The 130,201-nt window shown below is 38.4% G+C and overlaps 1 protein-coding gene across 2 annotated transcripts; it reads left to right on the forward strand.

Annotated features, from left to right (window-relative positions):
• Positions 1–34,224: 34,224 nt before the first annotated feature.
• On the forward strand, positions 34,225–115,242 carry LOC136008224 (collagen alpha-1(XV) chain-like). 2 transcript variants are annotated; one of them, XM_065667154.1, is made up of 42 exons: positions 34,225–34,450; positions 36,018–36,565; positions 39,976–40,050; positions 40,438–40,533; positions 42,400–42,523; positions 43,316–43,434; positions 46,148–46,276; positions 47,001–47,027; positions 48,702–48,764; positions 52,634–52,711; positions 54,701–54,763; positions 56,014–56,139; positions 58,903–58,965; positions 61,410–61,445; positions 61,945–62,097; positions 65,624–65,692; positions 68,510–68,554; positions 70,714–70,749; positions 73,605–73,667; positions 74,579–74,614; positions 74,708–74,791; positions 79,146–79,211; positions 81,089–81,124; positions 82,678–82,740; positions 84,865–84,942; positions 85,063–85,098; positions 88,595–88,648; positions 88,729–88,788; positions 90,831–90,899; positions 91,277–91,318; positions 93,679–93,724; positions 96,910–96,999; positions 99,739–99,788; positions 101,538–101,648; positions 103,017–103,161; positions 106,513–106,577; positions 108,285–108,413; positions 108,582–108,641; positions 109,987–110,046; positions 111,518–111,703; positions 112,897–113,012; positions 113,359–115,242. In XM_065667154.1, exons 1-42 carry the CDS (start codon positions 34,312–34,314, stop codon positions 113,564–113,566), a joined length of 3,942 nt encoding a protein of 1,313 aa, XP_065523226.1. In that variant the 5' UTR covers positions 34,225–34,311; the 3' UTR covers positions 113,567–115,242. The 2 variants fall into 2 exon arrangements, with proteins under 2 accessions (XP_065523226.1, XP_065523227.1); XM_065667155.1 differs by having other exon boundaries at positions 109,996–110,046.
• The last annotated feature ends 14,959 nt before the right edge of the window (positions 115,243–130,201 follow it).

A 130,201-nucleotide genomic window follows, 5' to 3' on the forward strand; every position in this document is an offset into this window, starting at 1 on the left:
TTGATGGAGCTGAGAAAAGTAAACAAAACTTCTGCGTGGAAAATGGAGATTTTTAACCTGCAGGAAAACTCCAACTTAGTTGAAGGCAGCTGGAGACAGTACTGAAGGAAAGCGCTTATGTCCTAATTCACAGAGGTCTTGCTGAGTTTGAAAAGGAAGGAAGAAACAAACAGCAAGGTTAAAACAGAGTGAATGTGTACAAATGTCACTGCCCTTGTGGGGAGCAAGATAGACATAAATAGATATAGCAGATACAGAGAGCCTGTTAATATTCCATAATTCCTGAGACTACAAATGAACACTAGAAACTTAAGAAATCTCAAGGCCCTGCAGGAGTGGGGGTAATAAACTGTTTGTATTTAGAGATTCCTCCTCTACTGTCTGTTTAAAACTAATGGAATGCAGAGGTCAAGAGCATGCTTTGCCTTTCTTTCCTTTATCCAGTAGCTCTAAAAGTATTCAGCATTGGCCAGACATCCATATTAAAATATCCAGCAGAAACTAAAGGCTTTCTCAGCAGCATTTCATTTAGATAATCTGCATGAACGGTAGATTACCTATGAGAGAAGGAGAGGTGCTTCTGTTTTTCTACGGGTTTTCTAAAATCAGAGGAAAAATCCATTAAATGGTAAACAATAGAAGAAAAGTTATTTTAAAATTAAATCTTCCCAGCTTATGTTGTAAAAATAATCATTACCAAATAGTCCTCTAAATTTTATAGATGTCCGGAGTCCGATCACACACTTATCTCTCAAGTATGCTAGACGTATATTTTGGCCATATACACCAGACAAAAGCTATAGTGCAGCAGAAGGCATTATGCAGATAAACATCTGACATTTTGTGTATAGAGAGATAGAAGGATTACTATTGAAAGAAGGAACTGGGTTAAAAAATAGTTTGACAAGGACTAATAACAGCTCTTGGTATCTATTGCTAAAGATTACCTGAAAAAAAATAAAAAGGAAAAAGTGAACCAGTCTTGTATATACAGACATTTTACAAGAACGCTTGAAAAAACAGGGAGAACATAAATCTAATACCCTAGAAAAAGGCTTAAAATAAATGGTTTTGGTATATGATTTGCACAAATGCTGCAAATGCTTCCTATCAGCAGCATTGCTGGTTTTGATAACCGTGGAGAAACTTTACGGACAGACAAAGAGCTGACAGCCTCATGTAGAAAACGTGAATAGTGAAATTTTTTTCAGCCCTGATACAGGGCTGTTATTGAACAGAAAAAAGGTCCTCTAAAAAACCTTTCAAATTGTGTGTTTATAATAAGAAACTTGATTAAATAATAATTCAATTTCTTGCTTCCTTAGCATTAAGCAGAAGGTGGATAGCTAATAATGCTGGTCTATGGCTCAGTTAAAAATGTACTTGAAGGGAATTGAGCTGTTGTGGTTTCTGACTTAAAAGGGGAGTCTGGGGCAAAATCAAGGTTCTAGCTTTTAAAGCCCTAGCCTCAGTATTTCCTTACTTGAAACAACAAAAATAATAAAACCCTATGCAAAAAAGCTAAGTAAAACCAGTTTTAGTTTTTAATCTCCTAAAGCAATCTTCAGCACCTTCCGGCCTAGATCTACCAAGAGTACACTGGTATCTTTCCATACGAAATGCTTTCCAGGCTCCCTTCTGTCCCAGTCAAAAAGTGACAATTGCAGTCTTTGTTAAAAACCACGTGACTTAAAAATTGTCTGATTGATCTCAACCTTACTTTTCCAAAAATTCTTCCTTGAGCAAGAATTGGCTTTGAAGGACATGTGGAAAAAAAGGCTTTTCATGAAGTTAGGAGGGAGGGGTGAAATAACATTTAGAATGGAAACTATTAGAAATGCTTAGCTACAGGATGTCTATAGCAGACTCATATACGTACAGCTGCTGAGGTAGATTAACACTCTTAACCCACATGCAGGGTATAACTCTTTATAAATACGAGTGCTAGAGAAAAATTGTCAGGAATAAAGGGTGTGGCTCAAAATGTCTCTGTAGGCGACAGAAAATCTGTAGGACAGTAATGCTTCCAGGTGTATGTTGCAATTTAACTGTGACTGCTCTGTCCTGCTCCTATATTAAAACTTTCTTCTGTTGAAGTTTGGTTAAAACAGTCAGAGGAATGTCCTATTCTATATAAGAATGCAAGAATGCGTATCATTGGCTATATAACGCTGGATGGAAGGATGTTGGAGGTCATGTTTTATTGGACTGAAGGTTATGAGTGGGCGGAGGGAAGGGGGAAGCTGGAGAAGCTATGCTACTGTTAGAGTACACAGTAGTTAAAGACAAGACTGGATAATAACAAGGTTGAGGTGATGTACAGCAGTAAGGGTTGTCCATCAATAAATAAAGTAGGAAGTTTTCAGCAATGGTCTGACAGGAAAGTCTACACGGAGTCAGATTTCAGAGCTGGAGCACTGAATTGCAGTGAGTCACACAGAGAGCCTGAGAGCTGCCTTTGTTCCACTTGTGTCTGAACGTTGGAGGAGAAACAGCAGGCTCAAGTTTTTATTAACTTCTTATTTTCGTAAGCATAAAACTCATGTGCACTGAACTTTTTCCTCACTGGAGGTCTTTCAACTGACTTTCAAAAAATGCTCCCATGGTAAGAGCTCTCACTTCTAAATTTTACTTTTTCTTTTTCCACCCTTGTGCTTCTGTACTGCATTTTGGTCTCATTATTTTCCATGCCTTACCCCCCTTTATTTTTTGGCACACCTGCTCCAGGCACGCCTGGTGGACCTGGGACTTGCTGCTATTGCTCTCTGGCTTGTCAATCCATGCTGGTTCAGCAGCTCAGATCATAGAAGGTAAGACTTCTCCAAATCATGTATATAACTTGAGAGTAAGGGTTAATTTCAAGATACCCTTTTCTAATATGGAAAGAAACTCTTCATTTCAGATCTTAATTTTCTCTGCTGCTTACTGTTCTTCGTTTCATGTAGGGAAGCAGCTCCAAGTTAAGAGCTTAAATTGCCATTCTTTCTGGAAAAGGTTAAAAAATATGTTGTTTCCCCAGCTCTAAGGCAGCCTATCATATCTGCCATCTCAATTTTGTAATAATCAACAGAATGTATTTTAAAAAAAATTGAGATTACTGAATGGTTTTGGGTGTATCACCTCAAGAGAAAGGTAGCAGAGAGCAATTATGATAGATGTATATGTCACTTTGGAGATATCAGGAATGTATCAGGCACAGTATAAATGCAAAGACACAGATGTGATGCTTTCTCTGGTGCATAGAGGTTTCTCCTGGTGTCTGAGCAAATTGTGATTTTCGGACTTCTTGAGTTAAATGTTTAGTTTAACCAGCCTAGCCTTTCTGGATTTTCAGTGGAAAGTCTTTCTGTAATCACAGATCATGTGTTCTTGTAACAAAGCCAAATCCCTCAGCATCTCTGGAACACATAGCCTCAAATTTAACTTGAGAGAATATTGATTTAGAAGTTTACATGTAATTTTGAGAAAAGTCAGAAAACTTCATTTATGACTTTTTCTGTTATGAGCAATGATACCTACATCAAAAAGAGGGTTTTTTACTATCTTACAAAAAATGGTCTGAATTTGTTATGTAAATGACTCTTAGATAAGTACGTGGTAGCACCATTAGAAATTACTGAAGGGAAACAATATTGCACATGAAGACTTTAATGTTACTCAGACTGATTTTTCCTTTTTAACTGATACTGCCATAGAACAGATGATTCTTCTACAAGTCAAAGTTCTAGGTATTCATTGCAGTAGGAGAAAAAGATTAGTTATCACTCAGATTAGTTATCACTAACTGCTGCAAGTGCAAACGAGAAATATAATGCTGTACTACAGATTATTAATTAAGGCATCAAACTGGAAATGGATATGATAATGAGGAAAATGTTATTGTATATCTGAATAATGACAGAAATACAATATATTATATATACGCTGGAGACAAATCTATTGCATTAGGCAAAACTGTTTTTCTTAAGCTGATGAATGACAGTGCAGTGAGTGAGATCTAGACAGGAAAGAACCAAATTTTGGCACATAAAAGTTAATAAGCAGAAGCTCATTAAAACTTCAAGCACAGTGATAGAAAGAACAAATATTTACTTGACACAGTTTCTTTTTTGGTAGATTTATGCCAGTTTCTATTACTCTAAGCTTTGGTCCTGTAAATATCCAACCCTGTGGATGTCAGATCAGAAGTAAGAAAGATAACCCTACTGCTACAGGACAGTTTCTTTCTGTGCAATATCTTATTACTGCTGGAAGGACTCCTAAATTTACCATGGATGAAGACCAAGTGGGGTTATGTAAGTCCTCTTAGAACACTGGAAACTTGGAGACTGTTCTGGCAATGTGTTCCTGCATGATTGTCCTACTCATTCCCTACTCATTTGTCTGTTAATATAAAAGTTCTTCTTCCCAAATGTTTACTTTTCTTTTTTTTTTTTCCTTGAACATGTGATTTTTAAGTGCCTGATTTTATAGGGTTCTTATGTTTTCTATTCCACAACATTGGACTATGTTACAAGCAATATTTTCCGGATGCTTGTTTTAAATGCTTTCATCTCCCGAAATCAAATCAGGTGTTGATCGCTAGAAATAGATGAATGGTATAAATTCTCCCTGTAACTACTGAAGAAATCTACATTTCAGATCTTTTAGTCTAACTATTGCAGAAATAACTTCTGCCTTTCCCACAGTTCCTTTTAGTAATAGAGCGCACAGAAATAAATTGTGTATTTAAGATGAAAATGTTTGGAGACACAGGAGATTAATTGACCCTCTGGTATTCAGGGTTTTTGATGCTAAACTTATGCTTTATCCAGTGTTCATTTACTCACTGTCTCCTTTAAGATTACTGCTTTCCAGGATTTTCCAGCCCATTGAATATTGCTGTGCTGCTTTTCTAATGGCTGACCTCTCCTCTGGCTCTCCATAGCACATATTTGGATCTCTAAATTCCTTTTTATATAAGAAGAACTGGGAATGAGTAAGTGTGGGTTTAGAGGAACAGTGCAGGTTTTAGAGGATCAGGTGCCTTCTGCTGTATCATCGTACAGGCTATATGCAAAACAGAAAACATTAACTTGATATGTTCATGTCAAGAAAATTGCTCACGGATTCAATGAACAATGGGTAAGGAGTAACTTCTCTACAAACCTGCAGCCAAAGCAGTAACCCACAGTGAGTCTAGAGAAGAAAATTTTGTTATCTTTGCTTTTACCGATTGGGCAGCCTCTTCAATGATGTCTAGTGAATTTGCTTAGTGGTATGCAATTAGGTAGCTATAGCCTTGTCTTCTTGTTTTCCCTAAGCACCAAAGGGGAGCACCAAATTGCAAAGGGGTATGAAAGGAGCAGGTAAAAGCAAAAGCCCCAGCAGCACTCCATCACAGTCCTTGAGCTATGCCATGTCTTTGTGAGAGACATTAGAAAGATGACTAACAAAATTTTGATGAGTTTCCAATCAGGAAAAGTGTTTTGATCAGGTTGTTGTTCTTAAGGAAATTGTATAACTATGGACAGTTCCTACAGAGAAAGAGGAAACAAACTGAAAGGACGGTGGGGAAGAGTAGGGGCAGCCTGCTCTTACATCAGATTCAGATGGCAGTCTTTGAAATTGTTTCAGAACTTCTGGGGTTTAGTTTAACTTTTTAGTGAACTTGTATGATGTTGGGTGTTTTATTTCAGCAGAAGTGTTGCTTTCATTCCCAAGATCTAGAATACCTGGCTACTGCTTTCATTGTAAAATAAGACAGACAATAGAACAATGTATTTAAAAAACTGATATTTAAAATCATGAGTTACTAATGCATAGTACCAGCTGACACCCCTTCTCAATCAAAATTATGTCTGTTTAGATTGTTAAAATGGAGTTTCATATCTGCATGTAATCTGTAGATCAAGCTATGTGTTGTGACAATTTTTTTTTTTAAAAAGGAAGAAATATTTAATTCAGAATTTTTAAATTCTGTTGCATATTCTGCAAATTGCTGGGATTTGATCATTATTTCACAAAATCTCTTAAGAAATACTTAGATCTTGCTTTAGAGTGAAACTGCACAGGAATTCTGAAATCTCAACAGTTCCTATGAATTAGAATACTGAATTTTTATTAACACTGTTGGGACATTTTATTCTCTTTTGCTGCATCTAGCATTGCATATGTACAAAAAGGCAAGGAATAATACACCTTTTTCCTCTTCACCCAAATACAGTGTCATTTGAACTAGCCTGCTTTTGTAGTTTTTCTTCTGTGTTCATGAAAATTGTGTAAATATAGTACCCTGTTCTACGTAGGTTTGTATGGGAGGGTTAAGGGTATGTTGTGTCTTCATAAATTACTTAGTCATTTCACTTTTGTTCAAATTGACAATTGAGCGTGCATCAAATAAAAGTGTAGTCTACCTTATTCTAATTGGTATTGCCTTTGGTGCATGTACTTGGCCTTTAATTACACCTGATAATGTATCTTGATTTACATTGATTACCCTGGCTGCTTTACCCATGTTGCTTTGTATCTTCTACCACAAATTAAGTTAGTGAATAGGTGGTCAGAACACATTTCTGAACATGCTGGGACCCAGGCTGTGGATAGAACTAAAGTTATAAAACCTGCAAGCTAACCTTGCTGAAGTTTGAGTAACAGAGTCCTGCCCATGACTTGATCTAGCCTTTTGCAGAAGTCATATTTATTCTTCCAGGCTATCTAGGCAGTTATCAGTGTTTTTCAGTTCTTGGCATTCAAATCAGTGCATGCCTTAAAAAAAAAAAAAACAAAAAAACCCCACAAGAATTAATAATATATATACATATAAAAAAAGAAGGTTTAAGTGTATGTGGTTCTGCAGTTTGTATTATGGTTATGTGCTCTAAAATAAGCTCCAAAAATTTCTCATTGACATCTGGGGTTTATTACTAGCCAAGCTGAACAGCAGTTTCTTGCCCTAAGTAACATGCTCAGCAATAGTTTACATAAAGTAAATATTTGTCTCTTTCCTTGACTCTCTGTAGGCAGAATGGCTGTCATTAGGCTTTTGATATAAACTTTATACTCATGACCTGCTAAGTTTAATGGAGGAGTCCTGAATTACTGATTTTTATTGGCTGTTGATCAACTGCTGTAATTCATACACGCATCTATCCTGCACTTCTCTTCAGAATGAACCAACATAATGAGTGTAAATAAATATCTATATGCATTTAAAAACTTGTTTCTATCAAGTAATACTGTATGTTCTTTAAACGTTAAATGCATACAATTAAACTGATTGAAGTGGTGATGGGGACAGCTCATACTATTCTTTCCCAAGGTAGAACACAATTATGGTTATGATGGTCTGTATTCAATGTACTAGTTTGTAAAGATAATTTAGATGGCACTACTTTCTCTTGTATCTTACTGAGCATTTGGACATCATCAAATTACACTTGAGTCTAAATTGAACGAGCCACTGTGTATCTTTCAGAGGCATCTTCAGGCTGTTACCAGCTGCTGTGCATGTTTTTAATGTGCAGCTGAGCCTAATTTCATAGTTGATAAAATGCCTTTCCATGGAAAATATACTTAATTTACTATAGAAAATCAGTTGGGTTCAGTTGAGGTCATCTGTGTGAGTAGCTGAAGAGATTGATAACACCAGTGGAACAAACCTGCTTTAGTAAATTTGTTCCATTTTGTCACTTTTCTAAATGGATTAGTTTCCTGTGTAACACCCTCTACATGCTAATTCTCTTGGACAATAAACTACATGTTTGCTAAGCTACAGGCTTAGCTTCAGGCAACAGATTTTATTTTATTTTTTTTTTTTTTTGCATTTTCTGAGGCCTCAAGGCGAAACCAGCTGGGTTAGATACAGCGTTATAATGGGTGCCTTCTTTGAAGGCATCCTGGTCACACTGGAAGCCTGCAGCAAGCAGTTGTTTCCATGATCTGAATAGAACTCAAAATCTCAATTGTGCTTGCATTTGCCACTAATTGGTGTTTGAAGGACCTGCTCTGCTAAGAAAGGCTATACTGACATATCTCCTTTCTATGTTGTTCTGGCTTAGCTGTAGGCAATGCAACACAAGGAATTTCTTGAAAGAAGTCCTAGTCATCTCCTGAGTATTTAAATGCATATACATCTGTTTGGGCACTACCATGCCCTCTCACAGATTTCCCACAGCCTATACACAGTTTTGTTACTCAGTTTGTGTCCTGTGCAGCAGCTGCTGTGTATAAACTGCCATTTCCAAGTATTCCAGGTACTTCTGGTAGTACCTGCTAACCTATCAATTTAATTAAAATGTTTCAACTGTGATTTATTTCTTATATGATAAAGACAATGGCTAACCCTGATGATCTAGTGTTAGGTACTGAACTACCACTCCTTGCTACAGAAGTGAATGGATGACTGGTGAGAATGAGAAGTACTGCTGTAAGTGGCTAGGAATAGTTAGAAGAATACAGTGATTTACACTGTGTGCGTAAGAATAGCCTTGGCTTGTTTAGTTCAAGCAGGTGGACACCGACAAAAATACAGACTTCAACTGCAGGTTGCCATTTCAATAACTGCAGTGGAAAGGAAGATTTCATTGCACTATATATTTGGGGTATTCAAAAGGTTCCAAAGAACTCATTCTAACATGTTATTTTCCAAATAAAACACTTGTTTTGGAAGCTGCTTGTACCTTTGCCTGTGATTTCTTCTGCTTTCATTTGGTGTATGGACTGGTTTGATTTGGATTTCCACTAGTAGTGTCTCACATTTGACCAAATTCATGCCATAGCTTTGCCAATTTACACAGTGTGCCTTGGCTAGTGCAATTTGATGGAATCTGATGACTTTATTTCAAATGTCATTAATGTTACCTATTTAAGAGTGTATGTCTATTTACCACCACAATTTCTAGATCACCAAGCAATCTTTTCCCATTTAGCCAATGCACATGATTACAGCATGTATAAAAAAGAACAAAATTAGCCAGCAATTTGGACTGTGGTGAATTATATCCATCTAATCTTGCCATCTCTCTGTTCTCAAACATTGAAAGTCACAGATACTGCATATAGTATAGTCCAGGTAGAATTCTCCCAGAGAATGAGTAAAATAGGCAGACCCTAATTTTAATATATTTGCATATGAGCAGTGTGCAACAACAAACAGATGTGTTATTCAGAATATATTCTGGTAAGAAAGCCTTGGAAAAAGTAACAGACAGGGCTGCCAAAGAATTGCAGTATTTTAAACAAATATCCATCTTAGAGCCCAATCTGAGAAGAGCTAAGGTTTGAACCAGGTTTTCCTAAGGGGTTCAGAGAAGAACCAGGGTTTTCTGGAGGCACTCAAATATGCTTCATTTCAAATATTCAATTGACTGAGGCCTGAAACTGGTAATGGTAATTCAGTGATGAGATTTGAATTTGAACTGCATGGTCTTTTACTTCATCTTCAGCACAGAAGATAGAACATTAACAAGAATGATATTTAGCCATTTCATAGAATCATAGAATGGTTTGGATTGGAAGGGATTTTAGAGGTCAACTAGCTATGATCCCCCTGCCACAGGCAGGGACACCTTCCACGAGACCTGTTTGCTCAAAGCCCTGTCCAACCTGGCCTTGAACACTGCCAGGGATGGGGCAGCCACAGCTTCTCTGGGCAACCTGTGCCAGGGCCTCATCACCCTCATTGTGAAGAATTTTTTCCTAATAGCTAATCTAAATTTACCCTCTGCCAGTTTAAACCCATTTCCCCTTGACCTGTCACTATATATCCTTGTAGAAAGTCTCTCTCCAGCTTTCTTGTAAGGCCTCCTTTAGCTACTAGATGGCTGCTTTCAGGTCTCCTTGGAGCCTTCTCTTCTCCAGGCTGAAGAAGCTCAAACCTCTTGGCCTGTCTTCACAGGCGAGGTGCTCCAGCCCTCTGATCATCTTCATGGCCCTTCTCTGGATTTATTCTATGCTTGAGGATCTCCTGGGTCTTATGAGTCTGGGTCAGCCTCCACTGCTGCCTCTGAATCCAAGTTTTGCTGTGGCATGTTCCTACCATAGTAACTTGTAACTGCTCAGGTAGTGTTAACTTCCAGTCTTATTCGTGGCATACATTTCTCTGAACTGTGAAATCACAGTTCCATACATAATCAGGATGTCTGACTGCTTTCTAGGAAAATGAATATAGCTTCTGACTTTCTCTATAGTTTTTTGGTGGGCATTTATATTGCATGGTCATTGCTCATTGCATTTTATATCTACTTCCCTTCTTGCAAGTGATGCACATTACCTAACCCAAGGAGAACAGAACCCACATAGAAACAATTTCAATTTTGTGCCGCATGCTAAAGAGTAAGCTGTTGACTCTTGAGAGAAAAGAATATTGCTCCAAGACATGCTTCAAAGTTTCCTATAAGCAGGAGCTATGCTGCATGGATCTTCTGAGTAGCCTATAACTGGGGTTTACTGCAAAACAGTTTAAGAACATAAACTGCATGGCATCCAAGCTCTGATTCATCTCTGGTAATACTTCATATGACTAAACTCAAACAGTAAAAGGAAGCACACAAGAGATGGAAACAGGCTCAGATGGCACGTCAGAAATATAAAGACACAGTCTGAAACTACAGTAACGAGGTCAGGAAAGCTAGAGCCCATATGGAATTTAATCTAACAAGAGACATGAAGACCAACAAGAAGGGCTTCTACAGGTATACCAGCAGAATAAACAATACCAGAGAACATGAGGACCTGCTGCTGAATGTGGCAAGGAACCTGGTGACTGGGACATGGAAACAGATAAGGCACCCAGTGCCTTCTTTGACTCACCTTTTGCTGCTAGGGTTTCCTTTCAGGAAACTGAGGACGTGAGCCCACTGGGAAAGTCCGGAGCAATGAAGATTTACTCTCCAAGGAGGAGAAATGAGTGAAGGAACATTAAAACCAGTTGGACATATAAAGCCCACAGGACCCGATGGGGCGCATCCATGAGAGCTCATCAAGATGGCTAATGTCATTGAGATACGACTCTTGATTATCTTGAGAGGCTGGAAAAATATATAATAGAAATCTCCTGATGTTCAGCAAAGGAAAAGTAAAATGCAGAATTCTGCACCTGCTGAGGATTAACCTACTACAAGCTGGGGTAGGACTGTGGACAAGCTTATCATGAGCAGCAATGTACCCAGTGCAAAGAAGGTCAACAGCACCCCAGGCTGTGTTTGGAAAAATGTAGGCTGCAGGATGAGGAAAGTGATCCTTCCCTTCTTAGTGGTGAGGCCACTTCTGGACTGTCCAGCTTTGGGCTTCCCTGTTTAGGAGAGACATGGGCATACAGAACAAGTGCAGTAAAGAGCAACTGAAATAACTCAAAGATTGGAGTGTCTGCCTTAGAGCAGTAATTGGCTGAATTTAGAAATAGAATCATACAATAGTTAGGGTTGGAAAGGACCTCAAGATCATCTAGTTCCAACCCCCCTGCCATAGGCAGGGACACCTCACACTAAACCATCCCACCCAAGGCTTCATCCAACCTGGCCTTGAACACTGCCAGGGATGGAGCACTCACAACCCCCTTGTGCAACCCATTCCAGTCCCTCACCATCCTTACAGTAAAGAGCTTCCTCCTTATATCTAGCCTAAACTTCCCCTGTTTAAGTTTTAACCCGTTACCCCTTGTCCTGTCACTACAGTCCCTGACGAAGAGTCCTTCCCCAGCATCCCTATAGGCCCCCTTCAGGTATTGGAAGGCTGCTATGAGGTCTCCACACAGCCTTCTCTTCTCCAGGCTGAACAGCCCCAACTTCCTCAGCCTGTCTTCATACGGGAGGTACTCCAGTCCCCTGATCATCCTCATGGCCCTCCTCTGGACTTGTTCCAGCAGTTTGCTCCAGTTTATCAACGTCTTTCTTCTCTTGTGGTCCCAAAACCAGGTTCAGTATTCTGCATGTGATCTAGTGAGTGTCAAGTAAAGAGGAAAAATCTTTTCCCTCCAGATACTGTCTGTGTTCCTGTCTTTATAGCCAACAATGCTGTTGGCAGCTTTTGCTGATTGATTGAACATGTTGCTGGCTCAGCGTCGAGTGTGCTGCTTACCAGGCCTCCCACATCCTTTTCTCTAGAGCTGTTGATCAGACTGTATTCTTGCAAAGAATTCTTCCTTGGCTGGTTGAGGTTTTTTCATTTGTCCTTGTTGAATTTTACAAAGATTCCTGTTGTCGCATTCTTTCAGCCTTTTTAGGTCCCTCTAGATGGCAGACCTGTCCTCAAGCACATTAATTGCTCCTTCCAGCCTGACCGTTTTTATCCTCCCCCCTGATGTCACTGCAATTTTCATGAGTCCATTGTATTGCCTCCACAAGTCACTGATGAAGATGTTAAACAGGTCAGATCTCAGAGTATATACCTGTGGTCCAATTCTTACCTCAAGGTAGAAAATGACCCATTAATCACTACCCTAAATGCAGTCATCCAACCAGTTATTTACCCATGCAACTGCCTCCCCGCTCAGAGTTACACTTCCTAACATCAATAGAAGAATGTTGTATCAATACTTGAAGAACAGGTAGAATGGCTGAATGGTCTAAGGCATTCTGGTTTTAACGTCTTCATTATTTGGTGGATTATCAAGTTATTTATCTAAATAAGAGTTACTTCTGGCTCAGTACCATTATGTTTCATTTGAAGGTATATCTTCAAGAGGCCAAGGGCTGTTGTGGACAACCAAAAGAATGTATTGCTAGCTTGATTATTAGCCATGATAAGTATATGGTGGTCAAAAAATGAGGGAAAATCGTGCAAAACCTAGGGCTTTTCTAAGAATTCTCTCATATTTGGCATTCCTGACATCAAAGTTTCCATTGATCAGGCTCAAAAATACTCCTTGCCAGGCCACTGGCTGCATCACAGTGAGGGCGTGCAGTGTCTCTCGACAGTATAGACCTTTATTTCTGCCATCCAACTTTGTTTAACTACATGCTAACTAATTACACTCCATCATTTCTGTGAATATGATGCTTTTTTACTCTCAGAGGACCAAAGTGCTAGCTTTTCTTAGTCTTCAGCTTTTCACAAGCTGTTCCGGTTTCATCTGTTTCAACACTTTGCCAAACCAACATAGCTCTTGACTTCATAGAAGGAACCACTCATCTGTAATGAATGCTCCACAGTGGTACTGCCATTTTGTGGTGCATGTGAGTGTGTGTATGTATGAATCTAATCCTTTCTTGCTATTCACTGTAAAAACCAAGCAAATATTTCATCCTTCTCAGAGTAGCTGTGAATGTGGTTTAACATGCGTGGTTTGACTTTTTTTCTTTCTTTAGTTTTCTTACCCATGCAATTACATGAATGGTATATGACACATGCGAGTTTTCTCAGCCGGAAAAATCTAGCTTTGATGAAAATAAGTTACCAGTTGTTATGGTAAAGTGCTAGTCATGTAAAAACACTTACCTAAAAGAGTTTTTAATATTTAATTAGAGTTCTATAACATATGACATATTTGTGTATAACGGCATTTGTTTTTAACAAACAATACTTGATTAAACTCAAAATACTGCTAAGGTGAACTTATAATCAAGGCCTTGATTCTACATGTGTATTTCTTGCTGTGTTTTTTTTCTGATGCACTTATAATTAAACATTTATCTGTCATGAGATGTTAATTTGACAAATAAGTACTGCATGGCAGTTTCCTGGTCCAGAGATATGAGTGGGGGTACGCTGAGAGTGATGTTCAGTGTAAAACTGAACATGCTTAAAATTTACAGGATGCATTCTCAGCGGAAAAATACACAAATCACTGGTGACCTGGTGAAGTCATTGATGTCCTTTTTACATTTGCTCTTATCAGATCTCAAAAGACAGAACAAAATTATGGCAACTCTGTAACTGTTCTACCCACACCAGGTTTCAATTGTCCAACAAGGAGGTTTTCATCACCTCTCTTGAAATATCCTTCAAAAACTAATTTTTTCTCCATTGGTCAAAGTTGCTTTTTATTTGTGGAAAAAGAAAAACAACAAACCAAACCAAAAAGAAAAAAAAAAAAAAAAAGAAAAAAGAATAAAGACAACCAGTGGGGAAAGAAGACTGCTGCTGTAACCATGAGTTAATGCAGACACCACTGAGGATGTGCATTATAAATGTTAAATGAATATTTAGCGACTCTATGGATACTGAAGTTACTTGTATCCTGAGTACCCTATTTCAAGATATATTGTTTCCATATACATTGCAGGATTCCCATAAAGAGTGTTCAGAACAAAACTTTACTAGTAAAGTCCTCTTCTCAGAGGACAAAACCAAGCAAAAGGACAAATAACAGTCAAAAGCTGAAGGAAATTCTGATTGAACAAGTGGAAAAAATGTCTTCACCAAGTTCTGGAAAAGGTTGCCGAGAGAGGTTGTGGGATCTCCATCCTTGCAGGTATCTGAAGCTTGACTAAGCAGAGCTCTAAGCTACCTAGTTCTTCAGGTTAACCCTCTATTGAGCAGCAGATTGGGCTAGATCACCTTTAGAGGGCCCTTCTAAACTACTTTACCCTGTGATTTTAAATATGGAACTAAAAGTTGGACTTTACACACTCCTTTGTGACCTGGTTCTCACTAAGTTGCCTATGATCACAGACAAGGACAGTTAAAGACCAGGAGAGTGAGTATGGGTAATACTATAAGACCTGGATCACGCATGGCTGCTGTTTTTGAAGCTTGTTAGAACAAGTTAGAAAGCTAGCCTGCTAACACTAATTTAACTGGCTGTAGCGCTAGATCAAATATTTTTATGGAATCAAATGCCCCTTTTCCTCTGTACATATTTATCTAAAGATGGGTCAAAGAGTGTACCCTTTTTGATTTCCCTTTTACCCTTTGTATTTTCCTTTTTGTATTTTCCTTTTTCTCTTTTCCCTTTCCTTTTTCCTCCCCTCTGCTCTTCCTTCTCCCTTTTCCCTTTTCTCTTCATTCTCCCCGTCTCTTTCCACTCCCTTTCTCATTTTGTTTTAATTTTTATAAAATGCTTTTGGAAAACCAATTTTGGAACAGAACACAGAATTATGTTATGGTAACCCTTTGAATTCTCATCTTTCCTTGTGGTCCTGCTGACCATGAGGCTGAGCAAACAATGAATGGTTAAGTGTTTGTATTATTGCTATTTACCATAAAACTAATGGCAGGGATTTTCATAGAAGTCCAGGAACCTGAGAAATCTTCCATGTTTCTATTTTACTGCACTTCCTACACACACTGTTTGCCTAGCATTTGCTGCTTAAACCTCCCTCCCATTCTCATATACTTTCAGTAGACCTTTTTTTAATGTGTCTTCTCTAAAGGGATGTTGTCTACTATTATTTAACTCCTCTACTAATCCAAATTTTTTCTAAAGGCGTGTTTCTTCCTTAAGAAACCAGTGGTACAGGTTCTTGACTTCAAGTGCATGCCTAAATATTTGTGCAATGTGGCCTTGAGTTTCTTAGAGCAGACTTGTTACTTCCTCAGCACCATTAAAATGACAACAGTATTCACAGTAGCATATCAGAGAGTAATCACAGCAACAGAAGATGATTTTCCACCTGTAAAGCAAAATCACGGCAATGCAGGGTGGAAGAAAGAGAATGCTGAAGATCATCTATTCCAACTTCCCACTCAAACAGGCTGTGACCATCACTAGATCAGATCAGCTTTGGCTTTGCCTTGAACTTCTTAGATGTTCTGTACCTTCTTGGAGCTAAATCTTTAATTAGTTCTAAGTGAATGATATACATGGCATTGCCTATAGCCTTGTAATTGCAAGCAAAAAAATGCTTTTTGGGAAAATGATCCTACAAGCAGCACTGGCAATGTTATTCTCTTCTGTGCACTATTACTCAGCTCTGCTTTCATATAACACTAGATTCCAGTCACTAGAGTCTGTAGGTAGAAGGGTTTCTACGGTATGGCCAAGGAAGAAACAAGATGTCTATCTAGTTTTATTATCTTTAGCAGTTCTGATATGAGCATTGAAGAGAAAGGAATGAAAAATATACTTCTGTTTTAGATACATAACTGAAGTAATTATTTTAAGGGGCTACTTTTAAAATTATACTTGAATCAGATATTCCTACATTATGTACTTATTTTGCTGGCATTAAAAACCATTTCTGCTATGAAATGCATGTCTGGAAAGTATATTAAATAAGCATAGATTTCTGACTGCTCTTGGTGCTAAATATGTTTTGCAAAATCTGTACTTAAAAATACGAGAGTTATTAAATGCGATTCTAGAATAAATAGTTTCACTTCTTATGGCCTCTCATAACCCTTAGCATGCTGGGGACAAACGAAGTGGAGCTGCACAAAAACTTGCTAAAACGTAACAGTGGCTGAATTTTTAAAGATCTGCACCTAGAAAAACATCTTTCACAAACTGTGAATCCAGACTGCCATAATTTAAACAGTAACTCCATTGATCAATGTATGGAATGAAAGAAATTCCTATGAAATGTAGGAAACTGCAGAAAAAGAAAGGTGGCCATTAGAGCAGCCTGTATAAAGAAATCAGTCAAGCAGTATGTGCTTTGGAAAAAAGCTTTTCATTCTGCAATAGTGTTTTAGATATGATGTTGAGGCAGTTAGCATTTAGATGATACATTTAGCAGATGATAATTTGCTGGGCTTCATTTTGAGAGTTGAAACACGTTTTGTCATAAGTTTTTTTTTTTCAGAAGCTCAGCAATAAATTCCCATTAATTTTCACCTTTAAAATGGAGACTTCGAAGGGAATTTAGAAACTGCTTGTAAGGGGCATGACTGTCATAAATACGTATGACAAAATTACAAAGACATAAATTAAAAATCGGAGAAGAATGATGTTTAGGCATACAATGAGTTTGCTTCCTCTATCAGCTTGGGATCATCTTGAAAATTAAGTAGAAAAATGTGACAAGAATTTAAATGTAGTTTCAGTTTACCTTTCTGTAGCTCTAAATTTCCAAAAGTTCAAACTAAGTGTATTCTGTAACATTTTGCTTCTTTTTCTGTATTGGATGATATTTATTTCACTGAAGACAGTGAACTCTGGAAATAGTCCTAGTACATCAATATATAGATGATACAGTAATATGTCTAATGTATAAATCTTCTGTGAGCTTGATTAGATTTCACAGTTTTCAACAGAAAAGAAATTCAAAGAAAAGACTGAAAGTCTGTTAGCCAGGTAGAATAATTTCAGCCGTCAGGACCCAATCCTCTGTTTAGCCTGAAGGATTTATAAGTCCATGTGGAAGTAGGCTTGTGTAAATTAAAGATAATTATGGTATTGAACAAACAGATTGCGTAGCGATATCGAAATATGGTTTTGAAATTAAAATAAACAAATACACATATCTCATTTTTTTCTTACTATGTCACTACACAGAAAACACTGATACATGCTTTGAAAGTCAGAATTACAGATATTGGAATATATCTACATCCACCACAAAAAGTGACAAAGATGTATTCATACAGAAGTGACAATTACATGAGTCATACAGAGTGACTAATAAAAGAGTCAATTGCTGTTTATTCCGCACAAAAATTATATTACACTCTTCCAGGATGCTCAGAAAATATCTTTTTAGTGATGTATTTATTTTCCATCATAGAAAGAAATGGCTAAGGTATTTACAGACTAGGAAGTATTCACTGATACACTCCAATGAATAAAAGAAGAGTCAGCTTGGAGAATTTATGTATGGAGTTTACAGTAAGTAACCTCTGCGTCAAACTGCAACATAGGAGAGGGACATCTGTAGATGATTTTACATCTGTGTGGATTAACAGAAGGTCACCAAACTGGCTTAAAAATTGTCAGTTGTCCGGTCTGTTCAGTTGTATCATTGAATAACTATTAGATGGATGCAAGAACTTTTTTGTGTTACAAGAAAGAGAATGATAGTATAATCAGTAACTTGAAGTAGAATAAGTGTTTTCCAGGAGATACCCAATTTATGGCAGCATTCAGTTAAAACATGGCTGAGAAATCATCAAATTCTGGGATAATATCTTAAGATGTGCTAAACAACACCAAGGATTTTTCAAAATTAAAAAACAAGTTTCAGTAATAAACTATAGAAACATATTCTGCTTCAGTCATTCTGAATTAAAAAAAGCAACAAAACAACAAAGTGGTTCCACAATCATTAATGGCTCACCTATGCACCATCCAGTCGTGCAAAAATATTTGTTTGATATCAGTTAGGCAGGATGTTTCACTGTTTCAGATAACATTTTTCTGTATGCCTGCATCTGATCTAGAGCTAGGCAGCCCAGGAGCACATAGATTTCAAATTAATGCTCAAGGCCCAATTCTACCATGTTCCTAGGAGACTGTAAAGACAGTCTATACAAAGCTAAACTAGAAAATGCTGCTTTAACATTAGTTGGTGATGATATTTTTATACAATTCCAGAACCTTGTAATCTAAATTTATTGTGCTGTTAAGCTATGCCAGAATTATAATCCAAAGACTTTTGGCATGATGTGACTTTTAGTGGGAGGTGTCCCTGTCCATGGCAGGGCGGTTGGAACTAGATGATCTTGAGGTCCTTTCCAACCCTAACTATTCTATGATTCTATGGCTGTGTGTTTTATTTTACAATGGGAAATGTCTATCAATGCATCTCCTAATAGAATTACTTGTGTATCGTAACAATTTTGTTGTGTTGCTTTCATGAATTACAAAAACATGTAAAACAAGCACAAAATAGATACATGAAAATAATCAGAGTTCATAGGGTGTTTCCAGCCCGAGTTGAACTAACTTTCTCTGTACTATATGAAGTTTCTTTTTTCACTCAAAAGTGGCGCAGTTAGTTAATTTCATTAGTGGCTATGGTAGTAAATGTTCCAGTCCTGTTAGCAGTTAATGATCCATCAGTAAAATAAATTTGCATTTCCAAAGGGAAGTATGTTATTTTTGCAGTTGAGTGTGGAGGGCATGTGCCTTTTTCTTGGGTTTCTTTTTCAGCATATTATTCCACTGCCTTCTGCCTACTGTTTGTTTTTCTTCAAAAGAGTAAACCACAACCACTCCTACTTGAAGTACTTGCTTCACATCTCCTTGGTGCTTGCTGTATTTGGGTACAGTGAGCATACTGGAGAATTAGGTTTGTATTTTCATTCTGTGCCACTACTGGACTAAGCACAAATACAAGTACTTATTTCAGACTTGTCTTAATGGAAATAAATGACCAAGAAAGTCTTCAGTCTGAAATATCTGTAGCTGCCACATAGCCAAAGCTGGATCAAGCAGCATATAAGGTCCCGCTGTTAGCAAACACTTCACCAACTGCTTTAAAACTAGACTGAGCAGCTCTTGTTCAGAAAAAGGAAAAAAAAAATCTGTTACCACATACTGTTTCAATGTTTATGGGGATTCCAGAGTGGTTGCATAATTTGAATGAATTTTTTATACTTGTACATTTTAGATCATGTAGTCTCAGAAAGAAAATTTTTATCATTAGAAATTCACAACTTAGTAAGTTAAATTAAAAAAAGTCAAGTGTGCATATGTGTGTGTATACACACATATACTTCAGCAGAGTACAGGCTTGTAGATTTTTGGTGCACCACCCTGCTCTCATGGTTAACTACCTGAGCACTCTGGCAGTTTGCACAACTGGAGTTATTCAGTACTTGTTTTTTAGACTGTTCCACCTTAGTGGTATATTTTGTTGAAAACAGAATGAGACTTCCAAGTGGGAAGTCAATCAGTGGTTCTCTTTACCATAAAAAAGAAAAAAAATTAAATGAAAGTATAGGAAAAAATGGAAAAAGAAATACTTCAGAATCAAATCATCAATAATCTCAAATATATACAGATTATTCTTAGTATATCTGGACCTCTTTTTACCCTTCTGGTCTCTCAATAATTTAACCTCCTCTCCTGCAATATGTTGTGCCTGGACACTCTCTGTTCTCTTTGTTTTTCAAGACACTCGCACAACTGTTCTACAATTGTACTGTTAGAATTGGTTCTGGATGGAGGTAAAGGGTGAAGGAACTGTAAAGGTAATTTGTTGTAATCCTCTCTCTTAGTCACAGAACCACAGCATCACAGCAGCACAGAATGGTCTAGATTGGAAGGGACTTCAGCTCATCCATCTTCCCTGCTTATGCTGGGCCACCTACAGCCTCTTGCCCAGGATCATGTCTAAACAGTTTTTTAATATCTCTATGTGTTGAAGACACAAAAAACTCCTGAGTTGCCTGTGCCAGTGCTCAACCACCCGCGCAGTGAACAAATGTTTCCTCATGTTCAGAGGGTTTCCCATGTTTCAGTTTCTGCCCATTCCCTCGTTCTCAGTCACTAGGGACCAGTGAAAAGAGCCTAGTTCCATCCTTTTTACACCCTCCCTTCAAATATTTATATACATTAATAAGATCAGAATAAAAGGTTCTGTGTGCCAGGTCCTTGAAACTCCTTTGAGAAAGTTCCCTCCAACAGCTACAGAAATAGGAGGCTTCAAGGGACCCAAGCTCTCTTTTGTTCAGCCGCATTTCCTTTGGAAAACACACCTGTGTACATATATGTAAAAAATATGTATATATAAAAGAAAATCTGTCTGTTTATTTATAACAGAGTTATGTCTGCTGTTTATAATTCATTTGCCTTTGCTTGCAAGTCTTTGCCACAATATGAAGGTTTTACCACTATGACCAAACCAGTGGACCAGGGTACCACTTTCTCAAAGTGTGTTTATGAAGGCAAGGAAAAGACGAAAGGGAGGACAATGGTGAAAACACCTACCCTTTTTAAACTATATATATTATGTTGCAATTCAAATACAACACTATTTCGTAAGTAGATTATTTATTATTAACAGACTGATGCCATGAACTGTATTATTAAGTAGCTATTACTTCTAGTGATTAATAGCAGTTAATATTAAGACCAAAAGTTACAAAACAAGAGGGGAGTTTAAACATAGTGATGGTATTGGTGGTATTTCTTTTGTACACCTTTTTCTTCCTAATCAGAATGTGGATCTTTCTGTTGATTTCCTTTCAGGCTGTCACAGATCCCTCCTCTGGGACACAATTCTAGGTATCTACTGACTGGTTTTAAAAAAATCTGTCTTTATTTTCTTGCTTATCAGAATTTGTGAGGTTACTTCAGGACACTGCAGATGTTCACATACCAGATATGATAGTGTAGCCAAGTACATTAATAACATTATGACTTTGGCTATTGCGGTCATGTAACAGAACTACAAAATTTCAGTTGCGGAAAGAGACATCCTATCAGATCCAAAGCAAATGTCTTGCCCTGTTGAGTTTGAAGTTCTGAGTTGCATTCTAAAGCCAAGATAATTTTGTGATTATTTTCCTTACTTTAAAATAATATAACTCCACACACATAGGACTCTACAGGCTGTATCAGCTAGTTCCTTGGTGCTATTCCAAAGCAAGCGATGCAGCTGCCAGAGAGACCTGGGAACTGACCCGGCTCACAAGGAAGTTAATCTTCTTGGAAATGTTCTTGTGGATGGTGTGGGGAAACGAATACTTTCAATCTCTGTATAGTAAATTTCAATCTTCTGGTTAAACCTTCTATTCTCAGCTGCAGTGATCATGTAAAATTGTGATTTATGTTTCTATGGAACATATTTAACATTTAAACAAGATGGTGATGATTAAAGAGGAGGCTGATGAAATAACTGATGACTGTAAGTTTGGTTTTACCATCAACCATGTTTCCGCATTTGAGGAGACTCCATTTAGGTAATGGAGGTAGCTGCTATATTATATAAAATTGTCACAACTGTATTGAAAGCAGTAGAACTACCATAATTCACCCCATCTGAAAATTAATTGCACTGGTTTTTTTTTTTTCCTGACAACTGCAGAGCTTTGAGAACCAAGAAACCTATTCAAAACCAAACTTTCCTCCCCAGTTTTCATAACTGTTTCAGCTTTAACCTGTTTCAGTATGGTTCGGATGTTACTTGAATGAGCCTTATTACTGCTGCATTTTGCAGATAGAATATCATGAAAAAAGAAGATCAAAGCTCAGTGAGTGCCGCCAGAAGTCCTAATGTTCGGCTTTCAGGAGATGAACCTAAACATGTTCTCAACATAAGAAGGATGTGGAGCTGTTGGAGAAAATCCAGAGCAGTGGCATGAGGATGATCAGGGAGCTGGAGCACCTCCCCTACAAAGACAGGCTGAGAAAATTGACTGTTCTGCCTGGAGAAGAGAAGGCTGCATGGAGACCTCATAGCAGCCTTCCAGTATCTGCAGGGGGCCTATAGGGATGCCAGAGAGGGACTCTTCATTAGGGACTGTAGCAATGGGACAATGGGTAATGGGTTTAAATTTAAACACAGGAAGTTCAGGTTAGATATAAGGAAGAAGTTCTGTACTGTGAGAGTGGTGAGGTACTGAAACAGGTTGTCTAGAGAAGTGGTAAATGCTCCATCCCTGGCAGTGTGGATGGGGCTTTGAACAATCTGGTCTAGTGTGAGTCCTCCCTTCCCATGGCAGGGGAGTTGGAACTTGATGATCTTAAGGTCCTTTCCAACCCGAACCATCCTATGATTCTGTTGAGTTTTTTGTTGGCAAGACTTTTATGACTTGCTGGATGTCAGTGAAAAAACAGTGAAGCTACTCTATTTTCAACCCAAGTTTATCTACCGAACCTTTAACTCTGAAGGAGGACTGACTGAAACAGCTTTGGATTTTTCCACTTGCTTCTCTCTTGTTAACTGCATTTTCTGGTACCTGGTCTTTTCTTAGGATACAATTTTCTAGTGGCATTTACGATTTCACACTGCAATTTCGAATAAACTGCTTTAGCAAAACTATATCCAGATGCATCAGCTTCTAGGTTTCTCACACAAAAGTCAAGCTGAAAATGTGATCTTAATTGAAGCTATATCCTCCCTTCACAGTCATATGTTGTATGCATGCATGCATACACATGTACAAGGAGGGTAATCTACTTAGCTATAGTATATGCTTATTTCTCAAATACTTTGGCCAGAAGAATAGATCATAACTGTTGATTTCAGATTAGTTGTGCTAATTGGCGCATGCTCAGAAAAGTGTGCATGAGTATTACTATTAAATTACTAAGCCAGTTTGTAAAACAAACAAAAAAATATAAGCTTAATACTCTTTTCAAAGACTGACAAGGGAGAGGTCATATCTAGATTCCATTCACTTTACTTTTTTTTGATAGCTGTGAAAATGAACATAGGGAAAGGGGGAGAATGTAGAGGTTTGGAAGTGTCACTGTGACATTTTTGTTGACAAGAATGACAACACATTCAGAAGACACTGGAGACTTTGGTGTCTGTTGGTCTTACACAGGCTCATTACTGTTCACAGATCTGGCAGTAGTTTGCACAGCATATGCCACAGAACAAGACTAAGCTGTGGTATGTATGTTCTCAGGGAATAGGCTGCAGCACTACCTGTATTTTTCGAAAAGCCTAGGGTCTGAAAAATTCCTCCAGAAGCTGGGGATCAATGCTCTGGATATCACATCTTCTCCAGTGCTTTTGGCAAGAAGATGCTATAGAAAGTCAGAACAAAATGAAGTCATATTCAACTATATACGTCATGGTGGAGGAGGAAAGTCATTCCATCTGATGGCAGATGAACAAATAGGCGAGAGCATAGAACTGAAAGGGTCTGGAGAACTCTCTGCTCTGAACTTGTAAAGCTTGGCCTTTAGCTTGCATAATGCTATAATTTCCATCACCTGAAGACTCCTGTTGAAGGCCTGACACATCAAGCTTTAGTTCAGACATAATCAAAATTTTATGCAACATAGTTGTGCTATTAATACATGTCTGTGCTTATCACCAGTGAAATTGGTGAAAACAGTGTCTTACAACACAAATGAAGTTTCAGACAGTGAAGAGAAAGAGAAAAGACTATAATCAAAGCCAAAAAATGCCTACACCCTTGTGGTTTGTTGTTTTTATGATGTGGGTTTCTTTTTTTGACTTTCTGAATATTCAACTCAAATGGGCATTAAGAACATACAATAAGTTTTAAGGACATTTCTTTTTCTTCTCATCACAATAATAATAGCCTTGAGAAAGTAACCTTTCAGATTTAAGCTAAAAATACAGTATTTTTTTATCAGCTAAGTTTTTAAAAGCAGAAAGCCAACATGCCAACATACTTTAAATGGATTTGTAAATATTGGATACAGATGCAAATCAGCAATAATCTTCAAGTTTGGGATAGCATGCAGTTGAGACTTATCTGGGAAAGACTTTCAACTGGTATATCAAACAATAAGACTTCAGAATAAGTGCTGTTTACTACTTTTATCTTTTTATCTTTCAGCTCTTGGATCAAAGAACTTTTGTGTGAACCAAAAATGTAATATTCACCAAAAATAAGACTTCTGCTATACTTTACATACTCTGGAGGAAATTCAGGTTTTGGGGTTTTTTTGCCATGCACATGTAAAACAATAAATTCTTTGCATTAAAAAAAAAAAAAGTTCTTTTTTCCCCCTTTAGTCATAAAACTTTAAATCCTCAATAAAATCTAATAGGTGATGCAGTTATTCTAGACATAATCTCTTGAATAATCCATGTTGTATGCAGGCAGTGGAAATCTGCTCTTGAGCATTAAGTTGCGGAGATGGAAGAATCAATTCAGTAACTAAACATAATAGTAGAGCTGTTAAAATGAATATCAACAAGTTGGAAAATGTATTATCTACTATTTCACTTTGAGTCAGTGATCTTACTGCTAATTATGATCTACCTAGCAACATAGTCTATCCGATTTAGTCATCAGACGGTTATCAATGTTGTCATAGCTAGATAACTCAAGCTTTGGTATACATTTTAAATCGTACTTACATGCTACAGTCTGAGTAAAATAGTGAACTACACTGAGGAGTTGTCTAATTCATGTGGCTGTTCTAATGTTGTCATACTGCTTCTGCCATATTTCCTTGGAAATAACATAAAAGAAGCATATCTTTGAACCAGAGAAAAAGTTTGCCTTATCTCGCCCATGTTTCTCAGACCACTGAGACTGCATTTTGGGTCATGTGATGGGGGTAGATAAGGATGGAGTGAAGGTGGAATGCATGCCTGAAAATGCAACTACACTGTGAGGAAAAACTTCTGGTCTTCAGCTACATGGAATAATGCATCTGATCTCTTGTCACTTTCTGCATGGAGTCTTTTTTGAAAAAAACAGCAGTTTATTATTGTTCCACAGTATTAATTCTGTTCAAAGTGTGGGGTTAAAATAAAACAAACAAAAAAAAAATAATGATAAATCTTATTTTTAGAACTTGTCATGAGTATATTGGCCTTTTTGGAGCTGAAAGAGTTAGCAGTAAGGCCAGTATGATTTCTACCTGAGGATTTATTCCAAACTTGTAGTATTTATGGTTATGAAGGAAGTCCTTGAAACATGGATAATGTCTGTGGCTGTGCGCATCTGGAGCCAGTTGAAAGTCACTAGGCTGAATTACAGCATCTATATGAATGGGGTGCAAAGTCTGAAGTATCTATATCCAGCATCCCATCAATATATCTTATGCTATGTTAAATAGGTTTATTTTTTATTTAATTTTTTCTTTTAAAGAAAACTTCAATGTTCTTCTTAATGAAGATAACAACTCCCTTAATAGGTGCTTTGCAAAATATTTGTTTATGAAATTGTGCAGCTAAAGCCAGATTTACATAGTTTACTGTTGCATAAGATCATGTGTGAGGTCCACAGTGGGAAATTTGTGGTCTGTGAGAAGTAAAAGCCGTTACCCCACTGAGCTGAAGAAAGAGCCTGCTGTATTTACATTCAAGAGAAGAGTTGCAAGCATGTATCACAGTGATGCATTGAGTTTAACCTGGTTTCAAAAGGAAACAAGCCATGTTTAATTCCAGCATGTGCCTGCAACAGTTTCTGAGTCTGCTGCGAATCTGAGCTTGTATGTACCAAAATTGACAAAGACACAGAAGACTGACAGACATAAAGTTCTTACAAGTCTCATAGAACGGGAACAGAGTAAGGGTGGGAAATGATATTTCTGTCTCCACTGTCTGGAGAACCAGCAAATTTTCATAACATGTTTTAAATGCTGGAAAAACTTTGGTGACTACTTGTCTTTTCCTGACACCAGAATCCAATCACAAGCAAAAACTGTGGTAAAAATGAGGTTTCAGCAGTTCTGCTGCCTGCAGCAGTTTCTTATTCAGGTGAATAGCTGAATTTTTCAGACACTGGATTAAAGGTGAAAATGGCCAGCCAGTTCCTTCTCCACACACAACAGGTTATAGTGGATGGATAGAGCTGAGACACTCCTCTGCAGATTCTTTTTTAGCAAGTTTCACCGAAAGTGTCAGGAGAAAAAGAAAGTAAATTGGCAAAACTCCAAATGACTTTGTAAGCAAGATGAAACTGCTTTTTCTTCTGTGGTCTTTTGTTAGGGACTGCAGTGATAGGACAATGGGGAATGGATTTAAACTTAAACAGGGAAAGTTTAGGCTGGATATAAGGATTGCCCTAAGAAGTGGTGAATGCTCCATCCCCTGCAGTGTTCAAGGCCAGGCTGGACAGAATGTTGGGCGACATGGTCTAGTATGAGGTGTCGCTGCCCATGGCAGGGGGGTTGGAACTAGATGATCTTAAGGTCCTTTCCAACCCAAACCTTTCTATAGTTTTATGATTCAATGATTCTATGAATTACTGGAAGAAAACTGTCCTGAGGTGAAAAGTAGCCCTTGACCAAGATGTGTATTTCTGTCCCAGCTTTCTTAGACTTTTGAGTTTCAGTGTGAGAAGTGTAGCAGGTGAAGTTGGACAGCATTTAGAAAAGTAGTGTTGATACAAATAGAGAAAAAAATATGATGCAATTGACAGGGTGTTCCAATCTTTTGGATGGAAGTGCATCTAAACCAGCTTTCCATGCATCTGGTCTTACTGGTCTTCGGCTGAATTTACCACTGCAGCAGACTGTGCTTTTGCAAATTGTACTTGCCTGCACTGTTACTGACTGTGAAAGCTTTGTCTGGTCCTAGACTGCCATTAACAGTGTGCTGTGGGACATGATCATTTATACTAATGAGTCAGTTTAAAACAAGAAGGTCTTTCACTTAGGACTTTGGCCAGGGTTTTAACATAGAGCTTTTTGTACCAGAAATGACATTTTTAAGATATTTTGTTTAATCCATTCAGTGTATTCACTGGGGAAATGAAAAAAAAACATGATCATAATAAAAGCATATGTGATTTACAGTAAGATATAAAAGTAGTGTAATGTAACTCTTGGGAAATTAAATTCTTGGGAAAAGGAAGATGGAAGAAGTAGGATTACATTGGCTGGATTTTTTTTCCCTTGCAATTTTACTGGAGCATTCATGCTATAAAAGCATTGAGCTGTATGAAATGTTAATGTCCAATACAAGACGTATTTTTAGATTATACTGTTCCCATACCATCCACCTCACAATCATTTTTCAACTTCTCTGAATTCCAGCCCTTTATAGTATCAAATCCATTAGCTACTAAATCCAGTAGTGTAGAGAATATACGACAATACACTTAATAGGATTAAAAACAATAATAAATATCAGGTACATAAACCAAAAGACATTTATGAAAGAGATACTCTTGGAATACAATACAAGTCCTCCCAAGGACTTGAAAGTAAAACTTCAGTAATAAAGTATCAATTTCTGTTCTTTACATTAAAGAATGGGTAGCGCAGTCATCTGAGAGAGGAACACAGTCCACCATGTTTCAAGGTGCCTCATAAGAGTCAAAGATGCATTAAAAATCCTTTCATTTTCATCACCTTAATAGATCCACAGCCCTTAATTTCAATAATAGAAAACACACACACACAAACCACAAAACCCCCAAAACCAACCAAACAAAAAAGAAAAAAAATACCCCAAAACCAAACATAAAAACAAAACCCCAAAAATCCCAACTAACAAAAAAACCCAAAAACAACCAAACAACAAAACAACCCTCCCAAAAACCCCAAACCAAACCAAACAAACCAAAGCTGAGTTATTGCAATATTCTTATATTTCTGTTCTGATTTAATCTGATCTGGAATTAAGTGATTTTCCATTCTCAGATTAGTAGTTCTCATAATAAAGCTTTGCTTAAATCCCTGATGATGTCCTGTAGTTGTATTAGCCTCCATCACATGGAGACCATGCCACAATGTAGAAGTTACAGAAATACCTTAATTTTTGGTTTCTCTCATGTCCCACTCAAAGACTCCTCGTCAGCAGCCTTTCCAGCCCTGTCTGGGACAGTGCTTGCCCTTGGGTACATGGGTAGGGTTGAGGCTCTGCTTGCCAGATCATACTGCACAGAGCATACAAATTTGGCCTGAAGGCAAGCCTCACTAGATGCTGACTCCTAATGCTTTGATGAAACAGAGCATGGAGCAGGGAGCATGATATCTGTCTTCTCACAGAAGCACTGACTGGCGGTGGTGGTGATCTGGAGCAGGATTTTCTCACAGGAAAGAAGATTCTTGGCCATTCACAGTGTTCAGTGGAAAGGTGTGCTAAATTACTGATGGGAAGTATAGAGGGATGACAGTGTTCAGATCACTTGGCTGAGCTAAGAGATATGGTGTGGTAGGTGTGAAGAGAGAAGGAACATTTCTGGGTGAAGGTTTCTGATTTTCATAGAGGACTTGTAAACCCACAATTCCCATCTGCTCATATCCTTCTTAAGCCCCTGGTCCAAGGACAGAACCTCATAGTGGAGATGGGGGCTAACAACGAGCAGGAGCAACTCCAGGAGCTGCTGATTAAGTGTTCTCTATCCTGGCTTCCCATTAAAATCTCTTTATATGGGATGAGAATTTATATCCAGGTCAGTGTGCCAGACTATGTCAGTGTCTTTAAATAGGTGTCCGTTTTTCCACATTTGGGCAGAGACTCTCTGCTGACGTGTACAACTGTTAAATCTAGGAAAGTGTCAGATGTTTCTCCCAGTACTTTAAGAGAACTGCCCTCATCATCTTAGAAATACATATTTTTGGAAACGAGGGTGTTGGCAATGGCCTTGCAAGAATTTTCTGCCTTAAAATTCAAGATTAAAAAAAGAGAGAGTGAAAGAGAAAACAAGAACAGTAATGTACTTTTTTTTCCCCAAGAAAACACACAGCAGACTTAGTTTAATGTATTTTGTCAGATTTCCAAGGTCATTGTGAAAGAAAAAGAACAGGGTGATAATTCACATCTGTTTTGTTATAAACGTAATGGAAATTAAAACATATGCTAGCTTAGACGTTGTAAAAGAAAGCACTCAGCAGACGCTGACACTGGTGAATCATCGGCAATGCTCATTCCTAAACCAAAGCTCCATCTGATTTATTAGGTGCTCTGCTGTCGCCTAGTGGTGAAATGCAAAAGCTCCTGCTCTCCTGCAACCGTTAAAGGCTACTTGTCCCTCCAGCTGGCAATGATATTCTCTGCATCACAGTTTACATATTTACACCACACAAAAACTTAATTTCATAAAGCCGGTGTCCCACCTTGCCACAGGTGCATACTACTGGACAGCTGCAGTATTCAATACAGACTCTGCAATTCTTATACAGGTTAACTTTGTTCACTTACCTTTGGGTGAGCAGATGTCCTAGAAGTCTGTTCTTTCCCTCTCATGCACACCTGCCCTACCTGAGCAAGGCAGGACGCAATAGCAGCTTTGCATTGTTCTGAGTGCAGGAACTGCACAAAACCCATTTCAGTGCTGAGTTTGTCAGGGGAAAGTCATTGGGATAGGGTTCTGTGTTTCTAAAGAAATACTAAAGTTGCTCAAACTTATACTTTCATATGAGGTTTTGTTCTATCACTTTCTGCTGAATCCCTTTTCAGGCCAGCACCTAAGATGAGCTCTTGTTTGTCACAAGCCCTGTCCCTTCTGAGCCTCCAACCACCCTTCAGCAGTACAAGTTCTGTTCTAATTTTCATCTCTCTAATTTTCTCATCTCTCTAATTTTCCCCAGGACTCCGTTCCCTTCCACCCAGCCTATTTCTGTATTCTTCCTGACAGTTACTAGCATAGCACCCCGCACCTTTGTGCTTTGCTTCCAGCTAATTTTCCTTCTCTCCTACTCTCCTGCAGTTGCTGCTGTCTGTCCAACTAACTGAGCCAGGATTACAGCTGAATGCATGGGCTTCAGAATTTTCTCTAACTCAGTGAAGCCTGGTCATGCAGCCTTCATCCTGAAAATATCCCTGTCATCATCCAGAGCTGAACTGTTCCTCTCATAATCAGGTGTTTCAGAGAAAGAAGGCATCGCTCATCTATCCATGTTCATAGAGAACTTGGTATAAATTTCTACAAGGTAAAGAAGTTTACAAGATAAAGAAGCATGGGACAGCACAGGTCTTTTTACAGAGAATCATTCCTGCAAATCTGGAAATCTTTTTACATGAAGGGCATCTTTACTAATTTGCTTTTGCTTTTTGCACTAGTGCATATGGAAAGCAGAGTCCCGTTTTTCCTTCTGACCTTGCAGCTCCCTGAAACTTTTCTCTGTACTTACCGTACTCCTTCCATGCCTGGTTCACACCCTGCTTGTGAGGCCTTTTGAGCCTTTTAGTTACCCATGAAAGATACTGCTCCAGAGATGATCCCCTTTTCTTGTGCTAATTCTTTAGAAATGTACCAAGTCTATAATCTTTTTCGTTAGTCACAAATATACCTACATGTGTGCACACAGCTCTTTATTATTATAAAACTAGGTGGGTCACTAAAAGAGAAGGAGAAAAAGCAAACCAAAAAAAAAAAAGCCAACAACACTGATGCACAATGCAATTGCTCACCACCCACTGACCAACACCCAGCCCAACCCAAGCAGAGATCTGTCCTTTCTGGGTGATTCCCTTCAGTTTCTCTACCGGGCATGACATGCTGTGGTATGGAATATCCCTTCAGCTAGTTTGAGCCAGGTGTCCTGTCTCTGCTCCCTCCCAGCTTCTAGTGCCTCTCTGCACCGGCAGAGCACGATAGACTGAAAAGTCCTTGATCAGGATAAGTGCTACTGAGCACTAAAATATCAGTGTGTTATCAGCACTGTTCTGAGACTAAAGCCAAAACACAGCACTGCATCAGCTACTAGGAAGAAAATCAACTCTATTCCAGCTAAACGAGGACGATGTGTTTTAAATGCAGATTTTTTTAATGAAAGAATAGTTCATTGAGTATAATACATACTAAATGACCTTGGGTTTCTATACAAAAAGCAATGTGCACAAAAATGTATATGGAAAATCTTCCAAACAAGCAGCAAATAAAACAATAATTAGTCCAGTATTAGATCAGAAAAACTGAAAAATACAGCTTATATGTAAGACAAAATTTTTTGTTGATTTGCTTGAAAGCACTGTGATGAAATAAAGTTTCTCAAACAAGACATGATGGGAACAAAAAGGACCATTTTGTGCAATATAGATGCATATTTAATAAACTATATTTAAGTACATGAACTGCATACATTTTTGTCCAGTACAGGGCAGAATGATAATGACGTAAAACCAACTGTTGGCAGAAAGTGTTGGAAAATGGTTTGCACAAAAGAATGTCGGGACTGATTTTGCATGTCAGTAAGTATCACAGTTCCTACTGACCGCAGCCTCACTTCTGGCTGTGCAGCACCACTAAAAATAGCTTCTGAGGTTTCCTTAGGCATCCAGAAGAAAATGCTCCAACTGTCTATACCAATATATTCTAGGAGGACCTCCTGCCTGTTTCTAAAGAGCTTTGTCTGTGTTTTCCAGTCCATTTTGAGCTTTATGATCTTTCACTGTTACGGATTGCTGCGTTAAGACACAATTAGGAAAACAGATTATCTTCCAATACCGAAATAGTGGTTTGTTGTTTTTACAGCTTCACTATTTTCAGTAATGAAGCAGTGAGGTAAGTACATGAAAAAATACAATTAAAAGAAGAAAAAAACTCCACTATTGTCATCTGCAGTCTTGAAATAATCTAAATATTGATTTACAGAATAATTTTTACAGCACACTTATAACTCTCTACTAGTTCCTCAAGCTGCTCTGTGAGACCATCCAGCTGTCTGCAAATGCTGTAAAATTCCAACTATAAAGTACAGTAACAAACATTAATAAATGCAGAACATAGCACAGCTCATAACTCCAGAATTATAAAAATACCATCCCAATTTATGGTATTCTACTACTTTCTTTTTTGAGATAAAACATAGATAATATTGAAGGTGTTTCTGTACCACACCTTCCAGCGCCCCAGGTCCAGGAAACATGGACGTAAATGTGATGAATTCTGGATGCTCTCAATATCCAGTGGCTTAGTAGCAGTAAATGCTTGAAATAAAATTATACTGGTGCAACATAGTGTTCTGCTGGCTTTAAAGGTACTTAAAATAGCACAGTGTTTACCCATTGATTTAAGGGAATAAGAGGGCATTTTTGTTCTAACATAACTGCAGCAGGGAGACATTAATTTATCAGAGGTAATTGAATGGGAGCAAAACCTGTGGCTGTAAGTCTGCTCTTAACTGTAACTATACATCCTCATAAATCCATGAAGAGTTGGGATAAGTTGTAAGCACAGAATTTGGCTAGAAGCTTCTTGTTTTGCTTTTCTATAGGGGATAGATGCAAGCTTCTACTCCAGTCTCACTGAAGTTCAGATATTTGCTGAGCCTTCTGACTTGTTTTACTCGAATACTGATCTTCTTTACTGTTTTCTGCCACCTTTTAAAAACATGCTTCATTTGTCTTAGAACCTATGCTAAAAGAGCAAGAGTTTTGAGCTCTGTATTTTATTGTTTGGTGCGTGACTAGGAAACTGCACCTACGCTGCAGCTCCACAGAGTATGTGGGGAGAGTTAATGGGCTTTTTTGTGTTTATGAAATCTTCCTTTGAGAATGGGAAGTGGGAAACGACAGTTCTATTAATTAGATTCTCTCCTGGGGCGCATCCTGTTGTGCAAGTCTGATAAGCTGACTGCTGGCCACCTTAAATATTCTCCATCTTCTTTCTAGGGCCCTTTTCCCATGGCTCTTTGGAAGCAGGTTTGGTATCTGTGTACAGCTCCTATATTCTTCTTCAACCTTACTATTTATCTTACCTTTTTAAATTTAAGTAATTGCTTATGCATTTTATTTGTAGCTGAGGTTCCTGTATGTGTGTGTGTGTGTGAATAGAAAGTATGACTCAATACTAGAGTCAGAATCAAAAAAATATTAGCTTTGTTTGGCCAGGAAAAAAAAAAATCTATTTTTTAAGCTGTTAGGAAGGGGCAAAATCTATCAGGCAAAACATCAGACTTTTTCCAGCTGAGTTCCCTTAGCAAGAGCTGAGGCTCAAGTACAGAGAAGGTTACAGATTAGAATTGATTTCAGCTGGACTGTAACAACTTTGGCACAGGGAGAATAATTTACCCTTTCTTTGCAAAATCACTAGGACAGTAAAAAACACTTTGCAACACATAGCCCGTTATAGTACTGCATATAAATAATGACTAACAAAGGTGTATTTCAGCTGAAGAACCTCTCTCTAGCTGTTCTTCAGAACCAGACTGCAGGTTTCAGAGCCAAGTGCAAGATTCATTTATTTTTCCTGATTTTTATTAGGTATAAAGTTTTTGAGTCCAATTTGTTGTATTAATATGGACTGCCACACCTTTTCCGTCACTGTCCCAATGGGATATATTCAGCCTATATAACTATTACAGTTATGGTAATTAAGTTTTAAAATTGAAAGATATTTCATCAATCTACACTGCACAAATATATACCTTATGAAGGACTTGGGAATGCTTACAAATCAGCAAAGATCAAAAGTCATGTTTTAACTAATAACTTTGACATTATTACCTACAGTAATTTTTTAATTTCTTGACCAGTTTTGTTTCAAACCACCAGCCTGGACGAAGGTCACTGTGTCCCTTGAGAGATTAGACTGTAGACAAAGTGAAGTATTGGCAGTACAATTTTCCTCATATCAAGATCACTTTCTCCTTTTATGAAGACTTATAAAGGCTCCATAAAAGCATATAATGCTTTAAATAAGACTCTCCATATAAGCATGTTATGGGCACCCATCCTGGTATATTCTTGAAACCCCAAACCTCATGACATGGGTGTGGCACATTAGTATCTTAATGAGGAAAAGATGTGGTGAGAGCTGTGAAATTAATTATCTAGTTTCTCCTTCTTGATGGCAAATTATCATGCCTGAAGTGGCCAGGTAATATAAACACATGCACCTTGGAACTATCCTTTAGCACTTCCTAGGGCAGGAAAGGGAGTACTACAGGTATTAGAAGCAGAAATAAGCCTATGCATATGAGGAAGAGCTTGAAGTATTCTGGGTTGGCATTGCATGTATACATCCCATGGTTTTATATGCAACCAGGAAATTCCAGCTCATCCCTTGACCAGAGTGTGCAGGCTGCTTGTAAAATGTAGCTCTTCTGAGGGTGAAAGGCATCAGAATCTGAGGATGACTTGGTCCTTTACAGGTAGGCTGGGCTAGGAGCCAGTTTCATGTGTCTCTTCACTGCTTATATTCAGGCAGACCGGGAACTTGTTTTCAGCTTCTGTAAGTACTTGTTCAGAAAAAAAGACTGGGGGCCTGACTCTGCTGTCTGTTGCCCTGATATAAAAGATGGGCTGTGTTTAGCTCCTGTACCCTGTAAATGTCTGCAGTGTCAGATTACCACAGGTGGCACCAGTTCTCTCCATGCTGGGTTGAAAATTAAGTGACCATTGGGCGAGAGGACTTTTCTTAATGCTGTCTAGGGACACCATCTTATGGAACTTTCCTGATGAAGAGGTATCACAAGGAAGTGCCTCTGGGCAGTGGGAGCCCTAGTGGATGACGGACTGCGTAGGTGCAAAGAAGTATCTTGCCACCACAGATGCTTCTCCAGATATGTTATTTCCACCAGCTGTTAGAATAGGGAAAAGTGAAGTCTAAGACACAAATTAAGTCTTTCCTTAGTGAAGTTTCTAGACTGCCTCCTGCGTACTCATCTGTACTCATTCTACCACAAGGCCTCTTTCCACGCTAGTTTTTTGCTTGATGGAGTTAATCTAAGAACCATGGGAGACCGGTGTGTGAAGTAGATAAAGAAAGGAACTGAAAAACAGTGGTTCCAAATATATCCTGTCTTTTACCAGGATCTGAAGATTTTCAGCAAACAATGTAGAGAGGAGCTAGGATGCGGTTCATCAAGAAAGTGATGTAAAAATCTGACTTTTTTGGATCATGAAGATATTTTCTCACGTTTGCTGAGAAAGCCAGCAGTTACTTAGTCACAAATCGCAGTTTATGAGTGATTATATTTTTACATGGTGTAGCTACACCTTAGCACTTTGTTTGCTTCTGAGTAACATAAGTATTTTCAAAAGGGTGAAAATGTACACCAGTAAGAAGATTTGAGACTTTTAGATAAAATGAGAAACTTAACTCATTTAGCTAAACTGAGAAACTGAAGAATGTAAGATTAGAGGAGATTGTAAAGGGAGGAAAGGCTCTTGGTTTGAGTGGAGCTGTGTTGTAGAAGCAGGTAACTGCAAGGGCTAAAGCAAATCCACTGTAATTTGTATCTTGTATTTGTGAAACCCTCTCATGCTTTTTGTAGAGAACTCTTAACTGCTTTCTTAGTTTGTGAGGATAAAGGATCTTTCTTTGAGAAAGCAAAAGATTGTGCAGTCTTCACTGAATTCACTTTGCAAACACATTCAGCACTTTTTGTAGTTTATGGACAGCTGAAGCAAAATATATTGCAGGAACTACTTGTTACTGATTGACTTCCCCAAATTTTACATGCGCTTTTCTTTAGTATAGGAGTAACCTTGGTTAGTCAAAGGTCAAAAAACTACATGCGTACTTAGCTAGGTGTGTTTAATCACTAACTGAACTGGGGCCTAAAGTATTAGAAATATGTTACTGGTATTATAATACTGTGTTACAGTTTTTAAGGCCTTTCTTAAATCATTTATATTAAATGGGCTGAGCGCCTGAAGAATGAAGAACGTTTCTCACACACTAAATAACATGCTTTTTTTCTACACACTTTACAGAACGAGGCTCAAAAGGACATCTTGACCTCACTGAGTTAATAGGAGTTCCTCTTCCTCCTTCTGTCTACTTTGTCACTGGCTATGGAGGGTTTCCAGCTTACAGCTTTGGTCCAGATGCTAACATCGGTCGATTGACAAGTGCCATAATACCATCACCTTTTTATAGAGATTTTGCTATCGTCAATACAGTGAAACCAAACAGTGATCGTGGAGGAGTGCTATTTGCAATAACAGATGCCTTCCAGAAAACTATTTACCTGGGAATGAGACTTTCACCAGTTGATGACAACACCCAGAGAGTGATTATGTACTACACAGAGCCTGGTTCCCATATCTCCCGAGAGGCTGCTTCATTTAAAGTGCCAGTCATGACTAACAGGTGGAATAGGTTTACAGTGACTGTTCAGGGCAATGATGTTGCTTTGTTCATGGACTGTGAAGAATATCAGAGAGTTCAGTTTCAAAGATCAGATCGGGCCTTGGTATTTGAATCTGGATCTGGGATATTTGTTGGTAATGCAGGAGCCACAGGACTGGAAAAGTTCACAGTAAGTAGTGCCTGATAATTTGCATTCCTCAGTGTTTCATGCATGTACTCTACCCAAGAAAGTCTGCTTACAATGGTTATATCACAAATGAGATTACAAACTATGTAGCTTGTATTTTATGTACCTGGCCAGAGTTCAGGCAGTGCAGATATACAAGGTCTGGCTTAAATGCAAATGTTTGTAGAACCTCGGAAGTTTATAGTTCAGATATTAAGTTCAATGCTCAGTTCGAATACTAGGATTTTCAAAGAAAATAGATCACATAAATTTATATGGCCTTTTCATGAAGTGCTAATTTCAGAGTATCCATTTGTTTAACTTCTAAGAATAATACCTTAGTAGAGAGTCTGTATTTTAAATGCTTATGCGCTAGGTATGTTTACTTAACATTCAATATCAGGAAGAGAATGCTGTCATCAAAGATGAAGATACTTAGAAGATAAAGTTGTATTTTGACATTTTATATATTACTTGAAGCTTATCAAGTGCTTTAGAAAACCAAAAAGGAACAAAAACATTACTACAAGGCTCCCAAGCCCTCTAGCTGAATGCAGATATCCTTCCTGCTGCATCCCCACTGGAATTCTCAGCCACTAAGCTTCCAAATGGAAATGTGAAAGTTGTCAATATGCATGAGATTGACTCATAGTCAAATGAAAGGGAAATGTCACACTTTTTCTATCTTGTTTTTGTAATTCCCTTGTGCTTCAAAACTTTCACAGTATTTTGTGAGAATAATATCTTCTCCCCTAAGTTAGTGAAGCAGCACAAAAAAATGAGAGATCCTTCTCTTTAGAGGAAAGTATGTTCTTTGCAAAGTTCAGGTGTGCTGGCAGGTTGTGAGCTTCATCTGGTAAGCAGCAAGAATAGTGCACTTTAAACATTTATCTGACTAGTCTAATCACCTAGAATTACAGGAACATATTGATTCATAGCAAGTAAGTGGTAGAAGGCATTGTTCAGAAAACCTGTCTGCTGGCACCACCTTTCTTGGACGGGATGACTGGGGTATTGGGGATGTATGATTAGTAAGTAGGAATTAGAAACGTTCAAGAAAATGAGACCACCTTGGTACCCCACCAGGAAAACACGTGATGATCAGTTGCTGAGGTTATCACCAATAAATCTGTAAATATAGTGACAAGAATCATGGTAGATTATACTCTAAGGCATTTCCACTGAAATAGGCTGTCTGTATGCTATAGTGAGTACATAAATTTCAGCTAGTATTCTGGTTGCTTCAACACCATTAACTAGGACATGTACTCTATGTCTTGTGCCTTTATTTCTTCATTTATTATGTCACAACTGATTTTGGGTAGAAAAGCTAAATGGTTTGTTCCTCCCCAAGCTGTTTGTATGACAAAAACTGTTTGCGTCAATTGCCCAAAATGGAAACAATTCATAGCAGATAGTGCAAATGGCTCTGAATGAATGTCAGTTACTGGTTTACTCTGGTTAATGGGAATTCATGTGTCTAAAGCTCTGTTTGCTAGACAGGAAAGGACATAATGGTTTATGTCATTCAGGTTTCATGGCAACAAAAAGAAATTCTATCTCTGGTGCTTGAAAAGAAAAGTAGAAACCAGAAAACAACCAAATGCAGCTGAAACAGTAATGAAGCCAGATTCTGCAAACCGGCCTTAACAGGGAAAGAAACAGCAGGCACAAAACTTGGAGCTGGAATCCAGTACCTCATATCTACCATTCCTACTACGGGAAACTTGGCCATGACTTTCCTGGTTGGAGTAGTTGGCTAGCAGCAACACTGGGGAAACAGTAGAGCTCTCCATTTTATTTCCTTCATCACCCAGAGCCACACATTAGAGAAAGAGGAAAAATCTGCTCTCCAAATGTGATCTGCTCATACTGTGAAGTCAAAGCATCACTTCCAAGAGACTGCCTAAGTGTCTGGTTGTGCGTCTTTTCATGTATAATTTTTCAATGAACTGTTCTGTTAGTCTGACTTTGGTCAGTGTCTGACTTGCCCGTTACTAAATTTTGAGATAGTTCAGTTCAACTGAGCTGTTATCTCAGATTCTCTGCAAACTCAGGATGCATGAGCAGCATGAATTTCATGGTCTTTAAACATACATAAAGTAGAGGATCATTAAAGATAGAATCTCGGAGTTTGCTCATTTCTGAAATATTCTAGAAGCTATCAGAAATGTTGCTTTAAAAGTACATCCCTGTTTATAATTCCCCAGTATTTTTAGGACAAAGAGAGAAGACTGCTGCAGAGGCGAAAGAGAGAGAAAAGTCAAACATAGCAGTGTAGATAAATGGTACCTTTCCCTCATCTGGAGTTTGCATTTTTTGGTGGCATTAGGTAACAGCAAGGAATACCGATTTTCTCACTTCTGCAGTTGTTGCAGTTTTCCTTACCAAGACTCGGGCTTTCTATATCTTTGAGTGAGCACATATGCTGTGTGTCTGTGGTAGTTACTCAGCAGACAGAGCATAACCAAGATATTGTTGCATGGCGTAATTCATGGTTCTAGCTCCTTGAAGAGAAGTCACTGGACAGAGAAGTATTCTGTGTCTGGCTAAAGATGAAATTTGTCAGCTTCTTCAGGCTCTTTTCTACAGAAAATATAAAAACAGAGAAACAAAATATACAGTCAGCAAAACATGAACAGGCATGTCACATGTGTAGGTATGATGGCTCTTGATTTGAATATCCATCTTTCTGTATTACGTGTCCACCATACCTAACTCTGTAAGACCTCATAAGAAAGAAACATCCCTCATGAGTTTCTTACAACACTCTGAGTCTGTGTAATCTAAGAAACAAGACTTGAATGTTTAAAATTAAATTGTTGCTGCACTTTCAGCATGTCAAACTGAGAAGTATAATCTGAACTCCGAAAAACAAAACATTTGTTATCACAAAATAAATCTCCTTTCTTTCTGCTTTGAAACGCTTTAAGCTGGTTTCTCCCTGGCCCACTCCATCACTTACAGGTATTTTTTTTCCATCATTCACGTTCATTTTCAGGGGTTTTCACATGCTATTTTTTAGACCTGCAATGCACTTTTTAACTAGAAAAAGCATACAGTTCTTTACAGACTATAGAACTTAATCTAGGACTAGATCTTTCAGGTGGGGCACTAATAATACAGCATAGCAATTGTATTGTTGTTGGGACATGATAGCCATTATATTCTGGCAGCTTCAATTTTTATACATTTTGTAAAAGAAAAACATAAGAACATATTTAAATTTCTTTTAACTGAGTTTATTTTCATAAAGTTTCATGCTTCACATCGTTTTCCAAGCAAATCAGAACCGAGTCTGGTTTTTTTTGTTGACTTGTTTAATTCCCACCCCTCCACACACACAACCCCCCCACTTCACATGTCCTACTTCAAATATTACTTCCTTGAACTGGTTTTGTTGTTTCATGTAGGGTTCAATTCAACATCTGACAATCAAATCTGACCCAAGGGCTACTGAAGATCACTGTGAAGATGATGATCCTTACGTGAGTATTCTTATATTAGTTCTCCTCAGTGCCTCAGAGATTTCAAATTAATTTGCCATTAAATCTTTTTCATAAGATTAAACTAGTATTTCTTCTTGAGAACATAATATCATGTGTAAAACTGTGTGTGTGGATCTCTTTTTATAACCACACTCAAAAAGAACTGTTTTCTTTTGTCTATAACACCTTTCAGAAAATTAACTATGACTCATTTTTCTGAAGGGTGACTCATGAAACGTTGTAAGAACTGAAATAAGTTAACATCTTAATGACACTAAGGCTTCACCAACTGAAAGAAATAATCTTCATTGAAGTAGTTGATTCCTTGGAGATAATATCTTTTTTCCGACTTTTATGAACTTGCTATTATGACTGGGTTTTGCACAGGCTTCAGGAGACAACAGTGGCAATGGCAGCATTCAAGAAGTTGGAGGTATTTCTGAGATCCAAGAAATCCTTGCACCTTCTCATCTCCCCATAACGGTAAATTTATTTATTTGCTTTACATTTCTGGCTTAATATTACTTTTTTAGATCATGAGGTCTGGATTTTGTCACTAGTTTTTTTGTATGTGGCTAGTTCCAAAGGCGCCTATGAGAAAAACAGGCCATAAGAATGATTGCACCTTGCCAGATCAAAAATCTGGTATTTTTGACAACTCGACAACCAATATTTTAGGAAAAGTATAACAACAGATTAAGAACATAAATATGGCACTTACTGGGAATACTCTTTTACTCTGGAACAATTTACATCTCAACAAATGCTTGAGCCAAGAGTGTATCTATCTGTCTGCGTTTGGTGGACCTCCACTGAGTTTTTTTCCCTTGAATTTCATGCTTTGTTTTTTTTAACCCACAGGAATTTTACCATGCTCATCTTCCTGCTGCAGAGTTCCTTAGCTTATTTAATGTTTGTGAAGGACTATCATCTTTTTCTTGTCCCTTCTACGCATGTTAACTGCAGATCTCGTTTGGATGTTACTCTACTGGAACACAGAGTAGATAATTGCTCTTTTCTCACCATAACATTTATGATTTTAGAGATTCCTATCACATCGTATTCTCCCTTACTTTTTGTGCTCAGCTGAAATTCCCAAAACATAGCCTCATACTAACTCTTATAAAGAAAATTAACTCTATCTCAGCCAAAACAAGCACAGAAAAATGTTGATTCTCAGCGTATATCACTGTTGCAGAGGTAAAAACGTACAAAATTTGTTTCAGTAAGTGTTATTATTAGATTACTAAAAAATGTTTTACATGAACAGAGACCTGAAAGTGTAACAGCTATTGTTTATCATGACATACCGCTCCCAGGGAGTAAAAACGTGACATTTTCCTTTGATTTTCCAAATATCTACAATCAGTCTTGGACACCAAAAATGTTATTTCAAGATCTGACAGTGTCATGGTAATACATCAATGTCATGCCTGCTTCAGAAGACTTAGAACTTGACTATGGTTAACTTGAATTCCGTAATCAGGCTAGAATCAATGCCCAGAAGGAAAAATGTCACAGAAAATGATTACAGAATATATTATTCAAAAGGCCGTATCAACATGTCAATAAATATTAACTGTTTCAGCAAGCCATATAATGCCAATTTTTAGATCATAGAATGGTTCAGTCCCAGGATGCTTGGTCCATTAAGTCTGTTCAGGGTTACCATGACAACATAACCACTTTTAAATCTTATTTAGATGGCAAATGCAGGCTTGCATGATGTCATCTCCTGATTACACTGCGACAGCACTTGACCAGGCCTCTAATCCTGGCAGGGAGTAAGCTCTTTACATTCCTGCATGCAGCTGATACCAGATTATTTAAATGTCTGCCTCTTGCCACCCACAGACAGCATGGAGAAGGGTGGGTACTAGCCAGCTCTAGGCTCTTAGACGTGAAGTGATAACATTATATTCCTTGTGTTTTATTCTCTCTCTATGTGTTTGACAGGTGTATATCACTTGGTTTGGAAAAGAGGAGTTCAAAAGTATTGTGCTAGGTTTCCTCAAGAACTTGACTAGATGTGTGTTGTGACGAGGAAAAATGAAATAGAAGATGAAATAAATTAGAAACTTGATAATGAAGGAGGGTGTATAATTGGCCATCAATAAACTTTAGGGTTTATGATAGCAATGACAGTTAATATTTCTAAGGGCAGTAGAAGAGTAAGGACAGATAGTGGCAAGATATTAAGTGGGACAGAAAAGGATTTCTGTTTTGCCTCATAAATGTAGTAATTGTGATTGCTATGCTTTGAGCAAGGTAATTTACCAATTCTTGCTTTAAAATATGTGATAAACCTTTTGTCTAAACAGTTCTTTGGGATTTTATGGTTTTCTTTAGCCTGAAGATACATCAGCTGAGCCAGTGGAAGCCCCTCCAACTATATTGTCTTATTTGGAAGAAAATGATTTCTCTGGAAATCACAGATCAGAAGAAACCTCTGAAGCAGCAGTTGAAGAACAAGGCACTACTCCTTTTTCTTTTTGGGGGGGGAGGGCGGTCATTTACATTCTAGGTCTGAGTTTGACATTTCCCTGTGTATGAAAAGCCAGTGCTATATTTTGGGAGATGACAGGAATCAAAAGTCCTATGGCTTTTGGACATCCTTTGTGTTAGAAAAGAGCTGGCACATCAAACATTTGGTCTTTGAAACTGCAGTCTGTTAGGCTGCAATTTTTTGATAGCAGTAACAGTTCAGTGGTAGCAACAACCGCCACTATTCAACACATCTCCCATTTTTTACTCCATTTAGGTGCTTATCTCACTCATTGTAGTTAAACATGCAAGGCAATAAGAGCACGGAATAATGCTCTGAGTAAGGCAATTTCAGCACATTCCTAGAAAACAGAAAGTAGAACTAGTTACTGCAATAAGTCCAAAGACAATGTTCCTGTTTGAATTTCATACATACTTATATAGTACCTGTTGTACTCTTATTTTTATTGTTACAGAGATGAAAAATAGGCAACCATTAGACTGGAGCTTGAGTCGAATAAGATGATGCAATACAGTCTTTGTTCTTAAAATAAACATCTGTTTTATAATTTTATTCTCACTTTTTTCTTATTTTTCCTTTCCTTCTAAAATTTGCAGAGTTATTAGATGACTAATACTAATATTTGGAATATATTTTGGTCATAACCAAAACAATTTCTTTTTTTTTTTCAATCAACTTGCAGGATCTGTGCTCTGATAGATAGCTCTGGGCAGGTTTATTTTGCTCTGTCTCTCATTAATAAGTGATTATTCTATTTAGATTCAGCTGTCACGGAAACTGAACAAGGCAACAATGAGTCCACCACTGTAACACAGAAAATCTTCAGAGAAGAAGATGGCTCTGGGGATAGTGCTTTGCCAGGAGTAAGCAGAGAGGAGGTCTGTATAATGGGTTCATAATATGCCTTATCTTTTTGTTCCAAGAGCAGGAAAACATGAATTTTAGGCACTTTTCTGATGTGGCACCTTTATCTAATACATCTTAGAAGCATGCCAAACAGAAGCAACTTTTTACATTCTTGAATGTCCTTTTGTGACATCAGACAATAATGCTGACATTATGCAGATGTTGGATCTATAACTGTTGAGATGGGCTTGAGATTTTTGGCTAACAAACCAAAATTGTTCTTTCAGTTTTGTATTTCTGTATTTTGCATTCAAGAACCTGAGAAACACAGAAAATAACCAACATAAATCCTCACCTTAAAAGCCCATGGTTTTTGTCCCTTAAAAGCAGGCAGCTTGGTCTTAGTAAATGCCTTGGAGGTGAAAGTGGTATATAAACAGATTTAAAACTAGACTCTTTGAGTGCTCACTAAATGCTTCTGTGTGAAGTACCAAGTGCATAAAAGTAGTTCAGTATCACAGTGCTTCATTATCTCTATATTCAAAACTCACTAAACTCTGGAGGAATCCATGTCTAAAATGTGTATCACTGGATTTCCTTAGTTGCCCACAGACTATCTGAAAATGCGTAGTTTATGCGAATTATCTCTTTATAAACCAAACCTTACTCAAGTTACCATCTGTTGTGGTTTAAACAAAGTCAGCTATAAACCATACAGCCCGTCCACTCACTCCCCCCGCTTCTTGCCCTCCCCCTGCTCCTGGAGGGACGGAGAGGAGAATCGAAAAGAATGTGACTCCCACGGGTTGAGATAAGAACAGCCCAGTAACTAAGGGATAACACAAACCACTGCTGCTACCACCAATAATAATAATGATAAGGGAAATAACAAGGGAAGAGAATACAACACCTCAAAACCAGCTGACCAATAACTCGCTCCACTCCCCCCAGCCGAACACCGACCGATACCTCGTCCAACCCTGCAGTCCCAGCCCTTCTGGGTAACTCCCAGTTACATCCTGGGCACGACGTGCTGTGGTACGGAATACTCCTTTGGCTAGCTTGGGTCAGGTGTCCTGTCTCTGCTCCCTCCCAGCCTCCCCTCCTCCCTGGCAGAGCGTGAGGCTCACAAAGTCCTTGGCCAGACCAAACATTCGAGCAGCAACTGAAAACATCGGTGTTATCAGCACTGCTCCCAGGCCAAAAATCAAAACACGGCACTGCACTAGCTAGTAAGAAGGAGAAAAATGACTGCTGCTGCTGAACCCAGGACACCATCCAAGAGGATGATCCTATATTCCACGTCTTGACAAGGGAAAGCCCTCCTGGATTGCACTGAGAAGTATCTGCAACTCCTAGTTATTTCTTTAAGAAGCAGGGTATGCTGCGTACTCACAGCTGCACACATTAACACCTGGAGAGGAAGAAAAATTCTGCTGAAAAAGTAACCAGCAGCTTTCCTGGCATTCACAGTAAAAAGATATTTTGATTAATAAAATATTAAGACTGAACAAACTTTTTACTCCTAGATGGCCTTATAAAGGAGCAAAGTTGAAGCAAGTCAGCAAAATTGTTTGGCATTCTTGTATTACTCATGTCTGTGTCAGAGCAGTTATATGAATAAATGCTGTTTACAGCCATGCCCAGATTCTCTAGGCTGCCAGTACACTTTTTCAGAAGTACTCTAGAAAAGGCTGTATCTGGACATCTTTCACCTGTCAGAGATGCCTCCCAAAAATCCTGGATAGGCTGTCTTGTAAGTGTCCAAGCAGGAATTTCTTTCAGGATCGACCTATATCAACAATCCTGTTATCTCAGTCAGCTTATGATCTTATACATATCTTAGTTATCTGTGTTCTAACATTTTTTCAGATGGGGAAAAAAGATCTCTAATGGTAATATATTAGATAACCTCTAGTCTTTGGGAACTCTCCTGGAGACAAAACCCAGTAAGATGTTTAAAAAATCAACTAACAGCTCCTTTGCTGAAAGCTGTCATCCTACTTGATGTTTGGATAGTTACTGTACTGCATGACTCCTAGCTTCATTAGTTACCAAAGAAACACAAAATATTTCATTACTGCTGTAAAATGTGAGCAAATCCTAGTGTTGTTTCAAGATATGATACAAAGGTGACTTAAATGTCCCATCATCTATATTGGATTTTAATTGAAGTATGTATTAGAGTCTGAACTTCACCACTGGAAAGGTTTATTTTGTTCCTTAGGAATTTTCTGCTCTTGCAGATTGTCCATTTTTGCTCTTTGTTATCAGTTTCCCCATTTCCTCTTCTATCACTTTCTTTTTTAACCAAAATTGATACATAAAGCTCTTTTGGTAGAATTGTAGATCTCAGGGTATTTGTTTAAAGCATTCCTAAACATCTGTTTTTAACATTGACGATTTTTTTCCCAGACAGACTGAGTTTGTGAAACTGGTCTTTTTCAAACCTACATTATTGATTTAGACTGTGCAGATCCATACAGTTCTGAAGTTAGACCATGGTCACTTGCATGTGGGTAACCAGCTCACATTTTTTCCATCTCAGTAAGCAATTTATTTAAACTTGCATGAATGATCTCTAATATGGACTGCCTCTGCTGAATGGAGTATGTTGTCTGTATGGTGCCTAACAGGTTTCTGACTGCATTGAACAAAGCAGGAGCTCTAGGAGAGAGGGAAGAGAGGAGAAAAATGGGAAAAGTAATGCAACACATTTTTCATATTTCACATTGTATTGCACAGGGCCAGAGAGGTCAGGCAGGAGAGGATGTGTCCACAGGATCTCCAGGAATGCCAGGAGAAGAAGATGTGGAGAAAAAAGATCAAAGACCTCCTGGACCTCCAGGGAAACTTGGACAACATGGTCAGCCCGTGAGTGTTTCCTGTCTATTGGAAGAATGTATTTTAGAAAGGGTCACTCATCACACATGCATAAAGGGCTGAAACTTCACAATCGCATACACAGTGTCTTACTACTACAAGATGGGGTTTTGGCGCCACCAAATCAGATCAAGAAGTGTCGTATCTTCTTTGCGGATGTGCCAGCAGCTATAAAAGTGTTGATGACAGACGATCATCAGAAAGCACAAGGCAAACAGCTGATGTGCTGATGTGCTAATGTTCATAGAGCAATATGCTTTGGGCAGCCTTTGCAGTACTGCACCACCCTCCCAGCTGTCATATTTGAACATGTTCAAAGCTGCTGGGCTTCAGAACTCTCAAGCCTCCTTCAGTAGTTTCTGTATATCTAGGACGTTTCATATGTCATAGCTTTCTGAACCATCAGCACAAGATGTATACAGTAAAACACTGATATGCACAGGGATTGGACTAGATGACCTTTGCAGGTCCCTTCCAACCCAAACCATTCTATGGTTTCATGATAATTCCATAATTCTAAATCATATAGAATTATAAATCTGTATCATTCTAAACAGAGGTGCGAAACAGATCACACTGTGAGACAGTATTTCTTACAGTTCTGGTTGTTTTGTTACTGCATGACACATCAAGTTATAGTTCATTGCTTTTCTCTTTTATTGCTTCTTTTTTACAATGATTTATCTACTTGTCTAACAAGGATGTTTCACTTTAGGGCACTCCTGGCAAAAACGGGTTACCCGTAAGTACTCTTTCATGCATATTTGGTTAACTGAAGAAAACAAAACAAAACATTTTTTTATCAGAGACTCGGCTACATGGAAGCTTAAGCAGCAAAGTACTTTCTCCATGTTCTCTCATTAGATGGCAGCTCTGGTGCTGCAGTTGACTTCCTTAGGTTGCCTAGAGAGGGCGACCCAGGTTTCTAAGAGAAATTTATGATTTCCCAGTTATAAAGAAAGAGACATGGCATGTTATAAGCGGCTCTGCAAGAGTCCAAATCTGGTGAGTCTAGTTTGGCTTCAGACAGGAACTTCAAAAAAAGGACAAACTCAGACCCAGACCTCTTCCAGGCCAAAACAATGGTCTTCATTGACTCTTCAGACACACATGCTGCCATATTGCATGCTCCTAACCTCAGCTGCTGTTAACTTTCCAGATGTACCTCTCACCCCTCAAGTCTTGTTCGGTAATTCAACTGTACTTTCCTGTCTCTGCAGTCGTCTATTTTTACCCTTTCTTCTTTCACATTTGCTGTCATCTTCCTATAATGTTCCTTCCACTCCTCTCCAGGTGACTCCCATTCGTACATCAGTTTACCACAAGCCGCTGACAGACTGTATATGCATCCTCCACAGTGAAGTATTGCCCAGCAACCCACACCATAACAAATTCACATTCCATAAATGTCTCAGCTGCTGTTTGTGCATTTGTCCTCTGCAGATGCTTTACTACCTGGCTTCTTTGCTTCCTTACTCTTACCTGTTGCTGTCACTTCATGCATCTGTGTCCTAACTGAATTCAGAAATAGCACCGCTTTATAATAGCACTGACTTTTAAGCTAGTAGAAGTTTTTTTCTAGCCAATGATCAGCCTCTATAGGAAGGGGGTGTGTGTTAAATGTAGAAAAGGTGAACGTATATAGAAAGGTTATTTGAGATTAATTTGACTACTGAGGTTTAGAATGGAAAATGTGCTAAAATTGCTATGTAGTACCACACATTCCCTGTCATGAAGCATTCTACTTGGTAGGAACTGAATATATTCAGGTGGGTCAAGGCCAAAAGGATTTCAGTAGAAGCTGGGAACAGGCTAATGCCAATGATATGATTTGATGCACTCAGGGCAGCAGTTTGCAGTAGTGGCAAATACTCTCTTTTGACTATCACTTCTGTATGATATTAAAAGCAGGCTCCTTCCAAGTGACCATTTTCCCATAATTTGGAAGTTGTTAGGGAAGAGGAAGAATTCTAGCGCAGAATTCACCTTCCGAAAACATACTCGACAACTTCAGAATAAATGAAGAGTTTCTTATCTCTTAGATAAGTAAATGGCTAAGAGACAGAAAATTTGAAGAGAACTTTTCAGACACCTGTCCCTATTTGTTCTAGTGGAGCATTAGAGTTTTCAAAATATGTCATCAGATCTGCCTGGTTCACCTGTCAAATCCAAATGAAGCCTGCCGAGTCTTCCCATCTGTATCCTCCAAACAGGCTTCGCTGCCACTTTTTTGTGGGCGAAGCAGATTTGGTGAAGCACATTTTGTGCACTGCCAGCTGCAAAGGTGTCAGTTCCCTATCTCCTCCCACTGCGCAAAACAGAAGTTAGAATCTAGCACCGTTATGTCCAGCCTCTGTACAGCCTCTTCAACCTGCATAAAAGATAATGTCTAATTAAAAAATTTACTTCCTTTTAGGGCAAAAATGGACTTCAGGGCTTGCCAGGACTGAAAGGAAAAGCAGGCCTAAAAGGGGAAAAGGTATGTGTCCTGTTAATAACCAACAATCAATCAGATCCCATTTATGCTCGCGTAAGTGCTAATTTGGTGCAGTTTGAGAGAAAGAATAATATTAATAGGGAATCACATGAAGAATTCGAGCATCCTGCTGCTCACCAGTGAATCCGCATGAAGAGTAGCCATAATAGAAATCATAAGGATTTTTCAAGAACATGAATAGACTTCAGCTGTAGAAAAAGTTGAGCTTTCACAGGAGAACTAAGGAATATATATGTAACGCTTAATAAAGTTGATTGCTGTGTATAACTGCTCTGTGCAACTTAGTCCACTGGCTAAGTAATTTAACAGAGGCAATATAATCATATTACTCTTATGAAATGAACATAATGAAAATTAGAGTTGAACCATCCGAAGTAACAACTTGTATCACTTCCAGGATAAAGTGAGTGATAATGGATTAATCTATCATTAAAGCACATGTTGTACACAAAAATTGGCATTCAGCCAGTAAGTCCAAGTGCTAAGTTAATAACTTGTTTCATGTGTTTACCAAACCAATTGAGGCTTCATAATGCCTCAGCACTGTCCATGAGTAGCCTTGTTTGTTAACTGTTCCCAGTATGCTACAAGAAGACACTGTGCGCAGGTTGTCTCTGTTCAATATAAATGCTCCCCCGCAATGCTATTCCAGCAGGCTTTTTACATTGAAATAGTCATCATGCGGATGAGTTGCAGTATAGTTCCCATGTTATTTCATGAAAATTGCACAAAAACCCCATACTCAAAATATTAGCTTTAAACATAGATGAAAGGACACCCAGGGTCAGGTACCTAAGTACTCTAAACACAGCCAGTTTGTTCTACCTGACCTCAGGGCTAAAGAATAGTCCCCAGCTTTACTTTATTGATTAGAATAGGCATCAGAAAAAGAATGTTTTGGCAGCAGGAGAAGCAGCTTAACCACAGTGAGCTAAGGTTATATCTGGAAGCAAAAGACTCCTTTAATTTATTCCTGATAACTCACATGGAAATTTAATAAAGACATCTTAAACTTTGTTTTCCATTTTTAAAACAGGATTAATATTTCAAGGGATACTTCAAAGAGGTGTAGCAAACATACTAAAAATATTTAACATATTGAAAAGCACTGAGGAACACTGGCAGCTTCATATGCAGAGCTTTTTCTTGGTTATATCTTAGCAGGCCCAATTCCTGCAGCAGAAAGCAGGACACGCAAGAAGACACGCACCCTGGTCAGTGTGATTTCCTAGGACCTGTTACATTGGTAGAGTGAGCAAAGATTAAAGAGCTGATGTGTGCACACAAAAAATTCAAATCAGATATGCTGTCTAAAGACAGTCAGTTCTTTTTCAGCATAATAATACTTAAATTTGAGGAACAGTAGCAAGATCCACCTGCCCTTTTCTGGTTCTTCTAATTGAAAATAGAAAGGTGAGAATGAACGGGGTGCTACATATTAGTGCAGAGGTAGGGGCCTGGTCTGTCACTTTTTCACTGTGGTCCTTGTTGTCACGGAAACAGTTAAGTTGAGGCTAAATGAAAATTATTGTTCAAATTCAGTTAAAGCTCCACCAACACCAGCTACTCATTTGGGATGTCACATGTCAGAGCAACTTGATCTAGTTGAAGTTGTCCCTGCTCATAGAAGGGGGGTTGGACTTGATGACCTTTGAAGGTCTCTTCCAACCTAAATTATCCTATGGATTTATCACTACCACTTCTGATTCTTAAAATTTACAGCAAATGATCCAAAATCACTCACTTAAAAAGGGAGGGCTCTCAACCTCGAGGAGTTATTTTGGACGGCGTCCTGATCCAAGTGGAGACTGCAGGCCTGCTGCTCCAAGGAAAATCGATTCCTAATGGCTCTTCAGTGGGCCTTCATTTATAACCTAAGTTTTTGTAGGTTTTTGTCAGGGCTTTGTGAGGAAGGATGACAGAGATACAGCGAGATGAGATGCTCTTTGGGAACGGATACAATTAGGCTTCCAAGACATGACTGTGATCTAAGCAGGAGGGATTTTTTTCCTTGTAGTGCACACATTTGGGAGAAATTGCATGAAAACAAGCACAAAATGCTAGCAGGAGCTAATGTAATATTCACTGGAAAAAAAAAAAAAAGCAAAGGATATGTTAAAATGAATGAAAAGTATCTGTAAATGAACATGCTGGCAGACAGTGAAAATAACCTGAAATTAACTAAACACATTCTCTGTGAATATGACTGAAGTATCACTATAGGAACCATTTGACAAAGCCTCAGGGAACAAAGAAATTAATGAATACATTTATGTAATGAATTCTCAAGCATAAAGGGCAAGTGACCAAGGGGCAGGTAAAATTCAGTGTTTCCTACTATTAACTGAACATACGCATTTAGAGAACATAAAGTGCTAATAAGTCCAGATGACAAATTTGCAGGTCAGAGGATAAAGCATAGATCAGTAGAGGCTGGCTAACAGTGTTAGTTATATCTCTATGACTTCTACCCTGTTAAGAAAGCGCAGTGAAAACAGTCTGTTTTCTCTCCTCCTGGTGCAAGGTGGGAAAGAGGTCACACCTTACAGCTCTGCAGTGTCAGTATGGAGGGCAGCAATCTGTGCTATGTGAAAGCATTGGTAGAGGGAAAGTTGAGCTTTTCACCCCTAGTGTTGAGAGAAACTCTGGGAATCGAGCAGTTACATCACTCTTTGCCTCTAAATGTATGTCTTTCCTGAAAACAGGATCACTATGTAGGAAGAATGTCTAAAATGCACATTCAGGAACTCACCAGTATGGTGAACTGTGGTTATTGAATGCCAAAGGCAAGAAACATGAGGCAGCTAGGGAGGGAGAAGAAGGCACTGCATTTTCTCCTGTCGTTCCCTCCAACAGATGCATTAGATAAAAATGGGGCTCAATCACTTTTAGAGGTATACAAGACTTCAAAAAATGACATTAAATGAATGCCAATCCTTTGGTGAGAACAACATGAATAATAAGCAATCATAATGTTTTGCTCTGCAAGCTACTTAATTACTTACTGCATTGCCCCCGTTTTAGGGGATTCAGATGCATCCTTCTCCCAAAAGAGTTTAAAATACAAAAGCCAAATATTGCATAGTGAATTCTCCTGAAAAGGGCACATAGACAGTTGAGAATTAAAAGATGCATAATAAAATACTTCCAAATTAGATTAAAACAGTTGAGACAGAACATCAGTCCTGACTTGAGTGAAAAATGCTGGAGTTGGGCAGAAAATTTCATAAAAGTTGTAAATATCATTAAGAAGCCCTTCAAACTAGCTTCAGCAAAAGGTTAGGGGAGATGTAAGAAAGCCAAAGTAGAAGAGATGGTAGTAATTATGAGAGAAAATGACACAGTTCTGAACAGGATTCTTCGTTGTCTTGGCAGTCGATAAAGGTCAACACATGGAATAATCATGACATGGTGGTATTGGAGAAAGTATTACAGATGGTGCTAGTGACATGAAAAAATTACTTACTGAGTACCATGGTGTGAACACACTTTCTACATATTTATGGGGGGATGGGCCTAAAATGTACATTAAACATGCAAGACCAACAGTAAAACATTCTGACAAGATATTTATACTGTCTAACGCTGTTAATGCTGCTTGCATGTTTGCAAAATCATTGCAGAAGCTAAAAAGGGCAAAGTCCTTTCTTCCTTTGCCAGTACAAAGATCATGTTTCTTGGGAGCTTGTCTTAGAAATTAACAAAGTTGAACTCTGCTCATAGCATCAAAGCAGACACATTTGTTATTTCTTGTGATTAGAAATCCACGCAGACTGCAGCCAGGGCTGAAAAACCCTGCTCTGCATTTACATGATTAAATCCTTGTCGATTTATTTTCATTCCTGTTTTAGGGTGATCCTGGCGAGGGATTGCCGGGACCCCCTGGACCACCAGGACCATCAGGACCATCTGCTTCTTCCAGAGGATTAGTGAGTATTTGGGATTCTCTGTCATTGAGCTCTGCTTACCACAGAGGAATCCAGAATTAAGTAGGAGGTTTCCTCTGGGAAAGTAGCCTGACTGCTACAGAGATAATCATGTTTTCTAAAACACTCATGGAGAAGTGCAAATAAATGGCTGGCTAATGTATAATGTTATTTACGTAAACACCCAGTATTCACATTTTAAAAATCCAGCTGATGTGTGTGCAAGATCAATAATATATGTGAGAACAACAGACCAAAATTTCCTTAAAAAAGCATTATAAATCTGAATTATTCACTTCTTCCCTTTACTGAACACAGAAATGGTTTGACAGTCACTTACATTTGCTGTCATTAACTACTACAACACATACCAGCATGGTGACAGCGTTTTTTTGTTGAATGTTCAATACTTAGGCAATGTTAAAGAGTATGTTTCAGCTTCATCTCTTTTCTGTACTTGGAACTTTCCCACTGTTTCCATGATGATACATGTATATGTAGCTTAAAAAGTGTTTTCAGTTCATGGTGTGAGACCTTATTTTACATGTAGACACAGCCCACCACTAACAGCAGTGAAGTCCTGTAGTGAACTTTTAAACAAAACTATCTGTCGCACTGGGTATTGTGAGTATTTAACAAGATAGCTTATAACGTATTTCAGTGATCAAACTGGATTATGTGCTTCCCTCATCTAGGGTCTGCTAAATTGTACCAATCTGTTTTTGTAGCATTGAAGTAGAGTAACAGTGTTATGAAGGCCTGCACCATTTAGCCTCCACTGATCCTGACTTGAAGACAGCTTCAGATCACTAGGACAAGGTCCTCCAATCCAACACCTTTTCTCACCCAAAGACTACTTCTTTAAATGTAGCAGTGAACACCAGGTCCTGCACCACCTTTACTCTGCTGTTGTCTGTGATAGCAAGATTCAAGACTTCTTATTCTCAAGTGAAGGAAGTCTCAGTACAGTCACGGAATGCATCCTTTACTCCTGGGCTTTTGAAACATTAGCTTTGGTGCTATTATAACTGATTCGGGTACTAGTTCTCTGTGGGCTGTAGTTTACAAAGCATACACAGCTATGAAATTCATCAAGAACTTGCAATGGGAATCTGTAATTAATTTACTTTTATATGAGATGATGTTTCATTTTAAATGCGGTGGAACTCGCATGTAAAAAAGTCTTACTTCAGCATCCAAGTTTGTTGCACATCTTGGTTTATTCTTTTCATTTTTAAAATTATGAGTTCTGTGAAACTTTCATAGCAAGTTCTATAAAAATGGATAACTGGACTTCATTTCACTTTGCTATATATACTATGCCGAGAAACTGCAGGGTGGCAAATTTTCCGTGAATAACACTTTTTTCTTTGGGGGTTTTAAAAAAAATTTTGACAGTATGTATGCTGCCTATAATTTTCAGTATAGGTTCCACAATATAGGAGGATTGCTGAAAGCTGAAAAAGCTTGCATCTATGAGATTGTCTTATAGACGAGTACAACTAGATTGCAATACTAAACCCAAACTTTTTTCTAACAAAATATTTTAGAGAATGCTTTATTAATGTCCCTTTATAAACTGCCTCTTTAGGTTCAAGTTGTAGTAATCTTAGAATTTGGGTTTTGACCTAAGAGGCACAATCTAGGAAACAGTGGCTACTCGTTTAGGCAGGTAGTGCCACACAGCTCGGTGTCATTGGCAAACTTGCTGAGGGTCACTCAATCCCACTGTCCATGTTGTCAACAAAGATGTTAAACATGATCAATCTCAATACTGACGTCTGAAGGACACCGCTTGTTACTGATCTCCACTTGGACATCGCGATGGTAGGAAACACCAGAAGCAGGGCTGAAATGTTTTTCTTGTATTACAGTTTTCACAATTTATGACAGTCTGCTGTGACTATAATTGTATTTGCTGTAATTGTCAAGTGATATTTTCATTTGCAGCTTTAGAAGCAGTATATTAAAATGGAATTCTCCTAATTTCAGAATAGACTGGAACCTGAAGAATCGGGTTCAGGAGACATTGATGGAGAAACAGAGATTTTAAGAGTAAGTATATATTGATGTTTATTTCTCATTAGCATAATAAAAAGGTTTTCTTTCCTCATCCAGATTGTAGAAGGTCCATTTCACAATGCAAGTTTTGTACATGCCTAATTCACAGCATCCAAAAATGCTTTGTAAGGTTTCATTTCAAGATCTGAAAAGACCTAAGTGTATGTGAGTGAGGAAGAAGTATGAGGAAGAAAGAGGACAACAAAAAAGTAAGAGGACTTTTAAAAATGAGAACATGCTTTTAATCTGATTCTGAGAAGACAGTAAAGAGGAGAGAGATGGGAATTACACTGTTATTTGCTTTCTTTAATTTGTAATACCTGTTCTAAAAATTAAGTATGTCTGTATGAAATATTTTACACTACAGCTTCGTGTTGATCCATTTTAATGGCAATTTGGACTTCCTTGTATCCTGGCCCTTGTGAAGAGTTTTAACACTGTCACATGAAGGCTGGGTAGCAGAGAGAGATGCTTTGGCTTAGTGCATGTTAGTAAGATTTTCATGTACATGTTTCTGAGTGAGGTTCTCTGGGCTATGTAACATGGGATACCAGGCTTCTGCCCCTGGGAAGGAGTGCCATACCCCAAAATTTCAAACTGTCCACATTTGCCTGCTAATGCAATCAGTAACAAGGATGGACTTGCACACGAGAAAGAGTATTTGTAAACATACTATTTCTCCTCAAGTAACATATTCCATTCACTTTATTAAATCTAAATGCTTGCGTCTACATGGGATAGATGGTTGGAGCAGATGCCATTTTTACAGCGCTAAGCACAGTTTGATCTTGACCACGAGTACACATTCTCAGTGCTGCAGCAATAGCACCGAGAAACCCTTTGGAATAAACAGAGAAAAAACTAACCGGTTGGTTCCAAGTGCTCAGTGATTGCTTGATTTCATTTTGGTTAAGCTTAACATTAGGTCGATCACTGGTGTATCTCTAAGGTCTTTACTGCACTAAGGGGAGCCGAGACAGAATTTTTTGGTTTTAAACTTCCAGCTTGCTGTGCATGCCATAAGGTGAGGTGGCATAATTCAGAGAGCAAGGATGGAGGAGGTCAGTGTCACCCTAGGTGAAGTGTGTATCTGTGAATATAAAATTGGTTCTTAATGAAGCAGAAGGCAGACGGTGACTCAGGCTGATAGTTTTATGAACCTGAATAGTCTGTGCGAACTTCTCGATATATATACAAAGGAACCTGGCTAGGGTCATTTCTAACAATGATACTGATTTTTCAAGGGTCCTCCTGGGCCACCAGGGCCTCCCGGACAGCCTGGTCTTCCAGGAAAGCCCGCACCTGATTCAGGGGTAGGACCTCCCGGGTCACCAGGGGAAGACGGAGCCTCTGGTGATGAAGGCCCTGAGGTGAGTACCCATTTATGCACAAACATGACTGTTGTTTCTGTCCTACAATGCTAAGCGCTAAGTCTTACAGCCCATATAATTCTTACAGCCCATATAATTCTTAATAATATTGCAGAATATTTTTAATTTAAGAGCTTGGATTTTATGTATATTTTTTATAAAAAGATTATATAATAAATGTCTAGTTAACCAAAGCATATTACTCCACAGCAGGATGTACATTTGGCAGACATACTAGTGAATCTGGACCAGAATAAATAAAAAGTAAGGTTGTTTTTACCAACAGTGCATAAGGCTAAGAATTACTTTTCCTGTTGTGCTTTCCAGAAAAAGAAGTTTGCTGAATCACTTACCTAATCTGCAGGGAATTTTTAGCATAAATTGAATTAAATAAATTTCCTCCTTCAGGAAATCTCCTCCTTCTTCTTCTTCAGATACATAGAAACACCTACTCCCACTAAGTGCTGTGAATACTTCAGACTAAGAAAATGGCAAGTGCTAAAGCCCATGGCACTGAAGCAGTTTAGGCATATGCTTCATTGTACCTTTTGTCTCAATTTAAACATGAACCAAAGTCCTTCTATAATATATCTAGGAAAAAGGAATAGCTTTTCTACATAAATGCAAAACCCAGCTAATCTTTCCTTGCTTTCAATTAGTTACCTTACTTTGTATTTTAATTGTCTGAAGGTAAACTGTTTTGTCACCGAGTGAGTGGCTTAGACCTAGCAAAAAAACACATCCTTTGGGATTTAGGAGAGTATCAAGAGTTCTAAAAAGTCCTGCAGAGACCTGTCATGAAAATGCCTATTTTGGAACCATTTCTCAGAACCACAGTATCTTCAGAATCATAGTATCCTTAGAGAATAATTATAGGTCTTCTGCCCTCTAATGTAAGTTCAGTGTTGCTCCCCAGTGCTCATATATTCAAAATGGAGAAGCATTTTTTAGTGAAACAAAGACTCTTAGCATCTTAAGGCTTACTATCAGAAGCAGTCTGCTCCATGACTAGGCATGTTTTCCCATGTTTTTCTTTGTATTTAGGTAAAAATTCTAAAACAAAAAATAAAATATTAAAAAAACCCAACAAAAAATTACAAAGAATCTAGGATCAGTAAAGCAAAAATCTAATGATTGCAAAAATATTTGGATTGGAATCCTCATTCAGCAACACATTGAAATAGTTGTGTAATTAAATTCAGTTGCAAATCCTAATTTCAGAAGAGTAGTCAATTACTTGAAGTTGTGTGCAGGCTGAAGTTCTTTCTAAATCAAGAACTTTGTGACATAACATCTCTTCTGATGAGAAGTGTGGGTTGGAAATATTTGGGTAAAGGCTTCCTTTTGCAATGGGAAATACCGCTTCTCTAACTGCTCCACATTGCATCTGATAATAATGTGATATTGATGTGATTAAACACATATTTCCTAAATTCTACCTGAAACTGAAGTGCTTCATGGCATCCTATATGGATATTTTCTATGGTAATTTTTTTAAAGTAGTTCACAAATGGAAGAATACACCCTGAAGTGAGTAACAAATCTCCAAGTGTTGCTTGCTAGCTACATAACACAGACTACTAAAAAGCTATAAAGGAAACAAGCAATTTTGGAGCAATGAAACTTAAAATTGCTAAGCAGTTAAGGGAAAATAGTCACTAAAATTTAGAACAATTATTGTTGTTAGCCCAGCCTCTCTTCTAATTTTCCTGTGTCTATGCAATCATGGCAAAATGCAATGTGATTGTGCTTGAAGCATACTGAAAATATTTCCTTTTCATATTGAAAAGAATTGATTAGTTATTTTATGACATACAGTGCATCCAAAAGGAAAAATGGAAGAGGGAGGAGGTAAGGAGTACAGGGAAAATGAAGCCTTTGTGACCATTCTGAAAACACCAGAGGAAAATAATGTTTTCCATCTCTTTCTGCAGCCATACATATCCTTCCCTATAATAGATGAATAAATAAATGGATAAAAACTCTCAGAGGCCAGAATGCACACCTGTAAACTTAATGAAAGGCTCTCAGAGCCAAATTGAAAAAAGCATAGAGCATACAAATATGTGTGTAATTGTTCCCTTTCTTGCATGCATAGTTACTGAGGGCTGGACTTCAATACTTCACAGGTTGACTGGTTGACCTTATAAAGCCATTTTTTTCCCAGCCGGACTGCTCACTCAAATGCATGCTAAGTCATGGGTACAACACAGTTGGGTGGAGAACTAAAAATACATTTCTCAAGGCAAAATTAAAGTGAGGCACACAGAAAACCTGGTCCACTTTCTGACTTTGTCAATGCCAACATTTTCTCAGCTAGTCCTCATCTGACACTGAGGTTGCTAAAAGTGCCACCATCAACCCCCATCATATCTGTAGTAGTATTGTCGAAACCTGCTTGGACAGCCCCAGTATTTTTCATGCTAACTGTATTATTACATTATGCTTGTTTATATTATTTTGTGTTATTTTGTCATTCATTTATACTTTTATATATATATTGTTTAAAATATATTTAGATATGGTTTTGACGCAAAGCAAAACTCAAAAGACAAGAAATACAAATGATTGATAGAGCTTAATGGTGTTATATGCTACCTGGTGCTGCACATTGGTCTTTTAGAATGCTGTATCATCAATTGATTGAAAATACTTACATACATGTACTCTCAAGGGGCACCTGCTTTAGATTTACATCTCTACAGATATATAGATTTTATACAGCTTTATACTTTATAGATTTACACTGCTTTACATCTACAGGGTCCTCAAGGTCCTCCTGGTCTTGACGGAGTGGCTGGCCCACCAGGACGGAAGGGAGAAAAGGTAAGTCTGTCTTGCTCCCACTTTAATGGAAAATCTTTGTCAGTTCTAGGCTGAAAACATCATAAATAATTGTCCCTGCAATGCAGTGTTGGCTGGCTTCAATTGGTTTTAATTGAATAGAGCTGCTAATAGCTTATTAGAATGTATCTCAAAAGGCATATTCAGAAATCCAGAATTCCCTGTTGGGTACAGTCTCATTTTCTGCAGCATGCAGTATTCAAAATTCAATATGAGCTACTATGGGGGAGAAAGCAAACTTCAGCTAGTCCAGACTGGCACAAACTGACAGCATATTCCCTTGCAGCAGCCCATATTTCCCTTAACTGCTGACTACTCCACTGCTGCTGCCCCCAGGTAGGATATGCCACTTCCACATCTGCGGCAGTTTCAGCCTTTCTTCAACTCTAAATTAGACATTTCAGGATCCTAACCTGGCAGCCAAGGGTTACTTAGTTTTCTGTTCACTTGCTGCACTATTTGGCTTCATGCATGATCAGATGAGTACTTTAGCCAGAAAAAGGGGAGGAGTGGGGAACACAGAGATGAAAGCAAGGGATCCATAGCATCCAGAAGACAGATTTTCTTGTGTTGCCATAGAACCAAAACTTACATATTGCAAAATTGCCACTCTTTTTAAAAGTTTCCCCAAATGACTGCATTCATTTTTTTGCACCCAACGTCAAGAAGAATGTGGACAAGACAGAGACAGTGCATCAAAAAGAGCTATGGAGATAGGCAGGGGCCTTGAGTACATGACTAATGAGGAGAGGCTGAAGAAACTCAAACCATTTAATCTGATGAAACAGAGGTAAAAGCATTCTGAACAGGTATAAAGACATAATTATAAACATTTAATGAGGACTGTTGAGTCTGTATTTGAAATACTGAATCCATTTTTTGGCACCCCACTTCAAGAAGGTTGTAGAGAAGATAGAGACAAAGATTCTAGGAAAATCTCATCCTCTATTGAGCTTTAGCATCACTGTCCATTCACAAGATCTTGAAAATACATTCCCGTGTGTACACTGAACAATGACACACTGTAAAAGAAATGAAATGGCCAGAATATTGATTTTTATATAGAATTTTTTATTTTTTTTTTTTTAAATTACTAGAGTTTTTTAAAAAATTCTTCTCTGGAGATTGAAGAATCCAAGTTGTGATTACAAAAACCTGAGGTTGGTAAAACTGCAGCACACACTGGAACTAGTAGCTGTCAAGAAGATGCAGTATATATGTTACAAAGCAGACATCGAAATCTTGTGTTCATTGTAATCAGTGGTATGTGTTTTATATAAAGAAGTCTAAGAACAGAAAGAAGTCTAGTTAAAATTAACTGATTCTGAATCACGTATTATAGGAAAAGACTATCAAGAAAGGAAAGTAATTGGAAGAAAAGGTTTTCAGAAAGCGCGTAAACCTCAAAAAGCAAGGACAAAACCTCAAAAAACTCAAAACCTCTCAGAGCCTGTTTTCTGCATTGTGTATATTTGATAAAATTTTAGTTAGAATTGAGGCACCACATCTTTGCACCTGCTCTATACAAAAAACACCTTGGGATAACAATATTTTTCAATTTCTACTAAAAACCTTGATTTAACCTATATTGTAATTTCTATTTTTAATCATTATTCCAAATTAATCCAGAGAAGGTTATGGGGGGAAACTGCAGATTGCTTTGAGAATAAAGTCAGTTTATTCCTTGGAGTGGAATTTGATGGGGGTTTTGCCATTACTTTTGGAAGAAAACATTATTATCATTTTAATCCTGGTCCTTACTCATTTTTTCATACCTCACTTGAGCAATATTTCTATTGAATGAGTAAGGACAGGATCTTGCCAGTATGACAATTAATCCTGTTAGATTTAGTGCAATTTGGGAAAGAAGTATTTGCGTGCTGTGAATTTCTGTCTACTCCAAGAACTAGAAGTGGAAAAAACAGTATTTAAGTAAAGTAAAAAAGCAAATCAAATAACTTGATTGCTGCAGAGAAACCTTAAAATCATATTAGTCATCATATCCCTTATTTGGAATGATGCCCTAGACAAATTGTGTGGGATCAGTTTCTAATTCTGTGATACCCCATGAGAGTTTTGACATTTAAGTTCAGAAGCATGAGTATGTGACCCTCAATGTTTAATTCTATGTGCTCCAGACACAGAATCTGCAGAAATAACTGAAATACAAGATTGCATCCTGACTGCATACCAGACCAGAGCTATTCATTTGTTGTTATAAGTCCTGAATTACAGATTTTTTTCTTTTTAAATAAGAAGACAATGTTTTCTTATGTCTAATGTTTCATGTAAAGAACATTATGACATCAAATTAAACAACAAAGAAATCTGTGGACATTTTAATTAAGCAAAAATACTGTAAGTGTATTTTTGTTCTGTGTCTAATGCTCTTACTGTAAGTGATTAGGATTGGTTTTCTTTTACAGGGTGATAAAGGTCTTCCTGGTTCTGCTGGTCCAAAGGTAAAAAAATCAAAACAGTGTCTTTGTGGGATAACAGTATCACTGTAACAAAACATGATACTGAAAAGGTGTGAGAAGCACAAAAGTTTATTACTGTGAAACCTAATGAAGTCAGCAAACTTGGCTTCTCAGTTGACCAATGTACTTTTCTAAGAAGTGTGGCCAAGAGGTTGAGGGAGGCATTTCCTTCATCTCTCATGAGACCCCACCTGGAGTACTTGGAGTAATGGGTTCAGCTCTGGGAGCCCTAAAGTAAGAAAGACATGCACCTGCTTGAGTGGGTCCAGGAGAGAGCCAGGAAGATGATCAGGGGGATGTGGCCTCCTTGAAAGTGTCCAAGGCCAGGTTGGATGGCGCTTTGAGAAAGCCCATGGCAGGGAGGTTGGATCTACACGATCTTTAAGATCCCTTCCAACCAAAAACATTCTATGGTTCTATGATTCTACTTGCATTTACTTATTCATGTTCTGTTTACCAATAGATTGACCTTTTATTTTAGGGTGATACTGGAGACACAGGATCAATAGGCCCTAAAGGAGAAGCTGGTGCTGTTGGGTCTCCTGGGAAACCTGGACCACCAGGACCTCCTGGGCCCCCTGGGCCCCCTGGACCTCCTGGACCCCCAGGACTCAGCTACAGTTTGGGATTTGAGGTATTTTGCTATCATGGGGTTTGTAGTAACTATGGATCTACTTTCTTCAGAGGAAGGAGTGCTCAAAGCTGAACTGATGACAGGTAACAGTAATTTGCTCAAGACTGAAATTTGCCTACAAGTCCTTTTGCATTTGACCATATAACTGACCATGCTAGACTATGGAATTAATGGACTTCTTGGGGCAATTTTCATTAAACTATTCAGTAGTAACAGCGTTCAGATGTTATTTTTGATTCTTATATCATTGCTAATATAAAATACTGTACTACAAGTGAAATCTTCAGCACTTTATTTATTTCATGTAAATAATTTAAAGCAATGATTTAAATATGCATAGAGACCTGTCAGTATTCATTGAAATCAAACTGCAGGTCCCCCTTAAGCTATGACATCCCTCACTGTCATTCTTGAGGCTACAAGTCTAGTTTAGGCATATGACTTACATAGCATGTAAATACAGAGACAGATGTTGGAAATTTCTGACCTCATGGTCTGTTCTACTCAGAGGAAAAGTGTTCTATTAAAAAAAACAACTAAAACCAACAAACCAAATCAAAAAAATGATAAATCGCAGATGCTACTCTTCCTGCTTCCGAAAATAATACCTTCATCACTTTAAAATATGACATCTGGCCAGCTTAAACTGACTTTAACATGTCTTTTGAGAACTTCTCACTTAGATGATCTTTTTGGAGCAAAAAGTTGCTTTGCAGAAAAGAAAGGCAAAGGGAGCATGCTCAAGTTGGAGAGCAAGAGCTGCTGCATTAACATGTTTATGAAGAGAGGTTGGAAAATTGCCTACATCAGCATTGACATATGAGTCATCCTTTTTTTAATATTTCCATGCATTTTTCATTTGCATAGAAACTGAGGGCAGTTTCAGCAGAGGAGTAAAAAACATCTAACCAAAACTGGCCATCTGTAGAACTGCTGCAGTAAAGTTCTGTTTAAAATATACCAGTTTACTCACACACGTTTCTCCAGGGTTTGCCCCTTTTGCATTTCTTTTTTTTTACTCTAGAGACACTTCGAGTACTCCAAGAACAGAGGTGACCACTAATCCTTGTTTAGAGACATATTCCAATTTCTGATGTCCAGCTAAATAATATTGTACTATATACATTACTGGTTAATAATCTCACTAATATCAGTGGCTTTTAGTGGATGAAAAATCTCTCCAGCAGTTCACAAGTTCTTAATCACCAGCACTGTAATTGTTAGCAAGGAACAGCATAAAGTCTAAGCATACAAACACTCCATTGCCTTAACCTAGGCACACTATAAAGGCTAGCATAGACTCTTCCCCTGAATAAATATGTACTTGTCTCAGAATGGGATAAGTATAATGGTAAGCCACAACTTCATCCTATTCCTGGTCTGAGTTTTAGCCCAGGATGATGGCTTGTCTGACTTACAGTTATCTTCTGTGACCCTTGAGGATCCAGTGTTAAGAGATTCTCCAGTCTTCCCCATTCACACTATTTGAGTAGAAGCAAACTTTGCCTCATTGTGCTACCAGAGTTCCCCTGTACATAGGTATTTAGGACCAAACTCTGCTACTTCTGATACTTATGCCTCAGAGGAAGAAAGTTAGCTGATGAGCGAGCACAAGGGAGTGGAAGCAGTGAGTCCCCAGTTTTATGGACCCAAACACAGAAGGATCCCAGCTCTAACTGCAGAAACAATATCTTGACTGGCTCCATCTTGGACTTCATTTAGTCCAAACAGAATTAGCATGATTGTCATTTCCCTGAGAGGACTACTGCTGTTAACAGGCTTGCTAGTTCTAGCTGATCTTTTGGATGCCCACCCCTGCCATCTGTTAAGGCAGCACTGTGGTCTGCCAGTTCTTTAGGGCAACACTACCTTTTGGTTGGCAGTCTGTTTATTGCTGCAAGGCTGTTTCTGCAAAACATTCCTGTTAGCACTTGCTAGCATCTGTGATCAGCTATGTGCAAAAACCAAATGGCATGGGGTTTGCTGGCACTTACGCTTGCCAAAAAAACAGTTTGAGCTGCAGAAGGTACCTGGTAAACCCATTAAAAACATGCAGATGTCAAAAGCGATGGTGTGTAATATAAAGTAAGCATCAAGCACTCATCTAAAAAGGAAAAAAATATTGGCACACTGGAGGCAAGGGAAAGAAGGACCTAGCAGCATAGCTTGTGGTTTAATATATGTAGCCAGCATTTGGTTAAACAGGGTAAAAATATCAGCAGATTGTGTGCTGATATTTGATACATCGATAGCTGATGGACAAGCAAAATAAAAGTATGAATAATATTCAATCTCAGGTGAAGTTGCATGAAAGGACTTGACCAACCTGATGACTCAACGTCTCTCACCATGGTCCTTGAAGGCAGGGACCTGATTCCAGCTGTGCATTCTTTCTGCTTCTTTTTCAATTCTCATGGGTTTGGTGGGAAAGGGCAAAAGAACAAGATCACTCTTTTTCACTGGAGTCAGACCAGCTGATGTTTTCCGTAACTTTGGCATTAGGTTGTCATTCAGCATTATCTGATCTAATTGGTCTTTCCACTTTTTCCTTTACACCATCTCCAGAGTGCACCAGATCTGTGATAATGTGAGCCATTTCAAGACACTAGCAAAAAGCTAAGTAGGCAAGGAGTAAAGGATCTCTAAATATCATAAGCTGATACAAGGGCTCATTGTCACTAAGAAAAGGAGATTCTGCTTTATTTCTACTACCAGCTAAAGCCATTCCTGGCACAGGCCTGCCATTCATATTCACTAACATCCAGTGCTCCATCAATCAATACTTCCACAAGCCAATTTAATTTACTAACATTTTAGAGAACCATCTCACCCTCAAAAAGTAATGTATTTTTTGCCATTTAAGTGATTTAAAGTGGCTCACAGGAATGTGAGAGGAATAAACATATGGCACTGATGTTGAAAATTAAGGCTGTATGGCTGTGAGCGGCAAAGTGGAGCAAAGAAAGGTTAAGATCTTCCCTTTTCAGAAAAAGGAAACAATTAAGCCAATGCAACTGCATTTAAAACTGCAGCTAAAAGCAAGTGAACAGTTTCCTGCTGGCATGGTTCATCCAACTGGTTTGAAGTACAGTCTGACAAGTTCTAGATTAAGAATAAGACAAGGTATAGGAATAGGTGGTGGTGCTGGTGCTGGGGATAAAACAGATTATTATGGCAGCCTGCAATTGTATTTCTTTGGTTGCTTTGGAACTGTCAGTTCCTGGTTCTGACACGGACTGGTAAATTGGCAAGACTGTAAAGAACAGATTTTCTGTAAGCAGGATCAGCCTGTCCTTATTGCATTTGAGCGGAGCCTATCTCCAGGATATCATACATTGGTCAACAAAGGGTTCATGAGAGAAGACAAATATATTTTTGTTCAGTATCTTTCCAGCTTTCTACAGGACTCCAGAACACAAAGCAGCTGGGACAAAAAGAAAAAAAAAAAACAACCCCACAACAAAGCAACAAAACAAACAAACCAACCAAAAGATAAATTCTCTAGCATGTTTTTCTTTTTCATTAGGACATGGAAGGATCAGGTAGCATTGACCCGTTAAGTGAATCCAGAATTCCAGGATCAAGAGGGCCAAAGGTAAGTGGATGCTTTGGAAGAGGGGAACATTTTTTGGCTTTTAGGTTGTTTTTTGTGTCCTGCTCTCTGCTTTTTGGAAACACAGAGCCTCAGTCAGCTGTAGAATTGGAATCACTGCATTGGATGCAATTGCTCTAGAATAGCACGACAATAGCTGTGTCCTGCAAAGAATCTGAATGGTATTTCTCTGATACCTAGTTAGCTGATGATTTTTAAATTCTGCTCTGGTGTGTTTCTGAGAGACTAAAGGACGAAATGTTTTTTTATTATTATCTAGCTCTCTATTTCTTGTTTTACCCTAATAGATGCCCTTCTTGTTTATGAAGATGAATTACATACACAACTGAAATTGAAATGTTATAGTTTAACAATCAAATGGACATAATCTGAAATGCCACCTTTAAACTAAAGAAATGTTCCCAGTAGTGTGGAAGCAATGTCCTAGAATAAGGAGTGTTTTTTCCTCCATCACTGTGTCTTAGGAGATTTTTACTAGTGTGGGCTGCTTTAAAACACCAAGTAGGGAATATGTGAATACAATGTGTGATTTCTTACAAGAACATTTAGATTTATCCTCATTCTCAGCAATAACATCAAAACTGTAGCCTGTGATGCCTTCCCTAAAGCAGGCAATTATCCAGCATTCCTTCTCCCAGAGCTGTCTGCATTGCTCTAGTTTGGTCTTCAGAAGTTCTACCCCTGCTCTCACTCCAAAAGAAACATTCAAACTTTCAAAGCATAGCTTTGACAGAATGAGTCTTGTTATCCAAATCTGGAGAAAGTGATGATGATGACCTTTGGGTTATGGTAGATGCCAGATCGAATACTAAGCAACAGTGCACTGTCACTGCAAATAGGGCAACCCCTATACTGGAATATATCAGAAAGAGCAGGTACAGAGTTATTATTATAGCCCTTTACTCGGGGCTAGTGAGGCTGCATTGAAATACTAAATCCAGGGGTTTTGTACTGCACTTCAAGGTGGATGTAGAGAAGACAGAGACAGTGTGTCAAAAAGGCGACAAGGCATGATCAAATAGCTGCTTACAAGTCTTTGAGGTTTTATCATATTGCAAATATGATGAAACCAAACTGCTCCTCATAGTGTCAGATGGTGCAGCAAGAGACAGTGATCACAATTTGCAGCTTGAGACATTCAGGCCAAACAGTAGAAGAAACCTGTTCACAAGGAGGTTGATGCAGAACTGCGGCACTTTGCCCAGGGACGTTGTAGGAGATCAGTTCTTGGAAGTTTTCAAGGCTTTGCTGGACAGAGACATGACTGATCTGATCTAGAGCTGCTGATGGTTCTACTTCAAGGCAGTGATTGGATTAGATTGCCTCCAGAGACCCTGTACAGCCCTGTTTCTATGATTGCATGAATCATAGAAATCCCAAGAAATTAACTGAATGCAGGAGACAGGAGTGAGTTTGAGAAGGTTTTTGCCATGATTGTTTAAAGTACTAGTAATTCTGACTCACTGAAGTTATAGCTGACTCAATATCTTCAAGACCTTTGCCTGTTCATATCTTTCCCTAGGTATTAAAGAAGTGGCACAAGAAATACTTCTGTTACAGAAGTTACAAAATAATAATAAGATAGTTCCTTAGCTGAAACAAGCAGGTGTGCAAAAGGAGATGTCCAAAACCATGCAATATTGAACATTCTGACCTGCCTAAATGCCAGCCTTACTCTCCATTTTGGTTTTGTAAGAGGCATTGTTTCCAAGTCACTCAGATATAAATACTGAAAAAATGTCTCATTGCAGCTGAACAAAATCCTGGAATTTTGTTTTCCTGTTGCTGCTGAGTCACTCCACAAAGTTTCAGTCAGTAAAAAGGGCACATAAGAGCTTTTCTGTAGTCATTAAAGTGATTATGCTATGCATTTTTACTGGTTCTGCATGAAAGTATTATAAGCTGCTTACACCCTATGACAACTCCAGAGGTTGCTGATTGTGTTTGAGTGAATAGAGTGTGCCTGCTTCTAAGAAGGCTGTAACTTAAAGCAGCTGCTTGGAAATAAATTACACTTATTTGCACTACTTTGTATGTGTTCATTTTTTTTCTATTAATCTTTTATGAGAAAGTAGTGGTCATGTATTGAAGTACCAAGCTTATTTTGTCTTTAGGGTTTGCTATCATTTCCAGGGTTTCTGTTACCATTCTTACACAGATTAAAGTTTTGTTGGTGTTTGGTTTATTAGTGTCTTGTCCTCATATTCCAGATGAAGAGAACTCAATCACTCTGAATTATTTTTTTTTCATTCAACTTTCTAAAATGATCTATAATGAACTGTTCTTCATTTTACCATCAGAGTCATAATTGTACACTACAACTGATGTCACCATATAGAGACAAGTGAGGGATTTGCATCCCCAAATGCTTGTTTCAAGCTGCTTTTAAACCTACAATGCTGTGTTGTCTCTAAACTGGCCACATATATTAATTTTAGCCAAGGAGGCAAATAAAAAAATTTGCACACCATTGAAAGCAATGCCTTGCAACAAATGCACTTGAACAGTTTTATTTCTCATATTTTCTAAAAATAGGCATAGTATGCAGAGACAAGATTAAAGTTGTCTTTGAAAGAAAAAAGATCTTTTGATCTCTGCATGATAATGTAGAGCATGGCAATACTTATTAGAACAACAGACCTAAAACAGTGCTTACATTTTATTATTCTCCATTGATACTACTGGTCTCCAACATTGTTTTTTGATTTTTGATTGTGTTTATGAATTAGGGTTTTTTCTGAGAAAATTTATTATTAAATGCTACATGGATTTACCAGTAAATTCAATGTAATTTTATAGGGTTTTGTAGGAAGACATGGACAGCGTGGGCCATTAGGACCAAAGGTACCCTGTACAACAAGGAACATCTGAAAGCTAACCTATTTTGCTTTGGCATATATATTTTTTTAATTTCTATATTCCCAGAATTTGCCTTAACTAAACAGCTTTTGTTTAACATTCATATACTAACTAAGTATAGGAAAAATGTTATTCCCATTCACACCATGTATCCATCCTGAATGTGTATTAATAGAGCTATTTTACATCCACAGCAGAACAGTGAGTAAATATCAGCTGAGCCATTACATTCCAAGGCACTTGGTGCATTTTTGTTACATTTTTCAAGGACATTTGGCAGTTTCTCTTTGTTGCTTATTTATACATCATTTTGGTTTCCAAGAGGTTACACGTATGCTGTTGAAAGAGAAACCTGCCGAAAGAAACCTTCTGGCATAATCCCAGAAAGTGACAGGGAAATGTTCTAGAAGATGCTGAGGGAAAAAAGGGAGATGCCATGACTGCTATGCCTTGGTTTTTATTTGGGCTCAGTCATGACTGAATTTTTCCACTTTGATGCTGCTACTGGTTAAGTAACCCATGAGAAAAAAATGCAGAGATTAAAAAAAAACAAAAAAAAAACAAAAAAAACAAAACCAGAGAAAAAAGGGCAGATTCACATCTGGCCAGTCCCCTGCGTCTAGAGTCTGTATACACCTCAGATTATGGGGCTGAAAAAGTCTCTCTATTGGGTACTACTTCTGCTAATGCTGGAGAACAACATTATTTATGAGTGAAAAATTCAGGTATTTGCACAGCATTTGTTAGTGAATGATACTGCAAAAGTGTGGCTGGAATAGCCATGCTCTCCACTTGGTGCTGTTCTATGGACATAAGTAGGTGCCAAGTGTCCATGCTGAAAATACATATTTTGTTACAAATTTATTCTCTGCCCTTAACTAGAAATTTTGTTTCAAAAATATAGTGCAAATGCTGTTTCACAAATACTTCCGAAATGGAGGTAAGCATGATTCCTAGGATTTAGGAACTGTGCTGGGACTGAAGAGATAGTCATCAGCCTTGGCCAAGAGACTTCACCACCACCTACGCTTTTAGTTGTTTAGTCTTGAGTCATTCATCCCCAAGGTCACGGAGACACAGAAAGGGACATGCTATTGCCTGACATCTTGCAAAATCAGGTACACTACAGAAAAATTAATAGGAAGTGTTTACAATACACTACCATTGTCATGGGGATGAATTTTACACCCACTCTTCATGGTTATAAATTACTTCGCTAGGCAACAGTGGCAAAACGCAACAACCAGCCACTTCCAAAAACCAAGAGCTAACACATCACGAGTAGTTTAACGTATAGTTATGTTTCATAGATTCTTGTCCATCAAATACCCCAGACTAGTAGAACTGTCAGAGAAGGCCTGCTGTGATCAAATTTTTCTCTCTTTCTTAGCAAGTAGAGTACAGATCCATATTCCGTTTTCACTATTATTATTATGTAAAACTGTTTTCATTAAAAACCAGTCCACAATTTTCATGCATTCATGAATATAAGCACTCCTGTCTTTTAGACAGAAAGCATTAAGATAATATTTGAGGCAATGGCTATAGCTCCTTGCTGATTCATTTGTGTTTATATTCTCTATCTCATACGAAATAAACTAAATTTTGTGTTCTCTGTCTGTGATGAAATCAAGGAATCATGTCTACTCAGAGGTAGAATACAGCAGGATCAGTCCTGAATGTGTTAGACTGCACCACTCATTACATTGCTCATGTTATGACACAGTGGCTGGGTAGATGGGGAGAGCAGTAGTGTGGAGGCTGAGTTAGTTGTGTTGAAGGAAGATGGTGGGTAATTTGTGGAGGCACAAAATCATTGTCATTGGTGGATGCCACAGTGTTATCATGTGCTGATTTCAGACACCAAAATGAAGATTCAGGCATGTGGCTTGATTGATGCTCAGCAAAAATCACACGTGAAGACCAGAAACTAAGATATGGGTGGCAAGTGGGCAATTAAACCTCCCAGAACCAATTCACAAATGTATGCTGAGCATCACTTTTTGTCAAAAATATGTCCTACTTTTGCTAATCATTTTACTCAATTCAGTCTGTTTGTTTGCAAGAAAAGTAATATACATGTTTAAAATCCTTGTGATTACTGTTCATTTTGATATTTGAGCCTTACTGTGTCTCTGTTTCAGGGAGAAAGAGGCAACATTGGTCCACCAGGTTCAAAGGTAGGAAATTTATTAACTTGATTTAAAGCCTCAGTAATTTCTTCTCATTTGCCTTTCTTCTCTTAATCTACTCATGGTATCTTGTTCTGGTGTTTTACTAACCTCTTTGGAAAGACAATTTCTCTAATGTGCATGGAATGTACTTCTCAAGCTGTAGTTTGTATTAGTTGTCTAACTCACCCCGTGCACCAGTGTGCAACCCAGACCTGCTGCTCTGGACTAGGGCAGCTTCTAGACATGAAACCCTGATTGTCAGAGAAACCTGACAGTTTATACTGCTTTGCACGGTATTAGTACTGAGTTGGAGTATATTGGCTCCTCACCTTTCTTCTCTGTCATGTCTACTCTGGTTTGAACGCCTCGAAGTTCCCCAAAGCTTCTGTTCGTGCTGCTTTTTTACGGGCTCTGGCTGACCTGTATGGCTTTTGCAGGGATAAGTCAGCAGAGGGCGATGTTGTGACTCACAGAAAATAAAACACGAAAAGCTAAAAAAAAATGAAATTAAATTATAAAATAAAATGGAAAGGAAAAGGAAAGAGGAGAGGAGAGGGGAGAAAGGGAAAGGAAAAGAAAAAAATAAAAATAAAAATAAAAATAAAAATAAAGGCTGGAAACAGTCTGAGAGAGCTGGGCTTGTTCAATCTGGAGAAGAGAAGGCTCCAGGGAGACTTTAGGACAGCTTCCAGTACCTAAAGGGGTCTTCTAAGAAATCTGAAGAGGGGCTTTTGACAAGGGCAGGTAGGGACAGGACAAGGGGGAATGGATTTAAACTGACAGAGGGGAGACTGAGATGGGACCTGAGGCAGAAGTTCTTCCCTGTGAGGGTGGTGAGGCCCTGGCACAGGGTGCCCAGAGAAGCTGTGGCTGCCCCATCCCTGGCAGTGTTCAAGGCCAGGTTGGATGGGGTTGGAGCAACCTGGCCTAGTGGAAGGTGGCCCTGCCCATGGCAGGGTGCTTGGAGCTATATGATCTTTAAGGGCCCTTTCAACCCAAACCATTCTATGGTTTCATGATTTGGGACAGCACTGAAATTAAGAGTTGCTCTAGGAAACAAGATAAAAGCAATTATGAATCTACCCTTTTGCTCGCTGAATGTCTACTTGAATTTCATCACAGTCTTCCAGCAACATCTGCTTGTTTATTAAAAAAACCCAACAAAAAACCACAACAATAAAACAATGCAGCAGGACTCTGTTGCCATAAATGCCATCTGGTGTACATATTTTGATTATTGCTGTTTCACAGAGATATTTGTCCACGTGATAATTAAAGCTGATCTATAGGACAGTGGGTTTATTCTTTGTATTGTATTTGAGACTACAGATTATATTCTTAATTATTATGCAAACAAGTGTTTTGTTCTCCTTGTTCTAGTAGTTATTACTGTTGATGTGACAGATAAATTGCAAACATGTATATGTTGTAAGTGGGGAGTGACTACAGTGCTATTTAAAAATAATCTATCTCTTCAATCTTCAGATTAAAAATGCATCTTAGCCCTCTTACATTTGAGCAAATAGCTACATGCTTAAAATATGGAAGGAGTTAGAAATAAGGATGTCTCTGATACATTGTTTATAGTAAAAAGTCCTGCCTATCCTGAGTCTTTGATTCCAAATTAAATTTCATTAGGAAAATCAATTGGTGAAGTTATTCAGCATTTATAATGGTAGGAAGCTGATCCACAGGCACCAACATGCCTGAAATGACAGTGTTCTTTAGCAGAAATGCTGGTGATTCAAGGTTATTTCCTCTGCTCAATTATATTTGTCGCACATATATATAGTTTCCTACAAGCACTGGTGAGAATTAAGTCCCAAGTACCATTTTTACTAGTCACGTAGGTGCCCAAATATTTGTACTTCTGTAAGTGCCTAAATCTATTAACATTCAGAGATGCCTTTTTTCCTGCACATCTATAAAATGAAAACTGAAGTACTTCAGGAATTGTTGTATTAATGACCTGTTTATTCCTGAACCACGTGTTTTGCTGACCACAGACAAAAATAGAAATAACAGTGAGAATATCCTTTTAGACGTATTAAATCTCTTATGCTAATGGTTCTGTAGAATGGCATAAGAGAGAGGATTTTGCATCCTATGAAGTGTTAATTTGAATTTCTTCTATCACACCAGAAATGCAGCAGAGAATACCGTTTGACTTTGGATTCTTTGCAATGTTGTTGCTCTTTAAGACACTTCTGTAGAGTATTAGATAATTCTCAAAGGTTTTATTGGGTCACATCCTTCCATACATCCCAGTATCCTGCCTCCAACAGTGTCAAAGCATAATCAGTTTGAGCAGTGGCTTAGGTGTAATTTGACCTTATAAAAGGGCAAGTACTACATCATAGTTCTCCTGACTTCAACAATTTGTGATTCAGGGACTTTCTCAGCAAGAAATGATTTCTGAACCACAATTGGATCTCTAACTCTGAAACTAGAGCAGGGGCTATCAAACCTTTTTTGCTTCACACAGCAACCCCCATCTACATTCAAGGCATCTGTCTCCTCTTCGTCCAGCCTGAGAGTACTTAGCTGAAGGGTAGAAATAACCCATTAAATGTATCTTGGGGGAAAGCAACAGAATTCACCCTTTTGCTAAGCAGAGGTGGGAGCATTGGAGAATGATTAAAGAGGCGTTAAAAAAAAACCAACATGCTATGAAGAGGGGGAAACAGCAGGAGTGAGGCAGCAGATGACTAATGAGATGGTGCTGACTCTATAGAGGCCCCTGCAAACCCAGTCCCTAGCTCATTCAGAAACATACTGTGTCCCTCCCAAAAGTGGCAGCCTTCTGCGTGAATTAAACTGAATATAATTTGGAGAGAATAATAGTAAATTTGTTGTTGCAGGGAGTGCCAGGTACAGATGGAAAACCAGGCTTTCCTGGCATTGCTGGACATCCTGGAGACGTGGTGAGTAGGGCTATCATAATCTGTGATTATGACACACAGTGGCACGCAAACCTATGTCTTAAGGAACAGCGGGAGCCCTAATATCACTTGCCATCAGGATGTGGAGAGAACGGCCTGGGTTTGTCCTACATAACCTGGAGCAGTTACCTCAGATACCAAATACAGGAACAGAGTGTTCCTTGTATTTGTCTCCTTCACCAGTCAGAAGTGATACAGGCTTCTCCAGAGGCTAGTTCTGACTCTTCAATGCTCCTTTCCCTTTTAATTATGCAGACATCAGCTCCGCTTTTAATTAAAGGGAAGCCAACAGGCTCATAAGTGATTTTAATTTATTTCTCATGCTTAAGATCTGTGAGGATTACAGAGCTCTTTGGCTGTGAAATACCAAGGTTCATCCCCTGACACCTTCCTCTCACTGGTGCCAGATAAACCGCCTGTGTCCCCAGCACAGAGTTGTGTTGTGCAATGAGGGGCTGATTAAGCTTAGAAATAACTTGCCTGAAAATGACTGTTCAGCTCACCTGTGTTCCCTTTCCTGGTTCATTGAGCAATACCAGACAGAACTGAAGGTGATTAATGTTAAAAAAGGAAGGAGCAGCCAGGCATGGCAGTGCAGTGCAGGGAAGGAAAAGTTTGTTGAATTAATCCCCAACTAATGAAATGTCGTGTGCCCATTTGCTTCTGGTCATCTGTGAACTCTTGTCAAATGTGCTGGGAAATACTTTTTAACATCATATCCTCAGAAGATGTGAATTGAAACCAGCTGGCCCCATCTGTGGTTTGAGTGAGCCCCTGGGGACTGAGCATTCTATACCTGCATTTTACTGATGTACTTTTTTGAAGCTGAAGAAAGCACATATTTGCAATTTTTCCTTTTACATCACTTAGCTCATTTTTCTAATCCAATTCAGGGTCCAAAAGGCGAGAAGGGTGACCCAGGACCTCAGGTGAGATTGTGTGGATTTCATTCTTTCTAAGAAACATATGTTAAAAGTAATACTTAGTGAATGTTCTTTGCATCTTTAATGTTTTTGAAATAGGGTGTACCAGGACAGGATGGAAACAGTATCGTGGGCCCGCCTGGACCACCAGGACCACCAGGACCAATCATAGCTATACCTGAGGTGTGTTCATCAAGCATTAAAGTCTCTATAACTCATCTTACAGGGAAGAGGGCACAAATGGTTAACAAACTGGCAAATTTGTTCAGGTTACGAGTCTACTCCTTATAACAAGAATATCTCAATATGTCTCTGTACCAAGTGGATTTGTTTTGAAAAGACAGGAAGGCACATTGGTGAAGAGCTTGCATGAAGAGCTTGCATACAAGAATTACAAGGTCACAGTGAGAGCTTCTCTCCAGGTGATTCTGCAGGAGCTGTGAACATCAAACGAAAAATAAACAGAGAAATACAGACTGCGAAAGTTTGACAAAGCAAGGTACCTGAGACATAGCAGTATGAGGAGAGAGACACTTTGTGTTTTCTGACAGGTGTCAGCTATACAAACCAGAGCATCGACTCTGGTGTGGAAGCAACAGCCAAAAGTACCAAAGCATAAAATGCTAGAAGCTCATAAAAACTGTTCAATATCCTTTAGCTGTATGTATATTTTCAGTCAGTTTTGTTCTGTGTACATCATTTACAAAACCAATACTAGTTAGCAATAGTATTAGCTAGTCTAGTAGGCTAGAGATTAAAAGGAATCCCATTTCAAACTCACAACAAAAATCTTTGTAACTGGCATGATATGACATTAAAATCTGGAGAAACTGTAAGATGCTGCAAGAAATTCTTCACCTCTGAGAGCTGAAGGTGTCTAAACCAGCCAGACTCACCCGCAGGAATGCATATAATGACATTAAGAAGCGATTTGTGATTGCAAGTAGCAAAAATGCCCACTTGAGAAATCTGTTAGGGGAAGCTGGGTACCAACATTATCTTAAATGTGAGATACACATAAGATTTTTAGTTGAATGAAACAACTAGGCTTTCACTTAGGCTTCTGCTACTGATAGCAAATACTGATAGCATAAGTTGGCATCCTATAACCTACATAACCAGAGGTGGGGTTTTTTTAATTGGGTATCCACACAGAATCTTAGGATTTAAAATCCTAAGATACCAAGATACCCAGATCTTGGATGAGCAGGATTACAGATTCACAGAAATGTTGGTTGGAAGAGGCTTCTAAAGATCATCTAGCTCAAAGTCCTGCTGAAAGTGGCACTGTCACAAGCTCTACAATTTATCATGTTTCTCTTGGAGCTTCTGTGAAATTCCTTAATAGCTGTGACAGAAATGCTGATGTAAAATTCATGTTCTTTCTTGCAGTCTACCAAGGTGTCACTCTGGGGTCTTAGCTCTTACCAGTGACTAAACAGCTCTGTTTGTAGTAATAATGAACCCGAATGTGTTGCTCCTTAGCTCATTAATACTTGAAGAAACACTATGAGAGCCTCGGAGGGAGGACAGTGCGCAGAAGGAATGTGAAAAGATTATTGAAGCTGACAGAACAAACTAATGACAGCAGTTTGCAGGAGGCTGCATGGCTCGCTACATTTTGTGATAGTCACAGCCCCCGTGTCTAATGCTGTGTCTGAAAAAATCTAACATGCACCCTCTGGATTCCTCAGGACTTCTGGATGAACTACTTTTACCATGTGTTACAGAAATGCATAGAGCCTTGTAGAAGCTGTATTGCATTAGGTATATTACAAACCCATTTAAAAACCCACTTCAAAACCCATTTCCTTCTCTAAATGCTTTGGAGTTCAGTAAGTAAGCTCTCTCACAAAATAGCATGCATAATATACATGGCGTTACATCCATTTGTAGCAAACAGGTATTCAAGAGGGGTACAGCAAGAGCCATCTACCCTCATACGCTCCAAATCCTCTATACTGTTAATCAGATGATTTCTCTGAGGACTTGTCATACTGTATTTTGGTGCAGCTAGGGGGGGTGTGTAAGTATATGTCACTATGTATGACACTGAATTCTATCTGCCTCACAAATGCTTGTATAACAGGACCTTTGGTTACTATATATTTGCTGAGATAGAAGATTAATTTATTCAAATACACTTTGCTGACTCAGTCTCTCACCTTGGAAAGGACTACTGCAAGCAAACCTATCAATTGCGATTGGAACAACAGAACTAAAACAAATACCAGCACCAGCAGTTGTAATGTGGATATTGGCTTGATGTGGGTAGGGCAGCTGAGATAACCAAGTGATCTAAATGAACCACGGGGCAGTTAGGGGGATCACCCTCTGGGTCAGGGACTATTAGTTCACTCATTTAACCATTGTGTAGCCAATGAAAACAATGCTTCTTGGGCTATGCAAGTCCAATGGCTTGATCAGAATTGGAAGGAAGTTTTATTATGAATGGCTGTGTGGTTACAACTAAATAGATTTTATGCTGCTCTATCAAAATAAAACAAATTATAGAGCTGGTGCAGTTTCAGTATGTATTAACATCTGATGCGGACAGCTGTGGCTTCGGGCCTGGCCTCACCAGTATTTGGTCAATAGCACATTGATTGAACTGCACCAGAACGCAGACCTTGGTTTCCTTCTCATTTAACTTGTCTGTATGTGAACTGAGGGGATTTGATTCCTTCAGGAGACACTTCTAACCCTGTGAATAGCCATGATAAGATAAAACTGAGGTCTGCAGTAGAACCTAGCCATTTCCAGGCTAGGTTCCTGCAGTACCTTCCAACACTGTGTGTTTCAAGCGCTTGCACTTGTCCGTTGCCTCCTGTTGCAGGCCAGAAGTCTGTTCCGCAATGGCATTTTTAAAAAACAGTGTCTCTTTAGTTTGCTGCTGTTTGATATTAAAAAATACTGAAACCAATATTCCTCATCCTATATTGGGCATTTTGCTCTTTTGGAACATAATCTTTAATGCTCAGTGTGTTTTCATGCATGGAATCATGATAACTAAGAAAATCATGTTAATTGTTGCTGTGATTTTCTCATATCAATTTAGTTGAAAACAGTACAGAAAGAGAGAAATTTTACTGGATTTAAATTTAATTTTTTTTTTAAATTATCTATTGTTGCCTTTATCCATCCATACTTTAGGTACCAGAACTGAATAGAAGGTCTGGAGAAAGGTTGATGCTGGGGGTATAAAGCAAATGTCAGAAAATTTTGTTTCCTATGTCCTTTCTGTAATTCTAATAAGGGCATATTCATACCATTTGGGTACAAAGCTGAAGGTTTGTTTAGAACCCAACCCAGAAAATCACACTAAAAACTATGTTTCTTCCTCTTCTTAACAGTGAAAAAAATATGAAAAACAATGCCCTTACTTTGTTGTTACCACTTTCTGAACTGATTTTATGTATTGAAAAGTTATGTTGCTGGATTGTTGCTATTAAAGCAGCTGGCACATCCGAAAGGGAAGATAAATGACTCTTTACCTGGAGCAGGTTGTGAAAAGTGCAATCTTTTTCTCTAATCAACATCCTTACATCCTCTATTTTCCTATTTTCTTCAGCACTGTATACAGTTTTCTGACTTCCAACCACATTTTCTATCTGTAGCAGGACTCTAGTCATAAAAGAGACAAAGTGCCTGACCTCAAGCTCAGCAAAGCTTTTGGGATTCTTTCCACTGACTTCAATAAAGTTTGGATTGAGCCAAAAAAGAATGAATACTGAGTAATTCCACAATGAAAAGACAGTGTAAACCCAGGGTTCCTGGATTTCTGCCGCCAGTTGTAGATAAAGCAAAACAATTGAGCAGCAAGACTCTCTTATTACTGTTATGAAAGTAACAGCCCATGTTTTATTCCCTTTTTGGGCCATTTAGAGCTGAGAATACAGTGGGACCAATGGCATTGTGCTACCCCTGGAGCAATGCAAGAGAGATCATGCAGTCTGGGAGTTGGAGTGCTGCCTGCAGGACTTAAACTGTCTTTCTATTTGATAGTTTTCCAGTGGTGTTTTTTTTTTGTAGAACATGAGGACAGTGAGCAGGTAGCAACGCCCAGTAAAAGTAATAAGCTTTAGCTGTATGAATCGTAGTGCCAGCATGACCTCAAAGTACAGAAAGCTGACTACATACTGTCATGCTCAAATGACATAGGACAGGATAGGCCAGGACATGATATTGGATGTGACCAAGCACATCTGTTCCCTTTTGTGTCCTCATTCACATCCCAGATTAGAAAAATAGTATTCAGAGACTCATAAGGTAGCTCAAAGTGACCTCTGGAGGCCATATGGCTAGACCTCCTATACAAAGCAGAGGTAGCTTCAATCTTACTTCCTGTATACTGTACTCATAACAAATGTTGCAAAAGATGGTGTAACACAAATTAGAAGTAGAGAGCCTTTTCTGTGGCCTTATTTGTGGTTTTCTTCCCATATTTATTAAGGGATGCTTTAACTGTCTATACATTTTTAAACACGTATATGTGCCAATCAATGTGGAATAACCTGTTCCTTAACTACTTTTTTAGCTACTACTCAATGATACAGATGGAATTTTAAACTTTACTGGAATTAAAGGACTTCTTGGGCCTCCAGTGAGTATACGCTGCTCTTTTAAATCTTCAGATTTCTTCTATCTTCTCTGCCTCCTTTTAAGTATCAGCTAGAGCTGAGTTTCACATGCTTTAGAATTGTGATCCTGCTAACTTCATCACTAAGCTTTGTGGAATTATTTCGGGGCAGACCTGAATTCTGTGTGGATGAATTACTTATAAACATTTGCATCAAAGAATCTGAATCTGAGCTATATGCTCAGAATGACAGGAATGTGGGACTGATATAAAATTAGGGACCAAGATTTACATAGCATTTGTTCCTTTTTTTTTTTTTATTATTCTTATTTTTCAAGTTATAAAATGTTGGGATGTATTTTGTTCGGTTCTGCTTGAGACTGCAACTGGGAATACTTGGCTCCTGTGAATGAGTTTAATCTCACAGCAACTACTGTGAGATGAAAAGCTGTGGATGAAAAGGTGGAAATTTCATGCAAGAACAACAGGTGTGAAATTTCAGGTTTTGTCTTGCAGTTAGAAGTATAGCTGCAAAATAGTTGTCAAATATTTGAAATTCTGAATGCTTCTTGGTGACGATTTCAAATTCCTAGGACCGGACCCAAAGAAAAATCTACGTTTTCCGCTCTGTGGAGTCCATTTGAACTTGCCTGAAAGTCTACACTTTGAAAATTTTAATCTCCCAAAATGAAGTATCTTACTTCATTAGTTTCATTTTGGGCTGTTGTTTGAATATTATATTTTATCTGTTTTCTTGTTTCTGATCAGAATTCTCTCTACCACATTCAATCCATCATGAAACAAGACCAGAACTTGTGTACATGATAGCAGAATTTCACTTGACATAGCTGTAGTATGAAAAAAAAAATCATATACCTTATTAATATAGCTGTCCTAGACCAAATATTTACTGACTCTATCAATGAACTGGAAAGAAGGGCATTAGCTCCAGTAACAGCTTTTAACCTTAGTTAGCCTAGTATGCCTTTTTTATACTTGTCACATGGTAGAAACAAATCATATTATTGTGGCTACATCTAGCTGTGCTTATGGTAAAACAGCTTTCAAGGAAGAGTATTTTCATGTGTTTCCTAAAGACTTGAGTCTCCTAATCCCTGAACGTAGTAGAGTGCCAGATAGAATGGGCCCTCTTGTGTGAGCTCTGTCACTGCGGGTAGCAGCAATTCCTAGTTGACAGCAAAACCTAGTTGATAGGTTCTCAAAACAACATAGACAAGGGGGCTCATGTGCAGAAATGTATTGATTTGTAATGGTTGTTACAGTCCCAAGAGAAAGAACCAGGTCCTGTAGTTCAAACTGCTGTTGCAATTTGAAAGATCTTTGAACCTTAACCTCTAAGCTCTCCCTAGTCAGGAAAGAAGTGCAGTCTTTACATTTGCTTGGGTAATACACATCCAGGTGATATGAACTAAAGGGTCTCTTTGCAGATATCACAGTGGGCCAATCTTAAGTATGCCCAGAACAAATCCAAATCCATGTTTCCATTCATAGCCTATTGCACACTCTTTTTTTTATATCTACAGGCAACCAGGAGCAAATTGACAAAGGTGGGAGGGCTGCTGTCATCTCTGTGCTAGAATCTGGAAAAGATGCAGAGGAGGCTGAATTATGGTTGTATGCCTTTCATATGTGGAAAATGTCCCTTGTCTTCAGCCTTTCCTAGATCTCTGCCTGTTCAATTTTGGGAAGTAAATGATAATGTCCCAGAAAAGTTAGAGGCATAGCTCATTGTGGAGTGCTCACAACTTTACGAATGGCTGAATGAAGTTCTTACACCAGTTTCAGATCAGTCAATATTCACAAATTACACAACACATGGAAAATGCATATGCTGTTTTGTAAGTCTAATACACGTTTGTAAGGGGTTTTGCATTTTGCAGGGGCCAGATGGCAAGCCAGGTCTACCAGGATTTCCTGTAAGTATTATGTTCCTTGGATTTAAGAAGCTGTTTTTCAATATCACTTAATATTTTAAAAGAATTATATTGCACAGAATTTACACAAAGTGTAACATATTTTCATATTGGAGACTGTAGGTGTTCATGGAATCAAAAGCTATGGTAGAAATTAACTCTGCTGTAAATGAACTATACTAGGATATGTACATCATGTCTTTCTGCTTATCTCCAAATCAATTCTGTAGTAAACATAATTGACTTTAATGAGAAATTGCTACCTAAGAAAAAGACCAGTGCCGCTTAGGAGGGATAAATGGAACAAATGGACTTATAAAAGTTATCTTCATATGTATATGTAGTTACAGTTTTCTTTATGCTCTTTTTGTCCCCACTACAGGGTACAGTAAAGCCCTATGAGGTGTACCCTTTTTATTTCATCCTTTAGGAAACATTTGTTATTTTTTCATAATAACATACCAATGCTACCACTTAAGTATTGCACAGCTGTAGTATCAAAAGGTGCCTTATACTGTGCTACCTACTTGCTCAGACTGACATACCACATAAACATTACCTGGCTTGTGACTTCAGATAGCATTGTTTATACTATTATATTTATATTCTACATAATGTGATAGAACTAGTTTCCCCTGTTATGATTGTTTCACAGTTCAAATGCATCCATATGGTCTCAGGATCCTTTGTCTATTGCCTGAGACTAACTAAGGAGAAAACTGGGAAAGCTGACAAACAATGTTGATAAAATGCTGGCAAATTTCCCAAAATTCTACAGAAGGTTGTTTACTAGGTCCTGGGTATTATGTACTGCAAAGGAAGACGACGGAGGCAACTCCTTAAAAATACTTTTCATTTGAGAAGGAGCTGATAACATTTAGAAAGTGATGTAACGAATTCTTACTCTCTCATTTACAGAATTTCTACAGACCTGAAAATACCATTCTTGTTCTTAACTCAGGTCTTTTCTTTATCTCTTCACCAACGCAGAAATTGTGTGGTCTTGAATTTAGTTATTGGTGGGTAAAACAATGCTTCTGAGTGCACTTATAATGGAAGACTGTAAAACAAAACTGTGATCTGAGTGGAATGGTTTCACCACTGAGATTATATATTTTTCAAATGTATTATCTCTATTTCAGATTAAAATATTTTTTATAAAAATATAGCTTCATAAATTCTGTTGAAAATCATTCTGGTTGAATAATTGTGGAGGGAGAGAGAATAAAGTAGGGAGGAAATGGAGAATTTCAGGCTTAATTTCCACTCTTATTAATGTTTACATATTTCTCTTTGTAAACGTATCATCTTCACTGTGATAAACATCAGGGGGAGGTTGGTTGTTCTTTTTAACAGATTCTCCCTAAATGATATTTACATTAGCGAATACTTTGATTCAGACAGCAATTTGGTCTTGTAAGAGTTCTTTGATTGCAACCAGAGTAACTAAAATTCAGGTTTTCCAAATGCAATTTGAAATCGCATTTAGTCTAATGGCCTAGTTCCATATTCTTAGCAGATCTCACTATGGATTTACGTATTTGTTTTTTGTTTAGGGCCCTCGGGGACCAAAGGGTGATACTGGTTTGCCTGGATCACAAGGACCCAAAGGTCAACAAGTAAGAGGAAAAGCATAGGGAAAAGTACATGCTGCAAAATGTGTTAGATGACAAATATTTATTGACATTAAAAGTTTAATGATTCTAATTTTACTAAGGATTGGGATGTTACTAAGTTCACATGAAGAATTTACCAAGTGGAAGTTGAAAGAGTTCAAAAAATACCTTGATATAATACCACTGAGGGCTGAGATTCCCACCTCAGTGTTGAGACACCACAGTACAGTGTGCACTTATCAGAATAAGTTTATATAAACATCAGACATGAGGTGAGCTCTTCTTGCAAGTTGATTGTCTATGTTAACACCCTGGGATCCTAAAAGGAAGGCCAAATGAAAAAAAACTTACAAAAAAGATTAATCTTTCTTCTCCTCCTTTGGCACAGAGGGCTTTGCCTACAGAATGAAGACTGCAGTTTTCCATTCCCAAAGAAAGCAAAGACTTGGGGAGCTTTCTCTTTAAGGTCCTTTCTCTGACTTCTGCATGACAGTGTTTATTTGATAGCACTGGTGAGACAGACTAACTACTGACTCTGCTATTTACAAAACATTGCTGCTGTTCTGCTTTTCTTCCCCTTCTCACCCACCTGCAGGAAGCAGGGGAGAGGAACATCTAAGTTATTACAATCTTCAGGATAACAGAAAACAAAACCAAAACCACTTCCTCTTAATCTTTTCAAGTATCTGACCTCACTTTCTCACAAGTAATAGGAAGGCTTGGAAATGGTTAATGGTGGTTCCAAATGGGACTGCGGATGAACAGCATCTCATTGCTCAGATGAAAACATCTCCACAAATACAAGCCCCCTTTTGTCCTAAGGACTCTTGTGCTTTTATGGAGTGCATAAAATAATCAAACTTAACCTTAAAACTAGTTGGGTGTTTTTTGGTTTGGGCTATGGGTTTTTTTTATCTGTTGGGTTTTTTTATTAGCTTATGCTGTCCACACTAGAAGGAACACAAAACTTTGAAGCCATTATGTTTTGTACCCACCAATGACATAGTGATGTTTCTGAGGCTGTTTCTGAGGCACGAACAACATGTTATGCTCAAGAATTACGAATTGGGAACCACAACGAAGCTTCACAGACACCAAGGAACATTTTGCTTCAAAGATCATGAGATGCTTCTGTTGAAACCTTAGATCCAGAAAATCTCACAGAAGATAAAGACAGTGAAGCTAAGCCTGAGGAAGACTTTAAAGTATCCGAAGTATTCTTAGGGAAACTCCAAAGACTCCAAATATTTAAGAATCTGAAAGAGGAACTGAGTTATAGCACTTCCCACTCAGCAGAAGTGCTGTATCCTGGACCGTCATTTTAATCAGAAACGCAATTGTTAGTTTCAAGCCATGTTTGCTCCATAAGAGATCTTAGGAAAACTATTATACCAAGCTGCCTGAGCTAGGAAGACTAAAGTTACAGGTGAAAGATCCAGAGTGGGAGTGATGCACTGGCACTGGGGAATGGTAATTCACGGTTGTAGTGCCATTATTCAGTGGAATTACCCCATGAAGAAGTGGAATTCAGAAGTTCATAATTTGAATGCAGGGGATTAGCCTTCATTAAAGGCAATGAAGATGCATCATGCCAGGCATATAGAGAGAATGGTTCATGCTTTCTTGATGGTAAAATCAGGACAATCAGTGTTCTATCAAGATTTTACATTTCCAGCAGTATTTCCTGAGCCATATCTAAGCTGATGGTACACAAGAAGACACCAATAGCCTGTTTTCCCTTGGCAGAGATCTATTGTGAGCACAGCATGTTTCACATAGTTACTTTACTGAGAGCAGTTAGAAGTCTTTCTTAGAAAATGAGTATTTATTCATCCCAGGATGGTTTGCAGGAGCAGGATGTTTTTAGTGTACTCTATTATACTTTAATAGTGTAATATAGTAATAGTGTAATAGTTCAATCATTTTTAAAAAGATCAACCCTTTTCTTCCCCAGAATCAAGCTTCACCCTGCTCATATTGATATCACGTTATGTTTGATATCACATTATGTTTGATATCACAGTATGACTTCTCTGTCGTGCTTCAAACAGCAGTAATGCTGCTTTGACTTCTGATTCAATTGAGAACTGTGTTGTAAACACTGTAAAATTACTTTGATACTTGCAGGGTGAAAAGGGAGAACCAGGAGCTATCATTGCCGCTGATGGATCTTTAACTGAATTGTTAGGAAGAAAAGGGGAGAAGGTGAGCTAATACTGTGTTGTGTTCTGCCAGAATGTTTGGTGGCGCTGTTACCAGCCACCTCTTCCTGGATACTGCAGGAGTTCTCCCTGTCATTGCTCTGTGTGTGTCTGTCCTCAACAGGGTGAAGCTGGAGTGGTGGGACCAGTGGGACCAATGGTAAGACATTTCCAAAGATGAGTGAAGTCTTTTTTTATTTTGCTTTGGTTTACAGATTACGGTAAACGTAAAGGTAGTCTGTTTTAGGTTTACATTCTTTCTGAGTAGGGATGATAAGGAGTATTCTTGCTTCAGGATGATCAATGTCCTTAAGAAAAGAACATGTTTGTTATATATGCAGTGCTGTAAACTACTGACAATTCAGAATTTAATTCTGGTAGCACAAATGTATCTGTTACTACCTAAATAGTGAAATATAGTCAGAGCTAGAAATTTACATAACTTATGACTCTGAATGAACTGAGTTTGTTTAGCCCTGAAGATAAAAGGTTAAGAGGGGCTCTATTTCCATCCTGTCACTGCCTGAAAGAGAATTACAGAAGAAACAAAGCCAGGTCCTTCTCAGAGGTGCACAGGAAAAAGAAGAGTGCCAATGATCACAAGTTCCAGCAAGGGAAATTCCAACTAGATATGAAAAAAACCCCAAACAGTAGAAGTAGTTAAACACAGAAATAGGTGCTCAGAGAGATGGTGGATTGTGGAAGAAGGTGCTTCGCAGCATGACCTGACTTGGAAGTTTGTCTTGCTTTAAGGAAGAGGTGTTACTAGATGACCTCTAATGATCCCTTCCAATCTAAATTATTCTCTATTTCTGTTACTGATCATAAACCAACTGACTGCATCAGGCTCTGGTTCTGTTGGTGCCAATAATTTGCAACTGCCTTGGATTAGGAGGAAGCTGCAAATCAGGTAGTAGAGTCAGAACATTCACAGAAATCAGAATTCTGAGGCCTTATTTCAGGTACTTGGCCTGATATTTTTGACAGGACACAGAATGTTGTAGAAAAGCACAAGAAATTAGTTATAAAGTAAGAACAGAACTCAGAAGTGTTAGAGCAGGAATTAATTTCTTCTAATCTAATATTCCAAAGATCAAGGATATTGAGTGTTTCTTTGCTTCTGCTTTTAATGTAGCCTCGTCTCTGTTGTGCCTAAATGAATGTTAGTAGGTGTTGTCATTTCTGTGCACCAAGTTGTGTAGGAGATTCTGCCATGAGTTTCTGCAGTCTTTAAAAAGGGCTAACTGGGTGTGATGAGTAATTGCTTTCTTAATTACTGCGTATCAGAGTACCTTGAGGGGGCTATCCTAACTTACTGGAAGGAAAGCTCCTTTTCTTCTCCTTGAATGACTGCAAGATGAGCCTATACTATCACCTCGACATAGAATCATACAGTAATTTTGAATGGAAGTGAACTTCAGAGATTATCTAGTCTACACCAGTGTCCAAAGCAGCTCTATTTGTCTCAGGGAGTTGCCCAGTTGAGTCTTCAACATCTCTCAGGAGACACACTCTATAGCCCCTCTGGACAGCACATTCCAGTATTTGACAGCCTTCAGGGTTAAAAAATGAAATAATATTTTCCTTATATTTATTTTGAATTTCTCATGTTGTAGCCTGTGTTCCTTGCCTATCATCCTATTGCTGTGTACCCGTCAGGACATGTCCTCTCCTATCAGCTCCAAACTGTGTGTTGACATCTCCTTTTGTACTGCTACAAGACGCTTCATACAGTTCAGCATGCAGACAAGGCCATTCAAAGGAAGTTCTTGCCAGCATTGGTGTGAATGATTACTCTGTAGGACAATTTGGCACAAAGGACCTGTCTCAAGACTTTGCTCAGCCAGTTCCTCTTCTTAGTGCAGAGTTTCAGTTTGATCATCACTGCTAATGTGGATGATTTGTTTTGATGTTGTCTCAGAGAAAAAATTGCTTTGTAGTCAGTGGGAGTCCTGTGCAACAAAAATATACAGACTTCAGCATGCTGGGCCAGAGCTTTTGTGGCATAACTTATCAAAATTTTCACTATGATGGTCCTATTGCACAAAGTAAAACACTGGCCCAAGAACAGCTTTTTGGTAACTGGGGACTCTCATCATTGGAGCACAAGGAGCTGTAGAGAAGTACTGGTTTGGCAGATGAGAGCTAGGGATAGTCAGGAGCTTAGTACTGTGACTAGATAAAGCAGAAGAGACAGACTGAATCCAGCCTCCTGCTACAGGGGAAATGAGAATCTTTTACCTGTTCAATTATGCTGTTCACTGTCAGTGAAACAGATCATTGCACATTACTGAATAGGAGCCCTTAGTAAGAACCACAGTGTCAATCTGCTCAAATCAACTCCACTGTTGTAAATTAAATCTTCCTTTCTGGTAAGCAGTCTCCTGTGGCTTCCTCTTTCACTTCTAACTGTGACTGCTGGCTTCTGTCAGGGGTGGGCTGGCACTTTGACAGAGGAAATAGTAAAGGTGGCTCCAGCACGCTCAACTCTCACACTGTTGATGTTGATCTAAAGTCCCAGTTACAGCACGAGATCCAGACACGTCTCTTGATTAGAAACAGACTTTTTTAATAGTTTAAATCATCTTCATTGCTCAGTAAAGCTCAGATTTGCATATTGTTTAAAGGCTTGAATACCTGAAAGTGAAATACAAAAATACCCCACAGCAGTTTGGATTTCTTTTTTTTTCAGACCCCATTATTGGATATGGCATCACAGAAGGATAGGCTGAATCATTTTGAAATTCTAGAGGCATGATATTGAAATTCACATCTGCCAGAGTCCACCAGAAATCTATTGCCTGCTTTAGACACAGCCATTAGCTTTGATCATACAGGCAGAAATTACCTTCAAACAGGATATGAAAGAGAAGGTTTATAAAGGTCCTACCAACTTCGAACATTTTCAGCTGCCACTAGTTAGCTTTCAATTCTGATTACAGTGGTGATGTTTTAAATCAGTATGTTCACATGTTAACCATTTCCAAATTTCATTTCTAATCCAGTCTTAAATTTTGGCACGATAAAATTACAACAGTTAATCCATTAATTTCAGCTTGATGTTAAGATAAATCACATCATCATAATCAGATAAATATTCTATTAATGCACATACACCACTTTCCAGCAAAATAATATCACATAAAGGCAAAGACAAATAAATAAATAAATTCATATGCCCAGGCTGGCAAGAGGCATGTAGAAGCCTGGCACCGTATGAATTCTCAGGCTGATCCACAAACATTTCCTCACAGGGCCTGATTCAAAAATAATTAGAAAAACAAAGCAAACAAAAAGGAGATGTACAAAGCATTCCCAACTAACTGCCTTTTTTCTACTGACCGAAACATTTGATTTTCCTTTTATACATGGTGACTCAGTTTTGAAGTACACACCCTACAAATGGCTGAGAATTCAGACTTTATTTCTGACAACAGTCTTTTCCAAGCCAGAGTTGACTGTTACATGCAGGCCTCAGCTTCTGAGATCATTCAGCAGAGCAGGGAGAGAGGACATTCTGTGCTTTCTCTGCAGATGATCACAGACGTATTTTTAATTCAAATATAAAACTCTGCCTCTCATTCTAAATAATCAAAATATATGTCAAATATATGTTTTATATGTTCTTCATAATCACATTTTCTGTTTTTGTCCAGGGACCAATAGGACCTACTGGACCTAAAGGAGAGCTTGGTTTTCCAGGACGTCCAGTATGTATTATGCTCTCAAGTGGAACAAAGATAGAGGAGCTTGCTTCTGACACATACTGCACTATTTCTACTTATTTCAGGGCCGCCCAGGACTGAACGGACTGAGAGGTGTGAAAGGTGATCGAGGTGACTCATTTAAAGTAAGTTCTTAAATATTGCAAATGGTTGAAGAAAAATCCCTTTCAAACCTGAAGTCAAGTCTGGTTTATATGAGTTCCTTTAAAATGATGAGAGGACTCAAAATATGAAATGATCTAGAAATAATTATATGTTTCTGCTACTTTTCTTATCTGATAACAATTATTTAAAAGTCAATTTCTGGGTCCATCTGGACAGTTCTTGAAGACATACATAGTAACATCAGCTCCCAGGTGTAACAGTCATATGTGTGATGCAGTTAGCACAGTTAAATAATAGTGAATTATCTGGGATTGCTGATTCTTTCTAGATATCAAAGACTTCCTGATCCAGGCCATCAGTATGACTCCTCATCGTGTGAACATACTCCCATAGGCTCTTAGCTATCTAGCACAGGTGCAAACAGCACTTGAGAATATCATGGTGAAGTGGAATCCACTCTGTTAACAATGAGATACTTGCTAAGACCTAGTACCTGTTTTAGCTGTCATGTACATGTATCCAGAATAATAACAACTGCATACATGATAGCATATCTGTGCCCAAGTACAACCTGTAATTATGGAATGATAAGTGATGAGCCAAGCTCCTGGTGTTGCAAGTCTGTTCTTCTGAAAAGACTTCATACAAGTGGTCTCAGGGCAAACATGAAGACTGGACTACACAGCAATAAGCACTACTGAGCATAAGCAACAAATTTCACAATAGCAGAGTAATTTGTGTGGTTGTTCTGATGTCATGGGCAATCTGTGTTGGAGGAGTTGGTACTCATACCAGAAGAGCAGCTAAGAATATTTCATCTGCATCAGAGACATGCCGGAAAAAAAGACAAACATATTTAACTGTGATAGCATGGAAATCGTAAGGCATGGATCAGCTCGGCATCAGAAGAGGGGATCTAATCAATATAACTATTTCAGTAGAGCACTTTTTGTAAATGAATTCTGTTGTATGACTTCTCTTGTTCTATTTTGTTTAAAATAAAAAAATATATATGGCACACAAACTGCAAAACACAAGTACATTTTCTATCTGGACAACAAAGAGAGATTGTGATATTGCTTTATACAACTAACAGGGAGACTGAAGATGGGTATCCTCACAGAAGAAAATAGTAGGTACTGGAGGTTGCTTACACCTCTAGAGAAAGGTGTAAATAGAAAATTAGTTGCTGAAATGAGACAAATTAGATAAACTCGAATTGGAAGAAAATGACAGAAAGGATGAACACCTACTGGCAGAAAATACTAAAGTAGATCTTCCATTCTTCCCTATCTTCAAACAGTGTCGAGTTTCATTTTCTGGATTGTCTGCCTTAACCAAACAAAAACTATTAAAGTAAGTATAACTAGATGAAGTACATCAGGCTGGGAGATTGAAGCGAACAAGCAGACAAAACAGGCTACATGTTCTAATAGTGTTTCCTGGAGTACTCAGGGAAGATGAAATCTTTAATTATTGCTGAGAAGACATGCATCGCCTCACAGAAGTTTTCACTGATGTGGATTGAAAGATGGACATGGTGTAGCGCCAGGTTTTTAAATGAGATGTGAAGGAATAAGCGTATTTCTTTTTTTGTAAATGGCAGTCATGCGTCTGGTTCTTTGAAGGCGCTACTTAGCACGCAGTTATCTGACCGGCATTTGAAAAGATATGAATCTCAGCAGCCTTGGGAATCCCAGATCAGTCTTGACTACCTAATTTTCCTTGGATAAGAAATCTACTGCCTTTAATTCAGTTCTGATTTTTAGTACTTTGAGGGGTTCCTACCTGGGATTTGGTTTTGTTTGTTTTGGGTTTTGTCTCCTGGAAACAACAATCTTAGACCATTTTGATCTCCACAGAGTGCTTTAGGTTAAATATTACAATTCACCTGACAGGTTGGTCTTTGTAAATAAATGCTCAATCTCCCCTTAGGCCATTTAATACAAAACTTCTTGTTTAAATAGTGTCCTCAGAGCCCCTTGGCCTTCTTTCTGTAGACTAAGTTGCACTGCATATGAAAAGATCTGTCTAATATCTTCCTTTCACTTTCTCTTACCAGGGCCTTCCTGGCTTGCCTGGACCCCCAGGACCTCCTGGACCACCAGGACGTATAGTTTATATCAAAGGAGTAAGTACAACTGGGGATCAGTTGCTGTTCTATCTTTGTACCAGAAATGTGCTACTCTAGAAACGGTTTGCAAAAGGAAACATCAAAACTTGTTTCAGGCAACACAGTTTACAGGGGGTGACCTTGCTTGTGTGCATAGGAAAATAATCTCTTAACAGGAGCCACTGTCATGTATGAGTTTTGCCACACACACAGAGCATGTTACTTGATGAAAGGCCTATAAGAGCTCTTAGGCAGCAAGTGGGGCTCTCTGCTCAGGAGGTGCCAATTTTTGTTTCCAGTTTTTCTCCTGAAATGTCTATAAGATCTATGTGGTGTGTTATTTACTGTATTACACCTACATGGATTAAAATAATTCTCATTCCTGTTTTCAATAGACAGTTTTCCCAGTCTCACCCAGACCTCATTGCAAAATGCCGGTAAGTCACACACAGGATCTGCTCTTAGCAAAATGCATGACTGTGACAGTATATGACCAAATTAGCTATGTGCATAACCACAGTAGTTTGCAGCTTTTCACCCCCTGCCTTCTGCTTTGCACCAGAGATGTGTTTTACCTAGTCTTCAAGATAACAGATTTTCAAATATTTAGATACCCAAAGTTAGCCATATGTAAAATAAATAACAGAACTAAAAGCACTAGAACCTTTTGCTTAAAGCGCTTTGATCACTTGTTCTAACACTTTTTAAACCCTCCATTTCCATAGTTTAAGAGTTGCTTTGGGGAGCTGAATGTTTATACGTATATGTACATGCATTCTTGAGATGTATATATAAATACTGTCTCCAAGTTCTTACGTCTTTAGCTGTTTTCCATTTCCCTGTACAGAATAAGACTCATTAGGTGTTTCATTGTGGCATGAAAGACACATTAGAAAAAGATCATGTTCTTTATTTGATCCTCAAATGCAATCTATTCACATATAGACATTTATTATCTCAAGAATGGCATCAAGTAAAGCTCTGCCCCTGCTTTCCAAAGGGAATGACAAAGCCCCCGTTAGCTTCAAAGGACTTGCAATTACACACATAGTATAAAAAGAAAGGAGATGGGGTTTATATTTTCAGAACACCCTGATGCAACTTTTGTTTAATGAATTATGGATATTACATCCCACAATGAACAACAAAAGAAGTCCATTTCTGGAAGTACTTTCCCTAGGGCAATATTGTATTGTTAAGACGTAGGTTAAGATGTTGGAAAGGATTCTGTCACAGTCCGCCTCTGAATAGTGTGGTGTGCAGTATGGCTGTTCTACTTTTTCATTAGACAGTAAAGCTCAAAATAGTATTGTGTTCCCTCCTCCAATTTCCATTCCAGTTCTTTTTCACTTATTTTAGAGAAACAGCTCTGGATTTGCACCATACTAGATGTATCGATATTCAACATTACCCTACACTTACTGCTGAAGAAAGACATATCCCAGCTTATGGATCTTTGTGCTAATTACTGATAAATAATCCTTATTGTATGGTAAATTGACATTGCACTTTTGGGCTATCACCTCCAGGTACCATCTGTTTACCTCTTTGAATTTCTCCTTTAAATGTCCCCCTTCCCACCATATAACATTTTTGTAACTTAATCACATATGTCCATAATCACATACTGTTTGCGTCACCTCTGAAACCTGTCTGGATGAGGCCAGGCCCTAAGTAACTTGATGTAATTGATCCTGCTTTGGGCTAGCCAATCTCCAGAAATGCCTTCCAGCCTCAACTCTCTTATGATTCCCTGTGGAATGATTCAAATAATATAAGCCTATTTTAGCTGAATTTCAGATAATAATGGTCATTTTTCAAGAAGGTTACAATTGGTGAATAGGAGCAACTTTTATGTGCACAAGCAATAAAAATCTGTACTTATAAACACCTCTTAATGCATTTGAGTGTGCTAGATAGATTTGCCCTACATTTGTGAGTAATATCCTAAACCTGTCCAAGTTTATATATAAGAAGTCTGCTGTTCATGCCTACATTAATGAATATTGATAAAGAACTACAGACTGAACCCACAAGGTTTCCTCTTGTGAACTAAACTTCTGAAGTTAATGGAGCTATCCATATGAGTAAGACTTCTAAGAGCCAGATTAGCCAGATGCAGCACCTTTGATTTTTTTTCATACACTTGCCTAGATTCATATAAACAGTTCTAGCTAGTACTAAGATCTGGCCATTTCCAAATACTGCGCTACATTTCACTTCCTGCACTCTCCTTATTTTGAAGATAGGCAGTAGAGGTTAAGTAGCATGCCCACTGTTACAGGTGGCTGGTGCCAGAAGGATAGACTAGAATAGCTTCTGCCTCCCAGTTCTGGTCTCAATGCCTCTGGAGCACAGGTTAATATCAGACAATAGGCATAGCCATGGTCTGATGAGAAATTTACAAACACTGTCTGCTAACTTACAATCAAAAGTCAAATCCGCTTTCAAATGCAGTGAGGTAAATTCAGAATTGTCCCTGGAGAATGACTTTTCTGTGCTTCACTGGCATGACTGAGAGCAGGATTTGCTGATACCTCAAAGCATGTGTTGCTGCCCTTTTGCTAAAAGCATGTTGCATGTTAAAGAGAGCACAATCCTGAAAAAAGCTTGATCAGCTAATATGTGGACAAATATATATATATACACTCAGATTATATCGAACTTGATATAATCCAGAGTGTTGTTATAATATTTATTAGCATGCAAAACTTCTAGGCTTTTCAGTTACACCAAGTGATGCACTTCCATTGATTAGTGTTTAAAGATAATTTTTAATGGATTTCTTTGTCTACAGGTGAGCACTCCTTACCCTGGAAATCAAGAAGCTCCTAATGTCCATGGTGAGTAACTATTTTCTTGTACCTTGGTGTAAATAAGCTTTTTTGTTTGTTTTTTTTCTAAGCTAAGCACTTTTTTGTGGCTATTGCATAACTGAGGTTCCTGGAAGTGTAGTTGTTTCTTTTTCTGGTGAAACTGTAAGATCACATCCTGGTCCAGTCCCAACATGCTCCTAAATTCAATGACTCCCAATTACTTGTGTCCAGCTCCACAGAGGGACTGAAAAAGTTTTTCTGTCCATATTTTTTTTTTTTTTAAACAAAGAATCCATGGTTTAACAGAATAAATGCCCATAGAGAGCCCTAAGTTCATGGTTCAAGGCACTTTTCTTAGTTCTAAGAGTTGACTCCAAGCTGATAAAGGACATTCTGCTGATTTTAGACTTTCAGCCTAGCTAAATGCTTGAACCTGAGGATTTTAACTATGACAATGTTGTTTAAAACTTGTGTCTATTTAATTGATCATTATAGGTTTTTTTTCTCTAAATGAATACTAATTCTTAGCCCCAATAGTAAATCCTAAAATCACTCTTCTTTTGTTTAAGGAGGAAAAGTTACCATTTACACAGAGTTTTCTCTCTCCCATTTTAAAATTATATAATGCTCAATCTTTCCATTCTTGCGCCAGAACTCTATCAGATAAGCACAAAGTGGTCACCTACTCTGCACATCAGGCGTCAAAATTAACGCAAGCCTGAGTCTGTGCTTTCGACCTTCCCCAAAGACATGCTCCAAGGATGCATCAGGGAAACATGCAGAGAGAAACCGGAAGCAATTCTGTGCCAACAAAAACCCCCAAACACCACCACCAACCAACCAACCAACAAAAAAACCAAACCCAAAAAAAAACATGAAAAAAACAAGAAAAAACAACAGAAAAAAACACAAAAAACCAGCGGTGACAGATGTTTAAAATTGTGCGGCCATGACCAAATTGTGTGGAAGTCTTTCAGTTCCAAGGGTAACAGAAAGTTCTGTGACAGTTTTGCCCCTTGAGAGCTTTTTGAAGCTGAAGAAAACAGACTGAACACTAAAACAAAGTCCCTGAGCATCCATGGGGAACAGCTGGCAATTCTCTTATGATACAGTAAAACACAGTGGAGAAAGAGGTCTTGTCAAGATCTCGGAGGAAATAAAGTCGGTGGTCTTCCTCCTTTTATTTAACTACTTAAAACAAAAAATCATTCCTGCCTACTCATTATATTCTCAGAGTAATTTTGTGGGGAAAAAAAAGCAGTAGTGCAGCCCTAAATATACAGCCTAAACCTGTTACTCTGTTCCCATGTTCCTGAGAATCAAATCACTGCTCCCATCATTGTGCAAAGGAGTCTGGAAAGATTACAGTTTAATCAGATAACTCAGAGTGTGCCTGCAAAACAAGTTGAATTGAGGCAGCAGTAGTATACGCTATATCAGCTCCAAATGCTGGGGCTTGGGGGTGTTTCTTGAGGAAGAGATGGCTACCTGGGGACCAGCTCTGTAGCATGGTCCAAAGAGTAGGCAGAGCAGGCACGGCAACCGGAAGAGCTCCTCTCCCTCAGCAATGACTGAGGCACTCAGAAAGACCAGGCCACCTTGATCCAAATGGAAAAAGAAAGCAAGAGAAGGAAAAGAGTGTAAGGGATCAGGATAAGGGGCAAGAATGGACATAGTAACTGGTCGAAGAAGACACTGTGAGAACAGCTTGCTTGTATAACTCTGTATTGGTCTCAATATTTTAAGATGACCTAAAATACTGATGACTAGACTGGAAATCTGCCTGGAAAATAACTCTGAAGGTGCCACAGTGGGATAGTTAGGGTTCAGCTGACAACTAGGAAAACTAGCTGTGCACCTGAGACATTGTGTGATTGGCCTCAGTGGAATTTTAAAATGAGGCCTCACTGTTTTGTCAGTAGGCATTTGAACATGGGCTCACGACTGGAGGCTGTCACCAGTGGGAGTATGACCAACTTTCTCATGGCTGAAAGACAAGAGAAGGGTGTAGAGGAACTGTCTGGAAACTTCCATTGTAACATGGGACTCTGAAAGGGAAAAAGTCTATCTCATTCTTCTAAATTTGCAGTCATTCTGCACAACTAAAGAAGGAAAAATGCTGCAACTATTTTTCAAACTAAGGCTTTCTCACCAATAAGGTCTTTATTTATTTCTTAATAATGAAATCTTATTTATAAGTGGCACCAGGCTGTGAAGCATATACTGGGTACCCAAGCAAGAGACTGTTTCTATGCTTGTCCCAGTGAAATTCACAAGTGCAACCAGATCAGGTAAGAAGATCCACTGACTGCAAGCATAGATCACTACTAGCCACAGGGGCTGACGATATCATGGGCAGGGAACAATCAAAAATTACTTCAAGAGATGTATCTTGTATCTGCTTGTCATTGCACTCTTCCTGCTCGTAACTCTGAATAGGACCACCTCACCTTAAGCTTTAAAGGCATTTCTACCTGAAGGAAGTGGCTATGTTATCATGGTACAGTTGTGTTATTTTATATAAATTTTGCAAAGATGCTAGCAATTACTCAGGTAGAACAAAGAGAGAAATCACACCTAAGAAGTCTAAATACTCACAGGTCGTTTTACCCAGATATTTTATAGGGTAAGGTTATCATGAAAGTTGAATAATATCTGGGAAAATAGAGGCTTTACCCAGATGTATTTGGATGCAATTCTACCCTTAGCTCACCTGGATGTAAAATTATGCCAAAAGCACATCTGTTCTCAGAGAATGCTTTCTTCATTATTAATGCTTTTATGACATGAAGGAGCAACAAATTGTAATATTTTTGACATTCACAGTTTCAGATATTATCATTTATTGTTTTCGTTTCAAGTCTGGAGCTAGTAAAAGGTGTGATGTCAAAAGCAGAGCCATAACTCAAGAACTGTTTCTACACTTGCCCCAGTGCAATTCACAAATGCAGTGAGAACAGGTTTGTCTTAGGCTAGGTGGTTAGGGAAGACTGACCTGCAAGACACTGTCTTGCATGTGCTGGGGCTCGTAAGAGAGGACAATCAGGCAGCTGTTCAATGTTCATGAGGTGAGCGAGACAAGTACATAAGGACTGGAGCCACGTGTCCCACATGTATAGCAAAGCCTGCTCTCACTTTCGGTGGTTTGGTTGTCACTGCTATTGTCTCTGCTGTTTGCAAGTTCCTGTGAATTTGTGATGCTTTTGTGGCAGGTGCTAAAGCAAACAGAGATTCCTGGGGGCTGCGCAGTTCAGTGGACTTAAAAGGAGAAAAGGGAGACAGAGGTGCTCCAGGACCACCAGGTAGGTGTACTAAACCTGGTATATCATTGGCATCCTATAAATGAATATATGAAGGAATACAAAACACACATTTAAATTAGAAAGCAATTCAACAAAGTGCTTTGACACTTACTCCTGAAGCCTTACCTGCTTAAAGACTTACACCAAGGTTCCTTGCTGAATCGACACACAGAACAACAAAGCCATGATATTATGCAAAATGTCTTATGGAAAGAAGTACCTACACTGTACATTTGTGAGCATTATGAATGTGTTAAGTACAAGAATACATATTGAAATGTAACTGCGTGGTCAGAGATTTTTCGACATTTTAGGACATCATGTCCATTTTCTGAGATACCATTTTGTTGGCAATCTTTTTGAGTCAATTAGGCTAAAATCCAGTGCTTGCCATGTCAGGGTAGCACACTTCCGCATTCTGAGTTCAAGGCAGTCATTTGCTGATGACAGTCCCACTTCCAGCAAGAGGTGGAACTAGATGTTCAACCAGCTTTTTAATATTCTGTGCTTTATTTATGAAAATCATGACAAGTCTGTGTGAACTAAAAATACCAATTCACTGGTGGTAGGAGCATCATAGCAGATGTTCCACTATAAACATTTACTTTTCTGTATCAAAAAGTTGATGCATGTTGCTATTTCTTACACATTCAAAAATAGTTACAGAAACAAGCATCTGTTTGAAGAGATTCTTATTACAATCTCTTCCTTTTCTGTACATTGTTTGAAATCCCATATAGTGAGATAAGCGTTTGGTCAGTGCCAGAAATAGTTTGAAATAGGAGAAGCCATATTTTGAATTAATATTGCTATAGCATATTCATAACCTTTGTCTTTTTGTTTATAATAAATACAAAGCTATATCTATATGGATATTTCTGTCTTTGTCCTAAAGACACAGTTCTGTTGACTGAAGGTAATTTGGTTATTATTAAGGGGACATCTGTTTGTTCTAATAAAATCTGTTTTACTGCCTCATCCTAACTCATTTTCATTCTGTTCAGTATCCAGTGCCTTAAAATAAGTGGTTAGCGCTTCCTAGTCATCAATAAACATGTAAAAAGAAGCAGCAGAAATTAAGAAAATTTTGTCTTCTGTGCTGGCTTATCCACCACGAACATGCTGTTCCATGTTCTGTATTTAATGCAAATTCATGTCCTACAAGTATTTTTGCCTATACCTTACAATATCAGGTTCTTCAGAAGAAGAGAATTATGAAAAGATTATGCTTATGATCTTCTTATAAAACTGCAGCTAGTGGAGGATGGTGAAAATAACACAAGAATTCTGGTTAACCTGAAAACTGAATTCACCTTTCTCCTGAAATAGCAGATATTCATTTATTTGTTTTCCAACCAAATCCTAACTAGCTTCAATATTTTGTGAAGTTAAAATATGTTAACTAAGACCAGTTCTGTTGCGGCTCTATAAAATATTCCTGTCTGGTTCTTGCTCATTAATGTAGTTGCTAAAATATTCTTTCATACAAACCAATTTTCTAGGTCTCACAGATGTCCATATAATCATTGACAGTGAAAATTCACAAGCCAGAAGTTGCAGGGTAGTGGAACATGATTAAAGTATTGGAATTTTTCAAAACCTTTTCTTAGGGACAGATGGCTGAAGCTCCTTCCACTACAGTATCTGTTGAGTTCCAGCAATCAGAAAAGCTTTCTGAACTGTAGTACTTGTCCACGCAGTGGATTTATTGTTTATATTCACAAAATACCTCCTGTACAACCTTACAAACAGGCTCTATTAATTGATATCATGCAAAAATATGAAGTCGACATAAAAAGTGGGTAAAAAGCATCTCCTTACATGGATCGAGTAAACTGCTGCAGCGAGCTATAACTGGCAGGGTTGGAATAAAGTCAAAATAGCTGCCATAGGGGGAATATATTTCTGATGCATACAGATGTATACAATGTCTACTTGATTTAATTGTATCTGAGATAGCATACTGAGATCTCAGTCCTACGGCTGGCACAGGGTTGGACCCAAAGATCTCAAAAATTAATAGGAACACATCTGAAGAAAATGCACTAAACTGTTACAGGCAGCTTTAAAACAGTCTTTTCTGTATGCCGAGTGTATGCCAAACAGAGATTATTTGAAGGCTTTTTGGACTTATTGTGTCTTATTGTGTCAGCTTTGGCTGACCACCATTGGCAGACAACAGAACACAGGTGGTATAACCATTGATACTGGTATTGGGTTTTGTTGTAGAAAAGCTTCACGGAACAATTATTCTGTGATCAACAGCACAGTAGTGCTGTTTCCCTCTTTCTTTCCTGTTCCTTTCACTTGTCAGTTATGGTACTCTCCTTGCATAAAAGATAATGCGGCTACTGACTGGTCACCCCACTGCTGGCAAAACATATGGGAAGCTTTTCTTTTACCTTGGTTTCCATCAAATTTGAATGCTTCTCTGTAAGCCTCTGCTAGGCTGCCATGTGTTTTTTCAGAAGACTGGGAATTTTTCACCTTTGAGACTTCTTTGCTTTCAAATTTGTCTGAAATTCACAGATTCAGGAATTATTAAGGTGGAATAACAGACAAGATAGCCTTGCTTTGTTAGGAAACCAAACTAAAAATATCTGTTAGATTTAAAGGTTAATGTTATAATTGTAAATATTTTTCCTTTAAACTCCCAAACCAGTAATATCCAAAGCACTGCTTTTAAAAAGAAAATTACAGATAATTATTGTACCTAATCGTATTTTCTTCATTTTTCAGGTCCACCTCTGCCTCCATCATATTTTAGCCACTTCATTAATAGCATAAAGGTAATTATATCCCATTTGTGTTTGAGTTCCGTTAACCTTTTTTAAAATGTACTTTACTATAAATTAAGCATAAAATAGTATAGCATGGTGAAATATACAAAACAAATCAGAGTATCAGTAATTATAAATGATACAAATTTCTTAAACTCCAGCTCCATAGACAAGCTTATTACAAGTATAGAGATAGCAGATGTCAGTAGTCTATAAAGATTACTTTTGTAAAAAATGTATTACTGAGGCTTTTTACCTTCCTGGTGATATTAAAGTGAGTCATAATCCACTGTTACATAACATAAATTGGTATAAATTATCTGCCATAAATGAACGCTTGTGGTTCCATGCAAGGTCAGCTAAGAGACATCCATTACCCAAAGGGCTTCTAGAAAAATTTAGCAACAATTAACACATTGCAGGGGGAAGAAACTACTTCTGTGTAATACTCTTTCTCTTTTAAGCACCCTGAATATGTTCAAAGGATGAAAACTACTTTCTCTGGAATCTCTTACAAGAAAGTATACCCACACCTTGATGTGTTTGTTCTATTATTCTCCTGAACACTTCAAGAGACAAAAAAGAATACGAATGCAATATTATTTTAAATGTTTTTTAGCAAACAGGGCTCTTTATCAGTAGATCTGAAAGAATTTGAAGCAAGTTATCATTTAATGATACCACCAAAAGCAGTATACTGTCAGTTTCCTTGAAGGACTCTTAGTGCTGTCTGGCTTGCAGATTTTGTTTCAGATTGGCTGAGTGCATCTAAGTTATTCCCATGACATAAAGTGCTACATGTATGCATGACAGAACTGACATGGCTTCTTTGATCCTACAGAATTGTGTCTGTAGCTTTACAGTTTTAGCTACAAAGAACCCATTTTTCATCTCCTCCTTCATCTCTGCAAAATGGCATGCCGTACATAAAGCTTTATAGTCCTGTTTGCTGGGAAACTAAAAGAAAGAAAAGTCGGAGGAGGAGCTATACATAGCCATCTCTACTGGCTTTTTGCAGTTATCTGTCACTCTTGCTTTGCTCTTTGCCTCTTTTATTCACAGGTTTATTTCTCAGAAAGGTGAAACAAAGCAGACTAAAAAAGGTGAAGTCAAAAAAAAAGGCAGATGCACAGAAGAAAATAATGTGAGGAGGAACCTACAATTGCTGTGGCTCATTTTGCACAGAGAGATAATGACTTAGTAATGACTGTTCCCCAAACTAACTGATAACCAACAATGAAGGACAGACAAAGGGATGCAGTTCAAAGTGTCTGCAATTTTGTGTGGTGTCTTCTGTTATCCTGTCACAACCCCCTCCCTCCCCTTTCTCTCATCCTGTGCACAGTAATCTTGCAACATTCTTTTAAATACGTGTCCATTCCATGTCAATCTTGCTTTGCTTTTGCTTTGATGAAGCAGAAAAGCAGGAAAACAGGCTTTTATGCTTCCTCCAACTTTCTCTTTACCTCCACTTACTGCACAAAACAAGAACAGGTAGAATAGCAGAAAACAGCAGAGGTTTTTCTCTGCCTCCACCTAACCCCACCTCCTCTAGCTCCTGCTCTGAGAGAGCTTTGCAGCCTCAATAGAGAAAGTGTTCCTTTTCATTCCGTATCACTGAAGGACGCAATGTGAAAAAGATTTTAGGCAGATGCTTTTCTTTATTAAGCTCAGAGGATTCACGTAACTTTGAAAGATCAGTGCATAGAGCTCTGACCTCACTTCAGCTCAATGTTTTGAAATATATTCTCTTCAAAGGGTGAAAAAGGAGACAACGGAGTCACAGGTTTAAAAGGAGAAAAAGGAGAACCAAATGGAGGGTTTTTTCTGACAGGACCTCCTGGACCACCTGGAAGACCAGGATTAGTTGTAAGTCATGCGAGCTGTAGAAGAGGAATATTTGCTGGTACCCACTGCTTTAATTTAGAAGGCACTAAAAAGAGATAGACAAAATGATGCTAAGAACTATATAAAAATTCATATGCTAACCATTAGGTGAACAGAAGAGAGTTGCATTAGGCATAAACACAAACACTTCACTGCTGTGCACAGAATTAATTGCTATGAAAAACTGATGTAACGTTATGCTCAGCTGTCTAATACAACTACATCAGTATGTAGATTCATGCTATTTATAGCATTACAAATCAAGGCAGTATATATAACTTGTGACCTTCCTACTTACATCCCCATAAATGCCAAAATAATTATGTTCCATCTAAATAATTAATCTCATTTTCTATTCCAGTAATCCAAAAATATAAATGTAAAGTCCAGTGTGTATCAGTCTGGATCATTCGATAAAATTCATCCACTGTCTAATCTCTGCCTAGTTGTTTTATCTTCTGGCAATTCCCACCACAGTTACTTTAGAATCAAATGCACTAATTTTTTGGAAACCTGAGCTTATCCTTGGGATCTGGCAACAAATACGTGTATTGCATTGCTCCATTATCATATTCGGTGCCAAGGAGCATGAATAGGTGGGTTACAACTGAGGCTGAAGTGTTAGGTTAGCCAGCCCACCTCCAAAAAATCCCCTAGTACTACTCCACATTTCTGAGAACCATCTCCCCTTTTAGAAACTGTTCTACTGGCAAGAAGGAGTTGGCTGGCACAGCTGAGCTCTCCTAGTCCAGGGCCCAAAAACTGTTCCATGTATGCAAGTCAATTTTAGCACAGGGAGCACAAGCCCTCCTCATTCAGGCTGAGGACACACTGCTGAACTGGAAATGCAGAGCTGGAGCCTTTTTAATCTGGAAGACTGGCAGCTGGAGAGTTCAAGGAATATGAGCTGAAATTTCATCACATGGGGGAGAAGACAACACTCATCATGAGACAGCATCCTGCATAGACACACTTTATGTTAAAGCTTTGCATCGTGTACCTTCTGACAAACTCTTATAAAGACATCAAATCAAGTAGTCTCAGCAAGAGCAGAGTTGAGATCCAGGACTTCGAGAGTACCGTTGAGAGTTTTGCAGGTGTCAGCAACTAAGGAATAGGTGCCAAAATTTTCAGAAAGCTTTCTGAAACTTAAATTCTTTAATTTGGTTTAGTACACGGTCACCTTTTCCTTTTCCATTAATATCCATGCCTCCTTGAGAAAACTACATACAGACTCATGTCTGAACAGTGGTGTGCTACCAGGCCTTCAGAAAATGTTACCACCAGAGACAAAGGCTCTGCATTAGTGAAACTGATACATTGAACGAAACACTGTTTTATCACTGATAGGGACCAAAAGGGGATTCAGTTGTTGGACCCAGAGGACCTCCAGGATTACCAGGCCTACCTGGCTTACCAGGTTATGGAAAAATTGGACCTCCTGGCCCACCTGGCCCACCAGGCCCACCAGGACCCCCTGCAATATATGGCTCAGGTGAGAGGGTGTGATTTTGCTTTTCACTATATATGTGAGTGTATATGCATGTGCCCACACCCACACCACCACTGTCTTTATATACCTATTCTTTCATCTGCCCACACACTCTGCACATCTGATTCAGATTGCTTCCCTCTTTCCTCCTCCTCTCTACCAATGTCTCCTTGAGGGAGTAATGGGGAACATACTCTTCTTGTGGTAAATGGAGTTAAATCTGGGTGGCAGCCAGTAACAGGTGGTGTTCCCCAGGACTCAGTATTGGGGCCAGTTCTGTTTAATGTCTCTATCAATGATCTGGATGAGTGGATCAAGTAAACCCTCAGTAAGTTTGCAGATGACACCAAGTTGGGTGGGAGTGTTGATCGGCTTGAGGTTGGCTTGAGGTTAGGAAGGCTCTACAGAGGGATCTGGACAGGCTGGATCGATGGGCCAAGGCCAATTGTCTGAGGTTCAAAAAGGCTCAGTGCTGAGTCCTGTACTTGGATGTGTTGGACTCAGTGATATTAAAAGCTTTTTCCAACCTAAATGATTCTATGAGTCTATGATATAAAGGTAGTACTCACAGTAAAGTTTAGGTCTAGAATGAAACTGCTGGAAAAGTGCTTCTAAAAGCTAGTTGTTATGCAAATGGTGAATAGAAACAAAACTCTGAAAGGGTTGGTTACTGTACCTTTAATGATTTTCAACTTACTGGACTAGAAAGGGAGTAAAATGGTCTACAAATAGTCACATGGAGGGGGGGACCTTTGCAAACAAGGTAGCACATGAGCTTCAGAATGCACTTCAGCTTGAGAATCTACCAGATTCTCTCAAACTTGCATCAAAGGGAGTATGTGGCTATAAACCAAGTGCTCTAGTTCAAGACATTTTTGCTCTGACTGCTAGTGACAAGCCTCATACTGTCAGTGTCTGGCCCTTAGATTAATTTCTGGTGGACTGGGTCCTGGCCTCCTCTGACCTTACTCTACAGGTCTGCCTGAGCAAGTGACTCTAATTCCTCCCTCTGGGAATTCTTGGGAATCCAGCCAGGTAAACCAGAGCAACGCATTCCTTAGTCTCAGCTGAAGATGGTTAACTAACAGAAAGGACATTGTTAACTGAAGAGAGTCTATAATGCACATCTGTCCTGCCTAAAGTTTGGGCAGGTCTAGCTAATACTGATTTTTTTTTTTGTCTGAGAACTAACAATCAGTCTGTTTATTCACAAGACCTCAGTATGCTTGTTGGGAAGCAGACTACTCTGTCCCCATTTTGTTCTCTCCCGGTATTTCTTGAACCTGGTCAGATTGATTTATATAGCTGTCCAGGGACAAGGTCCAATCCGTGCTCCAATAAATATTATTAACTGAGTATTTATCAGAAGTCTTCATCCTTTGAGAAATATTTGAAAAAGAAGAAATACTTAATATGTTTGATGTTGGAACATAAGCCTGTACCTGAATTGGTCCCTCACCATTATAATACAGACAGATCCTCAGCATCCATAAAGACCTTCAGGCCTTTTCCTGTGTAATTTATGTTAAGGACTTCTGAAAATTAGCTAGGAGACCCAGTCAGACAAAACAAATTATTAGCATTCCATCCCTATACTTTCACTTATCCTCTCTGCCATTAGTCTTCATCATCCTCCTACACATTTTCCTCTCTGCTTTGTAAAAAGCTTCTTTAGGCAGCACACTGATGGATGTCCATTTTACTAAATGTTACAAACACAGATGTTTATTTATTTCTAGCTTCAAGGCACTGTTATCTCTGTTAAAGCTGTTACTGTAATATGGGGCTCACATACTGTAATATGGGGAAAGATGCTTGCTTTCAGTCTTCCATATCTTTCCTTCTTCCCTTCCTAAAAAGAAATGAGCTTTTACGCCAGAAAACAGGGAGTTTCACCTCAAGGTGAAGAAATTCAGGTTTGGAGTAGAGCCAGCTACCAGTGACTAGATATTGTGGACTGTAGTCTTAGAAGTTCAAGTCCATACCACTGGAGAATACTGCTTTGTTAACTTGTAGAGCAAACTTTGTTAACTTGTAGAGCAAACGCCTCCCTCCCTCCTTACAGGCAGGAGCTGAAAGTTCTTCCTCTTCTGTATGTACGCCATTAGCAGATAGCAGAAGAGCATTCTGGTAATTTTAAGTAAATCTGGTTCATTTGGAGCTCCTGGACAAAATCCAACACACACACACACAAAAAGCATACAGGGTGGAAGCAACGATGGGTAGCCTGAGAGGAATATATAGAAATTGAGTAGTCAGGGGTCAGGCTAGGAAAGCTAAAGCCCTGACAGAATTAAACCTGGGCAGGGACATTAAGAGCAACAAGAAAAGCTTCTACAGCTTTTATTAAGGTTATAAGCTTTTATTGGAGATAAAAGGAAGATGAGAGAATATGTGGGCCCTCTTCAGAAGGAAATGGGAGACTTGGTTACCCATGACATGAAGAAGGCCAAGGTACTCAATGACTTTTTTACATTGGTCTTCACCAGCAAGAGCTCCAGCCACACCGCCCAAGTCACAGAATGCAAAGGCAGGGACTGGGAGAATGAAGAACCACCCACTGTAGGAGATAGGTTTGAGACCATTTAAGGAACCTGAAGGTGCACAAGTCCGTGGGACCTGATGAGGTGCATACACAGGTTCTGAAGGAACTGGCAGATTAAGTTTGCTAGAGCACCTCTGCTATGGGGACAGGCTGAGAGAGCTGGGCTTGTTCAGCCTGGAGAAGGCTTCAGGGAGACTTTAGGACAGCTTCCAATACCTAAAAGGGCTGACAAGAAAGCTGGAGAGAGCCTTTTTAAAAGATCGTGTAGGGAAAGGACAAGGGGGAATGGATTTGAACTGAGAGAGGGGAGATGTAGATGAGATCTGAGGCAGAAGTTCTTCCCTGTGAGGGTGGTGAGGCCCTGGCACAGGGTGCCCAGAGAAGCTGGGGCTGCCCCATCCCTGGCAGCGTTCAAGCCCAGGTTGAACAGGAGTTTGAGCAACCTCAGTGGAAGGTGTCCCTGCCTGTGCTAGGGAGGTTGGAGCCAGATGATCTTTAAGGTCCCTTCCAATCCAAATCATTCTATGATTCCACAATTTGCAGAGTATCTGCAACAGATTGAAATCTGTTGACCTTAACCTCCCAAATAACAGAGAAAAAGCTGTTTCACCACTGCTTCACAAAAAATCCTTTGAATGTATTTTCTGTGGTTGTCTTAAACACAGCTATTCAGAACTTAACTATGTAAGTTCTATGTAAGGCATATGGCTATTTAAAGACAACATCACCAAGCTTTTTCTTTATGTCACTAACCTTGTCTCTCAAAAAAGACAATCTTCAACACGTATTGTATGTTTGTTTCATTTTAGCAGCTGCAATGCCTGGGCCACCAGGTCCTCCTGGAGAGCCAGGGCCACCTGCAACCAAGAGTCTGGTAAGACAGCAACATAAGGAATTTTGCCGCTGAAACTTTGCTTCAAATCTTTTGGTGGCCATTGGAAGCACTGAGAGGAGGGAAAGCTCCTTCCTGTGTTTTTATTTATTAGAATGTTTTCTGGTTTTCTGAACCTTCATATTTTTCAGCAAGAAATTAAAAGAGGTACGAAAAGTGATAAGAGAAGTCTGTCCATTGCCTTGTTAGTTACAGCCTATTCAAACGTAAAGATTGATGGCATGCTAAAGTAATGGAAAAGTGCATATTCTATGTTCAAAGCAATGCCTCTGAAAGAGTTTAGCAACTTCACCTGCTGAGATACTAGAATAACTACTGAATGCCCAGTTTCCATGAAAAAAATGTTACTGAATTTAAACGCATTAACATAGATCACTTGATTCTAAGAAAACCATAGATTTTCCCAGCAAATCTAAAAATTGTGTGTCAGATAATACACATAAATTTGTTTCCTTTTCTTGCTGCATGAATCAAATCAGAATTGTATCCCAGATATCCATGCAGTAAAAATGACAGCTAAGACTTCTGTCTAGCTAATTTCTAAATAAAATAGTCATAGTTTCCGGGGGAAAAAAATCAGGCTAGCAGAGGGCAAATTCATTGCAAATTCTTCCTTTTCCACATTCTCATATTATGGTAGAACAGCAGTACACTGGGTATCTTGAGCAGTCATTTGAGAATGCACTAATGAACAAGCAGACTTTCAGATCATGTATATCATATCAAATGAATGAAGAAGAATCTGAGTTTCAATTTCTTAATGCCTTCCCACCCTAGTGTCATACCTCTGCTGACTGCCTTTTCTCGTAGAAATTCAGGACTGACAATAATAACAGATCAGGGGAGAAACAGGTGTTCAAAGGCTGGTGCCTCAAGGTAGTAGGCTGTAGATACAGGCTGGGAGCTACTGTCACAGATAGAGGATCCAAGACTTAGGTCAAAACCAACATTAAAAAACAACATTAAAAAACAATATGCAGGTCTATAGTAGGGTCTGTATGATTCAGAAAGCATTAATATGCCTTCTGACACAGAAGAAATGAGAAAGAAATTACACTCTCAAGAAACTTGCCCCTGATTTTATACTACCTGCAATTACCAGACTGTAAGAGCAACCCATCTTAAGGAAGACTGTGTTCTTATCTTCACATGACAAAGGCAGAGGTAGTAAGTGCAATGTCCGTATCTGACAGACATCAGTTTAAGTCTCACGATGATCTATGAAAGAGAAATTGAAAAATACTTGCTGTGTAAACTAGAGGTATCTGGAAACATAGAGAAAGGAATGGAAAAAAACATCCTTAAAGAAAAGAGATAACAACACTAACAAAAATGTAACAGAAGCAAATTAATCTAGAGTTGTGTGTGATATTTACAAGCTTTATCAAATCTCTTCTGAACTCTGCCATTTTCAGCAAGTATGCTAAACCGTAGAGATGCAATGAGCTTCACTCAAGGCAAAATTAACTATTGGTGTAGTTCTAGAATGACAACACTGGTGTGCTAAATTAATGAGATATTTATGTTACTGAAGCTTTTTGTATGAAATTATGTTAAACTGACTTTATGAGCATAACCTGCAGAAGAAGCCTTGGTAATTATGTCTTCAACGAGACTTCAGTTTAACAATTTAACTTGCAAAATGTTTAGTGTGTCTGATGAAGCATCTTTCATTTTTCTACTTGACAGGTTACAACATTTCATAACATTGAGGGTATGTTGGAAAAAGTTCATTTGGTAGCAGAAGGTACGCTAATCTATCTGAGTGAAACCAGTGAGGTTTATATCCGTGTTCGAAATGGATGGAGAAAACTGCAGGTACTATTGCACTATGTCCTAATCCCTTCCAACTACCTTGCTCAAAATGGAGTTGTTGCAGGTATTTTTTACATGGATGGAGAAGTATGGGTGCAAAGATTCCCCTATTATAGTTTAGAAAATCTTGGTTATGTGGTTTTGTTTTCTTGTCCTTTTGGATTCTTTCAGCTTGGTGAGCTAATTCCTATCCCTGCTGACAGCCTTCCTCCTCCAGCCTTATCAAGCCATGTAAGTACAATATATGGGACTGTGAAAAACTAAGTGCGCAAAACTAGGCAATACACTTGGCAGATTGCAGGCAGATCCCTGCCCAACATGATTTTCTACTGAGACCTGTCAGTTCAAAGTGAACATTCTACCACTACATAAGCTTGCAAATTGGTTCACAATTGCCAGTCATCTGTTTTCATTATCTTCTGAGACTCCAAACACCATAGAGACAAAGCAGCAGCTACATAAAGCAGTTCAAAGCAAGCTGCCTACCAGAAAAAACAAAACAACCAAAACCCACCAAATAGTATTCTGTTTTGCAATACTGAAGTCACCCATAGAATCCTAGAATGGTTTGGGTTGCAAGCGACCTTCAAAGACCATCTAGTCCAACCCTCCCTGCAATGAGCAGGGACATCCTTAACTATATCAGGTCGCCCAAAATCGCATCAAGCCCTGGTCTTTTTCAAGCAAACTCAGAATTCTATTTCTGAAAAAGTTTTCTTTAAATTATTATAGTCCTGTATTTAGGGTATATCATCATCACCTGCATGTAGCTTATCCCAGAGTGTGCTGAAGGTCTGTTCTAAAGTCTCAATCGTTAGTTTGCACCTGACCCCATTCTGCAAGTTATTGTACCAACCTGCATGTGAACATGCTGTCTGTCCCCCAAAAAATCACAGGAGGATGAAAACCAGGAAGTGGTGAAGGGGCTAGGGAGCAGTCTGATGAGAAATGCACTCAACACACTCGAGAAAATGTCTAGACTTATGTTACAGGAAATTGTATGCAGCCTCCAGCTGACACCACATGACTTTCCCATCTGGTACAGCTTGTTACTCTTACTTACCATAACTAGAGAAGAAAACTTTGCTGTTCCTCACACAGTCTGAAGATCATCAACTTTCTGGTTCCTACATGCCGATTGCTTCAAAAGGGGAATTACAGAGGCCTTGAGAAATATTCTCACCACTACATTTTCTGTTTCCACATCCTCCTTACTGTTCCAGTTTTAATTTCCCTGAACTGGTCTTCTGCTCCTGCCAAGAGCAAGCTGCCTCCATGCAGAATTCCAGGTGCTGACATCAGCTCTGGCAGAGCACTGTGGATGGGTACACTTGAGCCTAGAAAAGCAACTCTGGCCAGGACAGCTTTCAAATACATATTTATGTGACAGACCATTAATTTGGTCTGATATGTAGATAAAGTATCCTGGCTACGTGGTTTGGGCTTATTTTTCAGAGGCAAAAGAGTTTCAGATTCTCCAGTGTTCAATGTTTGTTTTATTTAGAGAATTATTGTCTTAAAAGTCTGATCTGAGTAAAATGTCTAACATACCTGTTTGCATGTGTTAAAATAACAGGGATTTCAGTCTCTTCCAGCACGAAGTCCAGTACCAAATATGAAAAATGGAAAACCAGCAGTAAGTGTGAGATCTGTATTGCAACTGCATAGTTTTGGTTTGAAACATGACAGTGTACATTTCGAGAGAGATTGGTGATAATTGCTCTTCAAACTCACATATTTCATTTTTATATATAAAATTATATTATATATTATTACATTACATATTCTATATTATATATAATACATTATTATATATTTTTATTATATTCTATATAAATGTATCAGTATATATTCACATTTATTTATGTGAATAGAATATTATTTATTATATCACTTTAGATATTTACAAATACATTACTTTAACTGGTTTAGAAATCTCAGAGATGATTTTAAGTTGTTTCCACCAAATCTATTGTCATCATCCTAGCCCCTTTCCCATCTCAAAGGAAAAAAAAAGGCTAATTCTGATTTAGTAATACCTCTTTACCTAGTGATAGTACCTACAATAAACCAGTAATTTTTAAGTTATTAACATTGTTGCGCTCAAATAATTTGAAGATAGAAAATATTCTTTTTTTTTTTTTTATGGTGCTGGTTTTTTTAGGTAGACAATTCAGAATCCAAGCATTCATTTACAATACTTAAAAATAGTAAAATACAGAGAGACGACTGAGCTACATCTAAAACAAAAAACAAGCAGAACTCCACAAACAAACAACAACAAAAAAAAGTGTGGATTAGTTCTTGCATCTATACTGTTTGATTCAAACATGCTACTTGGATTTGCTAACAGTGAATTTTTAAATGGCGTATGGTCACTTCTTACTACTTATTTCATACTTGTAGCATTTGGGATTTTGTTTGTATGATTACTCCAAGACTTCTACTTAAAAATATTAGCTGCTTTAAAATAATTTTTTTTAGGAGTATATAATCTTCATGGTTTTCCTTAATTTTCATGGAATCCTAGAATGGTTTGGGTTGGAAGGTACCTTACAGATCATCTGGCTCCAAACCCCTGGCATGGGCAGGGACACCTTCCACTAGCCCAGGTTGCTCAAAGCCCTGTCCGGCCTGGACACTGCCAGGGATGGGGCAGCCACAGCTTCTCTGGGCAACCTGTGCCAGGCCCTCACCATCCTCACAGGGAAGAACTTCTTCCTAATATCTAATCTAAATCTGCCCTCTTTCAGCTTAAAGCCATTCTCCCTTGTCCTGTCTCTACCTGTCCCTGTAAAATGTCACCCCAGCATTGTGTAGGCCTCCTTTAGCTATGGGAAGGCTGCTGTAAGATCTCCCCAGAGCCTTTTCTTCAGATAAATTTAAAATTATTTCTGCTATGGGTCTCAGCTTTAAGAAATGTAATGTTAAGGCAGCAACTATTTGTCATACCTGGTATGGAAGGTACCAGTTCTTGTTCTGGCAGGAGGAGGGGAGGTCTAGTGTGTTTTCAAATATATGTCTTCCTTCTGCTACAAACTTAAAAAAAACCCCAACCAAAACCAAAACACCATAAAATTGATGACTTTTCTTCTTTTTTTCTCTAGCTGCATCTGGTGGCTTTAAACTTGCCATCTTCTGGTGACATCCGAGCAGATTTTCAGTGCTTTCAACAGGCCCAACTAGCAGGTTTGACATCTACCTATAGAGCCTTCCTCTCATCGCATTTGCAAGATCTGGCGACAGTTGTCAGAAAAAATGACCGACAACATTTACCAATAGTCAATCTTAAGGTAAAAATGAGTACTTGATATTTGTTTTATTAGGACAGGCTGTAATTGCCCCCAAAATCTTGGAAAATGGCAGAAGCAGAAAGTTTCAACCCAAATTGCATTTTATAAAGAACCAGCTTTGCTTCGTATTTCACAGTCAGGTTCAAAAAGCAAAAAAGTAGTGATAAAGTAGAAAGTTACAGATTGTCTCACATTTCCTTTGCATTTTCAAAGGGCTGATTTTTTCCAGTATCCTAAGGCTAATGGCAGAAATAAAGCCATGAGAATAGTCTACTTTGAGCAGACCACTGACAAAGCAACAGTACAATGTTCAGCTTTCTAGATATTTTTTATTTCAGGGAAAGTGCATCCTCATTTCTCAAAACCGAATATGTTCTACCTTCTAGTATGATTACAGAGTATAGTAAGCTAAAATACCCATTTTTCTTATTTCTCAACATAAAGGCAAAGTCTGCTTAGGAGTGATGCTGGACTTACCCCAATGAAACTGAAAGTCTAGAGCATGAGTCATTTTGTGGTTTCACATAAACAGACACACTGTAAAACTGAGGAAAACAAACCATGTCTCCATAGCATTGGCTGGCTCCCAGAACAAACGGCCAAAGAAACCTAAAGGAATAATACGTGATGCTTAGAACATGCTGAACGGATGCTAATCTGAAGTGCATGCAGATACGGAGCCTTGGAAACAAATCTGTAAACACAATATTATTTCAACTTTGACTGGAAAAAATCAAAATCAGTTTGAGAGGTAGCCTGATGCAAGGCTTTTTCCTTGATCATTTGCAACAAATGCCACAATTTTCACAAAATTATGACCTCAACAGAATTTCCAACACAAATTATCTGTGTATTTTGTCTATAGCTAGTTCTAAGCAATTGTTCAAAGAACTCCTTAGGCAGTTGAGGGAGAAAAGGATAGTGGAAATGGAGATGATCAAGCTGACTGGTTGGAGTGACAATACAACTGAGATGTAACTGTGAGGCAAAGGTGTGAATCAGAGAGCTCTTAGCATAGAGATGATAGATCAGACAAGTTTATTCAGGAGCACCATGCAGAAACTGATATGAAAACTGGAATCATAAGTGTCCTAAAATTCAGATAAGCTTTCAGATGTATAGATAAGTCTGTGAGAATCACGTATGATGTGGATTTTGGATTTATTTGTAAAAACGGCTTTGAATTTTAACAGGGAGAAACACTTTTCAGTAACTGGAATTCTATATTTAATGGAAATGGTGGACAATTTAACATTCATGTTCCAATATACTCCTTTGATGGGAGGAACGTAATGACCGATCCATCTTGGTGAGTTTACACTACCATTTATAAGACTTGCATGACATTTATTTTTACCAGATAGTACAAGTGGCAATATTTTGGCCTACTAGAAATTATGTCATCTTTCTTCTCAAATTCCAATAGCCTATGAATGGGATATCAGGTTGTGTCCTCCTTTACTTCTTCTCTTTTCTACCTTAATATTTCCCTACCCGCTGTTTGGTTCAAGCAGGAGGAAAGCAGAAAAACAGGCCACCACATATGTAGGTGTGCAGTTAAATAAACCAAAGAAAAAAAAACCCCAAAAAACACCAAAACCAAACCAAAAACCATACGTTTTCAGGAAATAACTTCTTATAACATTACTTTTCAGGCCTCAAAAAGTAATATGGCATGGTTCAACTACAAATGGGATCCGACTGGTTAGCAACTACTGTGAAGCCTGGCACACAGCTGATATAGGAGCTATGGGACAAGCATCACCGCTGAAGACGGGGAAACTTCTTGATCAGAAAGTATATAGCTGTAGTAATCAGTTTATTGTTCTCTGTATTGAGAACAGTTTTGTATCAGATCCCTAAGGAAAATAATTCATCTGTTGCACATAGGAATATTCCATTTTATGACAGAAAAAGCTGACACTGAAATTTCATTTGTAATGATGTAAATATTTTATTTTTTGTAATTGCACATTTCAGGAAAAAATAGCCAAAGAAAACATACCTCAACACAAACTGCATTCCAGTTAGGTGGAACATCCAGTTACAGGCGGCTGACTTAAAGCCCATTCTTTCACTTGAACCCCTCACAGTTCAAAGATTGCCAACAATTAATTCACAGAGCCTTGGCTTTCTGGATGAGCTGAAGATCACTGAAGAGTAAAGACATTCAAGCGTAGATTATGAGAAGGGCCAGTAGCCTCTCTTAAGAAGTATGGCTCAGCAAGGCTGCTGCTTCTTCACAGCTAAAAAGCTGTATGCCCTATGTTCTTTCCACTTGCATAGACTTTGAATACCCAAGGCAATATTCATATACATATACATACTGCCCCTGAGCAAACAATGGGAGGTTGTTACATCTTTCATGGCTGGAATATTCAAAAAAGCTTTAAGAACAAAGGTGCTCACCTCCTTAGATTTCAGAGGAAGCCGAGTACCTAACTCACGTAAGCTTGCATGGATTGCAGCCTGGTGCTTACACATAAATATAGCAGCTTCCACATCTTACTTCAGCTTTTTCCCTTGCAGATTCTAGGCATAGGGCTTTAGGCAGGAGGACTGAATTTCACTTAAACAAAATCTGCTCTTTATTTTGGTGCTATTGTTACCAGGAAACCTGCAGCAATGTTAATAGAAAACATCCTGTTTTACTGGTAGAACTGTGCAAAGTAAATGCAGACAAACAAACCATCTGACCTATATTTATTTCATTGCGTATTAAAGGAAGTAATTTCCTGTTGTGGCAGACTACTGAATGAAAGATGTCTGTCATGGTTTCTTTAAAATAGGTTCTAGACATGTTAAACCACTAAGTTACATATAAATTTATCTTACTTTTTGTGAACATACCATTCTGGCATTCACATAATTAAAGAATTGTTAATCTAAAATAACAGCAGCAATGATAGGAATGATCACTAAATGCTAATATTCTTTGAAAACAGTACCACCATAATATCTAAAGTCATTTGCCTATATATTTTTCTACTGCATACTTTAAACAACGTATTTACTTGTATTTTATCAGGCAGTAACTAAGGAGGTCAAACTCCACATTATTATTTTTTAAGATTTAATCTAGAGTCTGTGTTGGAAATACATGTTCATAAGCTGACAACCAGAGTATTAAATCACTAGATTTAATTCAAAAGACAAAAGCAAACCACACTTACTATACTAAACTGATACAAACATATAACATAATATTGTGACATACAGCTTTGTTTTTCCATTTTACCATAAAAACTTATTTCCCAGGGTTGGCTGAATCATATCTTCTTTTTTCTTGGAAAAGTCATGACTCCATTGTTACAACAGGCTAATGAGGCAAAAGCAGTTTATATTACATTTAAAATGTATGCATAACAATTCACTGCACTCATTTATAGTCCATTTCCCTACAACACTGAGCACTCTTGTGAAATACCAAATTCCTTCAGTTCACACAGTTGGAAGAGTTGTATGTGTACGTCAGGGTTTCACTATGAGTCACAGAAGGCTCAAAGAGGGAAATAAAGTGCTTTTACGTATGTCCAGCAGGAACCATCTACCTTTAAGCCTTTTGTTGGTAGACTCTCAGCTCAGCCAAGTCACAGCCAGCGGGGTCTGCACTTGCAGCCAGTCATCACCCAGACATCACTGTCAGTTCTTGCTCTTCCACTCCTGAGCTAGAGCCATCAGCTAGGGAGCTGGCTATTTCTTTGCCTGGAATTACAGTGATAAGAGGTGGGGGAGAGATGGGATTACACAGAAGACCTGTGTGAAGGGGAAAGAGAGAAGACCAAAAAAACCATGCAGTTCTTAGGAGATACTGAACTAGCATTTAAGTTAGACCCAGCAAAACTGTGTCCAGAACTCTGTTTGTACCCCTTTTAAAGGGCTAATCCCCTCTCTGTAACCTGTATAGCTGCTACAGCTTAGCAGGGAACTGAAATGGTTAAGCACCATCACTGAGATATTAAAGAACACTCAATGGTTGCTTGCCACTTCTAACGTTAATCTGCAGGCTAGAGGAATTTATTGCACCCTTCAACTTCATATACAGAGCATGAACCCTGCATTTTCTGGGCTGCTATGGTGCTGAGTTCACATGCTGTGCTCACACGTCAGCAATGGAGCTAGCCTACCAGAGAATGGAATGAGAGATCTGTTGAAAAGTAAGGTTTGCCTTGGAAAAAACCTACTTTTTGTAATTTTTAACCAGAGCCAGTGAGGTTCTTTATACTCCCTAGTATAACTGAAGAGAAACAGTAGGGCATGACAGAGAAAAAGATCAGCCCAGTACTTAAAAATAAATCAGCTTTCTTTATCAGAGCAGAATACTTTTTTCAGCATGATTCCAACACAAAGATCAGGTGCACTTGAGGAAGAACATTTGGTAATTCAGGTAAGGAACTGTGTATGAAGCAAATTAATTGCCAGAATGAGCACCAGAGCAAGGCTGAAAAAGTAACTGTACTAGAAACCAATGTAGAAGTCTGAACGAATGAAATCAGAGTATCAGTCAAATAAGCTTCTTCTGTCTTTAAGAGGAAGGCTTTGGTTGAAAACATCCATTTATTTTGAAGCTTTGATGTACTTGAAAAGGATCAAGTACACTTACAGAATACACTGTAAACACAGAGGAAATGAAAATCTTCTAAACTATGAGAACTCCAGGACTAGTGGATGAAAAAAATACAGCAAATCCATTTCAGCTATTGGAATGAGTATTTCTAGAAATCAAACTAATAGATTTTCTTTTATACGAATTAGAGGTGCAAGCTATAACAGAAGCTTCCTTTCAATCAAAAAGAATCCACAGTGGGGTTTGTACTTCTGCAAAACAATTGGTGCTCCATTAAAAATAATTAAAATGTAATTTTAATTAATCTGGTGCTTAATCGGGGGGGGGGGGATCAGAAAAAAAGTGGGGGGGGGAGGGGGAGAAAAAGCCAACCAGGGCAAAACAGCAAGGTCTAGGAAAAGTAATAACAATTTGAAAAAGGAATATTGAATTGTCACTGAAGAGATTCATTTATTTAGCATGGATATTTTCTGGGAAAAAAAAAACCACACTTTTTTCCATCCTTGCCACTTCATACCCCATAGCTGTGTTAGTCTTTAACTGTTTATCAGCTTATTTGACCTCACATAAATGCTGTATCAGGATGGTGACTTTCTGCAACCAATTCACAAACCTAAGCCCAACAAAAATGTGGCTTCCCTTCAACTCACTTTCTTACAGTTCTGTTTTTCATGATAGCAAATACTTCCCCACAGGGCCATATTTGTACTGAACTGTGAATATAAGCAGTGGATTGCAGACACCCCACAATCCTGTTATGGCCCTTTAAAAAGTCTTCTGCCCTTCAGCTCAAGGATCTTTTCTCTGGGCAGTTGTAAAATGTGACATGTTACCATTGATCAGTAGTGTGCTGCTCTGCCTGGATGAACTACAGTGAGAGATAAGTGGTTTCTCCTCTCATTGCCATTATAATAAGCAAGCCAAACCTATGATTTTCTGCAGTCCAGCATATACACCTCAAAGGACTGACAATTAAGAACACTAATCTTGGTGGTTTAATCAAAGACTGTCCAGCCTTTTTTCTGAGCTGTACATTCAGGTGAAAGAAGAAAGAATGAGTTGCAGTATGTACTGCTTTGAAGACCGCACGGTCTTTTGCATTAAGGTTTATACGTTTCAGAAGAAACATTTAAAGAGCTCCAAGAGGGAGGACTTCAGAAGAAGTAACCTTTGCAACTCTTGTTTTCACGCCAGTCCTCTGCCTGGAGAAGAAAACCTGTCTTCTAAATTTTAAAGGAATTAGATGCCAGAACTGCAATTTCACTTTGATGTTCAAGTACGAGAGTTAATGGTATGCATACATCCTCAAAAACATCTCATCAGCGTTTGGCTGTTACCAGTTGAGCTAACCTTTTTTTACTTCCCAGATTCTCTTCCACTTTATCCATTACTAAAAAAAAAAAGAAAAAAAGTCCCACAAAAACAACACCACAGAATACACCACAAACAAAACTGTTCTACTCCCAAGTAATGGCTATGTATGCACAACCTAATCTGGAAGTGCACCCAGAGTGAATGGTTCAGCTCTAGCAGTGTTAGACCTTTCCTGGGGGAGAAGGAATGAGAAGTCAGAACACATCTACTTCCTCGACAGGCAGAAACGAGAAATGCAATGGGGCTTTTTTCATTTGTACTTTCCTCCACCTTGCGACTGACCTCCTCCTTCACTTGTCTTTCCCTAACCATTTGTCTTTTATTTAAAACTTGTGTGGCTCCTCCAGAGAAAAGCCGGACACCATTTGGAGCTGTACATGAAAGTTCCAACTTTCACATGGATCTTCTGCACCCTGTTTTCCACAGCACCCACATAAGCAACAAAGGCTAACTTTCATTTGTGTGTGCTTTGCTGGGAGTACTGCGTATAGGTGGTAGGACGAAAGAGAGTCCAGAGAGGTCCCTTTGGAGCCAACAAGAAACCACAACTCCTCCTTCCCTTACAAAGCAGCTAACCTCCCTGCATGCTCCTCCAAAGTACTACACTCTAGCTCTTTCTAACTCAGTGCACAGAATTACAGACAGCATAGGCTGTGGGAATTTCTACATGTGAAGTCAATTCAGCATCACACCCTGGTGCTGGTCAGCACTATAGCCTGCTTTCCTCAGCTGGTCTCAGGGGGTACTTGTGATGCTTCAGTGGAAAAGGGAGTGACAGCCTTATCTGACTTCATCAGAAGTACTTAAAATCACCTGCAAATTCAAATTCAAGCCAGGGTAATGATGACAAGAATGACTGCAGGAAAGGTACAAAGGTATGTTTTATATGCTGCACTTGAAGTTTATTCATATGAACAGCAGCAGGGGATGTCCTAATAGCCGTTTCTCCATTGGTCAGTATCAATATTTCCTCACAGTCATTTCGTTTGGCTGCCTTTGATTCCAGATATAGTCACAAGATCCACAGCAATGACTTGCTATTGGAAAAATATATCTTCTCACTGAGTTAGGGGATGGGTTAATGTTAACCTCTGAAAAATGGTTCTGTTGTTTAGCTTTGCTATAGATTATGTATTTTAACTTTGCAGGCTGCAAGGTCTCAATAGAGGCTAGTTACACCTCTGAGGCTACATCCATATTAGAAAATTATCAGGGTGAGGGTACAGAAGATAGCACAAATAGCATGACTGATTGCTGAACTACTTATTCCCTGGTACAGTTCTGGTCAGCGCCACCTGCAACCTTTCCAGAGATTGCACCCCTTTCTACATTATGTTAGGGCAGGATGAGTGGTTTACATTTAGCTCATGAGTTTGCTAAATCCTCATTGTGATGTTGACCAAAACCAAACCCAAAAGTCATTAGATTTCCCTTTTTTTCAGTTGGGAATTGTTCACCAGCTTCATCAAAATTCAGCAGCAATTTCCAACTTGTTGATCAGATTATTTTCGAGTCCATGTTTCATTCCAAGGAGGTATACTCCAGTGGGCTCTGAGCCTTCACAAGTCCCTGGGGCTTGGGAATTCCCTAGGGTACATCCATGAAAAGGTTGCTTCAGAAGCATTCACTGCAGCACATTTTCACTAATGTGTCCTTCATTGACATTAGTTCTGCCTACAGAGTGAGAATCTGGCTCGTTCTCAGCAGCTATTTCCCACACCACTACTTTGCAAAGTTTATAATTATGGTGAAGCCATTCTCAAACCACAAACTTAGTAATTTTTTGCTCTTGATCTCAAACACCCAGGATTCAGAAGTAGCCCATATCAGGAAGACAGGGTGATCTCGATATCATACACTTACAAGTCAAGGTCTTTCAAACATATCCTGAGGCTGTCTGCCCCCACTGTTGGGATATCCAGAGCCAAAACCATTGTACAGAGCTAAGTGGCTAACAGGTTGTAAGATTACACTGAAATTTGCCGTGGCAGTGCTGATCTAAGTAATTAAAACATACACCACTGACAAAGCTTTAGCACTGGGGGGCTTATTTACAAATGTTTTCATTCTTGAGACTGCAGAATGTCCATCTTGACCCAATTTTCTAAAAGTTTACAGAAATTCAAAATAGCGTACATAAGACTGTTGTTTGTGCAAAGGGTTCAGATCAAGCCAAAGCTGATGCCACACATTAATTCACACAAATTAAAAATGGACACAGATTGCTGCTCAGAAGGGGTACTTATTAATAGCCACAGTTCATTGAGATTCATAGATTGAATGTGTATTCACTACCTCTGTCCCTGCTTGCCTGTAGTTTGATATGTCTCAGAATGGTAAAACATCAGCTAATGGTAGAAGGTCATCTAATCCAACTCCCTGCTCAAAGCACAGTTAAGCTAACTTGTAAATTAGGTCTTCTCAAATTGCAGCTGGAAGAACTGAAGGTGCACAGTGTGCTCACATATCTGTGCCTCCATTTTCAAAAGGCAAGAAGCTGGTATATATATATGTGCCATGATACTTTTCTGCTAGGGCAGGAAAGTATCTGGTTGATGTTACCAAATTGTCAGAAAAGATCTGTGGCCTGGGCCTCTCAAAATATATCTCCTGAAGAAAGTCCTCTGTTTTTACAGAGAAAAGGCTGGGGGAGAGAAGAAAGACAGTTTAATTGCAACTAACTCAGTCATCTCCCAGTATCCACTTCTTATTTTTTTTCCGGGAAAAAAGTAGTCAACCCTCCCAGCCTACCTATTGATTATGTATCGGAGGACACTGCATGCCTTAGGCACACACTAGCAAAGTCCTGTTCTCAATCAACTGCCAAGGTCATGGAGTCACAGTACCTTTCTTACAAAAACCCAATGGCTCATCAGCAGGAAAAAACATCATGAATACTGATGAATAGCCTAGAAGAGGGACCAAAATAGTCACAGCTGTACCTTCTTTTACTGGTACACTCAGAAGGACATGAGGTAAGAAGAGAGAAGTAAGACGAGTCAAAAGGAGGAATAATAAAGCACTGGAGTTGTGGCGAACTCCATGAATGAGAGGTTTGAAGAAAATAGCAACTCATCAGCTCTGTGTAGGATTTATAAAAGTGACTCTGAAGGTGGCAAACAAGCTAGTCTACAGGTTGGAGCTATAAAAGGGACAGTGAACTCAGAGATGTTTGTGAAGAGCAGCCTAGTAAATCCAATACATGTCAAACACAGTGACAAAAAGGATTTATGTAGCCATGTCCAAAATTCATGATCCTCTATCTTTCCCTCAACCACCAACAAATACCCATAGGCAACTATAAGTCTATTCACACTCTGGGCAGTTAAAAAACAAGAATATCTTTCCATAGCCCATGAATAAGAATCCAGACATTGAAAGAGCTCAGAGTAGCAGTCCAAATATCCTTAAGTCTTGCAAGTGAGGTCTGTGAAAACAAATCACTTGGGCATTAAACCTGTATTTCCCACTAGGATAATGGGTTAAAAGGTAACAGATTTCAGGTATACATTTGCAGAAAAACTAATTCTACATAGAAACAACTATGTGGAGAGAGTGAAGACATTTAGACAACACTTAGTGCCCTGCTCACAAGACTTTCTGTTCATTTTTACATGAGTATCTCTTTCTGTACATTGTGCAGACAACTTAAGCATCCAGCAGTAAAAAACTACAGTAATAAGACTTGAGCTGCCTAAATCTGAAATAATAAGCTACTTCCAAACTACTGAAAGCTATTTTCATCAAAGGCAGGTCAAGATAAGAAATAAGGCAGCAACTTTTTTGCCATTCAAAATTACAGCCTGCTCAAAAGTTAATCCTAGTTCACATGCAAGAGAAGGCTAAGCTTGTTTCAGGCCAAAGTAAGATACAGAAGATGAACATAGTAACAAGCCACCTACTCCACTTCTTGGAGAACTTGTCAGCATCTTTCATTATTATCAGTAGTGCCCAGTAACAACTGTGACTCTCCCATCAAAGCCAACTCAGAAGCATGCAGAGAAGTAAGCAGAGGACAAAGTTAGCACAGAACAGGACACAAACCTGTTGAGACCCAGTTATGCCTTTAAGTGTTTTAGTAGCAATATTCAAATACACACTGTTTTCAGACTCAAGTGGTTTATGGTGTTTTTCTTTTCAAAACATTTCCTCCTCATTTTGCTCACAGAAAAGCAATATCCAGAAAGTAAACTAGGACTATTCATCATGGTAAGGCTCCCTGGAAAATCCCAGCTTCGTGTGTTACAAATGCTACTATGACTAAGGCATTGTGTGGCCAAAAAGAAAGGATGGGAGAAAGGATGATCTCATGTTTACGGCAACAGAACAGCACCCAAAGCAAATGGATTCTGTCCCTGATTCATTCATGGAAGAAAAGGTCCATAGAAATTAGTCCATTTTAGAACAGGTTACAAACAGTGTGGAGTAGATTGCGGAGTAGATCAACATGCAATTCCATGACAGTTAAAGTACAAATACATTTGTGCTCCATGACCTACATTCTCCCTTGTGTCCACTCTCCTTATCACAAAGCCCCACAGAGAGCACAAGAGATCAAAAAGAAACCCTGCAAAGTAAAAGAAACATGTTCCTTGCTGATTTAGCTCTTTGATTTGGCTCCTGTGGGATAAGATATAGGCAAGAGTCAGCAGAAGGGAGGGCATAATCACATAGCCACAGGTGCAGAGAAAAATAGTGCTTGCTTACATTCTTAAGGTACTGCACCCTCATGCACAGGCCACCTTCTGAGCTGTGACAGTGAAAAAAACTTTGAAGAGCTTATCACTAAGCAGGCTCTGCTCATTTTGTGCACTGAATAAGGCAAGAATATTGTAAATATGATCACAAATTAAAAAACATACTAAAATGTGCACATCCAAGTGGAAATGGGGCATTGGTAAACCCAGTTCTGGCACTTTTAAGTACTTTATTTCATAGTGTTGAATGTTCTATCATAGACTTTTTGTGTATGTGTAATTTATGACTCTCTTCATGTACCTAAATACAACTCCTTTTATCTCACCTCCTGGATAATCCTACAAAATGCTGAGAAGCATTTTTTCTCAGCCAGGCTATGAGAACAAATTAATTCTGTTGTGTTTGTAGGCCAGTCCATTTCTGAGAGTTGATCTGATCAGAAATTAAAACTGTATTAAAAAAGACACCACAGCAAGTCTTCAAAATGTAATACTTACATGGGTCTTTGACCTTTAGCAAAGCTCTAAGAGAAACTGTATCCTGGAAAAAGATAAAGCATTCAGCTCCTCAAGACAATCTGTTCTTCTGAAAACTAAGAGCATGATAGACTGAATTTCTAATGACTTCATCTGTAGCTACGAAAGGAGTAACCTTCTATATAAAACTAAAATGCAACAGAACGATACTTGGAAATACTCTGATATTTTGCCCTAGTGAATATTGAACATTTCTTGTTCAATATTTCTTGAGCTTTTCATTTTCTTGAGCCTTTAATTTTCTGTACTGTAATATATTCACTAACTTTGACAAAGTTAATCCCATGACTAGTTAGTTAAACTGAAAAGATCTTGCCAGTGAACTTTTCCTTTTCCATCCTTTACTCTTCATTAGATCAAATATATTCTTACTAACATAATTTCCAGTATTTTTTTTAGAATAATTGGGTGCCATGATGGACATTTTCCCGACATTCATTCAAATGCTCATTTTTTCCTTATTTTTATCCTGCCTTTAAGTTAGGAAGTCACACATTTATCCTGATTTCTTAGCAATGGTCACTTTTAAACACTACTGACAATACACAGTTTGTTTGGGCAGGTGTGATGAAAGCATTTTCAGCACTACTATTGCAGACATTCTGCGATATGTGGGTTATCTAGAACCTTATTTAATCAGATGCAATGGCTGGATAGTTATCTCTTTAATTTCAGTTTTGACTAGTCTTGATTTTGAGAATAGGAAATACTTGGATGACATCAGTGGCAAGAAATTTAAACATCCTCTCAGACTTTAACAGAAGTATTTATTTCTTAGTGTCAGCTTCCTCTTGCATTTCCCGTTCAGTGCCTTGTGATGGTCTCCGCATAGTTTAACAGTAGTTAACATTCACTATAAGAAGTGTAAAAATAGGTTAACAGATTTAATACACCCCAGCTTTTAGGTGCATTTCTTCATGAATCATCATAGGAAAGAATGACTACACCATAGCAGGATTCATTGTTTCATAATCTGTAAAAACAAGTCCTGTTTCAGAGACCAGAAATGAATTCTCAGCTTCCAAAGTCCAATACAATTATCTGTTCTTGCTGGTGGGTTTTAATGGGCCACAGAAGCAAGACGGTCCCCAGACAGTTACTTTTTTCTGAGTACCAAAAAGGGATGGGCTCCTCTCAAGTGTGCAGAGAAACTGTATGATGGGACTTTATTTTTTATTATTATGTTTTTACATCTTCCTGCCTGCACAATCACTTAAATTTGAACCTAACCTATTCAGAAATTAATGGAGGTAATTAGGTTCAAAGAGGCTGGTGATTTGTATGCTGCCCCCCTGAAAGTAGCATACAGGTAATTTTGCTGGAGGAATGCAGAGCTGTTTGTGAAGCTGGAGAACACTTGGTGTCCAGATTCTGGCATCTATTCTAGCAGCAAAAAGACCTGATTACAGCAAGGAAAGCTGAGTATATCGATTTGGTTTTGCTAGACGGACAGCCAGCACCCAGGTATCAGTGCTCAGGGTTCTGCTCACAGCCCAGGTCAATGTGGCACAACGCAACTTCAATCTTCTGTCCGTCACCAAAGAGGGTCTGTGAACTGCTCACAAATATTGGCAGAAACAAGCAAGGAGGGTAAGACTAGAAGCCCACATCTCTTGGCTTGTTATTTAAAAGATACATGAAAAAGCCTTTTCCCTGTCAAATATATAAGAACTATTTTACCAAATGCAGGCAAGCAAAAAACTGAGTGCCAGGAAAACTGTATGATGTTTGCTAGGTCTGTGACTGTGCTGTGCTGTTGCAGTGCTGAATTTTTAAAATGAAACCAGAAATTACTCATGACTTTAGGAGCAATTTGAAGCTTTATTAGTAGACAAAATTAGAGGTGTGAGTCAGCTATTATCTTTATCTACTAGGGCACTTAGAAAAATTTTTAAACGTGATTAAATACTAGCAAAACTAAAAAACCCAAAACATTAATTGACAGACAATGGATACCAGCAGTCATCTATGAGGCCTTCTCATCAAAAAGGCTTTCTGTCCCTGACTTGAGCTTATTTATTTAATTACGTGCTGTAAGATCCACCTACATTCACAGACACCTGGGGAGAGCATTACCTGAGGAACCTGCCAACTGAGATTGTCACTGGCCTGGAAAATAGATATGAAGAACATGACAGGAATGGTTTATTTAGATTTTGAAAGTCGGGCTCTTAAGCCTGGTTTGAAAAACAAAACAAAACCAACAAACCACAACCCCATGAAAAAACCTGTGTATCAATAGAAGGTCATTCCTGATAGGAACTTCTCCTTTTTTCTCACTTTATCTTAGCAACTGGCGCTCTTCCAAACCATCATAGTTAATATTGCATACTGTTTGGAAGCAGGCTAGTTAAGCTCTTGAAAGCAGTACCGTTGCAAATGTAGTAATATTTGAGACAATGTTTCAGACAATGAATCTACATCAAGAGGAAAGACAAATTGTTCAATAATTTGTTAACCATCAAAGATAAAAAAACAATTCACACATCTTTTAGAAAGATAGAACTCACATCAGATAACAGTGACATATCACCAGACATTCACAATACATATTATAATGTAATCATTAGGATTTTGCACAGGATGCATACATAGATGGGAGTATTTCCACATCCAAAGACACAGGAACTATGTATTTGCTTAGTCTGCTTTTATATACAGTTATTAGGACCTCAGTAACTGGCAGTCAGCAACCCCACTTAGAAAACAAAGACCCAACATGAAAAAATGCCTAAAGACAGAACAAAAAGCAAGAAAATGAACAGTTACTTTCTACCAACAAAACACTCTACACTCAGTAATAAGAACATTCAGTTTCTTGTGTGAGGATATTGGAGTTGTCACTGTCTCTGAAACAGTAAAAAAAAACCACAAACCAATAAAAACCAAAAACCTGCTTCAGAAGTTTGGTTACTAAGGCCACGACTTAAAAACTCATCCTTCCAAGTAGTTTATGGTACAAATGAAACAATTTTTCAAGGTATGAAAAGTTTTGTACATCCCTAGCCTTTCCTAAACAAATTTGAGATTTGAGAGCTTCCACATCTCCATAGTCTCTCACTGCTTTTTCAGCCTTACTGTGTTTCCAAGTTGTATTTTAGTACCAGCATTCTCACTACCTTCCTTAATTCTCAAGAGAGACAGTTTCTTCAGCAATCTTGTATCAAGCCTAATATTCTTCTTGGATAAAAGTCAACCTTTGGCATCACACTTACGGAATATGGCTGATGGAATATTATCTTTGTAGAGAAACAGAATGAAGTACATTCTTATTATTTGCAACCAAAAAAATGTTGTTCAGAATTCCCATACTAACTCAGAAATGAAAACAGCAAAAATTATTCTTTTTTTATAGGTCCAGTGGCAAAAATCTTCCCTGTTAATAATGTCACTTGAAAATGGAGAAATAATGAAGGACTTAATCTCAAAGTTATATATTCTTGGAGAAAAGTTAGAAACTTAACTGCTCAAGAACTGGTAAAGAACAAAGTTCTACAACTGATTTCCACCATCTCTCTTCACTGACCAATTTGTCATCTTATTCAAACAGACCTTTGGTCCATTTTTCTCTTTTAAATTTTTTATTCCTGAGTAGGTACAAACTCCATTACCTGATTCAAAGGAAAAAGCACCTTTTTAGAATGCACTACAGAAAATCTCCATATAATTTTCTTGGCATGCACCTTTGGAGTAAACTCAGCTACTGTTTGCGAATGAACAAGTGAAAACATACACAAAACACTGCTAGGAGAGACTACAGAAACAGGATTTTGAAACAATCAGGCAGAACCTAACTGCAATAGAAAGTCTGACATACCACTTCAGGCAACTTACAGTCACAAGCTCTGAAGAATGGGACTGAGAGGGGTATATATAGCAAGTCTAGAAAAACTGCAGTCAAACAGTTGGTTCCTACAATACACTCTAGAATAAACTCTCTTTTCTCATTCCCAGTTTGCAGGGCTAATAAATCAGTGTCAGGAGTTTACATCATTACTGCAGGTTGTGGGGTTTTTTTTTGTTTGGTTTCTTTTTGTTTGTTTGTTTTTTGATTTATTGTGGATTTACACTTAAAATATTTTAACAACAGAGGGGAAGTTTTATTGGGAAAAAAAAATTAAGGAGGATCGATATTTAAACTAAGCTGGAATCTAGATCCTCCGTCTAATGCTTTGGGACCTTAGCAACTTACCACAATATCCACTTCCTGCTCTAAAAAATTTCTTGTCTGTAATGATCTCTAATTCGATGGAATACAAAGTCAAGTTCATCAAACACACAATAGGAAAACTTCGCGATCTGTGCATTGCTAGAGAGACACTAACTTTTGGTGCTTTACACATGCAGCTCCTTCCCTCCTGAAGTCTAAACTGAGTCCAATCTCAAATTTGGTGCCAGTGTAGGAGGAAACTGACCTTTCTTGAAAAGCAGAATGATATAAATTATTACTTGCCCCATACCATATTACTTGGTATGAGGAGTAGTGTTCAGGCAGGAAAAAAAAGTTGTACTTCTACAGAAAAAAACGAAGTATCCTAATTAGAAGCAAGCTACATTAATGCATCTATCTTTCTCTGTAGTCACAGGTGAGATACTCAGGAAATTTCAGGGTTGCTATAGCAATATCAGACCTTCAAATAGATAATGACATGCAGACTAAAGTCATTTCCAGACCCTGTTGATGTCAGCCTGTTTGCTTCTGCCAACCCCTCCCTAAACTAACTGGTCTTAGTCACTTCTGTGTTCAGCAACGTCTTGCACTGTGTACTTCTTCCCCGCTTTCATCATAAACTGGACCTCTCTTTCATTAACACTGATCTCTTTAAACACATTTAAACCTAATTTCGAATGAAGTAGGATATCATATGTATAGGGAACAAGCTCAGCAGCTGATGGACTCTACAAGCTAGAATGAACAACTAAATTCAATGGGTTTAACAGCAGCAGCACAAAACTATCATCACTGAGATATGCTGAACTGCAAAGTAAAAACTTGCAACATTATAATGTTTCCACAAACCTATTAGCTGTGTAATATGGAAAGTGTTAGCTGGAGGGATCAAGCATACTGCATACTGATGTGGGGTATTATAAGGAGGCTCAGTTCGTGACTCTGAGATACGGCTCTGGTATGTTTCACGGTGAACTAAAAGCAAAAAGGGTTTCATACATCTTAAGCTTTGACTGGCTTTTTATTAATGGAGTTGATTAAGTGGGGTTTAAATAACTAAAATCCCACTGTAGTTAGTTTTGGAAGCACTGATGAGGCAAATCAGGCAATGTTCATAAAGGTTATAAAGTAAATAATTCTGAATATTTTATAAAGCAGTGACTTAAAGGGTTTTCATTTGCTTGACTAATATAGCAAGATCACAAATCTTTCCCAAACTTTCTGATTTGTGGGCTTATAGAAACTGCACACTAAAAAGCACTTTGATCCTTTCCGTCCCAGTTTTGAGTAGGAAAACTGCTTGGGAAAACAGAGGACTGAGGTGGGGTGGGGAGGTGGTGGGGTTGAGGGAGGTGGTGGTGTTTTGGGTGGTGTTTTTTTGAATATCACTTACTTTGCTGTCTAGGTAAACATTACACATTCAGTATTTTCCCTCTTGCTGAGTTCCTTGATGAACATAATTTGTAAATATCAGGATGCATTCAATAGTTCTTAAAAAAGCATATAAAATTTAGCTAATTACCATGGAGAGAAAACAGTAAAAGCTGCAAATGAAGTTTTGCAACACCTTTATTTCTTCTTGTTCTAGCACTAACTGTGCATATTATCTTGCTGAACGATTCATTAGAATTCCTTATTACCCTGATCTTTACAGTGAAATTATTTTTTCTGATTATTTTGGCAGAAAAAAGGCCAAGTAATTACTGTAATTTTGAAAAATCTGAAATCACAGGAGAGTTATTTTCTTCCTAAATAAAATGTCGCTTTACAGAAAGGTGTATCTTAGAAAGTGTTTATTGACTGTGTCATGGTCTAACATAGCCTTATTGGCGCAGTCATATGTAAGATCTCATTTTCTTTGGATTGGCATTCAACTGTTTGCAGACACTGTGAGAAGCCTATTATTAAATTCTTCATAGGCTATTATTTTTATTTTGTATTTTTTATGTAACTGTACCATCTTATATGGCAAAAAATAGATGATTAATTATCAAACAGAATATATAACTTGAACTACTGTGCATCTCAAACAGTAAATCTAAGTACCTCCCACGTAACCCTCACAAAGATACAGTCCTACCCAGACCAACTAAAAGCAATTATGAAATTCATATGAAGAAACAGGAACACTAAAAATATTAGAAGGGAAGAACTGACTACAGAAGCAGTAGTGGAAAAAAGATGATGGAAAAACACAGGGACGAATCTTACAGAAACAAGGGGCAGCTAACGGGGAAAGGTGTAGGTACTGACTTCTACAGTCAGTGACCTTCCAAGATCAAGATCCAATTGTCTACCGGAGTCCTTTTAGCATCAAGAATCTGTACCATAATCTGAAGTTCCCAGACACCGCCTTAATCAAGACCAGAAGGTGCAGCCCTAAGAACCTAGAAACATGGAATGGAAGCATGGCAAGAAAAGAGGGATTCCAGACATACAGAATCCATTTCAGTAGCTTTGCAATCATTAAAATGTGATTTTACAAGAGAAAATATAACTAGGGTCTGCTTATATATGATGCTGGAGAGAGAAATGGAAAGAAAATGAATTAATAAAAATGTACCTCACTTTGAACTGTTATATTATCAAGATTCTTATCCAGGTGAACTGTACTGTAGGAGAAACAAGACATTTTATAAAAGCTGTGTTGGCTGAATAACTGGGAAAAGAAAAAAAAGGAGACAGGAGATCAAAGTGACATAGAAATGAATTTGAAGACCGCAGAGGTTGCTGCCCTGAACACTGAACTGGGAAGTCACCATTTGGCAGAGACAGTACATGAAGCTTGCAAGACTAACTGCAAGTAATAATGTAGAAAAGCTCCTGTGACCTACATTTCTTGTCCTACGACTGGAGGGTCACACCGCAAGTAAAACAAATAGTACAAAGGTATATGCTGAACTTGACGGACTCTGAACTGATTCAGGATCTGGATACAATAGCCACGCTAGGATGTCAGGGGAGAGGGGGCAGATTACTAGAGCAAGCAGATAACTTCTGGGAGAGTGGTTACCTGATCCCAAGAGAGCAGAGAGCCTTTCCTCTTTTCTTGCCACCCATACAATAGCTAATAAAGCTTTGGACAGAATTAATAACCTCAGCCATGGTAATTTTCTTCAAAGGGTTGATTCTAGTTGCCACAGTTTGTGAGA

This window comes from Lathamus discolor, chromosome 2, assembly GCF_037157495.1.
Source record: "Lathamus discolor isolate bLatDis1 chromosome 2, bLatDis1.hap1, whole genome shotgun sequence".
Classification (NCBI taxonomy): Eukaryota; Metazoa; Chordata; class Aves; order Psittaciformes; family Psittacidae; genus Lathamus; species Lathamus discolor.

Excerpts from the sequence above, each read along its gene's own strand:
- LOC136008224 (XM_065667154.1), top strand. The coding sequence starts at position 34,312 with ATGTATACATCCCATGGTTTTATATGCAACCAGGAAATTCCAGCTCAT. Across the intron at positions 81,125-82,677 it reads CAGGTCTACCAGGATTTCCT|GGCCCTCGGGGACCAAAGGG; the intron begins GTAAGTATTATG and ends TTTTTTGTTTAG. Across the intron at positions 108,414-108,581 it reads ATGGATGGAGAAAACTGCAG|CTTGGTGAGCTAATTCCTAT; the intron begins GTACTATTGCAC and ends GGATTCTTTCAG.